The 112,883-nt window shown below is 41.4% G+C and overlaps 9 protein-coding genes across 17 annotated transcripts; 4 read left to right on the top strand and 5 right to left on the bottom strand.

The window, feature by feature from the left end:
- The first annotated feature begins 3,783 nt into the window (after positions 1-3,783).
- On the top strand, positions 3,784-14,051 carry tspan13b (tetraspanin 13b). The gene is made up of 6 exons (XM_071919169.2): positions 3,784-3,970; positions 5,802-5,969; positions 7,307-7,387; positions 10,889-11,002; positions 11,903-12,013; positions 13,077-14,051. Exons 1-6 carry the CDS (start codon positions 3,908-3,910, stop codon positions 13,149-13,151), a joined length of 612 nt encoding a protein of 203 aa, XP_071775270.1. The 5' UTR covers positions 3,784-3,907; the 3' UTR covers positions 13,152-14,051.
- A 1,996-nt stretch (positions 14,052-16,047) lies between these two features.
- Positions 16,048-19,337, bottom strand: agr2 (anterior gradient 2). Its single transcript, XM_071919170.2, has 8 exons — positions 19,261-19,337; positions 18,489-18,619; positions 18,317-18,380; positions 18,156-18,208; positions 17,727-17,803; positions 17,403-17,466; positions 16,481-16,564; positions 16,048-16,348 (listed from the first exon to the last, which is right to left on the bottom strand). Exons 2-8 carry the CDS (start codon positions 18,604-18,606, stop codon positions 16,299-16,301), a joined length of 510 nt encoding a protein of 169 aa, XP_071775271.1. The 5' UTR covers positions 18,607-18,619; positions 19,261-19,337; the 3' UTR covers positions 16,048-16,298.
- A 4,735-nt stretch (positions 19,338-24,072) lies between these two features.
- ppp1r10 (protein phosphatase 1, regulatory subunit 10) lies at positions 24,073-37,122 on the bottom strand. 3 transcript variants are annotated; one of them, XM_071919150.2, is made up of 19 exons: positions 36,994-37,122; positions 36,536-36,822; positions 32,793-32,901; positions 32,587-32,673; positions 31,816-31,951; positions 31,669-31,720; positions 31,462-31,551; positions 31,228-31,356; positions 31,004-31,109; positions 30,729-30,835; positions 30,241-30,368; positions 29,227-29,386; positions 28,892-29,035; positions 28,530-28,776; positions 27,865-27,940; positions 27,550-27,768; positions 27,169-27,292; positions 26,673-27,044; positions 24,073-25,953 (listed from the first exon to the last, which is right to left on the bottom strand). In XM_071919150.2, the coding sequence occupies exons 3-19, from the start codon at positions 32,897-32,899 to the stop codon at positions 25,784-25,786; spliced, it is 2,454 nt and encodes an 817-aa protein (XP_071775251.1). In that variant the 5' UTR covers positions 32,900-32,901; positions 36,536-36,822; positions 36,994-37,122; the 3' UTR covers positions 24,073-25,783. The 3 variants fall into 3 exon arrangements, with proteins under 3 accessions (XP_071775251.1, XP_071775250.1, XP_071775253.1); XM_071919149.2 differs by lacking the exon at positions 36,994-37,122 and having other exon boundaries at positions 36,536-36,937; XM_071919152.2 differs by lacking the exon at positions 36,994-37,122 and having other exon boundaries at positions 30,729-30,832; positions 36,536-36,937.
- Positions 37,123-37,569: 447 nt separating this feature from the next.
- Positions 37,570-40,026, top strand: mrps18b (mitochondrial ribosomal protein S18B). Its single transcript, XM_071919147.2, has 7 exons — positions 37,570-37,657; positions 38,398-38,563; positions 38,652-38,749; positions 38,853-38,921; positions 39,131-39,197; positions 39,345-39,404; positions 39,735-40,026. Exons 1-7 carry the CDS (start codon positions 37,577-37,579, stop codon positions 39,929-39,931), a joined length of 738 nt encoding a protein of 245 aa, XP_071775248.1. The 5' UTR covers positions 37,570-37,576; the 3' UTR covers positions 39,932-40,026.
- Positions 40,027-40,138: 112 nt separating this feature from the next.
- abcf1 (ATP-binding cassette, sub-family F (GCN20), member 1) lies at positions 40,139-53,875 on the bottom strand. Of its 4 annotated transcripts, XM_078290173.1 has the most exons (28): positions 53,683-53,875; positions 52,862-52,900; positions 52,593-52,639; positions 52,383-52,460; positions 51,762-51,888; positions 51,605-51,639; positions 51,424-51,513; positions 50,413-50,472; positions 50,011-50,106; positions 49,123-49,179; positions 48,919-48,999; positions 48,737-48,832; positions 47,513-47,635; positions 47,329-47,429; positions 46,272-46,357; positions 46,026-46,165; positions 45,706-45,854; positions 45,522-45,605; positions 44,279-44,403; positions 43,935-44,047; positions 42,855-43,029; positions 42,446-42,520; positions 42,260-42,330; positions 42,141-42,173; positions 41,844-42,012; positions 41,678-41,742; positions 41,518-41,590; positions 40,139-40,630 (listed from the first exon to the last, which is right to left on the bottom strand). In XM_078290173.1, the coding sequence occupies exons 1-28, from the start codon at positions 53,741-53,743 to the stop codon at positions 40,464-40,466; spliced, it is 2,616 nt and encodes an 871-aa protein (XP_078146299.1). In that variant the 5' UTR covers positions 53,744-53,875; the 3' UTR covers positions 40,139-40,463. The 4 variants fall into 4 exon arrangements, with proteins under 4 accessions (XP_078146299.1, XP_071775240.1, XP_078146300.1 ...); XM_071919139.2 differs by lacking the exon at positions 49,123-49,179; XM_078290174.1 differs by lacking the exon at positions 52,862-52,900 and having other exon boundaries at positions 53,683-53,874.
- Positions 53,876-55,546: 1,671 nt separating this feature from the next.
- On the top strand, positions 55,547-66,898 carry c19h6orf136 (chromosome 19 C6orf136 homolog). The gene is made up of 7 exons (XM_071919173.2): positions 55,547-55,568; positions 56,961-57,209; positions 57,768-58,460; positions 59,913-60,001; positions 60,841-61,041; positions 64,183-64,252; positions 64,381-66,898. The coding sequence occupies exons 2-7, from the start codon at positions 57,111-57,113 to the stop codon at positions 64,522-64,524; spliced, it is 1,296 nt and encodes a 431-aa protein (XP_071775274.1). The 5' UTR covers positions 55,547-55,568; positions 56,961-57,110; the 3' UTR covers positions 64,525-66,898.
- Positions 66,899-66,958: 60 nt separating this feature from the next.
- bag6l (BCL2 associated athanogene 6, like) lies at positions 66,959-81,701 on the bottom strand. 2 transcript variants are annotated; one of them, XM_071919136.2, is made up of 25 exons: positions 81,427-81,701; positions 81,141-81,233; positions 80,846-80,963; positions 80,486-80,712; positions 79,745-79,816; positions 79,512-79,634; positions 78,962-79,146; positions 78,510-78,639; positions 77,271-77,474; positions 76,269-76,497; positions 75,965-76,027; positions 75,053-75,366; positions 74,186-74,264; positions 73,742-74,073; positions 72,625-72,868; positions 71,936-72,105; positions 71,481-71,534; positions 71,270-71,372; positions 71,010-71,134; positions 70,047-70,181; positions 69,695-69,757; positions 68,658-68,864; positions 68,132-68,239; positions 67,871-68,017; positions 66,959-67,735 (listed from the first exon to the last, which is right to left on the bottom strand). In XM_071919136.2, the coding sequence occupies exons 2-25, from the start codon at positions 81,219-81,221 to the stop codon at positions 67,637-67,639; spliced, it is 3,612 nt and encodes a 1,203-aa protein (XP_071775237.1). In that variant the 5' UTR covers positions 81,222-81,233; positions 81,427-81,701; the 3' UTR covers positions 66,959-67,636. The 2 variants fall into 2 exon arrangements, with proteins under 2 accessions (XP_071775237.1, XP_078146530.1); XM_078290404.1 differs by having other exon boundaries at positions 72,625-72,805.
- Positions 81,702-82,514: 813 nt separating this feature from the next.
- On the top strand, positions 82,515-89,317 carry LOC139927141 (uncharacterized). 2 transcript variants are annotated; one of them, XM_078290157.1, is made up of 6 exons: positions 82,515-82,787; positions 83,815-84,425; positions 85,072-85,121; positions 85,551-85,681; positions 87,216-87,382; positions 88,289-89,317. In XM_078290157.1, exons 2-6 carry the CDS (start codon positions 83,928-83,930, stop codon positions 88,457-88,459), a joined length of 1,017 nt encoding a protein of 338 aa, XP_078146283.1. In that variant the 5' UTR covers positions 82,515-82,787; positions 83,815-83,927; the 3' UTR covers positions 88,460-89,317. The 2 variants fall into 2 exon arrangements, with proteins under 2 accessions (XP_078146283.1, XP_071775263.1); XM_071919162.2 differs by having other exon boundaries at positions 82,515-82,813.
- A 659-nt stretch (positions 89,318-89,976) lies between these two features.
- atat1 (alpha tubulin acetyltransferase 1) lies at positions 89,977-105,317 on the bottom strand. 2 transcript variants are annotated; one of them, XM_071919163.2, is made up of 12 exons: positions 104,574-105,317; positions 103,809-103,869; positions 103,586-103,677; positions 103,214-103,271; positions 102,956-103,069; positions 101,111-101,212; positions 99,846-99,891; positions 96,965-97,039; positions 95,693-95,906; positions 93,200-93,285; positions 92,443-92,527; positions 89,977-92,214 (listed from the first exon to the last, which is right to left on the bottom strand). In XM_071919163.2, the coding sequence occupies exons 1-12, from the start codon at positions 104,663-104,665 to the stop codon at positions 91,908-91,910; spliced, it is 1,332 nt and encodes a 443-aa protein (XP_071775264.1). In that variant the 5' UTR covers positions 104,666-105,317; the 3' UTR covers positions 89,977-91,907. The 2 variants fall into 2 exon arrangements, with proteins under 2 accessions (XP_071775264.1, XP_071775266.1); XM_071919165.2 differs by lacking the exon at positions 92,443-92,527 and having other exon boundaries at positions 92,047-92,214.
- Between the last annotated feature and the right edge of the window lie 7,566 nt (positions 105,318-112,883).

The following is a 112,883-nucleotide window of genomic DNA, read 5'->3' as shown; positions in this document are numbered from 1 at the left end:
CAGAGCAAACAACTAGAATGTCCACTATTTGGAGCAAAACTGTTCAACATCATAGGAATAATGTTTAAAAATTGAAATTCAGTGATACTCTCATTCAAATACACCATTGCATATGGCAGATTCACACACTTGTACATAGACAACTTGACATAGTCCCCCTTCTGCCAATTGAATCTGAAAACGGTTGATTCTCTGTTTCCTATAAAGGAATACACTAAGTTTTTGTGAGAATATACCATTGGTCAACTTGTTAAATGAGTTGAGTTGTGTCCCTGGTAGATCATTGGCTCTGGTTATCCATGCTAACACGTTAGCATACACTATGTTGAGTGATAGTAGGCTCCTAGCATTATCTCAAAAGTGAGAAAATGAGAACTTGTAGCAGCTCTAACACTATAAGTAATTTCAAATTATATGCAGCTAAGTCTGGCAGTTTTGTGGAGGTGATTTGGTAAAATGTACAAGAAATATGATGCAAAAATAACTGTAGTTAAAGGCAATCATTTTATACCCCTATTCATTTTAACTTTAGACTGAAAATGGTGGGATCCAGAAGAAAAAATGTCACGCTCGAGAGGACAACACACTATGTCAGACAAAATGCAACTTTACATGTCTTTGTAACCTTTAAAAGGTCTGTGCTATCACTGAACATAGTGTATATACTAAAGTGTTTGCATGAAGCCTGGGCAGGATTATCCATATATGGCATCGGGCGAGTGCCCGGGTCACCAGCCAATTTGCCTTTTTGGGGGGGCACAACAGCATTTAAACCACAATTATACCTTTAAAAGTTTTGTCATATTTACTTTATATATTACTCTCTGGCGGGAATGCATACACAGCCAAAATTAACCTTTGATACTAAAAAAGAATATATATAAAGAGAAAGATTTGTTTGTCCAGTTCAAGCATTTTGTGTGGGAAGAGAAAAACCGTTCACTGGAGGAGCTGCTGTGAAAAAGTAGGCTGAAAACTACTTTCCCAAGTGTGTTTGCCGCAGTCAGGCTTTTCTTAACCTGCCTGTTACTAACTGTAAGGGTGAGAGATCTTTTTCACAACTTAAAAGAGTGAAGAACGAACTGGTCGAGTTGATGCTTGTGGAAAGGTTTTCTCTTTGAACTGGATGCACAGTTTGTGATGCTTATAACAACCATCATTTCTAATAGCCTACGCATTGCAATAAATTCAGGGATGGACTGGCCATCGGGACTACCGGGAGAATTCCCGGTAGTCCGCTCTATCTACTCTATAAACAGAGTGAGAGGGTGTCATGGGGCCAGAACGCACTGGAATGGCAATCCAGGAGTGAATCTGACGACTGAACGCACATTCCGGTTCTGAAAAAATAAATACAGAGCAGTATCGGTTATACAAGTTTTGGTGGCTTAAACAACTGGTTTGGTTAGTTTTTACACCAAGTTTGCCGGCTGGGCGGTGTTTTCGACCTTCGGGCCAATCACAGTGCTTAAAAGCGCAAATTCCACCCAACCGGGAAGCTGGGCCACATTACAGTAAACAAACTCACATCAAATGACATGAGCTGACAGGTTGTGTTGTGAAATCACCATCAAGGATGGTTGGTGTCCAGCCGATTGCGGTGGGCTGGTCTGGACACAAGTCCCAGTCCATCCCTGAATACATCGTCTCAATGTGCTCCTCCTTTCACCCTCTGCAGCTCCCACTGTCACATCACCTCACCTGAAGTGATTGTTTGCTACAGTCACAGAGCTTGCTTTATTTGGTGGTATGTGGTTGTCTGTGGTGCTGAAGTTGCATTAGATGTCTGTGTAATGATTTTTTTTTTCTTTTTTGTTTTATGATTTTTTTAGTCATGCTCTGTAATGGTTTGGCATTTAGTGTTCATTCAGGCCTTTGAAAATTAAGGTCGAAACTGATTGCATTCAAATTTGATACAGTATAGCTCTGTGTGTAAAGCCTAAAATGGCATTTGTAGGCTCAAGTCAATCTATGGTGTAAAGTAATTTGTTGGTTCGTACATTGTCTTACATTTGTCTGTAGTATGTGTGTTGAGCCTGTATAGTTTAAGTTAATGTAAATTTATGATCTTTATTGCGATAGTAAATTTCACTTTTTTGCGTGTAAAGTGGAAGGAGGGGGGCACTTCAAGTGAGGTCACCCTAGGGCACCACACTGTGTTAATCCGGGCCTGCGTGGAGCCAATGATCTACCGGGGACACGTGTATCATTTTGGTGTCTATGTTCTCATCGCTTAACCACATAGTTGACCAACAGGCCCATATTTCAAAAGTACGATAGCCTACACTAATCACAGACATATTTAGAATGGAGAGATAAACTAAACCCAACAAACAACAAAAATTAAACTTGGTCTTGTTTTCAGAGCAACTATTGCCTTATAAATGTGTAGTGTTATCGCTGTGTTTCTTAACTATTACACAGTGGGGACCAGGGTTAGACACAGTTTTGTGCCATATCAACCAATGGCTTTGACATTCCTCACATAAAGATATCAAGTGAGTAGAGAGGGAAGAGTGGGGGAACACAGAAAAACCTCTGTCACTTGAATTGCTAAGGCCATTTGTAATTTAAAATGCCTTACATTCCTTGAACACTGTGTTTCCTTGTCTGTGTTTGTGTGTCGAGGACAGGCCCGCTGACCTAGAAAGGATTGTGTTCTCTTAAACCCAAAAAGGCTGATGAATCATAAATGAACTGGCAGAGTAACATGAGAAAGGAATCACATGAATCACCAAAACACTACAACCCAGCATCAAATGTCAAATCAAGTCGTATTGTAATCAATTATATTTAAAGTGAAATGGGTGTCTGGGTTCTTTGGAAACACAGACAAAGCCGAGTGGTTTTTCTTATTTCCCTGTTATCCGTAGGAAATAACAGGACGACCCCGTAACCAATCAGCGGGCTGGATGTTCCGGAGAAGCGTCCTCATTGGGTCACATGCCGAGCTGACGTCGAGCTAACAGAGGTGACAATACTCACACCGGCAGCCACGCATTTCTGACTTCAAAATAAAAGCGTAAAATTGTCACCTGTAACAAATAAGGTATTGGAGTCACTGGCATCAATTCTGCATTTCATTTCACTGATGAATATAGATGAAAAAATAAATGGATGCTAAAAAGATCATACTGGATATGGCGTATGATATTTCCTGATGAGAGAGTGCTTTAAAGGGGTAAATTCAAGGCTAAAAAAATTATATTCGATGATTTAAACATAAAAACTACCAGAAAAACTGGGGAGATTTGTACTATGTAAAAATGTAGTCATTGGCAAAAATAATTTAAAAAAAAAAAAAAAAATGAAGATAAAATGAAAAATGAAGGTTTGCATAATAATAGCTGCAGTGAGAGAAAGAAAAAGAATGTAGGCCTAATCGTACATTTTTCATTCTTTTGTTCTTCATCTCAGTATGTTTTACTTTATCATTTTCCATACATTATAATGATGTACTTCAGTTTATCACACGTTTCATTCATACATTCCAACTTAATTTGTTCTATTCTTTGCTGTAGCTATTCTGCTACTATTGGCTGATTCCCCACTGAGGATCAATAACGTTTCATCTTATTATATGTTATCTTACAAATGGGACCTTCGCTACTTGGTGCCAAGTCGGCCATAAAAACACACCACCTCTTAAGCGACAAATTGTATGCTTTTATTTTGAAGGCCAATATTCTAACTTCCTTTACAGTCGTGTCTTACTCTATCTGGCTTGACGCATCTCCAACCTCCGTCCTTCTCAATTAGACCTGCAACTGGGCGACCATCTATTCCACTAGGAAAGCGCAAATTAATGCTTTAGCCGGGTTTTGTTCTTTTAGATTTGATTTCGGGCCTCCAGGATTTATTCTACACTCCGATCTCGTGCATTTGTTGGATTTATTCATTCACCGAGATGGGTTGCGCCGGTTTCACCTGCTCCAAACACTCCCTGTGTGCGCTCAACATCCTCTATGTTGTGAGTATTCATACCAGAATGTACCATATGGAATATTGTGGTGCCGCTTATACAAATGGATGCTGTGTTTTCCCCCATCCTGCGAGTGTGTGAATCCAGTGTAGGAAGCATTAGGTTGTTAACAACACAGTGGTGAGGTCAGACTCTGCTTTTTATCAATTATTCACACTGGTACCTTGTCTGGAATTTGATGCACAATGTACCATATGATCAAATAAACACTAATGACCAATAAAACCAATAAAAAGCCTAATCCAATTTCTTCTTAAAGGTGGAATATTATTCAGAATCTAGCTTCTGAGGCTTTCAAATGCCATTTCAACCCCATCACCCGTTTTATAACAATGCAGAGGACGTCCTGTGTGTTCAGCTTTGCCTTCCAGTGCTGATATCGCTTATCTCTGCTGCTTTCTCAACTTATACCGTACTACAGCAGCTGTGTATGGTGTAGCATGATACATAGGGCCTCAAAAATGGCCACTACATGGAATGCTTGTCATAATATTAAAAATTGAATGATAGTAGAAGCCTGTTCCAGTGACCTGATCTGAAATTGAAACAATTTTTGAGGTAAATTCACGCGTTAAATCATATTAAATGGTGTCAGACTGATGGGTTTTAATGGGGGAATAGCATAAATGAATGCTTTTTCTTTTGTCCATATTGGCTGTTGTTTTCCATATGATGATCACCAACTGCAAGTCAGAGTTCACCTCCCAGATGTGTTGAAAGCAACACTTCCTTTTGCAGAATGACGGTTTGCAATGCGCTAAATAGCCGGAGGCGTCTCGCTGGTCTGGGTTCAGGTGTTATTTCTGAGTCACTCTGTGTTTTATTACACAGCATGACTGCTGGGCCAGTTGGTGGTCAACGTCCACATAGGCACAGCAGCACTGTCTGACATAATAATATCGCTCTTTGGACCCAGGACACTTCTTCTTCTTGTCATTGCTCCTCTAGGTATAGGAGATAAACTCAATTAAGCTTTATTATAGGTGTTGTGTATCCACTATAGGGTTCGAACCTATAGGTTTGGAGCGTTTGAATTGAAACTGCTCTTTAATAACATGTTGAATGTTGAATTTTGACCATTTTCATGCCATAAAAATTCCAAGTATTCAGTGTTTCCCCAATAATTTTATTCTTGTCAGCTGGAAAAGCCTCTAAAACAGCATTTAGACCATGTAGGACACTAAAACTCTCCATTGAAACCAAGGATGATATAGTAATACTACTACTATTACTATTATTACTAGTACTACTGCTACTACTACTACTACTACTAATACACTATAGGGATGGGACGATATATCGAAATTCAATATATCGCAATACAAAACGGTAAAAAAAAAAAATAGGCTATGTATCATGGGGTAGAAAAATGAATGGTGATATTAGCTCCATGTTATTCTGCTGCAGTAATCACAAATGAGACGGCTTGACCATCACAGTTTCACAAGCTCTCCATCCAAATTATATTACTGTCACTTTGTAATGACATTTTTAAATTGTTTACATTCTAGCAAGCCAATGCCATCGCTAGAAAGATTTGTGTCTCAGAAATAAACAGAATTCTGCACAATCAGACTTTGTTGCCATTGAACTTTTAATAATTACATCGTATCGTGGTTGTATTGAATCGTGAACCCCATATCGCCTATCGAATTGTATGATGAAATAAGCATATCCTCCCATTCCTATAATATACCATATACTTGTGTGGAATCAACATGTCTTGTTAGAATCAGCTCAGGTTAAGTGCTTATCATGTCTGACCCTCTTTTTACACGTCACTAGAGTTCAGTTTCTACTGTCTGCGTCTGTGTTACAGATGGTGAGTCTGCTGATGATCGGCATCGCGGCGTGGGGGAAGTGGTTCGGCCTGGTCTCCAGCTTCCAGGTGGTGGGAGGCGTCATCGGCGTGGGCGTCTTCCTCTTCTTCGTGGCCCTGGCCGGCCTCATCGGGGCCATGAAGCACCACCAGGTCCTGCTCTTCTTCGTATCCTTTAAGCCAGCCGCTCCGCTAGGCTGCCACGTCACGTGAAGGCTACTCTCTGGTACAGTAGCAGTTAGGGATGGGACAATATATCGAAATTCACTATATCGTGATACAGAAATGTGACAATACGTATCGTGGGGCAGAAAAATAAATTGCGATATTAGCTACATTTTTAAATTGTGGCTCAGAAATAAACATAATTCTGCACAGTCAGACTTTGTCACAGAACTTTTATTTATGACATTGTCTCATGGTTGTATTGAATCATGAACCCCATATTGCGTATCGAATCATATTGTGAGATTAGCATATCGTCCCATCCCTAGCAGTAGGCGATCTATTGATCCGCATGATTCAAAGTGTTTAATGTAATAGAGCAGATATGGATTATGTGATTATAATGCAGGCTTATGTATTATACATGATTAATTGTGGCTACGTCCGGCAGAATAGCATGTTTTGTAGCCGTGTGTTGTGATGTAGTGACAGTACAAACATGAAACAACACAACTTCACATAAATGTGATTCATGATTTATGACTAAAATTGTTTTAAAAAGTCCACAACAATGTATTCTGTATATACATATTTTGTATATACATATTTGTCTTATAGCTTTTAAGATGACATTCATATTTTCTGACAAGATTTAAGACTTACCACCCAGAAAATGAAGTGCTGCAACCTTATAAAATATTTAAATAGTGCACTTTCACTCCATTTACCACTACTGAAAACCTAAAGACATCAGCTACTGCAGTGTCTAAAAGGCAAATATCTAATTGATTATGAATTGTATTGAGAAAATTCACCTTTTTATTGCAGTTTTGTTCTCTTCATGTATTCAGATGGTTGTGACACCTGTCATTTTTGGACTTTGGAACACCAAAACTCCCAAAATGAATAGCATTCCAATAAAATGAACATACATGTTGATTTTTTTGAAAAATAAGTAATTTAATGCACGTCATGTCATTGATCCAACAACCCTAACCTACTATACCCTCTTCACTGTAGTGTTGTGGAAAATTCATGTTGCTTTTCCATTCATGTGTGCATGTGCAATAGGATACATGAGACCAGTATCGTATTTCACACTGTAGCCGACTGTGCACAGATAGCAGTCACCCCTCTGTTCGCAGCCTTAGGAACTACAGTCAGAGGCATTCATGCTTTTTATCCAAGTATTACACCTTTACTCTAGAAATGCACATAACTTGAATGTCATAAACTGTACGATATTCAACTTTCCATACAGTATTTGTAAAAAAAAAAAAATGTATTTGTGCCCATAGTATGGTTGATGGTGTTCAGAGTTCCTTGACAGTGAAGCCCAGTACATGATCATCCTGTTCATGGTGTTTATCGTCCAGTTCTCTGTTTCCAGCGCCTGTTTGGCCATCAACAGAGAGCAGCAGGTAGGACCAAAACCCTCAACTTCTCCATACTAATCCAGCTTTCTTAAAGGAAAAATCCCTAAAACCAGAGGTGGGGGACTCGAGTCACATGACTTGACTCGAGTCGCAAATTTGAGGACTTGAGACTTGCTTGACTAACATTGATAAACGACTCGACTTGACTTTGACTTGGTATTCATGACTTGAGACTTGATTTAGACTTGAGACAGATGACTCAAAAGGACTTGACTTTTTTTTTTATTAAATATTTGCATTTTTCTAGATATTGAGAAGTTACGTTTTGTTTTTGAAACATGATTGGGTGACTTTAAGTGCAGTGCGCGCAACCCAGGCTTAAAAGACAGTGTCCAGCAGGACCTAGAAAACAATGCAAGACAGGATCGAGCTGAAAGCATGTTGAAAGGATTCTCCCATACCTGCGCTGATTTTCTCTTGAGCCTTATATTACCAGACCGTTTCTGATTCAGACAAGACAGCTTATGAATTGACAGCTTTTCAAGGCAGAGCTTTATCATTCTGTTCGCGGTCCCTCACTAGTTCAAAGTCAATGTAACTCAACCACAGCAGAATGGTCTCTCCCTCTCTCTAATCAACTGTGTGACAAATGCAATCCTGCAAGATCAGGCAAACAAGATGGTATTTTTCCTTGATGAGGATTAAAATTTCAGTGTTCTAAATTAATGGATGTATTAGTCTACACAATCCACAGCAGAAAATAGTAATCATCAGCTGTTTCATTTTCGCGCAATTTGAACAATTGCCTATACAGTAGGTACTCGCGTGTGCCGCATAATAAATAGAAAGTGGGAAACTGTTGCGGGTATAATAATTCAACTATTTCAACATTCAAAGGGTCTTTGATAAAGATTTCAAAACTGCCATGATCATCCAGACATGCTAGTCACCCTCCACACCTAATATCAGTCATTTCAACTCTCTATTTTAACGTCACTCACTGTCCTCTATGTTGAAAACTGTCAATGGAAGGCTTAATTAAAGGGAAAATGACAAAATGCTTAGAGATGAAATAGCATACCAATATTATATGCTATCATATATGTCTGTTTTAATGTAATAAGTGATTTTAAAATGACAGTAGTGTAACCTAATGTAACCAGAGCAGCCTATATTTTTAGGAAGGAGGTTGAAAAGAAAACATACCTGCAGCTCACAAAAGTAGCAATAACTAGTGATTGGTGGACACACACTGTATTACAGTCATATTCCCATTAAGTTAGTGAAGACCAACAGAGAAAACAATCTATTTCATTTTATCAACAAAACTATTTTGTTAAATATTTTTTGCCCAAACTAATAATAACGATTATTAACTAACGATAATTTTTTTAACAACATGTATTTTGCACTCAAAAGAGTATTGATAAGTATTGGTATCGATAAGCAGTATCAATAGTGGTATTGGTATTAACAAAATCCTAACCATACCCATCCCTAGTTGTAGAGACTAACTAACTAACAGGTGCAGTTTTCTCATGACATGGCTCGCCATTGTACCCCTTTCTCTCTTCTTTTAAGCACTTCTTTCATGGTGACTTGACTTGTCTTGCTTGACGTTTAGCAGTGACTCGACTTGACTTGCTTGAGTCTAAACACAGTGACTTGGGACTTGCTTGAGACTTGAAGGTTAAGACTTGAGACTTGCTTGTGACTTGCACATGTGTGACTTACTCCCACCTCTGCCTAAAACACTTCATCAGCTATTGGTGATGTACCTTGCATTTCTGGTTCCATGCTGTTGTTTGGTGTATTTTGCTTCTTCCCATGGAAAACTGGCCAAACGTAGACAACGTGACATCACACTGAGATATTTCCAGCAGCTACAATGGAGTTTGATAGCAGAAAATGTTTCAGCGATCTAAAACATCAAAGGTACTTGTCAGGTTTTGGTGTCAGTCCCTCAGAATCAAAGAGCGAGGGCTTCTTTCTAGAGCGGCCATTTTGCACCAAGAGACGTTCAACAATCATACAGGGAGAAATCCATCGTAGAAGAGGAGAGAGACCAATTTCTCCACCCACAGTAGCCTCAATAGACCAGAATGCAATGCAGCCACAAGACATGATGTGTTTTCAGTAAGGAGAGCAGCTGCAAACATTAACACGAATAATCCACAGCTGAATGATCACACTTTCAAGCTATTTATACACCCACCTTTGATTGAAAGCAACAAGTTCACGCGCCCCCTCTTGTCGAAAGGCATTCTGGGAAATGTAGAAAATCACTAACTGTGATTTAAGTAGACACAGGTTATGGGAAAGAAGGTACACCAAAAAAAACAAAAAACACTTCATCACAAAATAACTCCTGGAATGCTTTGAACATCACAGACTGATGATATTTAACAGGGTAAAAGCATCCAAGGGGGGGATTTTTCCTTTAAGGTGTCAGAAGACCAATATGAATAATACATTAGCCAGCAGTCACCATTTTAAGAAATTAATTGGAATAGTTAAACGCCTTCAAAAAGCTCAGTTCACTACTGGGAACCTTGTCCATGGAATGATCAATATCAGCTTTCTTTCTCAGTAAGTTAATTTGCGAGCTTTTGCAGCATCTGTAATGAAGTGGCAGTGATTTGTGGTCACTCTAGAAAGCTCTGAGGACCTGGAGAGTTATTATTTCAGAGCTTTGAGGAGCTCTGCACTGCACCCTGTTGCTTCTGCCGGCCGGGATGGAGAGTATTTCCAGAAACTCTCGACCTCTGAGTCAAAATCACTCTCTGATTCAGTCTCTCATCATAGCTTTGGAGTAGTGGACAAGGATTAGACTGGATGAGGTCATTCTGTGCGGGTCTTGCAAGCCAGCTTCCTTGATATTGACATGCTTAAAGGTGCTATGTGTATAATTTTGACATCCATAAATAATTAGCTCATTCATTTAGAGTCATTAGTATAAATACTGCAAACAAACGAGACCATCACTGAGAAGACTGGCAGCCTCTACCGGCCTCTACACTGCATTTTACATTGTGAGCCACCGGGTCAGATTTGGCGGGAAATCTGCTGGATTGCTTTACGGCACAAAACAGGAAGAGGGCGCTGTTCTTCCAGAGGAAACGGAGCCAAAGTTTTCAGAGATTCTGGTAGCGGCAGATAGTGGAAGGAGTGAAAGGCCGATGGAAAAATCACTTCCAACATGTTGATCCTCTTCAGGGAGGGGGAGGGGAGACAGGAAGCAACGGGGCTTATGGGAAATGTGGTCATAATTTTGAGAACACTAGCACTAACAATACCACTGACGTGATGGAGGCTACCATTTGTCTCCACCATGATCTCATTGTTTATGGTAATCATACCAAGGTATCACAACTAATCTGACAATGATATATTGGTGTTTAAATATGCTACACATAGCACCTTTAATCCTAAATGGAATGCATCTTTACTTGGGTCTCAGTTGGAGGTCGTTACTAAATGATTCATCTGTGTCTTTGTTGCAGAAGGTTTGTAGAAATGCTTGTTTCTCCTGTCCGTGTGTTGCAGAATCAGCTGTTGGAGGTTGGGTGGAATAACTCTCAGAGCACCCAGAGAGATGTGGAGAAAAGCCTCAACTGCTGTGGCTTCAAACAGGTGGACGTCAACGGGACCTGTGACGCTGTATGTTTGGCATCAATGCTCTTTAAGAAATGTTTTATTCCTCATGTTGCCTTTCAGGGTGTCAGAACCCTTTCATTGTCCATTAGTAGTTGTTAGGATCAGAGGTGTGACCGAGTCAACTTTGCTCAAGTCCCAAGTTGGTCTCAAGTCTTGAGGCACAAGTCTCAAGTCAAATCCCAAGTCTAAATGTAGATTACCAAGTCAAGTCCATGTCATTAATGTCAAGTCTCAAGTCTAAATGTAGAACAGCAAGTCAAGTCAGAACAAATCAAGAGTCCAGTATCAATTTAATATCTTAAAGAAAACTAAATATCTAGGACTTTTCAATGCAATATGGTTTTAATAGGATAAAAACTTGAGTGAGTCATGAGTTTGATTTCTATAATCAGTTTCAACTTCAATAAATTCAATCATTCCATACAAATTCAGAAAACAGAATTTAAATTCAGTCATCTGCTGGAACAAATCTCATCACTTTCAATCTAAGTAATTTTGTCGAGACTTTAAAAACTTTCAAAAGTCAAAGTCAAGTCCCAAGTCACAAGTCACCAGAACCCAAGTCAAGTCACAAGTATTGTCTTCATGCATCATCAAGTCTCAAGCGATTCAAATTGTGACTCTAGTCTGACTCGAGTCCAAGTCATGTGACTCAAGTCCAAGTCATGTGACTCAGGTTAGGACCATGATTTGAAGGAACATAGTAACATGCAACTTCACAATAAATATGTAATCAATCAAACTGTATCACATCCATCATATTGGAGATGGACGCACTGCCTGGACCATATCCCAATAAAAGACCAACATCGTCCGCATATATCAGCAAGCATATATAGGTGCTATCAACAGCATTTTGTCTGCTTGTCCTTGTGTAAGTCTTGTGTCTCTGGTCCTCTACAGACCTGTTTCCCCAACCACTCGTGTTTGCCATGTGCAGACAAGATCCAGGAGCACGCCGGCGAGGTTCTCCGCTTTGTGGGTGGGATCGGACTCTTCTTCAGCTTCACAGAGGTCAGCCGTCAAACTGCAGCTCTTTAGAGCTGCTGAGGTGTATTAGAGGTCTGGAGTCCAGAGTCTGAGTGGTTTCACAAGGCTACAGTCTAGTTAGTTTGTTAATTTGTAGTTAAATTCATGCAGCTTTAACAATAGCTCAAGCTGACCGGGTTTGACCTACCTGAGGAACTTAGCTAGCTAAATCAGTATCATGTTAAATTTTAAGACTCATTTCTAGAGACGTACTTTTATGTGATGTTTATTTTAGGTTTATCTTTATTCCATATGTTGTGCTATTTCTTTGTATTTTCATGTGGGTGCAGGTTACGGTTGGGCAACTAGAACATCTTGGTTCAGGTTAGGGAAAGGCTTTGGTCATCATGGTTAAATAAAAAAAACTTCAGCTAAAAATTAAAACGTCACAGTACAAATATCCTTGGTATGAGTTCTGAATCGAACCCAGGTCATCAGAATTGAAGGCAAATGTTTACGCCCATCCCATTTCAATGTCAGACTACTTCCTGTTTCTAGTCGTGCCTCCTTCACGTAATCCTTTTTTGGCGGGAAAACGTATTTCTCTCACTTTTTGTGTATGGAGCACATATTTGCAATTTACGACATTGTGCTCATTTCACGTAATTTGAGGAGATCAGGCTGTTAATAGTAACAGTAGCAGTAATAAGAATACTAGTAGTAGTAGTGGTAGTAGTAGTCGAAGTAGCAGTAGAAGTAGCCGTAGCAGTAGTAGTACTAGTAGTAGTAATAGTAGCAGTAGTAGTAGTAGCAGTAATAGTAGCAGTAGTAGTAACAGTAGTAGTAGCAGCAGTAATAGTGGCAGTAGTAGTTGTACCAGTAGTAATAGCAGTAATAGTAGTACTAGTAGTAGCAGTAGCAGTAGTAGTAGTAGCAGCAGTAAATAGTAGTAGTAGTAGTAGTAGCAGCAGTAGCAGTAGTAGTAGTACCAGTTGTAGTAGCAGTAGTAGTAGTAATAATAGTGGTAGTAGTACAATGATGTTTTACATTGAAAATTAGCAAGCCATTTGTGCTCCCAGTAGCTGACCGTCATGTCTCCTTGTTTCAGATCCTGGGAGTGTGGCTCACATATCGCTACAGGAACCAGAAGGATCCCAGAGCGAACCCCAGTGCTTTCCTGTGAGATGCCGCGTGCTTCAGGCCCTTGGCACTGTCACCTCACCACTCCTATGGATGTTCTGTGGGCTTTAACTGTAAATACGAGAGTGACTAGTGTGTTTCCACCGATTGCTGCAGCAAACGTGTATGGTGTTATACTGTGAAGTGCTTGGTTTTCAAGAGTGAGGTGTGTTCTGAAAAAAAAAAAAATCAGCTGTTGTATGTCAAGGATGCTGCATGTCTGAAACGAGGCACGTGTGGGCCGCCACAGCCACAACACTCCTCCAGGATCTTCATGTCTGCATCTAATGCATCCTTGTTGAGGTAAAGATGACTACTGCATAGGAAACTTGTAAGACACTGAAACATGTATACAGTGAATTCATACATTGTGCACTTGTGGGTGAAAAAGAGGGAATCTTGTCTATAACAGTCTGCTGTATATTCCAAAACGTATTTATGCAGCCTGCTTGCTAATGTTGAACCTTACCACCCTGAACTGCTTTTAGGGGTTTTTTTTGTCGTTCTTCATTCTTAATCTGAATTCTGCAAAACAGTCAATGCAATAATGTCAGAAACGACTTCTCTGCATAATGAATTATGAGAGACTAAATTATTTTGACAGTGTTTGAAAGTACGATGCACGTGTGGATATACCTTTGTATATTATAACCTCAGTGTGTTTGTCTGTGAGGGTGTGTGTGAGAGAGAGAGAGAGAGAGAGAGAGAGAGAAAGAGAGAGACAGTGTGTGTGTGTGTGTGTGTGTGTGTGTGTGTGTGTGTGTGTGTGTGCATAAGTGTTGATGGTCATTGCTATACCAGTTTGTCTTGCTTCTGGCTGCGTGCCGTGTGTTTGGCCTTTTGCATGAATCCTGCGATGACGATTCTATAAACCATGTACCTGTCTGAGCCTTTGTACTGTAAAACACATTAAAACACTAATGTAAAAAAAAAGAAGAATCCCGTTCTCTGGCTTTATTTCTTTGGTCTCTGCTCGCTAAAATCAAGACTAGAGCTGTCAGCATGGCAGTATATGGATGTCTGTAACTAATAACTATGATTTCCAGTCAGCAAACACAGCACAAATATGAACAAAAATCATCAGAAAAACATTAAATGTATGCTGTTTTTTCACTTTAAAGACCCTATCCTCTAATAATTTACATCAATTTGATACTATTTACTATGCTTTATTTATTTATTTATGCCATTACGAACCAGTAATACCTTAAAATACCCTTACATTTTTATTAATTTACATTAATTCACCCTTTAATTAATGCAAAATCCCCTTAAAATTAATTATGGGAGTTATTAATGGAGGAGATCCCATAAACACCCCCTTAATCTTGACTCCTTACTTTCTAATGTAATGAAAAATTCAGGGAGATAGGAATTTTCCATTAATTTCCATTTATTAACCCTGTAAATCTGCACAAAAGGCATGAAAAATCCCTTAATTACTAGTGTCTCTCTGAATCAACCCATGAATAAATCCCTTATAAACCCATGATACTAACCTTATTTTTTAAAGCTGTTATTTTTGATGGATAATTAATGTTTATGTAATGAGAAATTAAGGGCATTTCAGGGGTAAAATTAAGGGGTCTGGTTTCGTAGTGATTTAGATTGACAGAAACAGAATCTAGCTGGGTTTCCCCTCCTTTACATCCCCGTCTGACAAAATCACTGCACACTGAATGGCGTCAATGAATGCATGTATTTGCTTTCAGGAGTGCCGATAGCGTGGATTCCCACAGAAAAGGAGGATGTTGGTTGAAGTCCTGACCAACCGGCATCCGCCACGCTCTCTCGCCGCCTGCTGAAAATCATTAGAGAGGACAATAGTTTCAGTGGAGCTTCAGTAACCCGGCAACAGGAAAAAGCTTTCCAGCTCCGGCAGCCTGGCCCCGCCCATCCAGGATGTTAACACTCAGCAGACACAACACACTGCTTGCTCACACACACACACACACACACACACACACACACACACACACACACACACACACACACACACACTCCTAACCTAAGGGTTCGAACTCGTCTGAATTTCACCAGTTCGCCTTTAGTGTCTATAGATGTGTTGGTCAGTGTTAACCGGCTAGTGATCAGCTTCAAAACGCCGCATCATGAGTGGTGATCTGTCATTATGAGTCAGGTATTCACTGAACTGATCATATAACAGTTGAATAAGAAACTCATTGTTGGCTTATTGGCAGACGTCCCAGCATGCATTACATTTGAACGAAGACTCCAGAAGCTCTTTCTTCCTCTTGTTTGAAGAAAGTTGCAGGATAGACCTGTTATGTGTGTATGGAAGAGAATCATATGTCTATTTCTGAGAGAAATTAACATAACCATAATAAAAATTGGTTTCCAGTAGTAGTAGTAGCACTAGTAATTGTCAAGGTTGAAAATAAGTGTTCTTGTTACTGTAATGGAGTAGCTTTTTCATGTAATTGTACTATTGAGTATTTTTTGTCAGTAATTTCACTTTTACTTATGTTTTGACTTTAGTATTATAAATCACATCCATTATAGTGGAGCCCTTCACTGTAAAGCAGCCAGTCAGCTGAGAACAGAAGAGGAATCAGGCTTAACTTCATTTTGTAAATTTTTTTTTTTTACAAATCTAATTTGAACTCTGTCCTCTCAGCCTTTTAGAATTGCATGGAAAAGATCAGCTACATTTTAATTAAGTTGATTTTTACACCAGTAATTTTACCTCTACTTAATCAAAGTAATAGTATTTCAACTTGAGTTGGATATTTTTGGTCCTTTTCCACTGGTAAAAGTACTACTAGTTGTAGCAAACTTGTTTAAATGCCTTAATATTTTTCCAGCATATATATTCTTCATTTTTGGTTTGAGTCAATACATTTTCCCTCCATTCAGTGGCAAAATAAAAAGTCAGAGTATTCACCTTGTATGTATGAACAGATCAACATTTATTAAAAAGACATGGGTGTGCAACAATACATTATTTAGATAATAAAGAAGCAGGTAGGGAATCCAAAGAGGAAACGTTTCAAGTGAAAGTGAAAGACAGGAACTTTCCAGTGCTTAGTTTTCCATGTGTAAACTGTGGTGACAGCGTAGCGTTGGCATCTGTCCGATGACAAAGCTTGAAGTCAGGGCCACACGTCAAGCATGTGTCCCATCCTGGTGCTTACAACTCAGTCTTCAGGAGCTTCTTAGCCTTCTCCATGTTGCTCAGCACTGAGGGTGGAAAGAGAACAAAAGAAACGTTTCATTCCATCTGCGTTGCAATTTTAGATTGGTCCTGGTTGAGGAACTGTGAACCTCAGATTATGGTGAATATGTCAGGTGTGCGTTGGACTCGGCACTTACAGAGCTTGATGTCTGAAGGTTCGTAGGCGTACATGCGGTTGGAGTAGCGACCGGTGATGTCGGCCCGCACTGTCATCGAGGGGTCTGAGGAGAGATTGTGACAGGATGAGTAAGACATTTATGAATTCAGCTGAGGTGCCAGGCTGGAGCTCGACACCCTTAGTTGATGTAGCGGTAACTTTTTTGAAAAATTAAAATCAGGGTGAATCTACAGTGTGGCACTCTTCTCTGTTGCAGCCTCACTTTGTGGTGAAGGCTGATAAAACAGGTGAATTTTTAACATTAAAAATGTTCCTAATGCAGCTTTAATTTAATATTCTGTTTTTTTGTCCGGACCCCAGGAAGAGTAGCTGCTGCTCGGTCCAAATAAACAAATGAATGTGTTCCTAATATAATGATTATGGGTGCTATCATTGGCAAATGGAAACTGTTACAACTATTGTAACAACTTCCCATTCATGTAATAAATCATTAATATAATAACAATTTGCACTTGATGCTGTAATGAACCTGTTAATGTCATACATTTCCCATTAGTGAAAAAAAAGTTACCCAATAACTGAACTGATAAGGCCATAACAGTCAAAAGTCAATATGCAACTGTCACCAATTCACACATTTGGTTATTAACTAAGATGCTTAAAAAGGCATGAGCATGTATGCACTTTGATGATTACATTACCAGTCATTACATTTTTGAAAACCTGTAAATGTAATAAAACCCACTAACAATTATGATGTTAACAGGAAAAAAAAATCATGTTAAAGGTAGATAATTTATTACGTTAACAGGATTATTATACCATTGGCTACAAATTGCTATTATGTTAATGGTTTATTACATTAATGGGAAGTTATTACTAGTTATGCAGTGTTAACAGGAAGGCCTGTGCCAATGACAATGACAATTGACATCTCTTACCAACGAAAATGATTCTGGGAACATACTGGCCATCAGGAGAGAGATGTTTGTCTGTGGTTTCATACTGTTGGTGAGAAAAAATACTTCTGTTAATACTTTTTCAAGCACTTAATTAGCAAGCTTAGATCATTGGATTACAGCCACAAGAAAGTATTGTAGCTAATGTTCATTAATCCCAGAGGCAGAGAGAAAAAAAATCCAAGGAATTTTGACTAACACTGGGCAAACTGTCCTCGGGTATAGGAATAGAAATTCACTGGTGTTCCCCTTTAATAACACTCATTTTTACCCAGGAAGTCTGATTTGAAAAGTCTTGCGACCTACCACCAGATTGAGCATGACGAAGTCCTCGTCCACAATTCTCTGAATCTCCTTGTCCTCGGAAAAAGCCTTCTTCATCGCTATGCAAGAAAAAGGATTTTTTTTTTTTTTATTCTCCTTTTCATTCCAGCATTTCTTAGCACACACAGACAAGTCTCCTGCAGAGCCATACCAGGATGTCTTAAGTGATGTCACACCACATTGGCAAACAACGACTGTTTGCTCTGCTGAACGGCATGTCAAAAGATATACTATTCAAACATTAAAAGAGCTCATTCAAACAGGTTTGGCTCTTCATTCACCAGATTAGCTGTGACTGGAACTTAACTTGGAACACATAAATTAGAAATGTACACATTTGGTCAAACAAAAAGATCTAATAGCAGATTGCTGGTTTTTACTTCACTTTACTAGAATGAGGTGATGGCTTACCGATGCTGTGTGGGCAGTCTTCAAGGTGGAAGATGACCATCAGAGGCTTGTTCCTGTAGAAACAAATCAGTTGCAGTTACTCAGTGCCTGCGGTTTATCAACTTTAAAACAAGACTTTGATGTCACATTTGTTGCATCTCAAGAAATCCTTTTCCACTTACTTTGACCTTGCCCAGTAGAGAGCCTCCTCATAGGTCTGAGCCCAGATGAGCTGATCGCCCCAACCTGGAGAGATGGACAGTAAAGATCAATGACAGACTGACACTCTCGGCACTAAATCCACTTTACTCATAGTCATTAGACCACACAGCAGTGCGGATCATTCTTACGGACCTCTGGAGAGAGTCTGAGGGATCCTCTTGCCTCTCTTCGCTATGTTTTTCTCGGGTTTTCCCAGGGAGGAGGAGACGGCCACCAGGACCAAGAGGACTGACAACATCGCTTTGATCATCCTTACCAGCTTACTGGAACAAACATGAGAACAGGTAGAGGATGAGTTACCATTAGAACTCGGGCGATCAAGGAAGGAACAGATTCAAAATAAACATTTGGCAAGGGTGGAAAAAACAAATTAGATTTACAAGTCAGTAGTTTTACTTTTACTGAAGTATGTTTGGACTGATGTATCATACTTGGCTACATTTAAATCACATCCATGACAAAAGTACACATTTTGTGGGCTTTCCATAAGCAGAAGCATCAGAAGCTGGCTAAATGTACTCGTGTTGCACAAATAGTGTTAATTCATGCACTTTACGTTTTTTTTTGTTAAAAGAACCTAGTTTGAACTTTGTCTTCTCTGTAGCATTGCATTCTTGTAGCGTTCTCTTTTGTAAAAAAAATAAAAAATAAATAAAAAATCTACTACATTAATTTTACTATCCAGTAGGATAGTAATAGATTACTCTTTCCACCCCTGACATTTGGTTATTTATTTGCATCTATATAGCATTTATGGACTGCACTGACAGATCTCTTTACAGATAAAAAAAAAATAAAATAAAAAAATAAACACACACACACACAAGAAAAAGTTAAGATCCTGCAGTGTTAACACGAATAGGTGGAGAGTAAAGTGGCCTGTAAAGACAGACTGGGTTCTTACCTGTTCTGACTGGTCGTTGAGTTTGAATGGACTGCAGCTACGGGACAGGACTGCTGTAACTTCACACTCACCTGCTTCCCATTTATACACCTGTTCACCTGGCGGACCCGCCCCCACACCCCCCACACCTCCTCCCTGCTAGAATGCCTCAGGCAGCCAAGCCCCAGTACGTCACAACGAACTCCGTCCAAAAATATGCTAATTTAAGGTTTCCGTGCTTATCACCAAACATACAATTCATATAACACAACTTCTGACCTTTTCTGAATTGTTTGAATCCACTCTTCAATTCAGCTTACATACAATACATCAAGCAGCACTTACTTCAATAAAAGTTCGACTTTGAGAATTCATTTGCCGCTTGTTGCCACAATCTTCTGCTAAAATACACACAGTGGAGGGTGATAGCTAGCAGCATGAAACTATTCTAACAGTTGATATTTTATTGAAATAAAGTGTTACTTGGTATATTATATATATGCCGAAAACCCCAGAAGAAGCTAATAATTCGCCACGTCTTTCCTCGTGTTTTACCAGCTATGTACGTTTCCCAATAAGCAAGGAAATATTAAACTGCAAGAATTCTGAATGCATTTTCGTGTGACTCTCTCACCACACAAGAGTGAACTGCACGTATCCGGGCCAAAGGAAGTTTAATTTTACATCTCTTCCTTTTGACGATAAAAGCATGTGATTTGGTTTAAATTATGTTATATTACATTGACATCTCATACCGTTTGGACAGTGAGCTTGTTAATAAATATTTAGTTTTATTCATATTTTGAGGAACATGGGTCCCTGTGACAAGAATGTGTAGGCCTAACTGAAGTATCATAGTGGGATGCTTGGCTCGGGTCCAAGGACAAGTCAGCATTAAACTGGGGAAATGTGATCTGAGGCTTGAGTGATTGGCTCAGGTGAACTAGGCGCAGCTGAATGTGTCATTTCTACAAAGTCAACACATGGATTCAGTCCAGATTAGGACTGAATGCTGTTTGATGTGTAGACATCATAGCAATATGAGCACTAACATGGGAGTGGATACTCAGGGAAATCAAGATAAACTATTGCATGTTCATAGATTCAAATGAGTGAAGTTCTATCATTTTCTGGTTGGAATGAGTTGTTATATCTTAAAACTGTATTTCATTTCCTTTGTAAGACATATTTCCATATTTTTAGTACAGTTATGATTAAATTGTTTAAAGTATAAGCAATTAACAGAATGAGGACAAACAACAGCACTCTCTTCATTCAGTTTCAGTTTTTATTCATTCATTTATTTATTTATGACTTTTATTTTTAGTGAATATCTATAATGAGGAATTGCATGGGTTGGCCTCTAGACTCCACTGCATCATTCTACTTACCTACTACTGAACTCAAAACTCATTTGCAGACATGATAGAATTCAGTTTGACTTCTGCTTATTCACATTACTTCATTTCCCCCAAAACCCCAACTAGACTACATACAATCTAAGCTGTGCTTTCTGTAGCCTGCCACTATTTGTGAGCCACCCAGCCTCGGCTTTATCTTGATCCAGCTCAACAATCCCCCCTGTCCTGCAGCGAGGCCGGACCAGCGGTAATGTGACCTGGCTGCCATCAATGACAGCTTTGTTCCAGCCTCAGTCCAGACGGGGGCCTCCTGACAACCAATACGCCTCCCAAAACCAATGAATCAGTCCATTTACATCGCTGCATCCTGGAACTGCAAGACATTTAACCGTCCAACTGTGGCTCATCCTGAATCCTACTGACTCAACAAAGTGTGGAACCAACCAACTGCATTGACTCTCCTTCCTGTAATCCAGTAGTCTTTTTGTGTACTTGTACTTTTCTGAGTATATTTTAATGTCAGTCATTTTACTTTTACTTGTGAATATGTATTTGCTGAAGTACATGTCTAATCACGTCCACAGTACATAAGCAGTCCATAAGCATCCATAAGTCCATAAGCATCAGAAACTGGACAATCATAAATTGGGAGGACAATTGTAGAGCCTTTCGCAGTGAAAAAAAAAAAGTTTCAGTCAGCAAATAAGAGAAGAGTAATCTGGTTTTACAAAATTTTTACACTTTATTTTGTAAAATAAAATGTAAAAATGTCCAATTCAAAGACTCATCCATTTATAACTGCATGGAAAATATCACAGCGTTCTCCTTTCTAGAAAGTGTCTCGGTAACTTTTACTCTTATTACATTTTAAGCTACTTTTTACTTTGACTCAGGTAGATTTTTACACCAGTAATTCTACCTCTCAACACAGTGACAGTTCTTGAACTTCAGCAGGATGCTCCCACCCTGCTGGTTGACTAGGTGATGTCTGTGTAACCTAACTGAACAAAGGTGTGCCAGAGCCAACAGGAACTCTGGCTTTACCACAGGAAGTTGCTCCTTATTGACACTGCAGGCCTGGATCTTTTCCAGTGAATCTGCCCCTTTAGTACATCTTGACAAGCTGTGACAGTATGTATACTGTCCTTGCACAAATGCAAATATATTCCCCAAATGTCTACTTTAATCGTTTTATATACTACTTTTTCTAAATTTGTGTTGTTTTTGTTCTTTGTATGTGCATTGCTTGGCCAGTAAACCTGATTCTGATTCACGGAAGTGCTACAAAACCATAAAATCTCAAGTTCTACTCGTGAATAAACACTGATCAAATAAAGAAAATATGAGTGCGACAATTACAAACCACTCTCATTTTTATCTAACTTTCATTATGCAGGCAGTCCATTTATCCAGGACAGCCAGTAATGCCCATATCCAGTGGCACATTCTGTACATAATGCTATCTATAAAGTGAATATATTGGATATAGTTTTTTACACGCCACACTACACTTTCCGTACATATGTATTGCCTTCTGTAGACTTGTTAATGTGATGCACATTTTCACACCATGTACATTGCTATAAATTCACATATCTGCTTCCTCAGTTTTCACATGCCTCCATTATTATATTCTGCATATATATTTTCAGAATAGTTCCACCATTTTATACTGTATACCCTTCTTATATTTTTATATTCTATGATGTCATGTATTAGGGATGGGACGATATATCGAAATTCAATATATCGCGATACAAAAATGTGACAATACGTATTGAGGGTCAGAAAAATGAATGGTGATATTAGCTCCATTTTATTCTGCTGTAGTAATCACAAATGAGACTCTTGACCATCACAGTTTCACAAGCTCTCCATCCAAATTATATTATTGTCACTTTGTAATGACATTTTGAAATTGTTGTTTACATTCTAGCGAGCCAATGACATCGCTAGAAAGATTTGTGGCTCAGAAGTAAACATAATTCTGCACAATCATACTTTGTTGTCATTGAACTTTTATTTATTACATCGTATCGTGGTTGTATTGAATCGTGAACCCCATATCATGTATTGTGAGATAAGCATATCATTCCATCCCTAGTGTGTATATATAATATATAGGTCATATTTCTAATTTTGTAAATCATATTTGAGCAATCATGTCTGCTACTAACAACTGTATGTAACAACTGGAAGTAACTGTCCAGACTTCCAACCAATACAGACTACTCAGCATGGGTTTTGATCCATCAGCATACATTTCTAATAATCCCACATTCTGTTTACATTCTGTTTTTCTTTATGTATTGTGGGTTTTTTTTTTACTGTTTTTAATTGCTTATTTTATATTCTAGATGTCTTTTTTTCCTGACTATTTGCTGAATTTCCAACAAAGATCTGATCTTACTGAGATCTTACTGATCTCAGCCCTAGATGACGAACTTTCTTTTCTCTCTTTTCTTTCCCACAGCGTCAACTGTGAACTGTGCAACAAGGATGTAGGAGCAGTTAGCAGTTAAGTGCTGAGCTGTCCTTAAGTCCTCGCTCTCTATACAGCCACTCATTCCTCCTGTCTGTCTCTCCCTGTGCTGTGTGTTGTCACAGCACCACGGTCAATATTTGAACTAGAGGGCAGGGTGAAAGGCCACTCCTGTTCACACTTCACATTCAGCAGCTGCACTTCAGCCCTGCCCTGATAACGCGGATCTGACGCAGCTCTCTACACCGCGCGCTGCGATTGGCTGGCTGGTCAAATAGGATGCAACAGCCCGGTTTAAACTGTGGCACCTTATGAGCAGTTTGATGAAGCAGAGATTAAGTTGGATAATACAAACACGCACGTTGTGTTAGAGACTCGTCAGCGTTTCTCTCTGTGCCTGCTCAGTTATTTTTTTCATATCAAGAACCCCTAAATTAGTCCACATTAGGGCCACAGAGCCCCATTTGATGAGATTTTGTCTCTCGTACCCAAATCTGAGAATATTTTTATTGTTAGATATGATTTTGTCCAGAATTCCATGACTATCTGTATTGTAGGTAGAGAGATAACAGTGAAACTATGATCAAAACAGTCATTCTTCTACATTCTCTAATTGTGTTAACTTCTTGTAAATTAAATAATGGTGAAGTTTAACAATTCAGCAATTTGCTGGGGACCCCCTGGAACCCCCTCAAGGACCCCTGGTGGTCCCCGGACCCCACGTTGAGAAGCCCCATATATTGGCAACCTGATACATTGTTTTAACCCGATTTTGTATCATAGGGCAAAGTTTTTATGCACTCAGTATAGGGTTGCCAGATCTTCTTGAAACTCTTTTGCTTTTTCCTCGCATATATGATTTTTTCTAAATGACTTATTCATTGCTATTAAAAATGTGAATTGGACTTTTATTTCTATTCATCCATCTTACGTAAAAGCTACTAACACTCTCAAATAAAACCCAGCAACACAGCAACTTATTTCCTGACATTTATTCAATACACTGTGTACAAAATACTTATACTGATAATATGAATGTGTATGAATGTGCATGTATTCTCACAAACACATCGATACAAACATTTCATACTGACAAAAAAGTGACCCCGTCTTAAAAGAGGACGATATTATCAGCATTGTATCAAAATAAAAAAACTGGGAGGAGGGGGAGAGGGGAGGCAACAAAAAAACAAGACATTTTTTTACAGTCCCACAAGAGACGCAAAGGTCATTTGTTTTCACAGAAAACATGGAATAGAGCCGACCCACAGAATAGTTGATCCTTCTTTTTCGACTGGACTTCTTTAACACTGATGACGCGTCGCGGGTGTGAGCGGAGACGCGAGAAAAAAAATAAAGCTGCACTTCTGACGGGACGACGGCACGTTTGAACAAGTCATGATTGTCACGCCACACGCGCTTCGAGACGACGGTTACGCTGGGAGCTGCAGAGGGAAAGCTCATTGTTTGCTAAAAAAAACAGACTCCGTACAATCAAGCCGACCTTTCCCTCCTCGTTGCTTCTTCTTCATTCATAAACAAACTGCAAAATCTCTTTTGACATTTACCAGTCGCTGGAAGGGGAAAAAAAAGAAAATCTCACGGCCTTCCTCATCGGTTCAGTAGAATACATAACATTTACAGTTTTCTCATGAAGGGGTGAAATAAAGAGGTTTTAATACTATATATATTTTGTTCTCCTGGGGGAAGGTTGAGGACTAGTCTTAGTAAATCATACCTAGATCACAGCAAAAAGCAGCAAGTGGTGGGACGTGGCTGGAGTCTGTAGGAGGCAGCTTCAGTTTGGCCCTTATCTTTCTAAAGTGCTTCCTAATTCTTTGTCTCACCGTTGATTAAAAACCATGAAAGTCGGGGAAAACTTTGAACATTACTGAAATAATCCACTTGACAAAAGTGCAAGAGAGGACTTGCAAGCGATATCAAAAATGTAGGTCCGTAAACATAACATTCTTTTTTTTTCGTTTCACACGTCTTTGATCTTGGGGTTAGTCAGAAATACCAGCATGTGGACTGGACGCTGAAATTTGACCACATCTGTTCTGTCAGAATTGAAAAGGAAAGGAACCACAGTTGAACACAGTGCAACAGCCTCAGTTAAGAAGGGAATTAAGAGTCATTTGGTTAGCTTTCTGCTTGGGTAGGAGACGTGGAACACTGCCCTGTTTCAGTGTTGAGTCTTCATCCTGGCGTATCGCACTGTATATGTACTTCATTTGGTCTACCATATTAGTGGTGTGAAGAGTGACAGGCCCAAACAATGAGACAAAATGTAGGACACAGGGCAGATAAGTAGCCAGTTGCAGCGACATAGACATAGTGGTCAAGTGTGGTGCGTTTTCAGTCTTACGAATGCACTGTTAAAAATGATCACAATAAAAATACACAATCCCATCAGTGATCATCTCACAGCTGTTGATTCCCTACATTTACATGTGTGTGTGTGTGTGCAAGCGAATGTCCTCTATCCTCAATAGGAGAGACATGGTGAGCAGAGCTTAATGCTTCAGGTCAATAACCAGCAGACACTTTAGTGTGTAGGGAAGAACTTGAAAGAAGGCCGACGTCCTGCTCTTCCGACGCTCGTGTCTTAAAAAGAAGTCCCAATACCCTGCAGGTGAACGGAAGTGGTTGTCCAAAGGCAACGGTTCAAGTAGTCTTTCCCAAGTTGGCCGAGTGTCGCCTAGTGTCCGTGTTGAGGGTGCTGAGGGTGCTGGTTGTGTTGGTTGTTAGCGGGGTGGTTGGGTGGCAGCGGTGGTCCGTTTACACCGGGGTGGTAGAAAGCGCAGTTGCTCTCGTATCGGCAGTTCCCCTTCATCATGAAGTGCCGACACACAGGCCTCTTGGACATATCTGACATGAGAGCACAGAAAAGAATTACAATCTCTACCCATACCAATATACCTGCTGTCAGAACAGCTACAAACACAAGACATAACCAGACACAATACTACACCACGGTAAAACATTATCACCCTTCATTGCTTGGCTTTGTTGAATACTCAATTCTGATTGGCCAATGATGGCATTCTGGGATCTGTTATTGCTGACAGCGCTGTTTCACATCTAATCATATCACTCTGCAGTCAAACAATCTGGTTGACTGTGTTGATTTCTAATGAAATTAACTGGCAACACCTTGTGGCAAAAAGATGTTACTGCTTAGTTACTCCATCTATACTTGCAATACTTTACTTCAATGCAACGTTTTGGTCACAAGACCTTCATCTGGCATACAGTATAGATAGTGTGTGGGAATTGTTTATCTATTCAGTTAGTTGATTTTTTCTACGCACCTATCACCTTTAAAGGTGTGCAAAAGCCTTTTTTATTTACTGCTTAGTTACTGCAGTCCTGCTGGAATATTTATTTAGGCAGAAGATTGTATATCACTTTAGCGTGCAATGAAATCATTTTGTGTCAATTAATACTTTTGGCAAGTAGCTGTGCATTATCGCACCTGTGGGATAATGCACAGCAAGTTAGAGTGCCAAAATTTGTGTCTCCTAAACAATGTGTTTCCTCTGGCGGTGTGTCTTCACCTCGACTTGATAAAAATAACAAAAACGTACCGTTCATGTTGTTGTGTCCTCCTCTCGGTCCTCCTCGGCCTCGGCCTCTGAAGCCCTGGTCTCCTCCTCGGCCCCGGCCCCCTCGGTGGAAGTGGCCTCCTCGGTGGGGTCCTCCTCTCATGGAGTCGTCTCCCCAGTAGTTGCCTCCGTCTCCGCGGCCCTGGCCCGGGGGGGGCCCCATCATACGAGGGCCTCCGCCGGCGTTGAAGGGTGGCCCGTGGTTGTGGGGTGGCGGCGGATGGCTGAAACGGGGGCCGCCGGGCGGGTTGTTGGGCGGGTAGCCGTTCATAGGCATCTGCATGTTCATGTTCATGTTGTTCATGTTGTTCATGTTGTTCATTCCAGGACCGTGGCCCAGCAAACCCTGGTTGACTAAAGACCCAGAGAACATCCCAATAGAAAACATGTTAAAAACCTTCAGCAATAAAACAAGCGGAGCAGGTGGACATCATACTGTGTCAGGTGGGATAAGAGATGGAGTAGAGGCTGAGTTTACCTGGTGGAGGTCCGTTCTGGTTCTGGTTCTGGGTCTGCTGCAGGGAGCCCAGTAGCTGTTTAATCTTGTCCGAGAAGTCCGGCTGCTTGATCAGTTCCTCAGTAGACTGGTTACCCTGAGCACCCTGGAGGACAGACAGCTATGATCATCTGCACAGCACAACTAACAACAGCCATGTTTCCATCCAACTGCCTAGCCAATTTTAAGCAAACTTGTGAAATGGCACAAAAAATAACCATTGATCTATTCACAAATGTGTTTCCACCGCTCTTTATTGCATACTTTCAGCCAGCATAAAAACCTTTCATGCCATGCTCCATGCTGCCATGCAAAACCTCTGCTGACAACAGCTCAAAGTTAAAATACAATGATCTTATTTACCATGATAGATGAGAGCAGCTCCTGTACGTTCACAGTGGGTGCCACGGGGTTTGAGACGGCGTTGGTGGCTTGGGGGCTGCGGCCGCTGTTGCCCAAGTTGACCATGAGGTTGGCCAGGACAGGCGGCAGCTTGGAGCCCTCGTTCTGGGCCATAGTAGCGCTTTGCTGCGGTGTGGTGTCCATGGGCTCGACGTAGCCGTCGTCCATCATGGTGGAGTCCTGCACAGGGGGAACACAGGACACAGAGCTTAGTGGGCGAGGGACATATATATTTATGTAGACAGAGAGAAAGAGTTTTGGTGGGATTGTACTCACCTCATCTAGGGGGATCAGACGGGGAGGCATGGGTTCATAAGGCTCTGGGTCTGGTTCATGTGGACTGTCAGGCACACTGGAGAACAGACAGAGCGGGAAATAAGTTAGACAATTGTGAAAAAGTTCAAAGTTTTCAGTCTGTTGCATGGAATGCAAATACATTTTGTAGGGTCATTTGCATTGTCTGATAGTATTCTCTTTTTAAGCTTTAATCATTTATATGCATTAAGTATATCATTCTTTCTTTGGTATGTATCTGTTTGCAGAGTGGACAAGTACTGAAACCTTCATGCAAATTGTTTACCAGATTTTGTGTTCTGTTCCTGTCCTTATCAGAAAGTCAAGGACATGTGAAACTCACACCTAGTACCCCAATTGTTAAATTTTCAACCCTCCCCTTATCCACCCCTTGTCTTTGTACTGAAAATCATACTTATATCATTTTTTATGTTTCTCTATTCAGAGAGCAAAGAACCTGCCACCAGCTTGTATCTTTGTTCTCTCTGTGCATGTATAAACTTCTATATTTACAAGAGACTGAAACTCGGCCTGATTATTGATATTACTGAGTGATTTCCTTTATTCAAAAGAGACTACAGAATATTTTCTTCAACATGTATGATATGCCAGGTTTTGTCAAAATCCGATCAGTCAGCCTCTCCTACCTCTCTTTACTGAGGAAAATCTCCTGCAGGATGCCCATCTCCCGGTCCCTCTGGGTGAGCTTCTCAGTGCTGTTGGCCCCGGAGGTGACCAGGCTGCCGGTCAGCATCAGGGGCCGGGGGGGCGTCCAGGGGACCCTCTCCTCCATGGTGTCGTGGGAGAGCCGACGGGCCATCTCAAACGTCTGCCTGTCCATCATCAGCTCTCGTTTGGCAGCCTCGCCGAAGTCCTTGATCTTGTTGACGTTGACTGTGAAGCACAGGAGCAAAAATGATCATTAGAAAAGACTCATATGAATAATGGCTATCTGCAGGTTCCAGAAAAACAAGTTTAACTTTTTTCTTTAAAAAACAGACTGGCTAACCTCTCTCGGTCTCATCCAGGTCAAAGTAGAAGTATTCTTTGAGCTGCTCCTCCTCAGCCCAGCGAACACTCTTCTTCTTCTTGCCCTTCTTGGTCAAGCTTTCCTCCTCCCCACGTGGCTCTGCCAGGGCATTAGGCTTCTCACCTAAAAAACACCAAGACAGAACGAGAGAGAAAGAGGAGAGGGGAGAAAAATGTTAGAAAAGCACACATAGAGCCGTTTGTAAAATTCCCTGATATTCCCCGACTTGCCCAGAGAATTTCTCAAGCTTCTCGAATTTCCCTGTCTGGAATACATTTTTGTATTGATTTTGTAAGGACTCATAAGGACCCTACCATTGTCGGAGGCCTCGGGGTCCTCAGAGGGAACGGGGGTCCCGGGCTGCTCCGGCTCCGGTGTTTCGTGGGGGGGAGTCGTGGAAGCAGCAGCTTCAGGAGACGACGGCTTGGCAGACGACGACGGGTAAGCAGACGGCTTGCTGTCGAACGGACTTGGCTGGGGGAAAAGAAAGAGAGAGAGTGTTAGGGACAACTGGTTAAGTACCAGAGGACATACATAAAGGTCCAGCCTATAAGACCAGGGTTAGCCCAGTATGTGGGTTTAACAAAATATCGTGGCAGTATTGGCCTTTAATTAAAAATCGGACTGGTCTAGACAGTGTGGTCCACCTCTGATATGATAGATATTATGCAGTTTGATTGATTACATATCTATTGTAGAATTGATCACTACTACACTGTTTGTCTATGGGAAGAACTTAACCTGAACTGGCTCTAATGAGACATTTTGATCAGTTTCCAAGTATGCATGAATATGTTTAATTATCATGATTATTGTTATCCGATATTTCAATGGCGTGCTTAGGGTGTGTTCACATCTAGCATATTTGGAGCAATTTATTTGTTGCGTTTCCTCCTTTAGGTCAGTTTGTCTGGCCAGGTGAGAACAATGTCACTCGAACTCAGGTGGCACCAAATAACTGCACTGAGACGCATGAAAGTGAGAATGTAATCAATCCAACTGCTGGAAACGACCCCAAAATGCAAGGGTTTATGGTTATAAGGAAACGGATGTTGACATCTGATAGCCAGTAGTTCCTCATTCTTGGAAAGCCTAGCATAACAAAATGAAGTCTGGACTGATGCTCATATTCAGCTGTTTCCTTGTGTGTTCTTGACTGGTATGAACACCAGAGAAGGGAAATTACTGTAAAGAGTGTCGTTTACAAGCCCTGGTTCAGTTATAATTGGGCAGTGTGAACTTAAACAAACCAAATACAAACATGCAACAAAGCTGACTTCCATTATGGTTCAAACCCTAGGTGGGAGTAGAGGGAGTATAGTCAGTACCTTGTTGGATGTGGGAGAGACAGCCTTAGTACTAGTAGTGGGACTGGCACCAGATTTCTTCTTCTTGATCTTGATGCCGGGCACTGGGGCTGAGTTCAGAGCATCTAGGAAACCTGTGCACTCCATTGCTGCAGTGAGGACAGAGGAGAATAGTGAGCACCATGGCTGCTGAATTACTGATATTATCTTGTTACTGGACAGCTACATCACCTTCAAAGGATGATTACTGGCCTTGTGTATATATATACTGTATATGCTGTATATGCATCCATCATATATTGTATACTATCTTGGTATTGTTTTAATTATTTTTTCTCTTATTTTCATACTGCATTCATTTATTTTTAATAAAGTTTCATATCATGCATATTTTTTATTCATTTCTTGGTCTCAGTAAGGTCTACTGCTGTTATTTTGCAAACCCTGCATGAATGATGAACCAGTTCATCGCATCTTCAAATACATGCATGATTGTGCTTAAGCCTTACGTTGTGCCGGGATGATCTTCACTTTGATCTCTTTGGCAGAGTTGGAAGGGGTATTTAGAGGTTTGTACTTTTTCTCGAGTGGCGGAGCATCTGACAGACCAGAGCTGCTGGGGAAAAAGGAACAGAAAAGGAAAAAAAATGTCAGTCCTTTCTTCAACCACCTGAGGGCAGCATATGAGCCCCTTATAGACACCCGTGCCTGGTGTTTTCAATGTGGCCACAAGACGCCGCTAAGCTCACAGAGATCATGAGGGAAATTGAATATCGGACTGTACCTCGGCCTCTTCAGGACAGCAGGCTTGATGTTGTACTTGTCACCCAGCTGTGGGGCGGTAGGGGCCTTCTTAGGAGGGACAGGGCTGGGGGTGTCCATCTCCAATCCTATAGAAAACAACATATTTGGAACATCAGATACAGAAATTTCACACACTCAAAATCTAACCTTAAGGAGCAACTCATAGCTAATCACTCAATTGAGTATTTTGGAAGGTGAGTTTACCTATGGAGCGGATCTTAGCATGGCTGGGTGCATGAGCTTTGGGCTTCTCCTTCTTCTTCTCATCGTCTCCAGTCTTTTCCTTCACCTCTCGCACAAGCACTTTGCTCTCTTCTTTCTTCCTTTTCTTATCTAGAAGATGAAGGTAGAGAGTGTTAGAAAGTCTCACTGAGTGTTGCAAACAGGGAGCCATCTTGAAAGAGAGACAGACAGAAAGGTGAAATGATGAGTTAGTACCTGCAGGAGAGTTTCCACTGCTTGCGACGCTCTGGGAACGGATTATAGCCATCCAGCCTTCTACCAGCACAGCTGCCAACTTCCTCAACTCTGAAAATAAAACACAGGAACATTGTGAGAAATGATGCATTGCTATATTCAAAGGCTGTATGTCCACAATCAAGCTACAATATGTGAAAGTCTTTTTTGACGTGGAAGGAAACTCACCCTCAGTCTCTCCACTCTTGCTCAGCTGCTTCACCAGCTTGGCTGTGTTGTTCTGCGAGAGGATAAAGACAAAAACAAGTGAAATACTGCACCATCGTCTGTATAGCATACTAGAGGTGTGTCATGGTGAACATAGTGAGACAGTACCTGTTTGAGGTGGTCGACTTTGAGAGGCAGCTTCTGCAGCGTGAGCAGGATGAGCTGCAGCAGAGGTGTGTTGTTGGTGGTTTTGGAGTAGGTCAGCCAAGCGTTGAGCAGCTTGTAGCCACCGACTCGGATAAACCTGGATGAGGAAAAGGACAAAGTCTATCACTAAGCAAGCCTGCAATGAGGGATCAGGGTGTTTATTGGTTGCATTTGTAGAACAACAAACACATTACATAAAATCAAGGGTGGAACTAACAAATTACATTTAATTAAAAAGCTTTTTTGTGTAACTGTACTTTGGATTTTTAAGTCAGCAATTTTACTTTTACTTAAGTATGTTTTTAAGTATTGTACTTCGCTACATTTTAAATCACATCCATTACAGAGTACAAATATTGTATGGTTTCCTTAAGCACTGCATTAGAAACTGGACAACTGTCCTTAGCAGTGAATGGTCAGTCCACAGTAGAGTAATCTGACTCGTTTATTTATGCACTTAATTCTATAAAGTTTTTTTTAATTAATGAATCTAATTTGAACCCTGTCCTCTCATCCTTTTAGCAGTGCGTGGGAAAAACCATTTGAAACAATGTTCTCTTTTGTAAAAACTCTTGAGTACATTTTAAATGAGCAACTTACTTTTATTTAATTAGATTTTTACACCAGTAGAAGTTAACTTTCAGCAAAGTATGTTGGCATTCTTTCCACCCCTGTGTAAAATATAGTATAAACCAAGAGTTGTAGTACAGAAAAAGCAAAAGTTGGGCTTACCTGTTGAGAACATCATGGGATTTGGTCTGTAGCAGGATGTTCATGTACATGCATCTACTGACCATCTTGGTGGAAGCCTTCATCAAGCTGGACAGAAAGAAATCAATGGTATTAAGTTACTGCCTAGAGTAAGATAAATATGGTTTAGTTGAGGGTTCAACAGTTAAATCAGAGCGGTGTGTCATGTACAATCATCTGCCCCTCACCTGAACACCTTCGGGACTCCCTCCAGGCTGCGGAGCTCTCCATCTTTCCCCAGCAGCGCCTCCACTCCCTTTAAAATCTCTCTGGGGTCCACCGGCCCCCCTGCCATATCTGTAATACACACACCGTGATTGATTAGTACTCATACATGCCAACAGGATGCAGATGAAGTACGTATTCTGGCGTTTACAGGCTATCATTTGTCTGGAGGAATAGGTATTTGTGCGGTATTTACACTAGAAGCGTTTTTTTTGCTTGCCAAACGGACCAGGAAGCTCCATGGTACAAGATTCTACTCTAAACCATCTTACTAAGAAGTGATTCAGGAGTTGACCACTCCAACTCCTTTCTATCAAGGAAATACCATGACAAAAAACTGACCCAAAACATCCAAATCACAGAGACCTACACCATGATCTTGCCAACAAGGTCACATAAACATCACTGAGTGAAGGCATGAGCAGCAGCATATTCATCCAGCCACCAAACACCACCCAGATTCCACATTAAACCCCCTTACCAAGAAGTGATTCAGGAGTTGACCACACCAACCTATTTCTATCACGGAAATAGTTTCGTCAGGGTTTGTTCAACAAACAAATCCACAACATCCAAATCACAAGAATCTAAGGATCATAATCTGGCCAACAAGGTCGCCCAAAATAAACATTGAGGAATTGAACAGCAGCATATTCATCCAGCCGTCAACACCACCCAGATTCTACTTTCAACCATCTAAGAAATGATTCAGGGAATGACCGCTAAACCCATTTCTATCAAGGAAATCCCATGAACATCAGGCTCAAAAATGGATCCATGTCCAAAATTGTAGAGATCTACACCAAGATCTGTCTGACAAGGTCACTTTGTTGCTTCAGCATTGACACATCCGCGGTGTGTCATGACTCCAGTGTGCTGCCTCATACTTGAAATGTTTGCCCTGTCTCGTAGAGCCAACTTCTTCACTTCAGCAGGGACACTGAAACTTCTCCCTCACTGCTAGCGTTCTTCCTCTGTGGGGCTTACAGGACAACACAGGGCCAACATAATCTCCTATCATGTTCATTTCTGTGTGTGAGGCAATCTATTCCAGTTCAGGCCTTAATCAATGAGGCAGCAGAGATGCAGTGAGCAAAACATCCAATCTGCTACTTATAAAATTGACATTCCAAAAGTAATACATTCATTATCAAATGACTATATTTTATTTAAAACTTTAACATATCAAAAATGTAAACAAACAGAGCTCTTTTTGCCCGGATATTTATCTTTTACTATTGTATAGATATAAAACACAAAAGGAAGGAGGAAACTCACAGTGAAAATAGCCATAGACTGGGATATTTGCAAGAAAGATTAGGATTTAACAGCCTTTTTAATACACTTCTACAGAAATGAAACAAGGTTGGAAAATGGAAAACTGATAAACAAATGTCAATAATGCTTTGTAAAAACCTAATTCACTCTCCCCCCCTCCCGATTAATATAGTATCAGGTGAAAAGATGAATGAATTGAATTCAGATCATATGAACCAAGACAAATTAAAATGACTGCAGGTTATTATATGAAACATGAAATGCTTGTAAATCAGTAGGATGTAATGTTCTACTTACGTTTTTATAAATTACATCTTAAAGTGTATTAATTTCCAGTGATTGTCAGACTCAAAGTATTTCTTCTGAATCTACTGTTGTTTATGGCAACTGTTTTGTCACAGCCAGAGGAAACAACTAAGGACATTTACTGCCACCTACAGGGCAGTTGATGTTTACACACAATAATCATGTATCCTCCATGTCTGTGCATTCACACAATAGAGCAATGAACTACAAATTAATACATTCATTTGTTAGTGCAAAATCACATGACAATGGTCTGACTTTACAAATATTAAAACTCCTGATTATAAAGCAGGCCAGTGACTCAAAGGTGTTGGATGTTTGGCATCATGTCAATAAAAGTCTACTTAAGGTGTTTGAAAAATGTGATCCAAACAAAGAAAGCCAACATAATGTCCATTGCCTTTACTTCTCTGGTTTTCTTACTATTATATCCAAAGGTTTTATGAATAATCTCCACATGGTTCATGTTGCTCATTCTGATACAATAACTACTTGGTTTGAGTCTTAATTGCATGCATTTATTTTTCCAATGCTCACTACCACTACTACATGTGTATGAATTTGATAATGGGCTTGTTTTTATTGCCAATTCATCAATTTATTTAGAAGACCTGCACTATTGGCGGATATTAATTAATTTCAAGTGTCATGATGTGAGGAATCAGTTTGGTCTTACCCGTATAACTGTTGTAGTAGAAGTTTTATATAGTCTCAGACCTCCACAACACTGCAAATAACCCAATTCCTGTAAATATCACAATTGTTACACATGTACACAAAGTCAATGTTAAACATGGCCCAGGTTGCTAGTTCAGTGGGGGAAAGAAAATTATTTGTGCCTGCAGTGAGGCAAATGTTATGGTGTTATTACATATACCACTGGTAAATGATAAACGTATAAAACACAAACATAAAATAATCTATTATTTTACTGTTCTATAGCCAACTGTTCTACAACACAATGTTATTTACTAGGTCTTTTGTCTCACAGACACAATTGCGCAACTACAGTTCCGACTTTGAGTAATGCAACGTAGCATATTTATCAAGGAGAAACAGTGAATGAATCAAGTGACATTCTGTCAGAAACGCCTTCGGAGTTATTCTTATTAAGACTTATATAAGGGCGGTCCACGTATCCTATAAAAGGCCTGCGGTTAACTTGACATCTGTCATTGCTGTGACCAGGCCTGCTTCAACAACTAGGCTGCCTAACAAGGGGAGGGCGCTGGAGGCTGGCTAGAAATATCTGAGCCCTCCCTCTGTTAACCACTTCGACGACGCAAACCACTCGCTACACAAGAACAATGGCTCTCATAGCAGTAGACTGGACCGTCTGGTAGAAAAACAAGGCACCCAGCACCAGAGAACTAGCAAAGCATACACAGCTGGCAGCCAGACAATGCGATGAGTATCGGTCTATACTTGTTCTGCATTTCAGGGCTGTAAACTCCCGATTGTCGCTCCGAGAAGAGCACGGCTGCCCCGGAGTTGTCAGAAGGACGAAAGCAAACCACAACTAGTCCACCATATTTGTCAATCCCGACTGTTTGTGCTTCGAAAGACCACTTCCCTCGAGTCCTGCAATCTTTATCCACAGATTGCCGAGTACATGGTGCGGACACTTTGTCAGAACGTCCCTGCACTATCATAATCGACATTTCAACACACACAATGCTTCATAGAGAAAATAAATCCATAATCCTCAAACTAAAGCAATCTTTATGTATAGATTGCGGTGGGTGTTCGTTCCAAGGAGCAGCCCCTACAGAGCAAATTTGGCAGGCAAAAATCCGACTTCATAAGCAGGCATTTCCTGTCTATGCCTACGGCAATCTTTATGAGTAGATTGCTTATGGTTATTTTGCGAATTTACTAGCTATATTTACTTTTATTCTGTGAATAATTCGTCAAGTCCGTCTCACACACAAAGAAACGGAGCCTTGTGCCTCCGTCCACTTTCCTGTGTGAGCTCATACTCTAGCATTTTGTCTACATTCCAAATTGTTTGCCAAGAGTCAAGCTAAATACGGAAACTGCCAGCTAGCGCTAGCTAGCCTACAATCTACGACTAATTTCATTTGATGAATTTTTGTCCAATTTCGCTTCAAAATCAACTTACTATTGGTACTATAGATCCTCAGCGTCTCGGGTATATTATAGTGTGCTTTTAAGGCACTTATTTCTCTTTTTTCATCAGTTTTATAACGTCAACCTTCATGGTTTTATAGCAATTGAAAAACTGCTTATGGGCGGGGTTGTGGTAGCTAAAGGCTAGCTTTTCCTTCAGGAACAAACTGGAGGCAAAAATAGTAATCAAATGTCCATTACTTGAAGAAAAAAATATGAATTTGAGTAGGGTTGTTCAAAGTCCTCGACGGCTCAGTCTTCGGCAAGGCAAATTCAGACCTGCAAAACACACAATAAAACACACATTTAATTTCTATTCTCACGAATTTCGTCGTCCTTCGTCCATATCACGTTCTTGGTTGAGTTTTGATTAATATTAATATGAATTTCGTGTTATATTCGAAAAAAAACTGTTCAAAATAGCCTCGTTATCTTCCAGACTTCACTTACCTCTCACCAAATCCAGGAATGAGCTCGAAGAGGAGGGACTTATGTTTTATAGTGCGTGACGTTTTTAACGTCACTGTCCGTGTTTTTTTGGGGGGGGTTTCATCGTACCAAAATGGCGACTCTGGGCCCAGGCCAACCTTCCCTCTCCGGTCAAGGGCATAATGGCGTATGTCTCACTCTGCAAACTATTTTTACAAAGTGTGCCCAAATTTCATATTCAAAGTCACATATCTCTTTGTAATCAGATAGATACTAGAGAACACCAACGAGTTTTGTCGTTTTAATTTGATTGTAGAGATTCTTTGATATATAAATTTAGTTGATAATATTTATACAAAATGGCGGCTGGGCGATGTCAGTCAGGGCCAAGGAGGTTTTATAGTGGGCGCCATAGGAACTACATGAGAAACATTTAAGAAATAAACTACATCCAACATATGAACATGAAAACGACAAAAGATGTTCTTCCATTCACAATCAAACATGTTTCTATTCGTAAATGTTAATTAGAAATTGTACACTTAATATAGTATTTCACTTAAACTCCCACCTTTCACCTTCAACCCCCATCATGATAGCAAATATGGCGGCATCCATGCAAGGCATCGGGAAGGTTTTGTGTCGCTTATCTCCTTCAATTTTACAGTCACCTCGGCATTATAAGGTATTGTAATTATATACGCTGTTACGTGCACCCGGCCTCTGCTTATCTGTCTGCATTTTGTATGAATAACGCTTAATGTGTTGAAACTGTACGCTACGAGAAACTTATGCTACGCAGTGTAGCCAAGACGCTTGACCTTACATGAGACAGTGTTACCCCAAACTCCATTCAAAAGTCGGAGTATTCAATGTTTTCTTGGCTATCGTCAATCGGACACACCTGGTAGAACATGAGTTAAAAATCATTTATGAATCACTAGGGTGTGCCATTGAATTCGGCATAGGTTCCGCATACCAAACATCACTTAATGTTCATAAAATTCCAACGATTACAGTTAGGCTGCCTCTTAATCCAAGAATGTTATTCCACTAAAATACACCGTAGATGGCGGTAGCGAGCAATGTGAACCAAATCTAAAACTTAATATTTATTGAAATAATGTGCTGCTTGGTGAATTATCCATATGCCGCATTTACCAGAATACCATAACGTTTGTAAAATACATTTAAGTTATGATTCACCAGGTATTTACGGTTGCCGGCGAGCAAGGCATCTTTAAACTGCCATATTTTGAATGGAGTTCGGCGTAATATGACGTATCAGGGGTATGTGCAGTCATAACATTAACTTAGATACATGCTTTATTTTACACCCTATTGATGAGAGTAATTGAAGACGTGAATGGTTGGTTGGTTGCTATACTAACGTTGTAACGATGATCGTCACACCTGTATTGTCAGTCATGTCTACAGAAGCTACCTGTGAGAGTATGCCTGGGTCAGTCTGGGTCTCCATCTGTGCTGGCAAGTCACTCATTCTGCACAGCAGCATCACTTCAGGATGGGGAGGCTGCTCAGGCTGTTGCCCGCTACAAGGACAGACCTTGGGATTACTTGGAGAGTGAAGGTACGCACAAGAAGAATCTGATCCGCAGGTTTTAGATGTACTTGGTTTTACCTCTAGATGGCTTTGCAACCTCTCTCTCCTGCCACAGAGTACATTGAGCGCTATGGAACCGATGCAGTGTGGACAGGCTACAGGAGGAACCACAAAGGAGGCATACCCCCACAGAAGACACGCAAGACTTGCATTGTAAAATATCTATGGTTGATACACCTAGATATTAATCCTAAATGTGCATCCATGCATACATATGTCATCTAAATTCAACCCAACACTTACTCTATTATTTTAGAGAGGAGACAAGATCTGTGGAAACCCTTGTCCGATTTGTCGGGATCCAAATGTCATCATCCATTATCAGGTCAGTTACCATCACTTTCACGGCCTTGCCACCCTTAGTGTTACTGATTGGTTGGGTATAGTTACTAATATACTATATACAGTACAGTGGTTTTCAATAATTTGCCATCAATTAACTGTTTAATATATCATGGTCATAATGACAGGACTCTTGTTTTCTCTGCATTCAAATACGAGGCTAACTAAACTCTAATCTTAATTCTCTTGCAGAATGTTAAATTGTTGCAGCAGTTCATAAATCCCTACACTGGGACTGTGTATGATCCCACTCGAACAGGTAAGCCACCATTGCTTGTTCAGATATTTGCAGACAGCTATTGTATCACTATATATATATAGCACTTGTATCGAGGTGGATGCAGAACCATCTCCCCATTTATTACCAGGCAACACATTTCCTGATAGTCATGCCTTTTCTCTTCAGGTGTGTGCATGAAACAGCAGAAGCAGCTAAATGTGGCCATCAACACAGCGCAAGACCATGGTATGTTGCATAGAACATGATTAAACGCACACAGTCGTACACTGAATGTGTATAGGTAGAGTGCAGAGTATAGTCCGTTTTCAATTTATTTACCCCCAGGTCACCAAATCAAATTCCTGTACATTGATTATACTTGCTGACTGAATTGATTCTAATTAATGCAACATCGTTTGTTCTCTTTCGTCACTGTTGAATGAAATGCATGGTACCTAATATGGCATTGTCTTGTCACAGACACTATATATGGTTTCATGTTTGGATTGAAGGTGCTGATATTCAGTATATATATATTTTTTTGCCCCGAATACCAAATACGTTCTTCATTTTCAGGCTTGCTACCATTCCAGATTCCTCATGTGGAATTCTCAGGGGAAGACTACTCCAATTCCCATGATGCAGTGGGGTCCACACCGTCACCCTCGTTCCTGACCTCCGGTGATCCCTGGTATAAGTGGTACGGCCACATCACGCCCGACGAGAAGGAAGTGGCTAAAGTGAAGAAGACGTACAAGGCTTATCTTAAATAAAAGGGGGACATTTGCTTAGCAGGAATTATACGGCGCTCTTCTTCAGTTTACCATGCTGTGATATTTGTCAGTAATAAAGCATAATTGTACCATCACCAGTTCAGTTTAATTTGCTATAAATGTACATTGGACCATGTGAATTTCCAACTGTTTTTGTATGCTTGAGTTATTATGCATTTTGAAAAGATGCAGTGTAATAAATCACAATAAGATGAAAAATTCATTTATTTTTATTGGTTTGGCTTTTGCAGATCTTCACCACAGACCATTATTCAACATATTTGCTTGGTAGTCCATGTTAAGAGCTTTATTTCTACATATATATATGGATTCAGTGTTGATGTATTGCCATTTCCTCAATAGTGGAACTACCTCCAGTATCTTGCCCCATTATATCCCCTTATCCATGACACCTTAGTGAAACATGCCGACCCATCCAGACGGAGTGTAGGTAGCACTTGATCCAAGAGGATATTGTAGCCCTGCTGTAGCTGGTTATGTTGCTGTGTGTGTAGACGGCGGCTCTCTGCGGTCACTCCTTGACCTTGTGGACCAGGGTCTCTCCCAGTGCCTCCAGCACTTCCCGTTTGTAGTCGTCGAAGTCTCCGTCGATCTGGTTGACCGAGCTGTCCTCTACCACCCACAGCTGGCACTGAGTCTCCGTGATGAGCCTGGCGTCGTGACTCACGATGATCACCGCTGGGGAGAGGACGACAAGGACACAATCCGTTACCATGCTAAAGAAAGACCCGTCGGATAAATGAGCTCTAGACTGGATGGATGGGTTTGACGTCAGAGCTGTTAAGAGTATGTGTCTTGTAGTTCAGAGTATGTAGAAAAAAAATATTTCACATAGTGATGGTTTATTCATGTATCAGCTGTTAATTTTCAAGTATTGTTCAAATTACCATGTTGAATCGGTTTGCAAATTGAACTAAAATTTCAAATAGGTGGGTGTCTGGTTCGACTGCACTCTATACAGTTCTACCTGAGCCGACATGCTTGTAAACATAAAACAAGCTCATTCATTGGCTCGATACAAAAAGGGCACACAGGAGAACATGGAGTGTGGTATTTGTTACCTGCCTGCCTCAGCAATGACTTCAATGCCGACTGCCTACTCGTTACATGATACTCAAAACAGAATACTGCTACAATACTGTACAATTCATTCAGTGAGTGAGCAATTCAGTTGCTAGTGTATGGGTTAATAGCTCAGTTGCTGTATCAGAAACGTCCGATACAGCAACTGAACCATTTGTTCAGTCTGAAGCATCCGTTCAGGTGAGGAGGCAGTGCCACCTTTTGGTCAAAAGACTTGGTACAAATATGAGTGACTTGTTCAACAGTTGCTAGTGTATGGGTAAGTAGCTCACTTGCTGTATCAGACTTCGTCTCAGACTGAATGAACTGGGGTAGCCCAAAGCACTGCTGGCTACGGAACTCATTTTTCCAAAGCTGAATCAAATGAACTGATTGTAAATCGATTCACAACTGACGAACAGCCCAAAAGAATTGAGTTAGTTATAAGAATTGGTCTTCCCACCACTATGCAAAGAGTATTCTCGCTGTATAACGGTGCATACCTCCTTTGTACTCATTGATGGCCTCTGACAAGGCATCGATCGACTCAATGTCCAGATTGTTAGTAGGTTCATCCTAGTAGATGAGAGAAGAAAATGAGTCAATCAGAATTCATTCAAGCATCACATATACAGTATGAACAAAAGTCTTACTGGCACTTACCAAGATAAGGACATCAGGTTGCCGGCAGGAAAGCTCAGCAAACACTACTCGGGCCTTCTGACCTCCTGTTGACAGAAGTACGGATGGCATGTTAGAAAATACTGCTCTGCTTCAAATACTAATTTCAATGCCTGACCATTCGTGTTCATCATTTCGCTGTTCGTACCGGAGAGTTTGGATATCTGAATGGTGTGTGCGTGGCTCTCTAGGCCAAAACGTCCCAGGCACTTCCTGCTGTCCTGGTAGGGCAGGTTGAAGTTCCTCATCAGGTACTCTGTGGCCGCCTCCTCCATGTTCAACTGGTCAGCATACTGCTGGTTGAAGAAGCCCACTTTCTGCAGAGAGCCAAAACACACAGTGTCCTTTATGTAAACTGACCAATGTTCTGCCATGGAACAGGATAGGGAAGAAATATAATTATCTGACCCACAAAGATGTGTGAAAATGCGAAACAGTTACTCACCAGTCGATGATTCTTCCTCATCTCACCTTTGGTCTGAAAGATTAACAAAAAAATTCAGTTCACCACACAAGTCCATAGGTCTCGACAAAGCAAAGCCTGTGGCATTTCTACACACTTACTGGATTTAATTTCCCGGTGAGCAGCAGTAATAGGGTACTCTTCCCCACACCGTTGGGTCCAACTATACAAACTGAGGAAGGAAATATGCATGTCAGACATAAAAAGGGGAAACAGTAGGAGTTGAACAGACTGATTTGAGGTACCGTACAGTATAAATGCCTTAGATTTAAAAGCAGTGTACTTACCCCTAGATTCCATATCAATTCCAAAGTCGACATTCTTGAACAGGGGCTTCTGACTATCATAGCCAAAGTCAACAGCTGTTTTAGGCAGAAGCAGAGTAGAGTTGGCTTACAACATTAAAGGTGCTGTTCCATATCAACAAAAACAAGGAGGAAAACCTGCAGCCTGTTGTACCAGTTGACCTTAAGTTCAACTGTAGGCTTGAGCGTACGTTTGAACGTAAATTCCAAGTTCATGCCCTACTGGTTAAGATGTACCTTAAGTCTCCATGGTGCAACTAAACAAAGACACAGCTGTAGTGTCAAACTAGTTTCAATGTAATATTTAGTGTAGACTTTACATCCTAATGATAAAACGATCAAAGCATGTTCAGCTGCTGCAACAGGCTGAAGATTCCTAAAAGTCTCTTACTGTGTAGTCCCAAGATGGGTGGAGAGAGTGGAGGTGGGTTGGGGAAGGTGAACTTGACGGTGTACTCTTTAGGCCTCTTCAGCAGCTCTGTGGCGTCCTGGCTCTCCTCCTCCATACCGCTCTTCTTCTTGCCTTTCTGCTGCTTTCTGGTCAGGGCTTCCTTTGTCTGCTTCTCCTGAGAGGAAAATCAAAACGATGGTGTGAGCAGCAAGACCAAGAGATCGTGAGGGATGGCTATGGGGAAAGCATGGGCATCAACTGGATGTGTCAAAGGTGTGGCACTTGGCATAGTTTAGCTTGAGTGAGTCCAGATTTGATCTTTTGGTTTTTCTCATCATAAAGAGAGCAAAGATCAAGCAAAACAATTGCCAGAAATCAACTGGGAAGCCACTGGTTCATATAAAGTCATCAAGGGAGCAATCAGGACCAGTGTTCCCTCTAAGCTGACAGTTTGGTGACCTATGTCTAATAATTTATCACACCAACTAAATAACATCTTGTCAGACTCACTTCGTTCCCAGAAATGTAGTTGATTGAAGTGGGTTTGAAAGTGTTAATCACAAATGATATTCGATGCAGAGACTTTGCCATAGCTAATAGGCTGGTGACGCCACCGCAAAGTTTACTACACCTTCTGTTCATTTCAACAGAACAGCGCACGACAAGTTCGCTTCCAGTTGTGAAGCTACTTCACTTCGTTCACTCACTAACTTTGACCTGCGAATTTGACTCGGCAATGCTCAATCAATACAAAAGGAGTGGGTGGGATTGACCCCCTTCTGCCAACATGGAGGAAGCTCTCATTTTAGTGGTGTCGGGTTACCACAGTATTTTATCAGCATGATAGCCAAAACCTTCTTTAGGTTGTGACTCAAGTACATACACATCAACATATCTTGCTAGCAATGAACGCAAGTCAGTGCTACCTCCATTGGCCACTCCGCTAGTACTACACAGGCGCAAAAGGATTATATAATTTTTTGTGCCTCAGCGTGTGAATAGACTTCACTAAACCCTAAGGGCCCGGTCACACTACTATTGGCCAAGTGAACTGACCCCCCAGTGGAAAGCTATACTCACGGCCTGTTTGGTTGACTTGCCACCAGCCTTTAGGTCCTTGAGTTTCTTCTCCTGCTTGTCGTACTGCTTCTGGAGCTCCTTCTGCTTCTGCACGTACATTTTCTTGAAGGTCACTACGAGAGAGGCAGAGAACGCATGTAATGTAATGCAGGGTTAGGGTTAGGGTTCTAGTCAGTGTTGGAGCTTGGGGCTCCTGATGCCCCAGCTGAAAAAATTCTAGGGGAAACCCTGATGTATTGTGTCACCTATAATCAACAAGTATTAGCCAGAGCGATGGTATCCACTCAAAAGACACCATACACACAAACAATCTGCATATGTTGCTGTTGAAAGTAGATACATACGGTAATTTCCCCTGTAATAGTAGAGTTTCTGGTTGTCCAGGTGGATGATATCCGTACAAACATCGTCAAGGAAACTCTGGTCGTGGGAAACTATGAGGAGAGTCTTCTTCCAGCCTTGAAGGTAGCTTTAAGTAGAGGGGAATATCAAATGTCTAACACACAGACTTCTAGCACACAAGCTCAGCAATGGTCTACAGCTGTTAAACAGCTACAGAACTGCAAGTCTCAATTTCCTTTATTCACATTGCAGTCATATTTAATTTATGTTTTACTCAGGGTGGGAAACCCTACCTGGAAGACCGAGAAGCAAATGGAAACCGTGGTCTTTGGACAAAACTTTTAAAACATACACCAAATTACTTATTAAAAATGAGAAAATGAGCAGAGTTGGAGAAGGTCCAAATCAAAGACTACTGCAACTGGATTGATGTTGATCCATGACATTAGATAATGTTACCATTCAGCTACTTCATGTTGTTATGTTATATTTCTCCAATGATATAAGACAAAAAGCATCACACACTCTAGCACCATATTCATATTTTTTTTACTGACGTTTTGCCATAAAGCCTTCCTCTTGGGCTTACAAGTGAGAATGAATGAATATTTCTCCAAACCAACTATGCTGAATTGTGTAAGTTGTTGCCAAGAACCAGTTTTAATAGTAGCAGTTTTGACTGGCTAAAGTGACCTAAGCTAGCATTAAAAGTAGCTAGCAGACACAGCTAACATGAACAATATGACTGTCAAACAAGCACCGCTAAGGACATGAAGCACAATTTTAACATATCACTAATATTAAAGATAAAGGCGGTTAATGCTGTCAGTTAATAAGAATTAGACAGAGCTGGTTTTAAGATAAATAACATTAACAACATGAAGTAGCTGACTGCTAGCATTAGCTAACTGTTGCTGTGGTCTTTGATTTGGACCTTCTCCAGCTCTGTTCTCAGTGATATCGCAGGACAAGTTTGGATAATTTTGGCGTACATTTTCAATGTCCTGTCCAAAGACCGGTTGAGTTTGAGTTTTCATCACTGTCTTGCAGGTAGGGTTTCCCACTCAGAGTACGACGCAATTCAAATATAGCCGTGTGAATAAAGTCTCACTAAAACAATACAAATCAACGAGATAAAGTCTATTCCTGATTTTAAATTAAAAACCACCATTATACTTAAATGTTAATGAGGAATTGGCTTGATCTGTCAGAGGGAAGAGTCCAGATTAAAAAGCTGCATCATACTTGTTGAGCCAGATGACGGCGTTCAGGTCCAGATGGTTGGTGGGCTCGTCCAGCATCAGCAGAGTGGGCTCCATGAACAGAGCTCTGCAAGCAAATGGGTACAGATGAGAAGAGTGAAAGACAACTCCATAACATGTATATATACGCAACCAGTTCCATATGAGTTACATATGGAGGTAAGTACCTGGCGAGGGACACTCTCATTCTCCAGCCTCCGGAGAACTTCTTGGTGGGTCTGTTCTGCATCTCGGGGGTGAAAGACAGACCAGCCAGGATCCTTCTGGCTTTAGCCTCAGCAGCTGCAGCTCCAATCACCCTCAGCTCCTCATAGATCTGGAGAGACAACAGTCAGCTGTGATATTTGACTAGGAGGAGAGGTGGTTCCATCTAGGGCTCGACTGATACAGGTTTCAAATGCCAAAACTGATGATTTTTTAAATGAAGCTGCCGATAGCAGATATTCAAGATCTTTAACCCAACATTAAATGATTTAAAAAAGCTCACCTTCTCCAGCCTCTCTGCCACACTGTCCTCTCCCTTCTCCAGCAGAACCTGAAGCCGTTTCTCCTCGTCCAGAAGCTTCAGACGCCGGGTGTCTGCCTTCAGCACCGCCTGGACTGCCGGCGTGTCATCCGCTACCACCTCTAACAGGCACACCGACACATGGCAGAGTGAATGGAGGATCACAAAAATGAGGAGAACAATACAGCAGATGAAATGACTAAGAGCACATTTTGACAGGTCACTTACCTTGTTCACATAGCAGCACATCAATGTTGGGGGGAATACTGAGGGCTCTGTTGGCAATATGCTTCAGCAATGTGGTCTTTCCTTTGCTGATAGAGGAGAGACAGAAAGAGGGAGGGTTAGATCATTTCTTACACGTCTAGGTGAACATCAAGCAAGAGAACCAATCAACATCAACAAGAACGAGAATTTGACCGATCACAACCAGACTGAACCACAGTTCAAACGGACCACGACCACCTTTGATTTAGCTGGCTATCTTAAGTTGGCTGATGGCTGGTGAAATTCTTAAGGTATTAAGTAAACAAACTCACTGAATTGATTGAATTCTATATCTTTTTCCTGACAAACCTAACTATTATGGACCATGCTATCGTAGCTTTCCAGTTCTATCGTTGTTTCTGTAGCTAAATAAGACCAACGTTAGCAGAAGTCACTGAATGTTTGGTGTTGACAGCTAACCATTACGTTATGTGAATTTACCAGCAAGTTACGGCTCCAGATATTTGTTGTCCATAGGTGAGATTAGATTGAGAGACATTTTCTTGTTTGAAATTGTGAATGACATACATACTTGTTTGAAATTGTGAATGACATACATAGTATTCAAGGTTATTCAACTTTTGACAGCTTATGATTGCTGCTCATAATGAATGTGTATGACTGATTAGCATTTTGTAATCCAATGCTGAAGTTTCATTTTATACATTCAAATTCAAAATGTCAAGATGTAGCCAAATGTTAGTCATCAGGCTAACGACTACCCTGCTTCCTGGAATGCCCTGGTATTTACAGAAGTCGTTTATGGTAACATTTGGTGCTCAAAAAGGTAAAGCATGTACTGAACTACAAAGTAACTCACCAACTATTTTGAATGACTGTATTGGATAATTGCAATGATATGGGGACAGTGTAGTGTAATAACTAACTAAATTATATTTTCATACTGGTGGTCATGGTTCTTTTCATATAGCATATAGAAAACAGAGGTAGTGGGCTATTTTATCTAGCCATTTTGGCTGAGTCAACTATTCATATTAAGTCAGAAAGAGAGATTTACCCATTTGGTCCAACCAAACCATATCTTCTTCCTGCCACAATCAGAAGGTCAGCGTTGACAAAGAGCTCCTTTCCGTGAGCAGATATGCTAAACCTCTCCAGCTGAAGAAAAGAAATCACAGATCTTCAGGAACAGCTACACATGAACTGGAGAAAAAGTTTTGACTGAGCAGATGGCGGGTAACCTTGATATCCGAGGCGTTCTCCAGCATGGCCTGTCTGGAAGACATCTCAGCCTGGGAAATGGAGAAATCTCCCTCCATGGCGTTCTGAGCCCGAACACTGGCGACCTGACGCTCATACTCCAGCTGTGATTATAAACACCAATATAGAGAAATAAAAGATGGGATTCAAACACGGAGTAGAAATGCATCCTTGCTATTCTTAAGCTTCTAATTAGGGTTAGATGAAAAAAGGGGCGATATTTGCCTTTTATGGACGACACTGACTGGTCATCTGGTGAGTATGTTTTTGTTATTTTTATTTCAGATATCTGACCAGAAAAACCATTCCAGTGTGGAGTGGGAGGATTTTACGCAACAGCTTCAGTCACCTCAATTTGTGGGACAGGACACTGTTCTCTATTGCAACCCCACTTAGACTGATAAGACAGATGGATTTTTACATAAAAATCTTGCCAAGTGAAGCTGTAACAATATTGAATATTGGCACAAAATATCAGCTATCAGCGGCTTCAATCCAACTATTTGTATCTGCCTTCAAAAACTCATATTGGTCAAACCCCAATTCTAACAGTGTTTCTGAAAGACCGGCTGAGCTATAGAATGGATTTCAGTAGAAAATGGCAAACCTTGAGGGATGAGGAAGGAATAGTCTTGATATTTTTCATAAAATTCCTGAACTGTCTTCTTTAGAAATTAGCCGTTATGATGCCTAAACATTTCCAGAATTTTGTGGCCATCAATTCACTGCGCACGACACAGTCCAATCAAACTACCCAGTATAGGTACCCATGGTCAGACAAGGTAATAAAACGAGACAGTCACACTTTTATTGAGCTTTCCTCCTGCATCACATGCCCTGACTTCAAAATTAAGTCCATGAGCTAAGCTACTTTCCCTCAAACCTCATTGAGATGCACAACTTCTTCTTTTGTGTATTTATTGCTGGACAGGTTGCATTTAAGGGACTTGGTGGGGAAACATTTGGAGAGATGGTGTGTCTCTGTATGGTCTTTTGTCTCTAATACATTTGGCTACTTAATTTAAACAGGAATTTAACTGGAAGTGGCACAGCAGCTTATTACAAAAGTTATTGCTAGTATTGATCTACACAAAACATAACAGAAAGGCAAATTCGTTCATGTAGTCTATGCCAATATCCATCAACCCATCCATCCAGTCGCTCGCAGTGTGAAGATGCAATTAGAAGTACTGTATCATAATTACCAGTTTCTTTTTCTTCTTCTTCTCCTTTTTGCTAAGGTTAGCAAATGGGTCATCTTCCCCCTGCTTGGCCTGCTCTGCTATAACATCCTCAGCACACTGATTAAAGCCAGAGAAAGTGAAAAAGTTAACACCGCTGGTCAAAAGCGAAGACCAAGAGACAGCTTCGGGAAGGACAAACGTACCATCATTGTGTCGGCTGTATCGCTATCATCTTCCTCCTCATCTTCATCGTCACTGCGTGGTCGCTCAGCGGGTTTTCCCTTCTACATAAGGAAAAGTTCAATCAGATCATGATTACTTTCAAGATGCTGACAACGAGAAGTAATGGCATATCCAAGCGGGAAGAACTCCAGGTCATGTCGCCTATATCAGCCTTGTTTACTTGCCTTCTGCTGCTCTTTCTTGCCCTTCTTTGGCTTATCTTCTTCATCCTCCTCTAGTGACTACAGAATAGAAACAGAATGTCTAACCCTACATTCAGACAGAGTGCGAGAAAAACATTCAGAGGCGGCGTGAATGCATGCAATGGAAGGCGGCCAACGGAGCGAGATGGACGCAACTTTAATTGAGGTGAAGAGGTGTTCGTTCCAGTAGACATTTTTCAATAAAAAAAGTCCACTGGGTATTTGTGACCAACACCACTGACCAAAAAGGTTAACAGCTAGATTCCCCAAAGAAGACATTGGTGGTGCTGCTGCCAAGCCTGGCACAAACGGACTAAAGTGCAGCATGATGGAATGAAAAATATTATACTGAAGCAGAGTTTCAGACTATTCTACACCGTCTCATCAAGAAAGATGTCCACCAAAACCAGTCATCATAATGGCTGGTCTGTTTCTTTTTCTTTCTTTCTTTCTTTCCACCAAACTCTACTGTTTACAATCTGACCTGACCATCCGCAAAACTAGATCACTCCACCAGTAACGCATTTCCACCCGACAGCAGTCTGTACTGCGGCAGAGAAAAATAGTTCTGTGATTTCCTGATTAGCGAAAGTGTGCGTAATGGCGGAATTGTGTCATGTTTACTCTCAACTCCCCTAGAGAGCCTACAAACGTCTTTTTTGGAGATATTTTGACAAACCCGATTTGGACTCATTATTAGCAGCAAGAGGCCTAGCAGCGGCGTAGTCAATATTCACTGTGGGTCCAAGTACTACAGGTATGTAAGAGACAAATTATATATAGGTCCAAAATCACAAAACTTTAAAGGCTCTGACGCAAAATGCTCTACAGAAATTTTGTCCCAGAATAGAATAGTGACTCTGCTCTCACCTTGGACTGCTTGGCTTCTGCCTTCTTGGTCTTCGGCACCACTTTCTTTTCATCCTCATCCATCTTCTCCACTTCATCCTCCTCATCAGATGAAGCCTGGCAATTTCACATATACAAGTCAGCGTAAGCAGAGTTTTCTATATCTATGAAATCTCAGACATTCAGACTGATTAAAGCCGCAAATGAGCTGTGAACGATCAGGCAGAAAGACAGTGTGATGAGAAAGAGTGAAATAAAATGAATGGAAAAGAGAACACTCTGTGTGAGACCAAGCTGCTTTCCACAGTCAAAACCTGTTCCGTGGACGAATGAGAGGACAGAGGGAAGTGCAGGTAAAAGATAGGGACTGAGACAGATGGCATGGTAAAGATAATATAGAAAGAGACGCTTTCCAGCACCCACCTTCACCTTCTTGACCTTAGATTTATCTTTTTTCTTGCCCTTAGAAACCTTCTCAACCTCCTGTATCAAAGACGCACAGACACGTACACAGATACACCCAGCATTTTTAGAATACCGATAGTCATGCAGCATTTAAAGCAGAGATATTGTTGAAAAAAAAAAAAAAACCTGGGCTGCTTCACCAATGTATTAGGCTACATTCTTGTATCTTTACAAGTCCCAAATACAACTAATCATTAGTCTAATGCCACGTTCATGTCATATGGAAGAAGCATATCATAGAGTTATGATAGAGTATTTTACGATCAACGGATATTATCTTCTTCTGACAGACATTGAGGAGCAAAGGAAATGGATTTGCTGCCATGTTTTCAGCCTTTGCTGTCACACTTCCACAATTCACGATGCCAAGTGGGAGATATTGGAGCCAAAATTCTCACGTCCTATTTGTAATTACCACAACGAACAACGAGGTTGATGAGAACGTTTTTCCCAGTCAGCAGCTCATATTAACAGTAAATCCCATATGACGTGAACGTGGCATAACACTAACAGTACATATAGACGCAGGGATAAGAAAATACCAGGCTGAGAGGCAGAGGGACAGAAAGGGAGGGGGGAGGGGATCACACATGGAATATTTCAGTATAGTGGAGAGACATAGTAGACAAAGATCAGTGAATTAGTTAAAATATCATATAAAATAAAAACGTTCTTTAGATTAACTATGAACAGCCTGTAAATTAGTCAGTTAATGGAATATGCCAACACACCAACAACCAAGACTGAAAACTGCTCATTCTGCACTAGTACTGACTGTTGTAGTCAGACAATAGTCAGACAATACATTATTGTTCTGCCTATTTACATTTACCACATGCAGGATCTAACGTTGGTGAGTCCAGCTTTCTGTGGACGGATCTTGCCTAGTGCAGCTTTAAAGCAAGAATGTGTCGATTAGTTCCATCTGTGCGCGTTAGTTTTGAGTTATGCGGAAAAACAGCGATGTACCTTTTTAGGCGGTTCATCTTCATCGTCCAAATCACCGTCCTCATCCTCATCGCTCTGGCCCTGGCTGAGAGCGGCAAAGATGTTTCCGCCCTAAGGGAAACCAAAGATACTTCAACTGCAAAACACAGGGAGGCACAAAGCACAACATGCCATCCCTTTACGATGAAAATAAATGACTAACCTTATTCTTCTTTCCTCCTTTACTGGGGACGATGACTGTGGAGAACAACCAAGCAGTTTTGAGTTGTCATCACAGTTGATGAGGACTGTAACTAATGCATGAGCACAACATTCTTATCAAATCAAATAGGATCATTCCAAGAAGGCAGTCAACTTACCCGGCTCTTCATCTTCATCACTGGCCTGCACTGACAGCTTCTTCAGCCTCTGCATAACCTCCTCATCATCCTCATCATCTCCTTCTCCACCTCTTCCTTTCCGGCGGTCTTTCTTCTTTTTCTGAGCCTGACAACGACAATTTTAAATGGAAATATCAACCAGTAGAAAGGATGTTAAGTATTACGGTTCGACTGATATGGGTTTTGGAAGGCCATAATGACTTGAAATACTTCTCCAATTTTTTTTTAGTCAACCTGAAGTGCCAGGTGGGTGGGGTTTGCCTTTTTAGTACCATTCTGTTTTTGAGTAGGCAAGTTACCATTCACAGAACAGTATTTTGGTTGCTTTCAGACAACATTCTCTGGTTGGATGAATTTGACCTGGTGCTAAATATCAATACATGTGACAAACTCCACCCACCTGGCCCTTTAAGCAGAGCAAAACGAACGCTCCAAAACAAGAAAAAGTATTTGCAGGCCTTCAATAACTAAAAACTGTCATTTCACATTGTTAGCTGACCAGTTCACTTTGGCTACAATTTGGAAATGTACAGTTGTTTGAAATAGTCTACCACCAGTCAACACAATAGCTACATAGGCCTAGTTTCAGAGTGACTATACCTGCTTTCCTTTTGTGTCCCTCACAGGTGCCTCATCTTCCTTTTCAGCTTTACCGTCTGTGGCGAGCTCCTCAAAGAACTGGAGGAAAACATTCAGACAAGGAACAGCTCAGATGAGATGTATAGGGGCTTCAACTGCACAGACAAAACGTCGACTAACACATAAACCAGTTTACCATTTCGAAATTGAGTAAAATAAAATCTCACTCACACTCTTTTTGCCCTTTTTATCTTTCTTTCCTTTCTTCACAGTTTTTTCTGTTGGGTGGAGAAGAGAGTGTTAGTCTAACTGGGGAGAAAAACATATCAGTAATTGGTATATAGCTCAGGGCAAAAACCACTGGGACACAACTACTTGCCAAGGGTATTACTACAAACTGCAGTTACACTAAATAACATCGCTAATGCTAATGGGACCAACACAAAGAAACTCACAGCTACGATAGGTGTTATTAAGGGATGAACAAGTACGAATAATACCTGTTTTTAGACTGATTTCGCTGTCAAGTTCAGACGAAACTGTCAGGTACAAATTTCAATGAATACAATGGCATTGCATCAGTCTCCCATGATGTAGGCTATGAGCAGACGCGTCAAGGATAGTTTAGATAAGCGTTGCCAACCATGTCATTTTGAAACATGACGTCGTTAGATTTCCTATGTATCAAATAAAACAGGCTTTAATATCTTACAGTATGAGTGACTCAGCTAATCTGGCTAACGCATGCATAGCTTGCTAACGTTAGTAGCACTTGCCGGCCAAATCGTGCCGTCCTCTAACATTACAATACTGCCAAGGTCCATTCAAAAATTGAGCAATTGAATATGCTTTTGTCTGTCGGGAAAGGTACATTCGTGGTAGAACATGACTTAAGACCATTACTGCAGTTGTAGAGTTCACTCTTAAATTCTGCATTAATGTAATACACTAAGCAGCACTTCTTTCGATAAGATTTCAACTTTTACTATTGGTTCGCCTCTTGTTCCCACCATCTTCTCCCACCAAGATAAACCGTGGATGTCGGTAGTGAGTAATGTGAAAGTTGAAATTTTATTGAAATAAAGTGCCGTTAGGTGGATCATGTATATACCGAATTGACCAGAAGACGATAACGATTCGTAAAGGTCTAAAGGCATGTTCTACGATGTGTACCTTTGCCAAAGATTAAGGAATCGTTAAAATGACAGACATTTTAATACAGTTTGGCATACCATCGCATCCATCGCATTAGCTGCAGTTAGCTTGCTGGCTGCTAAGCTAAGCTCCAGCCCAAGCTTCTACATAGTTAACGTTAGCTTACCTGCTGCCGGGGCGACTTCATCGCCCTCCCACTCTGGCTCTTCTTTCGCTTTCTTGGGCATTTTGTTACTTGGATCAACTGTGACTTTATTAAAATAACTTAAAACTATTTTCTGGTTTCAGACAGTAAGGTTTATCAGCCGCACACATGTCATGCGGCCTTATTTCCCACTTGGTTGATGATGCGGCGCCACCACTGAATTTCATTGGCCGCTTAATGGTTGTAGTATCACAGCGCCACCTACAAAGATATGTAACTTTCTTCATAGGTAGGCCAAACTCCATTCAAAATCTGGTCATTTAGTGTGGTCTTGCTTATCAGCAAACATAAATACCTGGAAGGATATAAGTAAAGAATATTTGGGAATATGTAGGATGTTCTGGTTAATTCGGCATATACATGATCCACCAAGTAGCACTTAGTCTTAATAAAATGTCAAGTTTCACACTGCTCGCTACCGACCTCCACTGCATAAAAGTTGTAAATTATTTTATCACAAAAGTACTGCTTGGTGTATGGAAACTAGGCCGAATTGAAGATTTGGACCTTTGTATTCATAAAAAGTCGTATGTCATGTTCAAACAAATGTGTACATTTGTTGATAAATAAGGCAAAATTAAACGATCAGATTTTTAAATAAAGTTTGGCGTGACGTTCTCTCCATACAAGATAAAATAGCTCGTATGGGAACTGAGCGCCACCCTGAGAATTGTCACAATACAACAGAGGTAGGACAAAAATACTTATTTAATGTCTCTTGCATTGAACTTATTGACAACTCCTTAGACAGCCAGTGTCAGTAGAAATGTTTTATAGGCCTACATACAGCAGTGAAAACAATCAAGCGTTTGTCTTAGAAGGTTATAGTTTAGACCTAAGTCATAGTTGCATTATCTGATGCTTAACTGAATTTTTATTTACGAATTAAAAGAGAGTAGAGTCATTTAAGGAGTCACAATGATGATGGATATTTACGTTTTCACAAAACTGCTGAAATAATACATTTTTGATTTTGTGTTATGTAGCCTTTAGGTCAGTGGATCTCTCTGGAAACGTTCTTGTGCTGCCTTCAATACTACTCGTTTGCTCGTTTTAATTTCAACCTCCAAAGTCTTAAATACAACTGCAACGTCGTTTTTTTGGTAGGTGGTGTTTTATTTTAAGAACAACAAACAGTAAAAAACAAGAAAAAGAAAAATAGCAACACACAGCCATACTAATTTACACAGAATGTATTTACATTGAACACATTAAAAGATAATAATAAATTCCATCACTTTTACCATTGTTGACAGGGCTCCCATGCTCTGTGGCTCCTAAACATGAAATCTCGGCATCTCGGATTTCCACTTAGAAAATTCCCACTTTCTTCCAAGGGGAAAATTGTATTGGAACACTATAATCAGAAATGTAAACTGGAGAAAATCAAGGCCACCTTATTATGTATACGACAAGAGAAGTGATCTTGAAAATATTGCATAACATTTATTCCTCAAACACTTGGGGATCATACGGTAAACATAGGCATGTTAATGGAGAAATGTTATATTCACAAAAGTAACATTTCAAAAGTGAAACCTAGACTTCAAGCCTTCTGAATTAAACTTTTTACTAGACTCACCAAAGCTACATAGCAGGACAAGTGAATACACTGTGAATTGTTGTAAAGACGTATTTCAGGTGGTATAATTAGATGACTGTCATCTCCTACAGAAAGAGAGAAATGTCCCACTTTCCCAGTCTAGTCTTAGGTCTTTTACTACATCGTTGGGTCGTTCATCGACATCGTGATTTCGATATTTCCGACAGTACAGGAAGGCAGCATTACGCTCTGCGTGAGGCGTGTTTGGCCGGACAAGGACACTGTAGGCTGGAATGACATTTGTGTAAGTTAACTAATGCTTTCGAGGTTGTTATTAACGTCGACTTGTCGGTGACTTCTCTGTAACACCTAACCCGGAGAGCCACTGCATCTCTACCGACCTCAGTGGTTTTAGGTTTTGAAAGGTAATGCTACGGGCATGTTTGCCAACCCGGTGTCTGGCTCCTAGCTGCTGGCAGTTAGCCTAGCAAGGTAGCAGCTAGCGTTAGGTGGCACGGTAGCTAACTAGCTAACCCAGCATGTAAGGTAATGTCAATGTTTAGGGGAGGATAGCCCGTTGGCCGGCCGGTTAGCTATTTGTGGAGAGTCGGCTGTCATTCGTCTAGAAACGACCATTGTTTACAAAGGCTTTCAGCAATACATAATTAAAATGCAGCGACGCGTTTTCATTTCAGTTCAGTCAATAATTGCGATGGCAAGAAATTATTCTTAACAAGCTAACATGATGCAGTTGCAAGCTAACATTAACAGTTGAGTGGTGCATTGGTGTATCGTTGCAAATAACTATCGGCACGACAGCTATGTAAAACTATATTAATGGTACATAGTATATACGTTACTATGGATATCTCTCTCCCTTGTTATCAAATACTGAGACATGATCACAATATAAACATGTAATAATCATGCATGGGTGTTGCCATACCTAGCAAGTGCTTGGACTAGTTTATTCATTTTATCTAGGGATAATTAGTACTGTCAACGGTTATAGTTACAGTTATATTGCATTTTAGGCATTTAGCTGATGCTTTTATCCCGAGTGTATCAGCAGAAAACAACTTCAATTCCCAGATCACCAAAAAATACAAATAACTAATCTTACAATAACCTTACAATATTCATGTAACCCCAGAATGACCATGCAAGAGCGAGAGAGAAATCGAATAAGAGCTAAGGAAACAGTGGAGATTGATTTGCTATATAGTTCCCTTTTAATTTGGAGATCACTATCAACAATTTGGAGAGGATACAGTCGCATAACGCATGATTTATGCTGCAGCTAGGTTCATGTCTGGTTGATCTGCTGTCTCGGATGTCTGAGTCTTTGATTATGAGCTTGAGGTCTGCTGCATGTCATGTGCTACTGGCAGAGTCTGTGGCCTCTGAAAACTTCAGCGCAAATTCAGTCCCAATTGAGGGAAACGTCTGTGGCTTCAAATGTAGTTGTGGTAAGCGTGTAGAAATAACTAGTAGATTTGATCAGGCAAGTCACCTAAATCCTAAATTATGACAGTCCTAAGCATCAAATATAATTTGCCACCAAAACTTCCAAACCCTCTTATATCAACTAAATTGTTACCACTTCATTTGATACCAACCTTTATGTTTTGCTGTTTGTCCAGTCCAGTCCAGTCATTGTAATTCACTTTGTGCTCTCTTTTCTGTGGCTTCCCAGGTTTTTTGGGGTAGACAGTGCAATACCATAACAGGAAATCGTCCAGAGTTACACGATCACAAGCGGACAAGTCTCTCTGAGTTTGTCATCTCCACCTGGCTGTGGGCGATGATTAGCTGGTGACTGGGGTTGCGCCTGCCCTGGTGGTGAATGGCTGTGAGCAGAGGGGGCATCGCCTTCTGGGTGGGATGTGTCAGGAGCCATGGCAGAAGGCAACCCATCAAGAAGCGGCACTGGAGTCTCGACCAGGTAATGTGCTCGCTCACAGGATTGGTGTTCCATGTCAGTATAAGGGTCCGACGAATATGGGTTCATGAAGGCCGATGCCAGTGTTTTTGGATTGAAGCTGCTGATATTCAATACTGACACAAAATACTGTCTTTGAATTTGACCATTTTCATGCCAAAATACTGCCAATACAACTATTCAGTGACTTTTATTCTTATCAGGGTAAAAAAGCCTTTGGAACAGAATGACACTAATACTGAACATTGCAACCCAGGATTATAATAATTACAACAATAATAAGTATTCATACATATTTGTGTGGAATCCAGTCAAAAATATCACATTAAAATCAATTCAGGTGAAGGGCTTCCCATAGACGACCAGTGTTGTATTGTTCAATTCCACAATAAATATGTAATCAATCAAACTGCATCATATCAGAGGTGGACGACACTGACTGGCAGATATCTGATTTTTAATAAAAGGCAATATTGGTCCAGTGTATCAGCAAAACAATATATTGGCCTAACCATACTTTATGTTAAAAATAATCTTACCCAGTTCTTTTTGCTCCTTCAGATAGCGGACTGGCAGTGGATTGGTCAGACTCGACCGCTGAGCAGTGCATCATGGGCCCTCGTACCCCCCAACGGCCTGAGATATCAAAACGTTAAGCAGCCGGCCCTCTCTCACCCGTTTCACCATGCCAGCCAGCCGCAGAGAGCCAGCTGCTTCGAGGAGGAGTGGGAGGACTCGGTCAGCGTGTGCGTGCTGGTGCGACCGGGGGAGTCGGACAGCCAGCGCACCCTGGTGGAGATCCCCCTGTTTGGCCAGACTAAAATAGGAGAGCTCCTCGCTCCGGGGGCAAACAAGCCTATGGAGTTTCTCTTCCCCTTGACTACTGTGGACGGAAGCAGAGAGGACGACATTAGCGTCGGGACGAAAGCCGACAGTTTGGAGAGAAAGGATGCCGATGCTGCAAAGAGAGAACATGGGTGTTTCAGAAGCCTTTTTGAAGCAGAAGGTTGTCCGGCACCGTTCATGTACGGTTCTCATTTTTATTGTTTTCACTGCCCGGGCACGGAGCCTGCGTCTGGCTGTGGGGTGAAATCTAGGCACGTTATCGGACTTGAGAGCAAGCCTTCGGAGCTGTCTCTGTTGCTGCCTGCCTCTCTGTGTAGCCACGCAGAGACAGCAGAGGGGGATCATAACGAAAGGGAGAGCGAAGGAGAGGAGAAACTGGCCTTGATGTATGAAAGGCTAAGAATAGAGGTAAGAATGGAGAGTTTGTCTGGCTTTTTTATTTAAAGCTGCACTAGGCAGCATGTTGGGGGCCAGAAATGGCAGTGAGAGGTAATTGTTTGATTTTGTTTGAGATATATAGATAAGAACATAAACATTTCATTCTGACAAATAATTAAAAGAACTGTACAGGGGGAAACTATTGAATTAACAGATAGTGAGATGGGCTGTTAGCAGGGCAACTGTGTTTACACACCGATAGAACCTCTTTGCTTTCAGTGATGATTTATTATATCAGATATATAATATTTATTAGACTACATAAATGTTTGTAGCATTTCTAGGCCATTAGCCCACTCTGGCTATAAAAGAGGGCTTTCTAACAAGCAGCAGGTGGCTTACATTAGGTGACCGTAGTTATCAATAGTGAATGAAATGTAGGTCTACTGTTGCATATCAAGTGCGCATATCAAGTGCGCTGAAATCCTCTCTTCATAGGATTTCCAACAGTGATTAATGTAATAGATTACACTCATATTCTGTCAGCACAGCCCTGGGCAACATGAGGCGACTTTGTCAATATGAAATCTTTTCACAGCCTTAGTGTGATGACACAATATTGTGTCAGTGAGAACAATGAACACTGTCTATTCATTATAACAGTTTGTTCTTCTTGAGAGAAGGACACAAATGTTATCCATTTCTTTCCTATACCCACTTTTACAATCTACTACGTGTTGAAATTGTCAGCAGCATATGTTTACATAATCCCACAATTATTTATAGTGTATTCTTTTTATTGTTATTTTTATTTTTTGTTTTTATTGCTTCTAGTTGTGTGCTGACATTATATTTCTTTTGCTGCTGCAGTGACATAATTTCCCCACGGGGATCAATAGTTTAATTTTATCTCAAATTAAATCCACAGATCTGCATCTGTCCATATAGCATGTGATTGGCTATTTGTTACAAACCCCGCCTCTTTCATGTGAATGCGCTCATAGCTGGTTAGGTAAATCCTGAGTTGACAGAGCCAGTTGATAACCAGCTATGTGAGACCGGTTATCCAGGATGGCCATTGTTAGATTTTGTGAAGCCAGCTAACCCCTGACTATGTTGAACTCACTTCGTGGCTCACTCACTGCTGTTTAGGAAACCATTCGGGATTTTGCTTGATTCACAACTTCCTGCGGGCAGAGAAATGTCCATATCTGACACCACAGTTTCATTTTAGGCAAATGGGGTGAATCTATAGCCTCTCAAGTACATGGGGATTGGACGCTCTTCTCTATTGCAGCTCCACTTTGTCATTTAGACTGATAAGACGGGTGTATTTTTACATCAAAATGTTGCCTAGTGTATCTTTAAGACTATACAATTTAAAGCAGGACACATTGAATAAATGTACTTTGTGTTATATACCATATGCTTATATGCTGTTCCTCATTATCAGAGAATACATTTTGACCATTTGTGTTGCAGCTTCCGAGTTTCTTTTTGAAGAGCCACGATTACACCATGTACTCAGATGATGTGGAATTCATCAACGGGCTTTTAAATACCAAGACCAGGTGAATCTGCTCATCTTCTTTATAATCTGTGCCACTATTAGCCTGAACGGCCTCAAGATATATCTGTCATTCGTTTGCATTTTCTTGCATCTTGAGTCTGAAGGCGACTTATTCAAAACCTTGGAGGAAACCTCAACTACATACCATGCGGCAAGAAGTGGCTGGTCGATGACGGGATCTCATGTGATGACTTCCTCCTTGAGTATGTACAATACAGATAGATATGAAAATAGACACTCAAAACTTTGATTTTGTTGTTAAAATCCACTTTAAAGTTAAAAGTAAGAGGTATATGCGGACCAAACATGCAAATCACAATGTACAAGGCCATAATGCTATATCATGCAGAGCTATATATTGGGTTTGTTTGGTTTGTTTAGTCCATGTAACACTCTTATTTTGAAATTTGGTCTTGGCATGCTAGAGGCAGCGCTGTGTCACAGAGAACAGCACTTGGTGAATGGTGGGCTTGGACACTAAGTTTTTCATTTCTGATATGTTCAAAGTGGATTTTAACAACAAATTAGAACTTTTAAGTCTATTTTTTTGTCTATTTTTCTCATCTGTTTTGCATATGCTCAAGGAGGAATTGCATCAGAAACCATCTTCAACCAGCTACTTCTTGCCACACAGTATGTGGTCAAGATTTCGAAGGTTTCGAATGGGTCATGCTCAGACTCCAGATGGAAGTAAATGCAAATGAATGACCGTGACATCTTAAGGCTGTGTTCGGGCTGTGTCACAAATGCTTCATATTTTTTAACACTCTTTGATTCTTGACACTAATTGCGACTGTTTACTGTTTTAAATTACTGTCCCTGTTTCTTGGTTGGTTGTAGAGGCCGTCTGCTGTACCAGCTAACCCTCTCCCTGTGGCGGCTACTGTGCTTCTGTTACTATGCAGAGGCTCGGCTGGAGGTACTGAAGCTGACCAAGCATATGGAGGATGGGACCATTAAGGCTCGCTGGAGGATCAAGGGCCTTCCCTTCCACACTTTGATGCTGCGCTTTTACCGCAAGGACAAATCTCACCTCTATAGGTAACATACATTCATACTGTACGTTAGAGCTGAACGATTTTGAAAAAATATCTAATTGCGATATTGCAATTGCGATATGATTTGCGATATTAGAGGGAATGATAATTTTTACATCATTATTCTCATTTTCATTGAAAAACGTATTAAAATTATTATGGTGTGATTTTTGCGGGGATCTGTACCAAACAAAGATGTTTTTTTAAGTCTGTAGAATATGATGTGTAGGCCAGGACATCTCTGCAGCACGACAATATTTAATTTAAAATGGTATTTTGACACACATTTCGCCTTTAACAAATATTGCGCCTCCTGCGATTTGAAAATTGCAGTAGGCCATATTGCGATTTCGATAAAATTTCGATTAATTGTTCAGCCCTACTGTACGTTGTGCTATTATGCTGATGTCACTAGGGTTAGACTGATGCGGGTGCTTGAAGGCTGACACCAATCCAGTATTTTTTGGATTGAAGCTGCTGATTGCCAGTACTTTGTGCCGATATATGATTTTCATGCCCACAAAAATTGCAAATGTTCAGTTTCCCCCAGAATTTTGCTCTTGGTAGGATGGAAAAGCTTCTGAAACAGCATTAAGTTGGCGTTAATGATATTCTTTTCTCTTTTTTCTTCACGGTCAGTAAGGAGCTGCTAGGTTTTATTAAGTGAAAAACGGCACACAAAGTGTTCGAAAACGAACGTATATACACTAACGCAATGCTGTTGACAGGGAAGTTCTTCTGTCTTGTCGATACTTTTCCCAAGTCATTTGACCCGTTGTTAGTGAGATTTCAAGGCTTGAAATCTATATAACTAGAGAAAAAGCTACTGGCTGCTCCAGAGCATAAGTAAGTGCGATGCATTGCAGAGGATTATGTTGTCAATGTCCCCTGGAATGCTACAGGGTAGTTCAATGGCAAGATGTAGCATTGTAATGTGAAAACGCCCTCTGAGTGTCATTCTAGTTTGATTTTTTTTTTGGTACTCCTACCAAAATATCTGTCCAATAGGTCGGCTTGATATTAGTCAGTGTGAAACCAACCAGACCAATAAAATGTAACTTGAGCTTGAGCTTGCTTGAGCCTTAAACCCTCATGGGACACTAAAACTCTCCATTGACACAAAGGATTATAAAACTATTAATAATAGTAATCGTCATGATAATAGATGTTCAAGCAACCAACTTGTGTGGAATCCGTTTGAAATGTCACATTAGAATCAACTCAAGTTAAGGTCTTCCCATAGACAACTTGTGTGGTATTGATCAGTCATCCATCCATCCATCTACTTTCTAGCTGCTTATCAGGGTCAGGGCTGCGTTGCAACAGGGCAAGCAGAGCAGCCCAGACATCCTTTTCCTCAGCAACGTCCTCCCGGGAGGCATAGGAGGTCTGTCTGTCTCTATCCCTCTGGCTCGGTCTGCTCAGGGGTCTACTCCTGGTTGGTGGTGCCCTTACCAGGTGCCTGAACCTCCTCAACTGGCTCCTCTCAGTGTGGAGGAACAGCGGCTCGACTCCAGGGTCCTCCCGGACTGCTGAGCCCCTCACCCTGTCATAGAGTCAAGCCAGCCAACCTGAGGAGAAACCTCACTCCAGCCGCTTGTATTCGCGATCTCATGAAGGTTGGAATGAAGATCAAACCAGTAAATCAAGAGCTTTGCTTTGTGGGTCAGTTAGGGAACTGACCCACAAAGCAAAGCTCTTGATTTACTGGTTTACCACCACAGTCCGATACAACCCCCACATTACTGCAGCCGCTGCACCCAACCAATGGTCAAGCTCACGATCCCTTATATCCTGGGACAGGTCACCTTTTTCTGGGAGAGAACCATGGCCTCGGACGTGGAGGTCCTGACCCTTATCCTAAGCTGCTCCAATGCACATCAAAAATCACTGTCCGATGAAGCCAAAAGGACACTGACCTGGGCGCTCTCCAAACCTTGACATTCTTGATATCCTGTCCATGAATATCTCAAAACAAGTGGGGACAAAAGCGCATCCTTATCAGAGTCTGACAGCCAACTTGAATGAGCTTGACATAGTGCCAAGAATGCAAACACAGCTCTCGCTCCGAGTGTATAGGGACTGAATGGCTCACAGCAGCAGCTCCAGCATCCCACACTCCTGCAACACCTCCCACAGGATACCTTGGGGAACATGGTTGTAGGTGCTTTTCCCCGCCCCTGCTGAGAACAGCCTGAGAGATGTCCTGCCTTCTCTCCTTAGTCACCAAATGGTTTTCCAGAATCTCTTTGATAGCCTCTCTGAAGTCCTGCACCCAGACTTGTGCTTCTACAACTACAGTAGCATGTTTTGGGACTACTGGTACCTCTCCGCTGAATCAGGAGTCCCCCATGCCAACCAGGGCTGGAAGGCCCGTCTTCAGTGTCGACCAGCGGGTAATTGGGTTGCCTCCATGACAGGCACCGACCAGCATCTGGACACAGCTCCTAGCAGCCGCTTCCATGAGTAAAGTTTTCAACAGGGTCCATTTTGACTCAACGTCCCCAACCGGGATACAGGAGAAGCTTGCTCCGGACCAGACATTCCCAGCACAAACTCACTACACGTTTGGGCTTACCAGGCCTGTCCAGCAGCCCCACCCACCATCTGTTCGAACTCACCATCAGGTGGTGATCAGTTGACAGCTCAGCCCCTCTCCGTCCCCGAGTGTCCAGGTCCTGTGGCCTCAGGTCTGATGAAAAACTACAAAATTGATCATAGACCTTTGGTCCAAGGTGCTCTGGTAGTACACTTATAAACCTACTTGTGTTCCAACATGGTGTTTGTTATGGACAATCCATAGCTAGCACAGGAGGACTAGTAGGACTTTGGAGTTGGCAGGTGGACCCCACACCACACCCACACACTCCCACACACACACACACACACACACATATACACACACACAACATTTAGTTTTCCTCTCTCCAACGTCAAATTGAGGTCTCCCAATACAATAAATCTGGAATCAAACATGCATCATATCCATAATATGACATTGATGATGATTGATGATGTACTATACCAAAGCCTTTGCCTTACTGAGTAGCTTTATTAAATATACAGTGTACAGGATGTTTTTTTAACAAAATTGTTTTTGTCGCAAGGGTTTACGCTTACACTGTCCAAACGTTGTCTGTCACAGGTCATATGACGCATTCTCTACTTTTTACATCGGGCATGACGGACTCATTCACTGTCATAAAGTTGAGAAGGTAAGCTGCTGACTGTTTGTTCTGTATTGTCAAATATCCAGTAAGTTACCTGGTTGCTATATTGAATTTTGGTCTGTGTGTAATGATAACCTTCCTGTTGCTTTTTCCTCTTTCTTGCTGCTCTGCAGGTGATGCAGGCTCAGCCCCCCGTCCTGCCCAGGGTGACTTCACTCCTAGCGGGTGCTCTGGTGGCACTGGGGGTGCAGGAACACCGACCTGCCCTCAATCTGCTGCCCCTCCTCCTGTCTTCCCTCCGACAGGGCAGAAACTGAGGGAAGGGGGGGTTGAGAGGAATAATGGCTAGTGGAACAGAGTGTGTGTGCAAGGTCCATGTAACGCTTACCAGTTTAATATTCTAATTTGAAGTAGGAAAATAGAAAAATAGAAAATTTAGTGCAGTATTCCTAAAACACCTGTTGCTCCTTGGATAAATGCAAATTTGAGATTTTAGACTCGCTTTTTAATTTTTTTGGGTTTTATTGTTTGAAAAAATAAAAATTGCAATTATCTTGAATACAAAACTGTGGTATCAACTCCAGCCATTGCATGGGTCTCACCCATGGCTATTGAAATAAAAGATACCCCTATTTCATGTTTCAGATGAACAGTTCAATCTTCATTTTTTTCAAGGGTAAAACAAATTAGAAAATTGAAAAAACAAGTCTAAAATTAAAATTTTGCATTTATCCAAGAGCCAACAAATTAAGATTTTAGGATATTGAACTCTGCTTTTTCATTTTCAATCTTGATTTCAAATATTAAACAAGTAAACATTACACGGGCTGTCCAAAATCGGAAGTGCATACTATATGAGGAGCAGGAGAGAGAAATCCCAGAAAGATGGAAGAGGAATTGCCATTTATCACCATAATGTTAGCATGGGAGAGCTGCTTCACTTGAACCATTCTCCTCAGTATGCCTGCTTTGAAAAAAAATTGAGGGTGTGCAAAAAAGTGTCCCACAACTAAATGACTATCAAAACTGCTTGTTACGGGCATCCTGGTAACTTGGTGGTCTAAGACACATGCCATGTAAACGCAACATCCTGTGGACCTTTGTCGCATGTCACCCCCCCTCCCCCTCTCCCTGTCTTTCCTGTCTGTCTCCACTTTCAAGTGTCAAATTAAGGAAAAATATGCAAAAAAAAAAAAAGAAGAGCCATCCTGACAGCTAGAAAATATACCCGGTGTTACGGTTATCCTTGATTCCAGACTTTTAAGACACCCTGTATATTGAGAAAATCTCCATAATTGAACAAAACAGACAAATCACCAAAAAGTACATGTTTCAGACAATTCAACAAAATTACAATGCTTAATTTCTCATTGGCTGTATTGTAAAAATCACACAATGGGGTTGTTTACCATGTTTAATGTGCTTCATGAAACGCAACCAACCTATTTGAATTCAAGTACGAAAGAAAACGGCCAAAATTGGACTTCGGAGTTTTTACCCGACAGCAGCGAAATGTACATTAGGCTCTCCATACCTGTCCAGCTCAGACTCCCTTATCTGTGATCCCAACAGATGTAGAATAGCAGTTATTATGCATTAAAATATGATAAATAATACACAGAACATGGGTTTGCTCTAATTCAACGCACAAATGTAGAGCCGGTGTGATCCTTTACTGTCATCTGGGCTTCGCAGCACACATTCATGACTTGAACTTTGACTATACATAGACTGGCACTAGTGAGAAATTCAGTTTTCACTTTATTTGGAATGACATTAGAGAAACTGTTTCGGTACAATAATGGGAAGATTCTATGGTGGAAGGGTGATGGCATGCTGGTTGTGTTAAAACTGATAGTTCTGATCATTTAAGGAAATCAGTTCACTGGGGAAAAAGTGAACTAGGTTTTGGGGGGAAAACACTAAATGAATGCGGAAGTTTCTGAAATGCTCTCTGGGGTGACTTGCCTATGATACTGGGGTGTTGTAACTGCTTAATGGGACCCATGGTTGCCATGTTAAGACCAGGTCAGGGTCTCTCTCTGCGAAGACTCCCATCTACATGACTGTGTATCCATGTGGGCCTTGTTCTGACAAATGGCTTCATCTCTGTGCCAGTTTAGAGGGGTGAAAAAACCACTGCAAACCAGTGTGGGTGTATATCGTGTGCCTGTGACTGTCTGTGTAAGAGCTTCATTGAAGTCTTGATTTTTTGAAACGTACATTTTAACGTCATGCCATTCTGTCAAAGCACTTTGGTCTCATTCTGGTTCTACCGTACCGTGTCAACAAGTCCCAGGAAGTCCATGCATTTCCGAGTAAGGTTCCTCGATTGAATTGATGAAAGCGATTTATTTTGAACGTTGGCTTGTCAAGTCCTACCTATGAGTAGCTGTAAATGTAGATTACTTGCAGTTGGGACGCTGAAGCATCCATTGTAACTTCACTGTAAGGTTTCACACAGCAGCTTGTCCCGCTTGACAATGTTTTGTGCTTCTTCAAACCGGACAATAAAAAGCATGCCATTTTAGAATTGCTGTAGTACATCAAGTAATATTCTATGGTATGTATTTATCAGTCAAATCTGTATAGAAACATGACTTAACTCTTGTCTGGTTCCGTGTCGCTTATTTTCACATGTATTGCTGCAATAACTCCTGTGTGGATTCTGGTTGTGTGAATAAAATTCAATAAACTAGTGATTAACTATGATCGGTGTGCCTGCCAGATTTCATTTTTCCAGCACGGAGGTTTGATCTGTAATTTTATTTCAGAGTGATGTTCACAAGCACAGACTAAACATTCATGTTTTTACAAATCATTTCTAGAAACTGCAGTTGTGCTTGCTGACAAAACAACAGCATCAGACAGTTCTATCATTACCATGGCCTCGATTATGGCAAATTATTATATTGCACCTTAATTTATGGTTAAAAGACCACATCACTGAAGTATCCTGCATGTACTCAGTTAAAATAGACACAACAACTCAATGACAAAGATAATGCCCTAAAATACAAACATGGACCAAATTATGATCTGTGCTTCATGATGACTTCTAAAGTTACCAAGCTAAAAAATAAAAATCTGACACCATGGCAAGCAACATAAGTTACCTGATTGACACTAACAAAGATCTATAACAATTACATCACATGTACAATTCGCTCTAATTTACAATTTAGCCTTATACATATATATTATACAACTGAATATGCAACATAGGATAGAATTACAAGCTGTGATGCTGAGAGACTGGTTCAGAGATGGTACCTGTCGGTGACAGGTCAACTCTTCAATTCAGTGATTAGTACTTCAATACCTAACTCGTCAATTCCATGGTTGGTTCCATCAGAGGGGAATGTATGAGGATGAGGTGACTGGATAGAAGCAGTAGCTGACATTACAGTATGATGCAGACTAGAGGGATTAGGAGTCCTCTATGGAGAAAGCCCGGTGTGTGTTGGGGAAACGTTGCGAGTTGTAGTCCGGATCGTCTCTCACTCTCTCCTTGATGTCACTCTTTACCTGGAGCAGAGAGGTGGGGGAGAAAGAATACATTTTTGCATATTGTGCTTAAATTTCAAAATGTAAACACATATGTTCTAGGAGAGACTGAATGTAGCCATGTGACATTCTGGCTCTATAGTGACAATGCGTTACTTGTTCTGTGTATGCGTCCTGCAGTTCCGGCCTCTCTAGCTCCCCCTGCAGGCTGTTGGGAGCGGTGACGGGCCGGACTCCTGCGGCGCGGGCGGCTCGACTCACTGCGTCTGACAGGGAGAGGTGGGGTCCTTCACACTGGGTGGTCTGGGAATGGCAAAACTACTGTCACACTCTAAGAACATCTATTCTTAACCATTTCCATGGTAGAAAAAAAAATGCCCAGTGCAGCTTTAAGTGAACATTAATGTGAGAGCTCACCTTCCTCCTCTTGGCGGGCATCCCGTGCAGGTAGGCATCAGACAGCGGCGGCTGGGCTTTGATCTTCCTCTGAGACAGCATGTCATGCCTGATGATGGGCACCCACTCCTGCCGAAGATGGTTTTCCAGTATTAATCACAAAAGCTGATGGTCACTGGTGTATGATTTCAGAGAGCTGGTGGTTATGATATGTAGATAGGTGATCATTTGTGCCCATATTCAATATCTTAAATTTGACCGTTGTGTATTCTGTATTCTTGTCAGGGTGGAAAAGCCTCTGAAACAGCATTTAGATCATGGGGCACTAAAACTCTACACTGAAACGTGTGTGGAAACTGATCAAAATGTCTCATTAGAATCAGTTCAGGTTAAGTTCTTCCCATGTAAAACCAGTGTAGTATTGATCAATTCTACAATAAATATCAAAACACCGCATCATATCCATCATATTAACAGGTGGATGAAAGTGACAAAAGGCCAGTATCAGCCTCATATATCTCTGTCCAACCCTAAAAACATTCCTTACAGGCGGTACAGCAGCAGCCCAAGGCTCCACCTCCGGCGCCGTCTCCTCCCGTCCCGTCGGGGCCCCGGGGCCCTGGGTCTCCCCTGACGACGCCCTGCGGGAGGGCGTGGTCTCTCCGGGCGACGCCCCCATCTCGCCGCCATCGCCCGACGACGCCATGGCCTCCTCCGCCGTGGTGGCCGCAGCTGGAGACAAACTCTCCTCCATCTGAGGATGAGAGAGAGAGAGAGAGACAGACAAGAGGGTGAATGATTAGATCAGCCTGTCATTACTATTACAACCATACGTTTGCCCATATATGGGGCCAATACTGGCTTATTATATATTTTTAAGTCAGGCCAGTGGTATTGTTAATGGTAGTGTTTCTCCAAATTAAAACTACATTTCCCATAAGCCCTGTTTCTTCCCACCCCCCCTCCCCCTCCCCGAAGAGGATAAACATGTTGGACGTGATTTTTACATCGGTCTTTCACTCCTTCCACCATCTGCCAGAAACTCTGAAAGCTTTAATCTTGACAATTTTCAGCTACACTGGGTGTTCTAAGTGAAATGAAATTTTTCAATATTACCAATATTCTATGGTTATTGATTCTGAAAACTAAAATCAGGCTTTACTACTACACACAATAAATACACACACAATAATTGTGAGACTAAGACTAAGAAGCTGCCTAATTCCTGTGTTCTGTTGCACCTCTTTGACTCTTTCTATCTAGGATTTCAAAGAATTGAGAGGAATCCAACCTTATCTCAATCTCCTCAAAGTTATGACAATGATGATAATTTATATAACCGAACTAGTAAATGAACAGAACAGGAGCTAAGCTCAGCATAGAGACTGCAGCAGATAAGCATGTTAATGTGAGGCTGCATGCAAACTTGAGAGTCATAGTTTCATATCCTGACTCAGATACTGACTTGTACTTACAATGCCAAGGCTGCCAGTGCCTCAGAAACAAAAACTTGTGTGTAAATCTTTCAATAAAAATCTAGATCCATCTCTTTAAGGAAAAGTAAAGGGAGAGAACCAAACCCACCTCCACATTCTGACTTTCTGACTGCTGCTCAGCCTCAGCCTCTGTCCTCTGGCTGGACTCGCTCTGAAACAGCATCAAAGTATGACATAATTAGTTTAGACACGCCCAACTGAATCTGGGCCTAAATATTGAAACCTTACTTCAATACAGTATTATTAGAGCAATAGATCAAACTGTTTAATATTTAATAGAATCAGACCACGTTCGGTTGATTTACTCAATTCAAATTCTCATGAAAAAAAAAAAAAACTTTGAGTTCTACTTTCAGATTTTTAACATTTTGAAATGTTTGAATCTATTTCAACATTACCGAAAGTTGGTACGGTACAGACAGGTGTACCCTAGTTATTACCCGTGTATAGATGACATAGTGCTGGATCTGGTCCTCTGTAACTGGGTTGTGCTCCAGTATGACGTGGAGCCTCATAGACATCATGCTGGTCAACCAGTTCACCAGACTGGGGTTGACTTCTGCAGACATCCTCCTCTGTAAAAACACAGATAAGGAGTGAAACTAAACACAGCTAACATAGAGTGAGCACCAAAATTTCTTGGACAGCATTGTAGTTTTGTGCTGATGTGTCTAAGAGACTGTAGGATTTTCATTAGGTCCTTGTTGAACTGCCATGTCTGAAATGCCTGTGGTAGAACCTTAGCTGATGCTCCTGCTGATGCTAGTTTTCACTGCAGTTGCCCTTGAAGAATGATTTTTCCTTTTCACTTAATTTCAAGTTCCCTGGGTTCCTGATAAGGTAAGTCGTGTCATTTTACAAAATTAGATTGTTTGATTTAGGTTTTGCATTTTGTTTGTTTGAGTTCTTCATTGTTAAGTAGGTTTAATCCTTTGTTGAGGATGTAATGTTAGCGTAGTAGGCCTTGCTAAGTGTGTGTTAGCAGTACGATTTAAGTTGTAGTAGTGAGCTATTATTTGTGATTTGATTTGATTTTTAATTGTTTTATTGTATTTCCAGGTGGCTTTAAAAACCATTGTCGGCTGTCTTGGCTTTGCAGTTATCTATGCTCACAAGTAGAAAGCATGGAGCTAGCACTAAGCTAGTTTCCACTTGTTAACGATTCAGTTAAAATGATTTAACACTTTAACACTTAAAACTATAAAAGTACAAATTTAAAACATCAAAAAACGGCTCCCAGTCCAAGTGTTTTTGGAGCTCAGTATAGCTACATTAAATTACATAAATTTACCACATGCCCATAATGATTCCAAAAACGAATGGTGATATACAGTATATCACAGTTTGACTTGTATGGAAGGAACCAAGCATAAAGCTAGCAGTTATAAATGATGTATACTAACAATCCGGTGGTTGATGACTGCGGTCAGGGCTCTCTGCTCCCCCCCGAGGCAGTAGAGGTTGAGGGCCAGACACTCAAACAGGCCCTGGGTGCACAGCAGCAGCAGACGGGGGCCAAAGGTGTGATCTACAGGAAGACACAGTGTATCAAAGGTTCGTGGAAGCAGTTGAACCTGAGTAAGACCTTAACCAGAGTATGGGCAATAACTGGGTTACTCTGGCATTGGAAATGTGGCCAGTGACTTCCCCACAATGTGTTTACCATTGCAGCGCAGGATATGCGAGGCCATTCGCGTGAACTGCTGTCTGAGGAAGGACATGTTGGTCTGAACGATGTCCACTCCCTCTCTTACGGTCACTGTGGCCTAGAAAGAACACACATAATACAACATTACTAACACACAACACACTACATCAGATGGTTCGCAGTGGTCTGGATGAGTGTGTGTGTGTATGAATGAGGTCGCCCTTACAAAGCTCTCGGCTATGTACTCCTCCAGACCGTTGATGAGGTCCTCAGCCGCTGTCTGCAAAAAGAACAACTTGTTAAACTCTTCACCGTCAAAATAAAAATGAAGAACATGACCATGCATTCACACAGTGAGCAACATGATCAATAAGTCATGATCAAGAAGTCCATTCATTTCCTATAGAGCTGATCGACCGGGGAAACTTGGCTGATCTGTGGACGGTCAACAAGCTTGTCACAAAGCCGATGTAGTGTTATGAAAGGCAATATCAATGCAGCGGATAAATATAAATGCATAGCTTATTTATCTTTTCAGCTGCATACCACTACACGGATGCAGTCACAGCCTCTCGCACCGCCCACAGTCGGTCAGAATAAAGAGTGACCCATCAACCAAGTTGCTTGCAGTGTGTACAAGCAGTGAGGAGCTAACTCAGTTCAGTTGCAGCAGTAGCTTACAGCTATGTTAACGTCGGTCGGCTCGCGGCCCTGGAGGTAGTGCTCAGTGAAGAATTCGGTGAGCTGGGGCTGGATGCGGCTCAGCGGCTGGGCGTTCCCATGAAGTAACAGCACCATGTCCACCATGGAGAAGCTCTGACACACCAGGGACAGCAGGTCACCAAAGAAACCTGCCAGAGAGACCCACAGGACATTCAGGGTTTCCAAAATACTGATTCGATTTGAGCAGGTAAATTAACAGACATTTTTGTTATTAACCTTTTAATAAAAATCTGATCGGCCAGTCAGTGTGGTCCACCTCTGATATATTTATATCAGATCTGCATGAAAAATCCCACATAGTGAGGACAATCTATTCTTGAGATGTAATATATGATGCTCACTTTGTTTAAAACTGACCCAATTCAACACTGTGCTCATTATCTTACAGTTAACAGAGACTTTAGTGTCTGAACAAAGTCAGGATCCTGAGCGCACTTAATGAAATGTCAATCAAATGCAGTCAAAATAGAGCCACTTTAGAGATACACACACGTCTGAAAATGTAGCTTCAAGTCCATCAGTAATTGAATAGACTGAATAAAGAATATTTCACCACTACCACCCCCCTTGCCCCACTGAAGTAACCTGCCGAACTGTGGGAAACACTGACATTACACAGGTGACATTACACAGGGTTTGTGACTCACCCACAGCGTCACCGGACCCTGGAGTAAACAGATTGCTGGTCTGGGAAAGCCTCTGAATGAACTGGGCGATGCTCTCTCCATTGCCCTGCTGTGCCCCCAAAGAGCCCATCATGGTGGACAGCACTCCCTGGACGATGCCGGTGAACAGCTCCGGGCTCAGAGAGTCTCCGCCGCCGCCGGCCTGAGGAGGGGGAGGGCCAGTGGTTTGAGGGGGGATCGAAGTACCAGGGGCGGTGGGAGGTTGCTGGCCGGGATCGCCATCAACAAACATATTTTATGAGTCAATTACAACAAATTCAACATGTTCTATTGGTCTGTTCAGTTGCTAAACACCCAACTTGTACTTGTTCTGCCATTTCCAGGGTTTTTCCTGCATAGAGGCATTTTCGGCGGCAGTGAAAGGTGGTGCCAAATTGAAATAATTAGGAACGAAAAAGCAAACACTGCCTCCCATGATTTGCCTTTTGGTGCAATGCATCCATCCAACCAGCAGAGGGCATTAATAAAGCAACTCTGCAATTGGCTAAGCAGAGGGAAACAACAGCAGACATAGTGGTTGTGTAGGTGGGACTTCCCACTGTGCTCATCAGCTTAAAAACAGCAACTGTTACAAACTTGACCACTTTGTAGCTAGATTTAGTGACTTTACAGACCACTGCAAAAGTCTCAAAAGTGACTAAAGACAAATCATCAACTAAAAATGTCTAAGTGTTGACTCCCAAAGCATTTGGCAACAAATTCAGTGCATCTTTGGACCCCGGAAATGTCTTAAAATGTGAATTTGATTACCTAAGTACAAGGCCTGTTAAATTTACACCTTCAATTCAGTTGGAGTTGGATAAGCTAGTTGCTGGCGTGCCGTTTTTCTAGTGAGAAATCAGCCCCGTCATAAGGACCCATGTTTCATTCTAACTGGCATACAATCTGAAACTGGTATGGGAAATTAGCTTGTAACACCATCCGGCCCTCCTGACAGGGGCGCTGCCAAAGACCCATTTCATACCAGGAAAAACCTTGCACTCTACCATATTCTGGTAAATGCATGTTTTCAAGTGGAATTCCATGGTTAGGTTGCAGAAATTACAAATGAGCTTTCTGTCCCACTATAGGCACTCACCGGTGTGAAGTCTGACATGCCCTGGAAGAAGCCTGGCACCCCAGGCACTGTCACAGTGATGGACGGTGCCGCTCCAGAGCCAGGGCCGCCCGGCCCCGCCGCTCCTCCCAGCAGAGAGCCCAGGAGCTGGGCTAAATTTCCTTCAGGAACCCCCTCCGGTGGCTGGCCCACGGAGGTAGTACTGGTGGTGTGGGTGGACGTCTGTCCGGAGGTGTTGGCGGAGGGAGGGGGAGGAGGCGTGGTGGAAAAGGAGGAGTCGGACGAAGAAGAGGTAGAGAAGGAGAAGGAGTGGGAGTGGGAATGGGTTGAAGAGGAGGTGGATGTTGGATCACCTGGGGAAATTGGAAAAACAGGACAAAGTCAGCCGTGTGATGTTTGATTTCAGGAAGTCATCAAAAGCATCAAAACAATGTGAAGGAAGCGTAAAGTTGGGACGCCACTCACTTGGCTGCCCTGGCATCAGCAGCTGTCCAACCAGACCACTGATCATCTGGGTGAGAGGGGAAGGAACCAGCGGTGTTCCCTGGTCAAGGTGGGATAAAGCAGGCAGATAAAAAGCTAGCACCTATATGCTTATGGCATAATAGTACATGAACAGCAGCATTATTAAAAGGACAAATCCACCCTCGGATACTTCTTCAATCTATAATGTTTAATGCATTCCAGGAGTTTTTTTGTGATCAAGTGTTGTAATTTACTTTTTCGGTGTACCCACTTTCCCTCAGAATTCTTGTCTACTTCTACTTCCGTTAGTGATTTCCCATTCGACAAACCTCAAAGAAGGTGGTTCTCTGTGCTGTGTGCGTGTAGGTGGAGAGAGCGATACAGATATTGATTCCCAGTCAAGAAAATTTGAGTAGTGAGAAAACAATGGTGTGGCATGCCGTACCCAGATGTTCAAATTACAAAAAAGACGTCAAAGAAGTGATTGTATTTCACATGCAACTGGCTACAGATCTCCAAGCAGCTGTGGCTGTATTGCATTCTGGTCTATTGAGACTACCGTTGGCGGCGAAATTAGTCTCTCTGCCTCTTCTACAACGGATTTCTCCCTGTATGATTGTTAAACGTCTCTTGGTGCAAAATGGCATCTCTAGAAAGAAGCCCTCGCTCTTTGATTCTGAGGGACTGACACCAAAACCTGATGTTTTAGATCTCAATGTGGCGTCACTTCGTCTATGTTTGGCCAGTTATCCACATAAGAAAAATACACCAAACAAAAAGTTTTTGAAGTGTTTTAGGGTGGATTCTTCCTTTACGATCAGAATGGCAGTACACTAGCCACTCTCTCTCCATTTTCTCTTGCCTTACCTGTCCCGGCTGCTGCCCTGCTGTAGGCGGCACTGTCGCCCTCAGGTTGATGGTGGTCCCCCTGGTTCCTACGGGCTGAGGGATGCGGGGGGAGAAGGAAGGTCGGGTGATGACCACCCTAGCCTGAGCAGGGTGGGGGGGCTGTGGGGGGACGGCTCCCTCGGCGCCAGGTGTAGAGCCGGGGCCAGCCGGCATTTGGCCCGCGTGTCCAGCGGAGGCTGCGGCAGCCATGGCGGCGGCTTGGTGGGAGATCTGGTGGACGATGGCCTGCATGAACTCAGGAGGAAGCCCTGGGATGTGGACGGGTGTGGCTCCTGAACGTGGAAGAAATTTATTCTTAGAAAGAGATCTTGGAAAGAGGACGGCAGTAGAATGTTAGAGAAGCAGGCCTGTGACCAGAAGGGTGTAGGTATAAGGGGGGTTAATAGGGATAGGATGATATATTGAAATACAATATATCGCAATACAAAAATGTGACAATGGGGCAGAAAAATGTATCGTGATATTAGCTCCATTTTATTCTGCTGTAGTAATCATAAATGAGACGGCTGACCATCACAATTTCACAAGCTCTCCATCCAAATTATATTATTCACGCTTTGTAAGGACATTTTTAAATTGATGTTTACATTGTAGTAAGCCAATGTCATCGCTAGAAAGATTTGTGGCTCAGAAATGAACATAATTCTACACAGTCAGACTTTGTCGTCATTGAACTTTTATTTATTACATCCTATCCTGGTTGTATTGAATCGTGAACCCCATATCGCGTATCGAATCGTATCACGAGATAAACGTATCATCCCATCCCTAGGGGTTAAGGTGATAATATTCACTATTGTTGAATCTCTTGAGGGTAAATGAAATTTCATCACAGAACTTAACAGGGAGTTGGTAGACAGCAGCACTCACCAGGCTGTCCAGGACCTGCAGCATTTGGCTGTCCTGGAGCCTGAGGCCCACTGGCTGATTCACCTGTTCAACACAGCAGGGATACAAGTTAAGACAGCTATTGGGACGATGGGAAAATAAACTGATGCCAGTCTCATGAATGAATGAACGGACAAATTAATGAGAAAGGATTGCTTATGACTGCTGCTTCTGTAGACTTATTAATGTGAATATGATGCACATTTGCACATCATGTATATTGCTGTAAATTCACATATCTGCTTCTTCGATTGGGAGCGAGAGAATGTCAGGGAAGCACACCTACCGTCGATGTTCATCTGCATCATGACCACAGGCTCCATGGTTTGGTGGGTGATTCTGATCACCCGCGGCCCTCCCTGCCCCTGCTGCTGATTGGTTCCGTTTGGCTGAAGGGGCGGTGCCTGGCCCTGACCCTGTTGATCCGATTGGCCGGGGGCCTGGGAGGGCTGGGCTTGCCCTTCGGCTGCTGGTCTCCCATTAGATGTCATGGTCACTGTGGTCCCTAGGTTTATCTGTAGGAAAAATGTCATATTTGCTTAAAGACCCCATGAAATGGCATCTTTACTTCCTTGATTTGATGTATTTCCTGTTGAAACAGGATGTTGGGGCGGGACATAACACAGTGAGCGATCATTCAAAAGTGTAAACCAATGGGATATCAGTCAGGGAGAGAAAGACAGTTTTATTTGATGGGAGGGGTGGAGGGGCGGGATTGTTCAAAAATCTGTGGGTTTTATTGGTTGGACTTTTTATTTACGCCTACTAGTGCAGCATGAGGTCAACATTACAGATACTTTGTTTTCCAGGAAGTAAAAGTAATGGGGAGTTCATTTCATGGGGACTTTAAAGGTCCAGTACTATGAAATTCGCATTTCCCAAACTCATGGTTTTAACAAAGGGCATGCAAGTTATAAAATATTAACTGTCAACGCTGTGGAAATTTGTCTAATGCCCTTTAAGAAATTCTCCCAACACAATCAAAGCATTTCAAATATCCAATCTACTTTCCAGAGAAAAATAACTATAATCACAGTTTTTTATGAAAGCTCTGATCAAACTTTGCCTGCACTGCACCCATTTTCAGCAAATGCCATCAAAAAACACTTAAAGAGTTGAACCATCACTTTTTATGGACCAAAAACTCACAAACTCAGAGGTAAGCAACACCAACACTACATACCTTGGCATGCTGAAATGAAGCCAGACTGAAAGAACTGGTTGAGCATAGAGAAAGAGCCTCTAAAGCAGTATAACGAATGAGATGAACCATCAAAAAAATACCTACTGGAATGGGCATGTGCGGCAGCCCAGCCTGCAGTAGGACGGGGGGGTTGTAGTGGGCCATGGGGCGAACCACGTAGAGGTGACGGGGAGGAGAGGTCGCCAGGTTACAGCGCAGGTCACCAAGGACGACTAAGGTGTTGCCAAGGAGACGCAGGGCATCTCCGACCAGGTTGAGGACACGCTGGTCCTCCTCCCTCTCCTGGGTCTGGAAATGAAAACAGACGCTGTGGATTCTGAAACAACTCCTGGCAATTGTGAGACTAAGATTAACTTAAGTAATAAGCGGCTCGACGCAGTGTATCTTTTATGAAATAGCAGTAGAAAGAATGCTCAATATGTTCAATAAATCTTTTATTTTTAATTGGTAGCAATAAAATGTTTATCTTCCACCAAGCAATATAGGTCTTGAACAGCAGTTAAACATCATGGTTGCAGCTTTTGATGGCAACTATCCACTTTCTAAATACATGTTAAGTATGTGTGTCCACTTTTAACATATGAATACTCAAGAGTGAGGTAGCACATCTAAAATTGGGGGGAAAATCAGTTTTCAGCATGAAAACAGAGACCGCTCTGATGAAGGTTTTTCTTGCCGAAACGCATCAAGTGTTAAATGGTGTGTGCCCCAATAAATTAAAGCTACATTAAGCGATTTTTTCTGACCACTAGAGGGTGATAGAAACCGCAACACATTTTGTAAACACACAGCAAAGCTACTGGGCGACGGCAGCCCTTAAGGACAAACCGTGCATAAAGGCTGATGGCTAAAATAAACGTACCTACGGAGAAATGTCACCGGTTACCAGTCTCGCTTTGCCAGATTTTTCTCCCGCTGAAGGTTACATGTCCCACAATGACAAGTGAAGAGGTAGGTAGTAAGTTTATTAGTTGAAAACGTTTACTCGCTCACTTCATCGATTTGCCATTACTCGGACCGACTTTGACAACAAGCCTTAGGAAAGAGGTGAAAACAACAACACAGCTGCTACTGTGAGGCTGTTTGTTTATATCATTATGTCTCACGGAAATCTCCACGTAGCACATGTTAGTTTCAGGATTGGTTACAGGGTCTGAAATCGCTTATTGCAGGTTTAAGTGAAATTTTGGATGTGCTACCTCACTCTTTTTTGAGAAGTCATACTGGATTTGATTTTTTTTGGCTCAGCACTCCGCATAAAAGAATTACGTTGTTGAAGCGCACTTCTCTGCCTCAGACAGTTCCACTTTTACCCATCCTTACATTGTTGTTGTAGTCTGCTGAGGTGGCTGCACCCAGGATGGAATGGGTTCTCTCTATGAAGGGACGCAACCTCTCCTCCACCCTCCTCACCTCAGAGAGAACTTCTACAAACTCCGCTGGGCTTGGGTGACTGAGGACAAACACAGAGAGTGGAGACAAACTAAACTCTAGAAACTGCAGCCTGACAGACTGAATGTTATGAACCGGTTTTGGTGTAAAATAAAGTAAAACACAAATAGGTAATAACCAGGATTAAGATTTACTTACTGAATCTTTGTTCACTTGCTATTCTGTTCAATTTGAGCACGACAATTCAAATTTATGCAATTAATACAATATCTGCTGACACATCTTTCCATAGTTGTTGGCCTTTCTAGTGTCAAAGCGTGAAGATTAACTTGGCTTTAAACTACAACTTGAAAGGGAACTGAATAGATTGTGATATGACTTACTTTGGACCAGAGTGGGGTGGTCCCTCAGTTTGGGTGGAGGAGGTGGAAGAGGAAGGAGCAGGAGGAGGGCTGGTGTCCATGGGCTGTGATGCTGCAGCTCCTGCAGCGGAGGAGGAAGATGGCATGGGGGGAGAGGACTGAGACGCCTCTGGCTCCAACTGAGAGCTGCTGTCACTGGATGGACCCTACAACCCAGGATCACAGCACATTAGACACAAATACACACACACACTATTGTTGGGTAAGTGATGTGAGGTTTAACCTAAAGAAATACACTGAGTTTTTGCTAGATAGACCTGTTGGTCAACTTACCCCAGGTGACACCAAAATCATCTATGTGTCCCCAGTAGATCATCTGCTCTGCTGCTCCATGCTAACACTTTAGCATACACTATGTTGAGTGATAGTAGCCTCCATGCTAACACTTAGCATACACTATGTTGAGTGACACACCAACAATCTACCAAGGACTGATAATTCAGATGTCTATGTTCTCATCACTTAACAAAGAAGCTGACCAGCAGGCCAAGTTCTGAAGCAGAAAATGTACCTCCAGCCTATGGATCAAAGACCGCATATCTCTCAGCAAGTTCTCAGCCAACTGCAGCCTCATCCTGGGCTCGCTCTGCAGGGATTGGTCCATGTTGATTTGCACATCCACCGAGCCATTGCTCTACAATCAGAAACAACTTCCATTAGGGTTACTGGATGAGTGAGAAAGAAGTGCAAAGGTGGTAACAATGATATTGTGACTGATGGATCCTGACAGTAATGAGCCTTTACCCCAGTGCTGGTGCTGACCCTGGCATTCCTTCCTGCTTCACCGACTCCAGCCATCATCTGCTGAACTGACATCTGCAACACAAATCCCAATCATCACAAACTATGTAATGACTTTATCCGCAAACAGAGTAATTTTTGGTGCGCAAGCCTGCCGTTTTGGTCCCATCACTGATATACTGGAATACAATTGGATTATTTCAACATAAATAAATCATTAGCACATTAATTTTGACACATTCGTATAATTACCATAAACAAACATGACTCCAGCGGCCTCTACAGTGCATTTTACATTGTGTGCCACTGGGTCAGCTTTGGCGGGAAATCTGCTGGATTGCTTTACGGCACAAAACAGGAAGAGGGCGCTGTTCTTCCAGAGCAAACAGAGCTAAAGCTTTCAGAGTTCCTGGTAATGGCAGATGGTGGAAGGAGTGAAAAGCTAATCACTTCCAACATGTTTATCCTCTTCAATGCAGTCAAAGATGCCAGGGAGGGGGAGGGGAGGCAGGAAGCAACAGGGTTTATGGGAAATGTAGTCTTAAATTTGAGAAACACTAGCAATAACAATACTACTGGTGTGAGATAGAGGCTACCAATCATCTTGACCATGGTCTCATTGGTTTTCTGCAATCATACCAAGGTGTCAAAGTTAATCTGACAATGATATATTGATGGTTAAAAAATAATACACATAGCACCTTTAATATATTCCCTTTAAAACTGAGCTTTCAAGTGCAACACCTGTATCTGCTGAGGATCCATAATGTTGACAGGGAGGTTGAAGGTCCCCAGCATCACGTAGCTGTTTCCGTTGCGGTCGTGCGGTGCCCCCTGGGAGGCGGTGGAGGTGTGGCTGGTGCTGGGTCCACCCTCTGCCCCCCCGCTGGACACTCCTCCACCCCCCGAGCCGGACATGGTGGTCTGGGGCGGGGCTCTCTCCACCAGGTGGATCACCTTGCTGTCCACATCTGAGGGAGAAACGAAGGGGTGGATGAGGAGAGACAGAATGAGCGTGATGAGGGTCAAGGGCTACTGTACTACTTGTTCCCATCCCTAATATGTAATTCCACTAGTTAGTGAATCTAAGCTTGTTTTACTCACTGTACTCTGTCAGCGTTCTGTCATCCTGCAGCACTCTGCCCTGGTAGATCAGCCTCTGCTTGTCCACTGGGATCTCCACAGATGAGGCTATGTGCTCCTTGAACTCCTTCACTGTCAGCTGGGAGGGAAACACAAGCTTAATACATTTCCTGCATCACCAATGACGAAGTGAGAAGGGGAAAATCTCAGTTTTGTGGACAAAGCACTATCTAGGCTACACCGTGGAAGTATACAGATTATAGATTATATAGATTCTATATAGATCTAAACCAGTACGTTATAAGAAGAGCATTACCTCGCCTCTGACTTTGTAGCTCCTGCTCTGGGAGTCCAGAGTCTTGACAGTCACCTCAATCATGGTACCTGCCTCGGCCATATTTCTGAATGTCTGAAATAACAGTACATTTGTTTAACATGCATTAACTGACAATGTTATACTACCGTACCGTAAAACAGCCGACAGCAAAACAAAGACTGGATTTGGGAGAGGGGAATGTGAACCAGACTGTAGCAACTTCATCAAACTAGTAACCTATATCCACCATAAAAAGAAATACATGAAGTAAAGACGCAGGCAGCACCTGGTTGTAGACTGCGCTGGAGCCTTGTTGTTGTTATTAGCTTGTTAGCCAGCTAGCTAACGTTAGCTAATCCCAGTTACCAGGAGGCTAACAGAGCTAACTAGCTAACGGTGGCGTTAATCTCCCGGGGGAGCTCGTTATCCACATTCAACGGAAAACCGGGTACAAGCTTTGGTTTTTCTCTATTACCGACGAAATGGTGACACTGCCAAGGCGATTTTAATTTCGAATAAAGTCTTGGTTTGTCTAGTGTGTGAGAACATCCAGTGGATCAGTTAGCTAACTAGCTTAGCGCGACACTGCAAAGTAAAAGGACCCCTATGACGCAGAGTTAGGAGCGTCCATTTCAAATGCCTGAGCGCTTTTATGTTTTGATGATGGATATCAACCGTATCAACCACCTTATCAATAGATTGGCACTGATGTTCAAAGTGTTGAAAATTCAAATAAGTTACCTTTTACTATAGCATCTGATGATACATCTTAAAAAATATATAAATAAAGAAATAGCATGTTCATAAACAAAAAAACGGTATTTTCTTTTTTTTTCTTTTTACTCAAGTTGGAAAATTAGGTGTACGTATGCTTGAATACAATGCAAGGAAATAAAATAAATAAAATAGTTTGTTTCGTAATAATAATAATAATAATAATAGCCTCAGAAGAAAATAAGTAAATAAATAAATAAATCATTGTTATTATTATAAGTAGTAGCAGTACTAGTAGTATTAGTAGTATTGCTGTTATTATAGTAGCCCAGAACTGTTCATTCTGTTCTAATCTATTCTATTCTAACCAGCAAAAAGCAGACCTTTAACAGCCAGCTTTCGTCAAACTTCTTGCGTCTCACACATGAACGCTCATTTCCCCAGTGAGTCTTACAGTGGGCCGGAGTGCTTTTTCCAGGACACACCTAAAATTATGCGAATGAATAATCTAGACAGGGACTGAATGCCAGGGCGGCAGGCGGCGGCGGCTCGCTTTAACGAGGGGTCGGTCTGAACGGGCAAGTTGAGACCGTACCGAAGGTGTGGCAGCAGTCATGCGGCCTATCTGCTTCATTCAAGTGTCAAGGAAAAAAACTTTGTGGAACTTTTCCTGACGCAACGCTCCGTTCCGCAAGCCTATTCAATTAATGTTTAGATGTAATAGATTTCGGAGGAGGTCCGAGGCGGCGCGGCGGAGCCGAGAACAAATCTGGAGACGGGAGCAGCGTCGCAGGTTGGATTTCGCTTTGAACGGACTGAAATCGGCGTTGCTGGATTCCCCGAAGCTTTGAATTCATGGACATGCCACCCATGGGACCTGTTGGAACTCACACACCGAGCATGGAGACCGCTGAGTAACAGCAGGACGAGGAGGTAAAGATACCATGGGCGTCAATTAGGTATGGTACTGTGCGGGCATACCTCAACCTAAATCAGGCTAAATCTGATTTTGTAGTCTTGCCACTATAATGGCTAGAAATCTATTTGGAAGCCATATCTAAAAACAAATAAGTCACATCAGAGTGCATTATCAGGACTCATGTTCCCTCTAAGCTGATAGATGTCTAATAATTTATCACACTGAATAAATAATAATATCTTGTCAGCCATCAGTCAGAATTTTAGTGGATATCAGCTGGTTTGGAAGTTTTGGTGGTAAATTATTATTGTTAGAATTTGATTTACTTCCATATGGAGGTAAATACAATGGAGCTATGAGTCAAATTGTAGTGTATTCTCTCACTGTATCATCAGTTGATGTGTTTGTGTATGTATAGAGCATGCCTGGTAATGAAGATACATATTAGTAGACACAAGAACTAGAGAAAATAAGAAAAATAAGAAGTTGATATGTGCCACTTGACAACAGGACAGCTTGTGTTGAACTGGCAGCAAAAACACTTACTGTACCTTGTGGTTTCTGGTCTTGTGGTTTCTGGTTGCTATGTTGGAGGCTATGACTTTGATTGTTGTCAAATCAAACATTGAGGTTTTACCACGTCATTGCTCTTCAGTGAGTAGAAGCATACAGTAGGGATGGGATGATATGCTAATCTCACGATACGATTCGGTAGTGATATGGGGTTCACGACAACCACGATACTATGGAATAAATAAAAGTTCAATGACAACAAAGTATGACTGTGCAGAATTATGTTTATTTTTGAGTCACAAATCTTTCTAGCAATGGCATTGGTTTGCTAGAATGTAAACAACAATGTAAAAATGTCACAAAATAATTCATTTTCCCGGCCCATGATACGTAGGCTATTGTCACAATTTTGGATTGCAATATATTGAATTTCGATATATCGTCCCATCCCTACCATACAGTAATGTGGAGCAGTATGTGTTGCTGTGACCCATTTTTTAAATTGTCCAATTCCATCTCCTCCCCCAGCCCCTCTTCTCTCAATAGGTTGTGCATCAGTGCAGCTCTGTTCTTAGACAAGTCACTCTCAGTCCTTTCTCTTCCCTTCCTGTCCATCCATCGTCACTCCTTGAAGAGCTGCCATGCGTCGGTTCAGCTCAGAGGGGTCCCTCCTGGACCTGGACTTTCTCCCATGGAGGCGGGTGGTGCTGAAGGACCCGGGCTACGAGCGGGAGAGGGAGTCGGGCACCTACACCCCTCACCCAGAGGAAGACGAGCGGGACGGGAGGTCGGCCACCCTCCCCACCGTCCTCCGGGACGCCGGGGTGAGTCCCGGCAAGGCGGGGAAGGGGGAGCTGACCAAGGAGCACAGCATGAGCGTGGAGAACCTGACGGAGCTGGGCAAGCTGGAGAAGAACCAGCTCGGAGTGGGGATCATGGGCGAAGGCTACAGGGCCTACAGTGACGGCCAGCTGGCCCCGGCTGCCAAGGGCAGCACCGAGAGCGTGGAGAGGGACGATCAGCATCCTCCCTCCCCCTCGTCCCCCTCCAGCCCCTTCTCCTTCAAGCCCCAACACCGACAACACGCTAAAGCCAAGCTGTCGGCGGCCAAACTGCACCTCAAGAGTCTGTTTGGGCAGGTGAAACCCCGATCGAAATGTTTACTTCAGTGTTAAATCTTCACCTTAGAGCATGGTATACGCAGGTCCTCGAAAGGTCTGAAAAAGTCTTATCTACATTGTCTGAAGTTAAGATGTTAAAAAGTATTCAAATATAGAAATACAGTATTAGAGGTCTTATTTTTCACCGTGTAAGGCAGGTTTATTGTAAGTTTCATTTCGATGTAACTATAACATTAGATAGTGGTATTGACAGATTCTTCATATATAGCTGAGGCTGAGTTGGAAAGTAAGATAAGCAAAGGTCATGAATTGTGTAGTTTCACCAAACGATGTGAATGGAGCCAGCAGTAGTGTTGGTTTTAGTTTCTTATGTTGTATTGCATTACTGCACTTCCAGCTGGTCACAGTCAATTTGACCCACATGCATGCCCACATTTAATGTCCTGGTGTTCTTTTTCTTATACTGCTCATTTCAAGTTTATGTAGTTCTGAACTGTCATTAGCTTGAGTTTCATTAGCTTAGCTTAGAAGTGGTCTTAAATCCACTTCCAGTTTGCAATAAAATGGTCTTAAAAAGTCTTAAATTGGGTATTGTGAAACTTGCAGATATCTTGTACAGGCAGGAGGAAAAATGTTCCAGTAAACCTTTTTGTTTCTTTTCCAGAGTCCCCATTCCTCAAACTCAAATCTATTCAACGCAGAACAGAAAGACAGGTGACTATCACATTTAATTTCTGTTGCATGGGCTGATGTTGTTGCCAAAGATAGATGACATTATCTCAGTCAGCCAACTTGAAATATATTCCATTTTTTCAACTTGTCTTCAACCCACTTAGTCGTAGGACATACAATTCATTGACCTAAGACAAACATTGCACAAATTTAAATCTTGTATTTGATTTTAAAGACAGGGTGATGGCTGGGTATGACTATCTTGATGAATATCTCACCCTTAAGAGAATGCTGTGAAAGTACAAACTGTCCTGGAAGTTTGTTATGAGAAGTTACTGACAGAAGGTGTATCCTGTTGTACTGAGTAGGTGTGGACTCATGAAATGAGATCTTCCGATAACTTAATCTTCTTTCACTATCTCTATTTCCTGGTTTCTATTACCTCTCCCTCTCCATGTCTGGTGCTCACAGTGCTAAAGAAAGGAGGTCTCGTCTCCTGTTCATGCGCCAGTGGAGCCAGGTCGGCCACAGTAAGGGAAAGTTTAGTCGGGAAGAGCTGGAAAAATGGGCCGAATCCCTGAACGCCCTCCTGGCCAGCCGAAGTGAGTTCTGCTTTATTTCTGCAAATTTGTTTTAGTTACAGAAGCATTTCTTGGAGGCAGAAATGATCTTATTGGTCGAGTTAAAACTCAGTGGGCGGAGCCTAGAACCACAGACTTTTGGAGCGCAAGTTGGTTAACTGTCACACTTGAATGGCAAAGAAGGAACTGTGGTCAAAATAAAAATATAAACCATTGTATTCATGTTCTTGGAATGTCAGCAGGCTAGCTAACTAGCTGACCTAGATAGCTGTGGGCTAGTATGGCTAGTTTGAACTTGAAAGGTCAGCTAGGCTAACTAGCTAACCTAGATAACGGCTAGACTGCATGTAGCAAGAATACTAGTCTTCATAGTTTCCTCTTCTCTTACCCCTTTTTCACTGGGCTTCAGTCTAATGTTACTTAGCCAGAAAAACTGTAGTTCTTTGGCTCCACCCATTCAGGTTGATTATTTCTGTCTCCGAGAAATGTTTGTCAAACTAAAACTCCAGTACTGCCTCAAGTTCTTTGTGTTTTATCTGACCTCACGTGTTGCTGTTGTGGTGTCAGCATGACAAGCCGTCTCAGCCAACGTCACTGGTTTCTGTGTGCTGTGCAGTAAAGCAGAGAGTGCGCCACTTCCCCTGTTCTAGCTGCTTCTATGAATAGAACAGATAGTAAACAAGCAGACGACTATAAATCACTGCCATTATGGAGAGTAAGGTCTGACTATTCCTGTCTGACAGCCTCTGAAACTAAAGAGACACTTTGTGCTGTCTAAGAACTCACCAGGGTTACGATGGAAAAATGTGCATAATGTTGCAGGATTGGGAAAGTCAAAGCTGCTCGACGAGTTTACTCAGCTCCTTGATTTTTGAGTGCTTTTAGTTGAAATACTTAACACAAGTAGAATATGAATGAACGAGAAATGGACTGGGCCTTGTTGACAAAGACCTCTTCTATCTAATCCCCAAATAAATTGCAAGAAATCATTTATCTTGAAAGGTGGTCCTCAGTTGTGGGTAGGAAATCAGGTGCATTAAGCGTCAGTAATTGCATTGTTTTGGTGGCTCATTGCATTGATTTATGAGGACATACTGTACTGTACATTATATAGTGCTTGCCTGAGGACTGTGACTCTCAATGCTGTGTTAATTTGGAGTCCTGTCCAGTCCGGCCGACATGTGTGAACTATGACATGTTGCAACTGTGGTGTCAGCAATCTTAAGCCTCCCTCCTCCCTCTCTTTACACAACGATCTGTCACAAACCACTACTCAACACCAAAAAACAAGAAGTTGCTGAGCGTGTGAGGAAGGCAGCTGCAGCACAAAAATGATGGGTGTGTGCCAAAAAGTGTTTGTTTTCACAATGAACCTGCAAAAATCTGCTGTTGGCAATACTTGTGTGTTTGTCCTTATTAGGCCTGTGGGATTGTGTGAACGTTCTGTGTGTGTGTGTGTGTGTGTGTGTATGTGTATGTGTCCTCCCCCTTGTAACATGCGTAATGTGACGCTGTGTGCTGAGGTAAACCCCGCTTTTCCTGCTCCTCCTCTCAGCTGGTATTTCTGTGTTTGGAGCATTCCTGCGCTCTGAGTTCAGTGAGGAGAATCTGCAGTTCTATCTGGCCTGTGAGCAGTACAGACACTCGTCCAACAACTTCAGCCTGCAGAGGAGGGCCAAGGACATCTGCGCCACCTACATCCAGCCCGGCGCCCCGCGGGAGGTACAGGCCTATTTTCTATTTCGGTTCGCCGCTGTCGGGTATACCGGCTTTTACATTTAATCCAGCTGCGTGCACTTAAAGCTACAATACGCCACTTTTCTCCTTGAGGCAGGAAGTGTACTGTCAGTCCCGCCCTCCTCCCCCCCCAGTTGGTCAAGTTCACGCCCCAACATCACGTCACTCATGTGTCTGCGCTTTTTTTCAGGTACTTTCGGTGGTATTTTGAGGGCGCTCCAAGTTGAGCATGTCTCCACTTTAGCCACGGCGTGCATTACGTCAATGTGAACATAGGCCTTGAAACTGGTGATCTAGATCTAGATGTCATGTACCCACATCCTCCATTTCAGATTAGACATTTCAATTGCCAATTTTCTCTGGTCACCTAAAGTCTCCATTGTTGTTGTTGCTGTGACTTCCCTGCTCTATGGCTGCTAGCCTCATCTTGATAGTCACAACTAGCTCACCACTGGCCACACCCACAGCAAACCATCATTGAAAAGCCAATTTCAGGCAAACGGCGGATTTAGGCATGAACACAGAGACTGATAATGTAGAATATATGCTATTTATTTCTTCTTTTAAAGAGTAACTAAACCCCAAACCCAAATCTGTGGAAAGTCTGACATCTAATCGTAAAAAGCATGCTACTGAAATTGCCATCTGCTATTGGCTGATCTTTGGTGCCAGGTGATGTCACATTCTATAGGTGTACAATAGGTGGTGACATCACCTGGCACCAAAGATCAGCCAATAGCAGATGGCAATTTAATTATCATGCTTTTTACCTTGTTAAATATCAGGCTTTACGCATGTTTGGGTTTGGGGTTTAGTTCCTCTTTAATGTCTAAAAAGTTGCATATTACAGCTTTTTGTTTAGAGAGTTCAATCCGTTTTCTTGTCCTCTAGGTGAACCTGGACAGTAAGACCAGAGAGCTGACCATCCAGCTGCTGCAGGCGCCATCTCATACCTCTCTATCCCACGCACAGAAGCGCATCTACTCCCTGCTGGATACAGACTGTTATCCCCGCTTTCTCCAGTCCAACATCTACCTCTCCTTGCTCAGAGAGGCAGACTAGACGTCAAGACGTTTGAGCTTAGGACACACGGACACTCGGGTGGGAGGTTCAGTTTCCAGTTTTTACTGAACACAGTGTACACTGTAAAGTTAAACTATGTGTTTAAAAAAGGGGGGGAGGGGGGTACTGTCAGTGTTGTGTAGAAAAATGTCAGGAGCAAATGGCGTTGCACATTGGACACCGTGTGAAGGGATGCAGGAATTTAGAGAAAAGCAAATGTAGCGGCTTGTAGTTGAGGTTTGACCAAGTGAATATGGAAATATAGAGGAGGCAGTTCTTTCCCTCCGTTTGTGACCCATGAAACTATGCAGATCTTCTTTTAATCATTAAACATCCTCATTTTTGGCCTCCCTGTAAGCAGTTAAAGTCCCCACGCTCCAATAAGCACGTTCTGAGTTTCCTTCGCTGACAGAAAGGAAAAACAAGTTGAGCAAGAATGAGCTCTTTGCTGAAAAGGTCAAAGTACTATGTTAGTTACTTATATGGCAAAGGTGGGAAACCTGAGGAAATGGACTCTGATAGGTAAAATGACTGGCTACAGGGAAACTGTAGGGAAATATCCCTCTCCACTGTCCTCTTGAAACAAATCACAAAAACAAACTGTGTATATGCACGTAATGGCCTCCCTGGAAAACACCAAGCACGTAATTTAAGTGGTTTATTTTATGGCATTTGTAAATGTTGAGTATCATTTCCTTGAATGTTGCTCTTGTAAAAATTAAAATCCCCTCATGTAATGGGACATTTAATTAAAAAAAACAAAGAATAATATAAGTTCACTAAGTGTTCATCAGGTTTTGAATATGTTTGAGAATTTTGAAGGCAAGGAAATAAAACCTTTTTTTTGTACCAGTTGAACCCTGTGAGATTCTTCAGTAGTCATGCAAAGCCTTGAGAGCACCATGTTATGCAATGGGCGCAGAGCTTAAAAGGCAAGTGTTCTCGTCAAGGCTGGATGACCCCTGGTTATAGAGGGGTTGCTGGGATACTGAGCCAGATGGAGTGGACGTGCCGTATGTGTCGTGGACCAGAGCAAACATTACTACAGCACTGCAGTCAATGTGGTGCTTATGACTACTCTAGTAGTCCTATTCTCCCTCTTTGACCAGACCAATACACTAGTCAAATTCTCTCATGTAAACTAACCACTTTCTATCTCTATCTTATTTGGAAAGTTCACAAATTGGTATGGTTTATCAGTTATGTGCTTAAATCAGACATTTCTTTGAAATATACTGTATTTTTTCGCTATTCTCAATATAGAAGGGATCTTAACACCAAATCTGGTCCATGCAGAGGAAAAGGAAATTTGATAACTGGTAAACAGATGGGTGATTAGACAGATATCCAGGGAGTTGACTTGAATCCTGGAGAAGTTTTTACATGAAGTCAGACAACAGTATTTTTGGTGGAGATGTTTATCTGTTTAACTACATTTAAGAAGAAAGCAGTTAGTTGCTGCCTGCTGTGTAGCAGCAGTCATCTGGATCGCTGCCAGAGGAGAGCAGGGCCTGGGATCCCATAGATGATTAGTAATAAACATATACAATTTGTTTTGCATTTATTGGTTGAATCATTTTTATGACCTTTTTTTTTTTTTTTAAAGTCAGTTGTTGAAATTAATTTTTGCAGTATACTACTGATAGAAATTGACTTCACATTCAAGCATAATACTTTAATGTATAGTATAAAACATTACAAAATGCACTAGTTATTCAGGGTCCCCACTGTGGCACTGATGTAAAACTCTTGACCTAAAAATATTCTCCTGGTTTGTTAATGTCATTCTTCTAAAGGGGTGAACAGTCTGCTTTCCACTAAAATTGGGCTGAAAACCAACTAATGTAATGAATGTGTGAAGCAACTTGGAAAATACATTGTTATATTCCTGAAGAGTGACCCTGACGTTCACTGTCTGGAACACACCTCTCTAAATTCCGTGATATTCCAGGAATTCCATGACCAGTGGGAATATAAATCAAAATGGCAAATAATGTGCTAGATAAACTCATGTCTAGCAGAATTTGTAGCATGTCCCTTGCCTTTCCTTGCCTCCAGCAAATGGCTGTTTACAGTATATGGCAGATAAAGTGGTTTCCAAGCCAGTCCACTGAACAGCCTAATGGTCACCACTTTGTACATTCCCATCATTCTGCCCCAACCCGGCCATTACATCCCTCTGTCATCAGCCAGCTGACTCCATCTCAGCATAGCAATGCCTTAAGTCCGTCTGCATCATGTGGACACCTAATCGCGTGCTGGGGTAAATGGCTTTCCTCCTTTTATTTTCACTTCATTCATCCATCCCCACTCCCCTTGTGTTGTCACGATACCAGAATTTTGACTTTGATATCAGTTCTAAGGGTGCATTCACACCAAGCATGTTTGAAGCAGTTTATTCAAACTCTGGAGCATTTAGTTTGGTTCATGTGGCCAGGTGAGAACAATGCCACTTGAACTCTGGTGCCACCAAATAACCAAGACAGCTGAAAATGAGTGAGGAGTGAGAACGTAATTGTGCCAACTACGGGAAACAACCCCAAAATGCAAGGGTTTATAGGTAGAAGCAGACTGATGTTGACATCTGATAGCCAGCAGTTCCTCATGCTTGGAAAGCCTAGCAGAACAAAATGAAGCAAAGACAAACCGCAGTCTGCACTGATGCTCATATTCAGCTGTTTCTTCATGTGTTCTTAGCTGATATGAAGACCAGAGAAGGTCAATTACTGCAAAGACCACAGACAAGTCTATTATGCTGAGCTGAAGTTACAGCGACTGGAATCAGATTTGTTTTGACCTCTAACCTGGTGTTATGACAGCTTACCAAAACTGTCCAGTAAATGAGCAACTTGTGTGTCCATGTGACTTTTGTTTACAAGCCCTTGTTCACCTGTAATTGAGCAGTGTGAACCTTAACCAACCAAATACAAAAATGCAATAAAGTAAACCTTTCCACTATGGTTCAGACCAAAGAAAACGAACTGTATACAGAATTACAACAACATCGACAGATGTCCGGCACAGCTTACATTGGCCTGTAGTTGACACAAATAATAGTCACATTTTCACAACAGAGATGAGTAAGCTAGTTAATTAGAGTGGATTGGGAGTGTCTTGAAACTCCAGTGGGTGGGGAGTTTTTGTTCCAAAACAGAGTATGGGCCAGAAACTTTTGAAAGCCAGAAATGTCAGCCAAGTAATCATTGAGTCATTGGTATTAATCAACAATACTATCAACCCCCACAGATATATTATGGTCATTTTGTACTTATTGCACCTTTATCTATTCCAATCTGTACGTTTACGCCCTCTGGAGGTGACATCGAAATGGAATTTTAGCTTGGTGAAAAGGTATTGAACATTTCTACAATTCAATATTGGATTCAATCTTTTGCAGTGGTATTGACGTATCAAAATTCCGGTTATTGTGACAACACTGGATTCCCCATCACCAGGGACGGGTGCTCCTGTATTCCTGTTTCTGCTTCACCCATTGGGCTGTATAGCAGTTCTCTCCGACAGTCCATGACCAGCCTCTTCTGGTTCTGTCGCTCTCCATCTCTAACAAAGCTTTCTGGTTGGCCAGCGCGCCTCCCGCTGGACGCCGTGCTTCATCCGATGCCCCGATCTCCTTCTGAACACCACAGGCTTCATCGTCCGCATCCCAGTCTGCCTCTCTGGTCCCTATGGAGGTCTGGCTACAGATGTCACCCTTCTTGGATGCAGACAGCGTTGGAAGCGAGAGAGGCTGGGACCTAGATGGAGAAGAACGACGGGATGGAGGATGAAAAGGTGTATGATGAGAAGGGTCAGATGGCAGGAAGACATGCAAACATGCCAGCTAAAAATGGAGAAAAAAAAATCTGTCACAAAGAAAAGAAAAGTCACAAAACTCATTTCTCATTCTTTCTTTCAGGTTTGTCAACCTCCCTGACAATGAACAGTTGGGTGTCCAAGTGTCTGCAGTGCATTAGTGTAAATACCTGCTTTGTGGTGTGTGAATACAGGCCAACCTGTGTGTGTCTGTATGTCCCAGTGCGTATGACTGTTCCCCCACTGGTCTCAGACCTGAGGAGGCACAAGGTGCTAACACATGAGGAGGGAAAGCAAAGCTACAAACTGCAGTGCCTGGCTGTACTGAGTCCTACTCCTCACTAGTTAGTATAGAGTAATTCACATCAGGGTTTGACCAATAGAAATTTTTGAAGGCCTTTAATACAGGTTAATATGGGTTGATATGGGTTTTTGAAGGCAAATATGTTGGTATTGAAGCTGCTGATAGCTGATATTTTCTGCCAATATTTAATATCTTTAAATTTGTCTATTTTCATGCCAAATAATTCCAAGTATTCAGTGTTTCGTCCAGAATTTTATTCTTCACAGGCTGGAAAAGTCTCTGAAACAGCATTTAGGCCATGGGACAGTAAAACTCTAAACTGAAACCCAGGATGACAATAATCATATTAGCAATAATAATGACATACTCATGCATACTTGTGTGGAATCTGATCACGTCACTTTAGAATCAGTTCAGCTTAAGGGTTTCCAATAAACAAACCAGTGTAGTATTGATCGATTCTACAATAAATATGTAATCAATCAAACTGCATCATATCCATTATATCAGAGGTGGACCACACTGACTAGACCAGATCTGATTTAATAAAAGGCCAATATCAGCTCCATATATCAGTCTACACTCTATTTCCCAATGCCATTAAGCTCAACACTGAAACTTACCTGGTAGCTGTTCGTCCAGCAGCCCAATAGCCTTTCTGTCCATGTGGCGACTGTACAGGCTGCGCCTGGCAACCAGACCCTGTTGGCTACCAGAGGAATGGAAACAGCCAGCAAGGGAGGTGAGGAGGGTGACCCGAAAACATAGGACATAAAGACCAGGGTAAAGAAGAGAGAGAATAGGAGTAAAGAGGGAATGAAAGTGCAAGCAGAAGGACAGTTACGAAAGACAATAGTAAGAAAAAAGGGAACAGAAAGAATTCAATGGAAAAAAGACAAGTAAATCATAATTAGCAAACAGTATAAACAAAATGTCAAAGCAAAAAAAGGGGGTAAAAAATGCATATATATGGCATATCAAAGAAATGTGTAAAAATGAATAGACCACAGAATGGAAGCTGGAACTTGGAATAGAAGGAACAGCTTTATCGTATACCACCCACTATCAGCTTGTACAAGTTTGTTTGGTTAATACTAATTCATAAGTATGACAGTTATATGACGTTAACAAAAGGCAATCTCACATGTGCGGTTTTGTGGGAGATAGTTTAATGGATTCTAAAAAAAGGCAAGCAGATAAGATACAGCGGTCATATTCCCCTCTGTTGGAAAGATACAGCGAAGTTTTAAAAAGGCCTACAGGAGACCAGCCATGCTCTTTCTGTCCATCTTTCTTCTTTTAGTCAAATAATCATTCTAATAACACCAGACTCCCTTTCTCCATGGCAGAGAAATAGGCTATCTATCAGGCTAGGAAACCACAGCCGTTCCTTTAAAGGAAGAGGCAATGGTGGCAGTCAGAGGGTGGTCAATGGAAGCTAAGCTTAGATCTATTAAGGGAACTATTGACACGTTACCGGACAAAGATAACAATGAAAACAGGAGACAGAGTATGAGAGTACACAGAATTTATGAAAGTGGTAAAATGAGGTAAATGGGGTGGATGGATGGGGTTTTCAACGTGAACAGACAAGTGGAGGGGAGGGGAAAAAGACAGAGAAAGAAACAGTGTTTAGAGAGGCCACAAAGAAAGAAAGCAGTGGTCAAGCAGAAGAAATAGGTAGGAGAGAGCGAGGGCTGCCGCTTTGTCCTGAACACAATAAGTGACTAATGAGAGGAATGTAGCGTCCTGCTGCCAAGCTGAACAGACCTGGCACTAACATCGGCCTTCTGCTCACTGTAGGCACTAGACAGCAGACAGACATGCAGGCTACATCCGCGCACAATTACCTTGCCAAATTTTAACATCAATAAATCATTACCACATTAATTTTCAGACATTAGTGGAATTACTGTAAACAAACGAGACAAAACTGTGAAGATTGTTAGCCTCTACTGGCCTCTATGCTGCATTTTACATTGTGCCACTGGGACGAGGGGAAAGTCTGCTGTATTACTTTACAGCACAAAGGGAGATTGCTTTACGGCACAAGTAAGCACAACAGAGCTAAAGCTTTCAGAGTTTCTGGCAATGGCGTAAGATAGAAGCTACCAATTGTCTCCACCATAGTCTCATTTGTTTATGGTAATTATACCAAAGTATCATATTAATTTAACAATGATATATTTTGATGTTTAAAATGCTAGATGCTGCACCTTTAACATGCAATCAACTGGATATGCTATCTGAATAATGAGCAACCTGATCACACCCTTGCATATACACCTGGTTCTGCGTTCTGGTTGTCAGCATTCTGTCCATTGTGATCGGATCTGTTATTGTACAGCCTGGGCTTACTTTTAATTGTCTTCCATTATTCTCTAGTGAGTGGTACGGTGATGACATTTCTATCCACGGAGATAATGTTTCTACCTACAGTGATAGTGTTTCTACCTGTGGTGATGATTTTTCTTAGCCTGATAATCAGACTGAATGGCCATTTTATTACCACTCCACTATTCAGCCTGAGATTGCCTCCTAGTTAACAGTTTTCTGTGTAGGGGGGAGTTGATTTTCCCCTAACCAATCACTAGTGACTGACTTATCCAGCCGCTCTGACGTTACTTCAGTCAACACTTAAGCCACTACATCCATGATTAGCTCAACTGTTTCTCCGAGCGAGAACAAGCCATTGATCACCTGCAGTGATGATGTTTCTACTTAGCTGATGATGTCTCTACTTACGCTGATGATGTCTCTACCTACAGTGATGATGTCTCTACTTACACTGATGATGTCTCTACCTACGGTGATGATGTTTCTACCTACAGACATGATGTTTCTACCTGCGGTGATGACATTTCCACCCAAGGTGATTGTGTTTGTACCCCATGATTGGATACTTTCTCTTATGCAAACACATTGTATGGATTGCAATTCCACCTGGCTGACTGACAGATCCCATCACATTCCCGTCACAATATGTGCTCGGTGTATTTACACCTTGCATTAACATGCTTTTTTCCTTTTTCAGATAAGCTATCCAGATACAGATCGCATCTTCATACCAGATGTAAATGGGGTCTGAAAGGCTGAATGTGACTGTCATTACTTACCTGGTGCGTTTTGCCCTGCAGCTGTCGATGTGAGGTAACTGGGGGGTCTGGCCCCTGTTGCATCCATGGGAAGGAGGCAGGGCGGGATGAGGGGGTGCCCTGCTGGGGGAGGATCCCACGCTGAGGGAGCGGGAGCACGGGGAGGATACCAACCGATGGGGAGAGAGGTGTGGGGCAAATGGCCAGGGGCGAGCACTCTGTTCTTGACGTACCACTGGAGAGGAAAACAATACACAAGACTGAGACTAGAGCCAAACAGGGCTATCACAAACTCGCACATCACAATGTCTCACAATAGCAGTGCATTTCATTTTTATTTAATTTATCATATATCCTTTAATCCAGTCGTCTCATTGAGATAAACATCTCTTTTTCATGAGAGACCTGAGAATAAAAAGTGTCATGAAACTGACAAAAGATACACAATACCATTCAGTCAAACAGGGGCAGACATTATAAAAAAAACCAATCACAAACATCATATAAAAAGGGAGATTTCATTGCTTTAAAATCATCGATTTTTTAAAATTCAAAATACTTTCTATTCCATTTATAAAGATCATAGTACCAGAAACCAACTAACTAACCACTCCTGTGATCTAGTAGCATCATTACTGGATTTAAAAGATAAATATAATGCAATGCATTTCCCTTCTCCTTGTTAAAGAAGATCAGCCAGCTTTTTAAAATAAATCACAATGGTGAGTGTGAAATTTATCTCCTGTGAAGAACACAAGTCACTGCATGTGAATATAAAATGTCTCCATAATCAAATACAGACATGTGCATTGTACAATGTTTTTTTCTACTTTCAAAAGACAAGTATGCGTTGTTTCTATTTTCACCCTCAGTGAATGTTATCATAACTTCATTCATCTGTTGCTGAGACACAAAACTGTGATTACGCCCTCATCTATGAGTCTAAGACTTCACTGTTAACAAAATCAAGACCATACTGGAAGGCATGAGGATTAATAATTGAGTCGAGACCTTCAGATACATTTGACCACAGTCACTTGTTCATCCTCATGTCTCTAAAGCTGCATCAAATACTTATCCAAGTGAATAGCTTGAAATTAAACAGCTAAGCAGTTACAATGGCTGCTACACAAGTTCTTTCAATAACAAAATGCCCTACAATGCCGTGTTGAAAATGCCAGCAGTCAAGTGGGAAATCAAAACTAATGACGTCTGGCAAAAACACGCCACAAGGCAGCTATCAAACAAAGCGTCGATTATGTTACTCTATGCCCAGGTGAAACCATGTCTCACCTTCTCTCTCCATTAGCGAGTAGGGTTTGATCTCTCCGTCTGGCTTTTTTGGGGGAACCTTTCTCAACTGGGCCGCTGTGGAAGAGAAGATGGTCAACATGGAGGCAAAAACACAACATGATCGGGATCTGGTGGAAGGTTAAAGGACTTCACCCTTCCACTTCACCGTAACACTGGTCGATAAGCACATATATAAAGTGAATGCAATATAGGCAAAATATTCTCCCTTAGAAAATAATTTTGGGCAGTATTTCCCCTGCCACCGTTGTAAAATAATCTGTGGGTAAAGACTGGAATATATAGCAGTGAAAGCCTAAAGGGTGGATCCATCCTAAAACACAATTCTTATATTGGTCCTGAGATCTTGAACGAGCTGTTCTGGATTTGTGAACTTGAGCGAGTTTCCCCCAAAACTAGAAACGAGAGCCTGGACTTGCTGTCATCAGGACAGAGTATCTGTAGGTTTCAGAGAGCCAAATTTAAGATTTTTTAATGCTACCTGGAACTGAATTTAAGGTCAATTTAACAACCAAAATAAAGAAACAAAAAGCTGCAAAAACTGACCATTTCTGAATAAACATAGATAATGTAAGTTGTGAAACTATAAATGAGTAGTATAAGAAAAAGGACACCAGGAAATTAAATGTTTAGGAACATGAAGTCCAACATGTTTGTCATATTGTATTAAACCCTGTTCTGTATTAATCTAGGAGTGGACAAGCATGTGGGTCAAACTTACTGCGACCAACTGGAAGTGCAGTAATGTAATACGGCATCAGAAAATAAAGCCAACACTACTGCTGATCCCATTCACATCTTAATTGATATTGTAAAAAAATTTTAAGGCCTGAAATTTTGCTAATTTAAGACTTTTTCAGACTTTTTAAGGGACCCTGCAAGAAACGAATCCTGGATCTGCTCCACTGACAGTGAATAGCAAACTGACTTACCCAGCGTGATTTTACACATTTAGCATTCCTGTTAGCACTATAATGAAATTAAGCTAATGTGGACGAACAAACAATCTGTGAGTAACCACGTCACATGCAACTTAATGTCAGTGGAGCAGCTCCAGATTTTGTCTATCGATGACCAAACAGGTTAGAAACCTGGTTGTCTGGTTCTTAGCTTTGGGAAAGAGTTTCTCATGTTCTAAATATTACTTGAGCAGTCGAAAATAACAAGAATTCCATATTTAAATTTTGTTAAGAAGTAGACTTTTAGCTTAAAGGTGCTTTGTGTAGCATGTTTACCTATCATTATATCATTGTCATATTGATGATACATTGGTATGATTACTGTAAACAAATGAGACCATGGTGGAGACCATTGGTCGCCTCCATCTCATACCAGTGGTATTGTTAGTCCTAGTGTTTCTCCAGATTAAAACCAGAATCCAGCAGATTTCGCACCAAATCCTGGTGGCACATGATGTAAAATGCAGTGTGAGGCTGGTGGAGGCTACCAGTCTTCCCAGTGATGGTCTTGTTTGTTTACAGTAATTACACTAATGTCTCAAAATTAATGTAGTAATGGTTTATTGATGTTAAAATGCCACATGTAGCATCTTTAGGTTTGGCTCTATACAAATGGACAGACATTTAGAGACTTCAGAGGGTCAAACAACAGGCAACTTTCCTCCTATCAGTGAGGTGGTTTGGGGGGGGGGGGGGGGTGTTGTTTGTTAGGGGCTGTGACTATCTGAGGAAACCATAACAGTCTGGGGCCTGGGACAGTGGGTCCAATGTATGGCATGATATACAACAGTACATATGACATATATTGGACCTAGATAGGAGAGAAAATAGCAGTAATGGGAAAGAGGAACTGAGAGAAAAGAGAGAGAGGAAAGCTGGTGAGAGAGAGAGTATGACAGCAGGTGGCCCTGATATAAACGGAGGGACAAAGAGAAACGAGGAAGGGGGGGGGGGGGGGGGGGGTTGGATGCTGGGGGCATATGAGAAAAGAAAAAGAGATAGAAAAGTCCTTACAAAAAGCCGTACATTCCCTGATCCGTCAGAGGAGAGGGAGGCGAGCCTGGGAGAGTTTGGTGAAACAAAAGCGTTTGGAAATGGAATCACAGCAGATCAGCGCTCTTCAGCGTTTTCCAGACTTACAGTTCTCTAAAATGTGCAGCTTATGTATTGTGGGTGAAAATAAGGACCAGGTTTTTTTCTAAGTCCATACATATACACTACCAGTCAAAAATTTGGACACACCACATTTTTCTTTATTTTTACTATTTTCCACATTTTAGAATAATAGTAAAGACATCAAAACTATGAAATAAGACAAATGGAATTATGCAGTGACCAAAAAAGTGTTAAAAAAAATCAAAACTATCTTATATTGTAGATTCTTTAAAGTAGCCGCCCTTTGCCTTGATGGAAAGGCAAAGGCTTTGGAAAGAAATTCACACATAGGATCAACTTCACTATTTATATTTGTCTAAGAAACACATTTCAAACATTTAAGCATAAGCCTCAAACAAACGCATGAGTTCACTTTAAGTAAATCTACAGCATGGAAAATATGTGTCGCAACCGCACTTGACACACTAGTTCACAAAAATATGTGCTTGTTTTGACAACATGCAGCTTTTGCAATCAGATAAAAAGGTAAGGCGGGTCAACCTGGGGTTGGTATAGAGATGTAAGAACAGGAATACCAACTGGGTACAGGTTCAGCCAAATAACCGTGTCATGCTTGTAAAGGCCAGAGGCCGCCCACTCCACATTAGGTGTGACGTGAGATGCAGTCGCCCACGCTGCACAGCTCATGTTACCACGGATGAGAAAAGCAGTTACGTAACCATCCTTTTCAAAACAAAACATGACTAAACCTAACATGGGGATGACTGAAGACAGTGCTGAAAGGTTACCTGATCTGTTGAGGAAGAAGCCGTCGAACACCACAAAGTTGTTGACCTAGAGAGAGAAAAGAAAGACAACAGCTTCATCATTTAGTACCAAGTTCACTTTAAATGGACACTGTCGTTAAAGCTGCAATATCCAACTTGTTTTCCACATTAAAATAACAATAAATAGGATATATTACATATTATCAGTCTGTGACCCTGTGTGTTCATGCCTGAATCCCCCATTTGCATAAAATAGGCTTTTCAGTGACATTGGGGATGTTTTGGGGAATTTGCTGTGTCACATGGGTGTGGCCGGTGTGAGCTGGTTGTGGCTATCAAAGTGAGGCTAGCAGCCACAGAGCAGGGAATTCACAGCAACAACAACAATGGAGGAAAGCAGTAAGAAAAGAAAGAACAGCAATGCTAAACGTGCAAATTAATGAGAATAAAACTGAGAATTTAGATTTTTATTATTTCGGATTGCCGCCATCGGAGGATTCGCTGCCATGTTTATGTGTTGACACTTCCGAAATTTGTGGGAAATATCAGAGACTACAAAAAAATTTCATGTCCTCCTTATAATCACCACTACTAGGCAGATATGAACATTTTTTCCCAGTTGTCATGATGTGAATGTGGAATTATCCCACAAGGTTCATCAGACAGCTCATCAAGATGAGTCACAAGTGTCGGGGCGTGAACCTGACCAATCGAGGGGGAGGAGGGCCGGAATAGCAAAACACTTTGCTGCCTCAAGGGGAAATGTTGCATATTGTAGCTTTAACCTCCTACAGCCAACTAGATGAATAGAGGCTATCTCATGTAGGAACTTTGAGGTTGCCAGGAATACATTCACGATCTTGACCTGCTATTGTGTGTGCAACAACATCTTGATTCCCCACAATTAGCATAAACTTGGCTTATATGGAGACATTTAATTCTGATATACAGGCCTATTTCCAATCGCAAGTGCTTCACACATAACCTTTAAAATAATGATGTAGAAATATTAACAAACAACCCAAGATGAGATGGGAGAAGGAAGGAGGCAGAGTCAAAATATAACCAGCAAGTGCAATCACACTAAGACATAAAAAGAAAAGAATTTCACACTATCAGATAAAAGGAGATGTCATTTTCCTTGGGTCCCGTGAGGAAAGACGATGTCTGAGATACAGTCAGTCATCACACTAGAAGTCAGACAATTTGTTTTAGTACAACTTTGGTATGACAGAACTAACAGTTCACATAAGCAGATAGTATGACAGCAAACCAGCAGATCATACCTGAGGAACACTTTCTGTCAGGCAGTAATGCTTTGCCAGGAACGACAGGAATTTGGGGGAGGGCCTGTCGTACGCCATCAGCACAGGCTCCAAATGCTTGTGCTGCAGGAGATAAGGAGAAGACATGGAAGTCACAGATAAACAACACATGGCAATGAACTGCGTGCGTATACATTAGTCTGCTGGTATTACGTCATTCCAGTTTTCCTACAACTCCCCGGAGAGGGCTTAAATCCTGTGCATCCATCAACACTGGACCTGAGTGTTGAGAATGTATGTATAGGCATGTACGATTCAAATTATTCATTTTCTGACTCACTTTAAAGGATAACGCTGGTGTTTTTTTAATGCATTTCTTACTGTCAACAAATCCTATGAAAATAACAAAATCAGCAATGAATTTGTTTTGCCAACAAGTCTCGTCCATGTAGCCGGTGCTCAATGAAGCCATGTTCCAGCAGCCATAGAACTCCATTGTATTAAAAAAACGATTAAAAACCCGTCACAGAGCCATGCTGCTGCTCTGCAGCATATTTCATCATCACGATGCACCGGGCCAGCCGACTTTTTCCTCAAACAACTTAATAAGCCGACTGTAAACACATTTGTGATCTCAGGAAAGTAGTTCCGTAGCACCGAAAATAGTCCCTGGCGTAATGAAGAATTTGTTCCCATTTGAATTTGATTTGGTAATAACGAATAAGCCTGACTTTTCATGGTAACAGTTAACAATTTTTAAAATGTAAACTATGTCTTTGTGAGCTGTATTTAAAGGTTTTTAGCTTACAATTGGAGCCAATGACTTCCGGGTTGACAGCTAAAAACGGTACGAGGGAAGTCAGAAAGTAACGGGAGTAGAGCAAACGCATTGTTGATTTTGTTATTTTCATAGGATTTGTTGACGGTAAGAAATGCATTAAAAAACACCAGCCTTATCCTTTAAATTGTTCCAACAAAACACAACTAGCTATGTTATATTATTTGAGAAGTTTGTTTAATTGATTATTTAACACCTCCAAATCACAGAGTATCTAGTCTGTAAAGGTGTTAATATTTTGTGAACCAAGGACTTGAGTTGCATACCATTCATTAGATGCCACAATTTGTTTCAATTTTGTGCATTGCTTTTTTTGAAAATAAAAATAAAAAAACAAACAATTATTTTCACTAGGACAGCCAATTTGGTGCAATAAACTGACTCTTCCTCCTTGCAAGAAATAAATGTTTTCATAAAAGATGGAAAAATGGCAGATTCCCCTTTGGAATGAAACTATTCAGTGTTTGGCTGCATGCCCAAGTCTTCTTGTTGAATAAAGGAGGATATTCTGTGTGGGTACATTTGGAATTATTGGCATGGTGTCCCGTTACACACCAGGCTAGGAGCTGAAAGCATTTCTTCACAAGCTTCTCTCTAGGCCAGTGGTTCTCAACCATACACCATCAAGGCCCAAGAGTCCGCAGGTTTTCAGTCCAACCAAACTCTACAGCAACTGACTGCACTGATGAGCACACCTTCAACCAGAGAGGAGGAACTAACCAGTGAAATGAGCTGCGGTTAGTGATTGGTTGGAATGAAAACCTGCAGACTCTTGGACCTGCATGGACCATGGTTGGAAGCCACTGGTGTAGGCTTCATACAACAAGAGATAACTCAAAATGTTGTATGGAGGAGTGGTCCAGGGAGTCTGCAAAGTCTGCACGGCATGATTCACAAACACAGTTCATCACAGGACTTGTCTAAAGCCCACAGGTTCAGGGTGTTTTGCCCTCAAGAAGTCTCACTGGGAGGGTCACTGAAAACAACCTGGCTTCAGAGGTTTCCCCCGAGAGAGACGAGCGCTTCACCTGCAGCATGAAGTCAAACAGCTCAAGCCCATAGCCGTGCCGCTGCAGGTTCTCTGTGATGTAGAAATCCAAAATACACAGCGGCTCGGCCTCGACGTGCGCCCCTCGCTGGTCCTGAGGAGGAATTACAAGCCGATTAGGGAGGATTATAAGAATCAACACAAATCACGGCAAACAGAAAGCGCATTGCATTACACAGATTGAGCATATGACAGAAAAGAAAAGAAAAAATAAGCAAGGAAATGCATGGCAACTCACAAGCAGAAATAACTTCTTGTAGCCGACCTTGAGAAATCCCAGGGCTATGCCACGGCCTCTGTATGTAGGAGAAGGGGGGGGTGCAATGAGTAAGACCGGGCTCTGAATAACTTTCAGGTGAGGCTAACGTCACAGATTATTAACCCAGTTTTCCATGTGAGTGATTTCATGTGAACTGCTGCCATGAGCGTTAAATACGTCTCATACGCCAAACCGCTACAGCACACGCTTTGTGACCACAGTATGACTCAGTGCTGGTGAGCTGACCAGCACCAGCTGAAGAATACCAGCTTCAGTGCAGAAACAAAACAGGGGAGCATGTGTGTGTGTGTGTGTAATATTTGAAAGCTGAGGAGGGCTGTGAGGAGGTACCCATTGCTCTCTCCATCCTTCAGCAGGTAGAGCTGATGCCTGTTGGACTGCAGCTTTGAAGCGCTTGTTATCGGAGCTGTCAGCTGTTGGGCCTGTAGAGAACAAAGCATCCGCAGTGTTAAACATTGTTTTTCTTAACTGTACAATATACATATATATATATATTCACTACACTACACACAACCTACAACTTAAACACACACACAAACACAAAGAGTCGCACCTTTGCTGAGGCTCTCCCAAGTTCATCAATAACTGTAGCTATATGGACTTGGAGATCTGGCCTACAAAAAGAAATGGATGCAACAGAGTAGAATATTATTAAATTAATTTTCAGCAGCAGTAACAGTACTGTCAGTGAAGGGGAAGCACCGGCTGCTTATCATATTAGCAGCCAATACCATCTGACGTCACGTGGATGAAATGACATTTGGGTGTATTGCCACGGCATGTTCAGTCACGCCCAACTCCATTCAGAAATCTGGCAATTTAATACGGCCTTGCATACTGGTAAACGTACACAGCTTGTAGTACATTACTTTAGACGTTTTATGAATAGTTGGGGTCTTCTGATAAATTCGGCATATAGATGATCCATCAAGCAGCGCTTTATTTTAAAAGAAATCTCAACTTTTAGAATCGGTTCAAAGTGCTCGCTACCGCCCTCCACTGTGTATTTTAATGGTAAAAGGTTGTGGGAATAACAGGCGACCCAGTTGTATGAGTGGAAATTTTATTGAAACAAGTGCTGCTTGTTGGATTGAATGTATCCCGAATTGAAGATTGTGTTGTTAGTGATACATAATAGAGCTTCAGTCATTTTCTAACAAATGTGTACCTTTGCCGAAGCAGGGCATCATTAAAGTGTCGGTTTGGCGTGCCGTTTTCTCCAGAGAAGAGAGCAGGGGAGGTATCGAGCTAGTTACGCTGTGACAAGCTAATGAACAACAAAGAGAAAAGGGAGACCAGGCTGGTTTCAGTAACTTACCTTCCCACTGACTTACGCCCTGCGACGAGGTTCTGGTCCAAGACCGAGACCCTCTCAGAGAAGAGCTGGTTAATATCAAAAGGAAACTCCATATCTCTCTGATAGGTTATACGAATAGCCTAGTTACAATATCTGACAGGGGAAATAAAGCCAATCCCAGTAGCAGATCTCCAGCAGGTGCTTTGCTAACGTGGCTACCGCCGGATCTAGCAAGCAAGCTAGGCTGATTCCCCTGCACAGAACACAACGGCTAGCTGCTAGCAACCTGGTGAAAATAACACGTAAACAATGCATTGGCAGAATTTGAATGACACTAAATCAAAGCTCTATATGTGCTGCAGAAACCAGGCACATGCTATCTACATTGTTACTGCAGCTCCATTGTGTCTGTCTGTTGTGAGTCACTCCCCGGTAACAGGAACCGTAATGTGTCTAAAAAAATTTAATAAAAAGTAACCCACCTTGAAATACCTATCTGACGCCACTAGATTAGTCCTGTTTGACTCCTTAAAAAACACAACACATCCCTAATATACAGATATAACTGATTGTATAGCACTAAACTGCCCAACACCCAATGTGAGCTTTATTTTCAAAGGGAACATTTTGTCTGTGTTTTACGGTAGAATGGTTGAACTCGCCGGTGTGATTTACAGCGTTGCTAGGAGAGCCTCACTGTCACCCACCAACCAAATGATATAAATAATATAATACAAAATAATATCAATAATAATAACTACAATAATAATAATAATATCATTATCATTATTACTATTTCATTTTAAATTATATTATTATTGGTGACAAACATTAGCCTACATTATGTTTGCCCCCTGTATTGTCATTACTTTGATTATACTTTAATCTGCCCTTTAACCTTTTAGTCATTGTTTACTACTAATAATATTAGTAATAGGTAATATTAGTAATATTATCTATGCTATTTATAACAGATTTTCCTTAGTGTATTTAATTGTCCTTTTAATATTTAATGAACGTTTTATGTTTTATTAATTTATTTTTTGTTCATTAAGATATTTATGTACTGTAACTATGTTACTATTATTTTACAGTTATATCCAGGTTTTTCTTTAATGTTTATTTAATTATTTTATTTTAGGTTTATTTTGATATTTATTTTTTATATACAGTACTTTCATTTCTATTACTTAACAATTATATCCACTTTTATTTGATACATGTTTATTTTTATCTTCTATTTCTATTTAAATATAGATTTGTGCTTCTTTTTCCCTTATAAAGACAAATGGTGGAAATACACAATACCCTGAATACACAAGTTTACTTAGTAATGTCTGTAGCTCCTTCCTTCAGACAAAAAAACTGCCAAAATTGTGAGAGATGACAAACTGCATTGAGAAACTGTAAACCTGTAAACACAATTTTAAACCTCAGCCTACATTAATTTGACTCCTCTAATTTTTTTTACACCATTCACTGTATGTTTATTTTTAGTCTGAATATAGGTCATATTTTTAAAATAGCATGCCCAACTATCAATAAAGAGATTCTCAAAATGCCTCTTCACTTCCAGCAGCCTAGTGTAGATTCACTTGGAATTCTTAAGGGCAAAAAGAGTTGAGCATTGACTCTTATTGATAGAACAGTGCAACATTTGGAAGAAATTGGAAATTTACATTAATAAACACTATGTTGTATAAAGCAAGGGACATAATCTAGAAATACTGATCCAATGCATTCTTATCTTATATGGAATAGTTTTCTTAAGTTATGGGGAAATGGAAAATGGAAATGAAAACTAACTTCCTAAACAAAGAAACTACTTCGATATTTTCATATTATGACCTGTAATTTTTAGATTGGATGATGAAAATTGCAAGTACATGCTTGCATTTTCTCCCTTGAAAGGGGATGTACATGATGTCACTGTAGAAAACTCACCGGAAATGAGTTTTATAAAGGCAGGTTTTCAGAAATTTCTGCCCCTGCGACCCTGTAGCATTTCTGGAGAAATGCCCTTTTAAACATCAGTTTTATGGCATTTCTGCTTTTTTAGACAGGTTACAGTGGAAAGAGACAGAAAGGATAGGAGAGAGTCACAAACAGCAAAGGTTAGATTTGGAACCCAGTGTGTTGCATTTAAATGGTAGTTGCTTCAGCCAGCTGAGCCACCAGCACAGACCAGAAGTTGCCCTTTTACAGAACTTTGCCCCTGTCCCTTTCAGAGGCTGTGCACGCCACTGCATGTGAACAATAGTCTTTTATTTATGACCCATACGCATTATGACCTTCACTGCATACACAATGACTCCCTCAAATAATAAATGAGACAATTATTAACATGATATCAGATAATATCATAAAATGATAACGCATACAAACATGGCTTAATTCCAAGATTAGCTCTATTAGAGCAATTTACAGTTTCATTTTGGTCCAAACAGAGGTACATTCATTAATGCAGTGGTTCTCAACGAGGGGTCTGGGGACCAACAGGGGTCCTTGAGGGGGTTCCAGGGGGTCCCCAGCAAATTGATGAATTGTTAAACTTCAGCATTATTCATTTATAAGAAGTTAACACAATTAGAGAATGTAGAAGAATGACTGTTTTGATCATAGTTTCACTGTTATCTCTCTACCTACAATACAGATAGGAATGGAATTCTGGACAAATCATATCTAACAATAAAAATATTCCCAGATTTGGTTCCAAGAGGCAAAATATCATCAAATGGGGGTCTGTGGCTCTAATGTGGACTAAATTAGAGGTCCTTGATATGGTTGAGAATCACTGCATTAGTGGATCTATCAGCCAGTTTGACCACATGGTGGCGCTGCAAGCAAACTTGTCAAGGGGACAGAGTAGCATGGTTTTCATAATCATACTGGTTGTATCGTTCACTGAGTACCACAGTGTTTTTATTACATCATGATGTGTTGTAACACTTGTAGCCCCAACACCTTTGATCGCTAATTAGTTCTTTAATTCTGCACTATTTTATAGGGTTAAAACAATCTATCAGTTTGCTGATATATGAGGCAGATATTGTCCTTTCATTAAAAATCAGATCTGGTCCAGTTAGTGTCGTCCACCTCTGATATGATGCAGTTTGATTGATTACATATTTATTGTAGAATTGATCAATACTACACTGGTTGTCCATGGGAGGACCTTATTATTTTTTATATGAATATTAATATTCCTAATCATAAACATATTATTAGTATTAGTAGTAGCAGCAGTAGTAGTAGTAGTAGTAGTATCAGTAGTAGTAGTAGTAGTAGTAGCAGCAGTAGGCCTAGTATCAGTAACTTAGTAGTATCAGTAGTTGTAGTAGTAGCAGCAGTAGTAGTATCAGTAGTATCAGTAGTGGTAGTAGTAGTGGTAGTATCAGTAGCAGTAGTAGTAGTATTACTAGTAGTAGTAGTAGTAGTAGTAGTAGTAGTAGTGGTAGTGGTAGTAGTAGTAGTAGTATTACTAGTAGTGGTAGTGGTAGTAGTAGTGGTAGTAGTAGTAGTAGTAGTAGTAGTAGTAGTGGTAGTGGTAGTAGTAGTAGTAGTAGTAGTAGTAGTAGTAGTGGTAGTGGTAGTAGTAGTAGTAGTAGTAGTAGTGGTAGTGGTAGTGGTAGTGGTAGTAGTAGTAGTAGTAGTAGTGGTAGTGGTAGTGGTAGTGGTAGTAGTAGTAGTAGTAATAGTGGTAGTGGTAGTGGTAGTGGTAGTAGTAGTAGTAGTAGTAGTAGTAGTAGTAGTAGTGGTAGTGGTAGTAGTAGTAGTAGTAGTAGTAGTAGTAGTAGTAGTAGTAGTAGTGGTAGTGGTAGTAGTAGTAGTAGTAGTAGTGGTAGTGGTAGTGGTAGTGGTAGTAGTAGTAGTAGTAATAGTGGTAGTGGTAGTGGTAGTGGTAGTAGTAGTAGTAGTAGTAGTAGTAGTAGTAGTAGTGGTAGTGGTAGTAGTAGTAGTAGTAGTAGTAGTAGTGGTAGTGGTAGTGGTAGTAGTAGTAGTAGTAGTAGTGGTAGTGGTAGTAGTAGTAGTAGTATTACTAGTAGTAGTAGTAGTAGTAGTAGTGGTAGTATTACTAGTAGTAGTAGTAGTAGTAGTAGTAGTAGTAGTGGTAGTGGTAGTAGTAGTAGTAGTAGTAGTAGTAGTGGTAGTAGTAGTAGTGGTAGTGGTAGTAGTAGTAGTAGTAGTAGTGGTAGTGGTAGTAGTAGTAGTAGTATTACTAGTAGTAGTAGTAGTAGTAGTAGTAGTAGTGGTAGTGGTAGTAGTAGTAGTAGTAGTAGTAGTAGTAGTAGTAGTAGTAGTGGTAGTGGTAGTAGTAGTAGTAGTAGTAGTAGTAGTGGTAGTGGTAGTGGTAGTAGTTGTAGTAGTGGTAGTGGTAGTGGTAGTAGTAGTAGTAGTAGTATTACTAGGCCTCTCCAGTTTATGGCTGTGTGTTTGTGTATGGGGTGTTTGGATGGGTTAAATGCAGAAGATTAATTTCCCCATGGGGATTAATAAAGTAGTATTCTATTCTATTTTATTCTATTCTAATTTATAAAGAACAATTTGAAGCAGGGAAATTGGGAGGTAGTGACCTATCATCTTTAGTGAATAGTCATCTTTATAAACTATTAAATAATGTATAAATTAATACCTTAGTTAACATGAACACCATTAGTAAATTACACATTAGTTAACTGTTAATTAAGGGTTAGTTAATGCTTATTAAGCATTAACGTGACCCTTATTGTAAAGTGTTACCCAACTTTGAAAGCAGATTGACTTACCCTAAAATAAAAAAATACCTTCATCCATATTTGTCATGCCCTCTGCCTCCTAGTCTCTCTCTCTCTCTCTCTTTGTGTGTGATCTGATTACAGAGCTGGAGTCAGGTGTCCGGAGTCAGGAGCCGGTCTGCTCAGCTGCAACTCATCACCCAATCATCCCTACTACTTAAGCCTGGCTCAAACCTCCCGACTCCGCCAGATTGTTGACTCAGTTTACTCTGTTAGTCACTTTCAAGCTGTTAAGTCTGTTTTCAGTCTGTCCTGCATTTTTGCCTAGACTCACTCTTGCCTGTTTGTCCAGATCCCGTCCTGACTCCTGCCGCCTGCTCCAGCTCTGGAACCCTGTCAGTCCTTCGTCCAGTCTGCCGCCTCGTCAGTCAGCTGTCAAGCCTAGGACTCCTCCGCCCTCCAGGCCAGCCTCGTCCTCTCACCCTACCCTGAAATAAATCTTTATTTGAACTGTCCTGCTGCCTCTATGTGTTGTGTCTCTGCCTTAGAGTCCGCCAACCTTAACCCGTGACAATATTTTAACATAATCAACTCCATAACATTTATTTTCATTGGATGAGCTTAGTTCTCAAATAAAATTAAAACCTAATCAAGTGAGACTTCTCACCATAGCCAATATTTACAAAACTAGAAGGTAGTCTTATTCAAACTCAAACTGAAGTTTGAATAAGACTACTACTGTCACTGAAAAGTGACATTTAACATTGTCTTTCATAATCGTAATTGTGCTTTGGCAACACATGTCAAATCTCATGCCAATAAAGCCAATTGAATTTTGGGTGGGCTGAGCCCAACCCTGCCCATAGCTACTGCCAGCCTTGTTTCCATGGAGAGTTTTAGTGTCCCATGATAGTCTAAATCTTGTTTCAGAGGCGTTTCCACCATGACACGAATACAATTCTGGGGGAAACACTGAATAATTGGAAATTTGGGGAAATTTACTGCATGAAAATTGTCAAATTTCAAGTCAAGATATTGAATATTGGTGCAAAATATCATCTATTGGCAGCTTTACTTCAAAAAGATCAATATCAGTCTTCAAAAACCCATATGGTACTTTACACCTTTTACCCCATGATGACAAAAAAGTGGTGCTTGTGTTGCAACCATAACCGCAGCAACAGATATCTATCTCTTACATGCAAAACAGCTCCGTGGTTTGTTTTACAAGAGAGAGGAGACAGGAAACCACAGGTTTCACTTTAGTCAGAGGGCCTGAGTTTCCTCTCTACCTGGTTTCATCCACCTCCACACAAACCCTACCTTTCCTCCTCCTCAATCCCTCCTTCCCTCCCTATCCTTGCTGAAATCCTGCTGGCCTCACCCTGATAGATAATTCATAGGAAGTTTGCATTGCCTCATTATGGAGCCGCTATTGCCCAACACTGGCGTTCCCTTCTTGCCAAGAGCACAAGAACTAGAATGCAAGTGGAAACAGATCCCCCATGTGACCGAAAGTGAAAAAATCATTTCTAATCCTCTGGAATAGTTTGTATTTTCGTTTCCTCAGTGGAGAGAGGTTGGCAGGTTCAGCGGTTCTGTTTGGTTCAGCTATACTTCCTCCTCACACCAAAAAACACATCGGCAAAACATACACTAGATTTGTAATTAATAACATATACTGTCATTTTCCTTTGTTGAAATGTGCTGTTCGGATTCCTTAAATATAACAAAACTAGTCAGAAGCAATTTTATCTCATTAACTTAATTATTATCCTAGCTAAATTTCATATTCACAAGTGTACATTTTGTAATATTATTTTTTCAGTCTTGGGGATCAGAACAGTAAATGTGTCAATTTTCTACTAACAAGAAAGCTGTCAAAACTGTTGATTCCTGTGTTACTTATGGACTCCTCAAACTTGTTTTTTTTCTTTTTGTTTCTATCTTCCTTAACCTCCTGATGTGTTTCTCTTTCTATTTTTGAATCCATTCTATGTATACCAAAAACCCTGTACTTTCTTAAGTTGAGCTTTTATCTCTGGCCCTCTCTAATGAGAATGACTTGCATTAAGATTACATGGTAACTGGGTAGCTGTCCAACACATTTTGGTGCTAATGATTTTCACTTTCGGGGGGGGGGGGGGGGGGGAGGGGGGGGGACTGAATCAAAACCAAACAGGGGAAAAGTGGGGGTTTTCCCTTGGGTTGCCCTCTCAAATCCTTGAATCATCACCCACAGAAGAACAGAAAAAGTATTCTCCAGTCTCCCCTCTGGTGAAACCCACCTCCATATCTCCCCTTTCATGTTGAATCTCCTCTGTAGGCTTTCATGTGGTTGACACAGTTGTGTGAATGATGCACTGCTCCATTCCACTGGAACGGAAGTGAAGTGCGTTTGAGGACTCAATGGAGCCCGCAAACATTACTGCATGTACCATAACTCTTCCTTACAGAGCTCAACACAGAGGAATTTCTCGCTGCATTATCTGAGAAGTGCAGATAAAGATGGATGTGGTGGTGGCGGTTAAAATACAATGAGTTTTTGGTAGATCAATTTACTGGTAAGTGATGAGAACAAAGACACCAAAATCATCCATGTGTCCCCAGTAGATTATTAGTTCCAGTGCTCCATGCAAACACTTAGCATACACTATGTTGAGTGATAGTAGTGAGAGTGTGTGACACATACGTATTTTGTGTAGCCTAAATTTTACCAATCTCCTACACAACACTGCCAGACTTATCCGCATATCATTTAAGTTTAGCCTATTTAAAATTTAGCTAGAGCTGCTACAAGTTCTCATTTTCTCACTTTTGAGATAGTGGCCACTCAACATCGTGTAGCCTATGCAAGCCTAATGTGTTAGCATGGAAACTATATCACTCAACATGCTAAACTGTTAACTTAACACTGAGCCTACTATCACTCAACATAGTATATGCTAAAGTATTAGCATGGAGGCTACTATCACTCAGTGTATGCTAAAGTATTAGCATGCAGGCTACTATCACTCAGTGTATGCTAAAGTATTAGCATGGAAGCTACTATCACTCAACATAGTATAGCTTAAGTGTTAGCATGGAGGCCACTGTCACTCAACATAGTGTATGCTAAAATGTTAGCATAGAGGCTACTGTCACTCAACATAGTGTATGCTAAAGTGCTAGCATGGAGGCCACTGTCACTCAACATAGTGTATGCTAAAATGTTAGCATAGAGGCTACTGTCACTCAACATAGTGTATGCTAAAGTGCTAGCATGGAGGCTACTATCACTCAACATAGTGTATGCTAAAGTGTTAGCATTGAGCACCGGAGCCAACCATCTACCAGGGACACATGGGTGCTTTTGGTGTATATGGGGAAATAAATGAAAGAAAAGAAATGGAGATAAGGTGGAGTACAAGGTGATATGACAGTGACCACAGTAACCACATGAGGGGAGTTTCATTTCATATCCTTGCAATATGAGACAATACAGAGTAGCAGTGGGAGTATGTGGCCAAATAAGGGGCATTTTCATTTTTTCTCATACTTGCCATCTCATTGTAGAAAGGTATGCTCCCCTCCTACTCTACTAAATCTCCCTCGCTGGAAAGACGATGGAGAGAAG

This window comes from Centroberyx gerrardi, chromosome 19, assembly GCF_048128805.1.
Source record: "Centroberyx gerrardi isolate f3 chromosome 19, fCenGer3.hap1.cur.20231027, whole genome shotgun sequence".
Lineage (NCBI taxonomy): Eukaryota > Metazoa > Chordata > Actinopteri > Beryciformes > Berycidae > Centroberyx > Centroberyx gerrardi.
The sequence above is the reverse complement of the archived record's forward strand: the minus strand, read 5'-3'. Positions and strand labels throughout refer to the sequence as shown.

Coding starts and splice junctions, on each gene's coding strand:
- tspan13b (XM_071919169.2), top strand. CDS start 3,908: ATGGGTTGCGCCGGTTTCACCTGCTCCAAACACTCCCTGTGTGCGCTC. Junction 5,970..7,306: donor ACCAGGTCCTGCTCTTCTTC/GTATCCTTTAAG, acceptor AGTGAAGCCCAG/TACATGATCATCCTGTTCAT. Junction 7,388..10,888: donor CCATCAACAGAGAGCAGCAG/GTAGGACCAAAA, acceptor CGTGTGTTGCAG/AATCAGCTGTTGGAGGTTGG.
- agr2 (XM_071919170.2), bottom strand. CDS start 18,606: ATGATCAAAGCGATGTTGTCAGTCCTCTTGGTCCTGGTGGCCGTCTCC. Junction 18,209..18,316: donor CTCTACTGGGCAAGGTCAAA/GTAAGTGGAAAA, acceptor TTGTTTCTACAG/GAACAAGCCTCTGATGGTCA. Junction 16,349..16,480: donor ACCTTCAGACATCAAGCTCT/GTAAGTGCCGAG, acceptor TTCCACCCTCAG/TGCTGAGCAACATGGAGAAG.
- ppp1r10 (XM_071919150.2), bottom strand. CDS start 32,899: ATGGCAGGGGGGCCGGTGGACCCCAGAGAGATTTTAAAGGGAGTGGAG. Junction 32,674..32,792: donor GGAGTCCCGAAGGTGTTCAG/GTGAGGGGCAGA, acceptor CTTTCTGTCCAG/CTTGATGAAGGCTTCCACCA. Junction 30,369..30,728: donor GAAGATCATCCCGGCACAAC/GTAAGGCTTAAG, acceptor TCCTCACTGCAG/CAATGGAGTGCACAGGTTTC.
- mrps18b (XM_071919147.2), top strand. CDS start 37,577: ATGGCGGCATCCATGCAAGGCATCGGGAAGGTTTTGTGTCGCTTATCT. Junction 38,564..38,651: donor GGATTACTTGGAGAGTGAAG/GTACGCACAAGA, acceptor CTCCTGCCACAG/AGTACATTGAGCGCTATGGA. Junction 38,750..38,852: donor AGACACGCAAGACTTGCATT/GTAAAATATCTA, acceptor CTATTATTTTAG/AGAGGAGACAAGATCTGTGG.
- abcf1 (XM_078290173.1), bottom strand. CDS start 53,743: ATGCCCAAGAAAGCGAAAGAAGAGCCAGAGTGGGAGGGCGATGAAGTC. Junction 46,166..46,271: donor TGTGCTGCTATGTGAACAAG/GTAAGTGACCTG, acceptor TGTGCCTGTTAG/AGGTGGTAGCGGATGACACG. Junction 43,030..43,934: donor GCAAGTCAACCAAACAGGCC/GTGAGTATAGCT, acceptor TTTTCCTCTCAG/GAGAAGCAGACAAAGGAAGC.
- c19h6orf136 (XM_071919173.2), top strand. CDS start 57,111: ATGGCTGTGAGCAGAGGGGGCATCGCCTTCTGGGTGGGATGTGTCAGG. Junction 61,042..64,182: donor GACAAATCTCACCTCTATAG/GTAACATACATT, acceptor TGTCTGTCACAG/GTCATATGACGCATTCTCTA. Junction 64,253..64,380: donor ACTGTCATAAAGTTGAGAAG/GTAAGCTGCTGA, acceptor GCTGCTCTGCAG/GTGATGCAGGCTCAGCCCCC.
- bag6l (XM_071919136.2), bottom strand. CDS start 81,221: ATGGCCGAGGCAGGTACCATGATTGAGGTGACTGTCAAGACTCTGGAC. Junction 74,074..74,185: donor GCTGATGCCAGGGCAGCCAA/GTGAGTGGCGTC, acceptor CAATTTCCCCAG/GTGATCCAACATCCACCTCC. Junction 71,535..71,935: donor CGACCGACGTTAACATAGCT/GTAAGCTACTGC, acceptor TTCTTTTTGCAG/ACAGCGGCTGAGGACCTCAT.
- LOC139927141 (XM_078290157.1), top strand. CDS start 83,928: ATGCGTCGGTTCAGCTCAGAGGGGTCCCTCCTGGACCTGGACTTTCTC. Junction 84,426..85,071: donor TCAAGAGTCTGTTTGGGCAG/GTGAAACCCCGA, acceptor TTTCTTTTCCAG/AGTCCCCATTCCTCAAACTC. Junction 85,682..87,215: donor CGCCCTCCTGGCCAGCCGAA/GTGAGTTCTGCT, acceptor TCCTCCTCTCAG/CTGGTATTTCTGTGTTTGGA.
- atat1 (XM_071919163.2), bottom strand. CDS start 104,665: ATGGAGTTTCCTTTTGATATTAACCAGCTCTTCTCTGAGAGGGTCTCG. Junction 95,907..96,964: donor CTCGCTAATGGAGAGAGAAG/GTGAGACATGGT, acceptor TTTCCTCTCCAG/TGGTACGTCAAGAACAGAGT. Junction 93,286..95,692: donor TGCAGGGCAAAACGCACCAG/GTAAGTAATGAC, acceptor TTCCTCTGGTAG/CCAACAGGGTCTGGTTGCCA.